General features: G+C 39.1%; 6 protein-coding genes across 6 annotated transcripts; 3 read left to right on the forward strand and 3 right to left on the reverse strand.

Moving 5' to 3' along the window:
• Window positions 1-1,060: 1,060 nt before the first annotated feature.
• On the forward strand, window positions 1,061-6,666 carry LOC143846547 (Haloacid dehalogenase-like hydrolase (HAD) superfamily protein). The gene is made up of 8 exons (XM_077355010.1): window positions 1,061-1,229; window positions 1,312-1,377; window positions 1,488-1,585; window positions 1,665-1,702; window positions 1,817-1,904; window positions 1,987-2,196; window positions 2,295-2,360; window positions 6,310-6,666. The coding sequence occupies exons 1-8, from the start codon at window positions 1,169-1,171 to the stop codon at window positions 6,484-6,486; spliced, it is 804 nt and encodes a 267-aa protein (XP_077211125.1). The 5' UTR covers window positions 1,061-1,168; the 3' UTR covers window positions 6,487-6,666.
• A 3,849-nt stretch (window positions 6,667-10,515) lies between these two features.
• On the reverse strand, window positions 10,516-11,880 carry LOC143891737 (uncharacterized). The gene has a single exon (XM_077396271.1). It carries the CDS (start codon window positions 11,878-11,880, stop codon window positions 10,516-10,518), a length of 1,365 nt encoding a protein of 454 aa, XP_077252386.1.
• A 9,144-nt stretch (window positions 11,881-21,024) lies between these two features.
• LOC143846535 (Acyl-CoA N-acyltransferases (NAT) superfamily protein) lies at window positions 21,025-39,038 on the forward strand. Its single transcript, XM_077354991.1, has 6 exons — window positions 21,025-21,207; window positions 21,347-21,437; window positions 30,692-30,824; window positions 37,994-38,063; window positions 38,653-38,713; window positions 38,811-39,038. The coding sequence occupies exons 1-6, from the start codon at window positions 21,130-21,132 to the stop codon at window positions 38,900-38,902; spliced, it is 525 nt and encodes a 174-aa protein (XP_077211106.1). The 5' UTR covers window positions 21,025-21,129; the 3' UTR covers window positions 38,903-39,038.
• Window positions 39,039-40,322: 1,284 nt separating this feature from the next.
• Window positions 40,323-54,984, reverse strand: LOC143845801 (ATP-dependent Clp protease ATP-binding subunit ClpA homolog CD4B, chloroplastic-like). Its single transcript, XM_077354210.1, has 10 exons — window positions 54,733-54,984; window positions 52,975-53,639; window positions 52,337-52,452; window positions 52,113-52,235; window positions 51,825-52,010; window positions 49,996-50,211; window positions 47,705-47,922; window positions 42,099-42,174; window positions 41,923-42,012; window positions 40,323-41,724 (listed from the first exon to the last, which is right to left on the reverse strand). The coding sequence occupies exons 2-10, from the start codon at window positions 53,594-53,596 to the stop codon at window positions 40,543-40,545; spliced, it is 2,829 nt and encodes a 942-aa protein (XP_077210325.1). The 5' UTR covers window positions 53,597-53,639; window positions 54,733-54,984; the 3' UTR covers window positions 40,323-40,542.
• Window positions 54,985-59,920: 4,936 nt separating this feature from the next.
• FAP1 (Chalcone-flavanone isomerase family protein) lies at window positions 59,921-92,488 on the forward strand. The gene is made up of 4 exons (XM_077398113.1): window positions 59,921-60,457; window positions 71,242-71,491; window positions 72,813-72,904; window positions 92,185-92,488. Exons 1-4 carry the CDS (start codon window positions 60,085-60,087, stop codon window positions 92,322-92,324), a joined length of 855 nt encoding a protein of 284 aa, XP_077254228.1. The 5' UTR covers window positions 59,921-60,084; the 3' UTR covers window positions 92,325-92,488.
• Window positions 92,489-94,387: 1,899 nt separating this feature from the next.
• Window positions 94,388-99,140, reverse strand: LOC143893128 (putative linoleate 9S-lipoxygenase 5). Its single transcript, XM_077398112.1, has 8 exons — window positions 98,764-99,140; window positions 98,091-98,331; window positions 97,541-97,879; window positions 97,089-97,174; window positions 96,889-96,996; window positions 96,425-96,729; window positions 95,839-96,102; window positions 94,388-95,321 (listed from the first exon to the last, which is right to left on the reverse strand). Exons 1-8 carry the CDS (start codon window positions 99,040-99,042, stop codon window positions 94,553-94,555), a joined length of 2,391 nt encoding a protein of 796 aa, XP_077254227.1. The 5' UTR covers window positions 99,043-99,140; the 3' UTR covers window positions 94,388-94,552.
• Between the last annotated feature and the right edge of the window lie 45,039 nt (window positions 99,141-144,179).

Here is a 144,179-nt window from a genome sequence, read left to right on the forward strand (position 1 = left end):
CATCAAAGTGAACAGGCTGGATTTATGGTCTTCGTAGGATCAACGGACTGATTGCGTCAATGTAGAATAGATGGGCCCCAAAATCTTCTTGTTAGGAAAGAATCTAAAAGTTGCCTCATTTCAGAATTTTTATAGCTACTGATATCGGCACTACAATGTTTTGATAATTGCACTAACTCATCATGTCTTTTCTTATTTGAATGGCTTTTGAGAGCTTTTGTGGGGGAATGCAATAACTGTTGAAAGCTGTTTAAATAGTAAAAGACAAGATGAGTTAGTGCAATTATCAAACAAGGGTAGTGCCAACATCAGTAGCCTATTTTATACAGTATTTGTTAGACAAAATGTAGTGAAAAAAATGGAAACAAAATAATGTGTCTAAAATTTTATCATTTCCAAAATATGGTACGGGTGCTTAACCCAAATCCCTTTAGTTGAGCTGAGTTGAGACAAAATACGGTAGGGGCAAAATTGGAAAGTTGGCCAAAAAATGTGTTTAAAATGTTTAAAGGGATTTGCCAGCATCCATCACAGAAGGCATTTCACGGATGGTCTGTTGCATCTGACAGCAACCCCTCATGAATGAAGACAAAATATGCTGAAAGCGAGCTCTGTAGCTGCTGTCAGATGTGCCTTCTGCGATGGACGCTTGCAAATCCCAATGTTTAAAATGCATAAGAAACGTGTTTAAAACGTTTTCCTCGGAAAAAAAATGGAGTTTTTTAATTGAAAAAGTTTTAAATGGAGTATTAAATGGCACACCAATAAAATGCGTTTTTTTTTTTTAAACACACAGTTTAGTTTTGCTAACTATGATCCAAACAACTCCTTGTTTTGTTGGAGGAAAGTTATATTTCCACCTCATTTTCTAGCATTACCCACCCTTTCTCTTTGTCTTTTTCTGTAAAGACAACCAATAGGGTTGAAAAACGTATCCATTTTCGGAAATTACACATATGGTAATAGAAAAAGGGTAAAAATGTCATTTTAAGAAAAAAAGGAGGCATCTTTACCTTTTTGGCTGTCCGACTAACTTCCCTAAACCCTTATAAAAACAGAGGTTTCATTCCACCTCAAATGCTCCAAACTCTAAACCTCATTTTCATCTTCAAAATCCTCTCCATTTTCCTCCTGCAATATTCCTCCTCTTCTTCTTCTTCTTCTTGTTATGGATCTCTGCGTAAAATCAACTCGAGCATCAGATTCTCCTTTTGACTGCCTTCTTTTCGGTAAATTTCATTCTTTTTTCTATTGCCTTCGGAAAATCTTTCTCCTCTCTTTTACTCATCTGATTTCATAAATTTTTCGCAGATCTAGACGATACTCTCTACACTTCTACGACAGGAATTGCCGAAAACTGTAGGAGAAATATCGAAGGTAAATTAAGAATCAATTTTTTTTTTTTTGTACACAGTCGATTTCATCTCTTAAATTTCATTATTCAAGTTTTAATCTCTACAATCTGCTTTTTTTTTTGTTTTTTCCAGAGTTTCTCGAACGAAAATGTGGATTTCCTGCGGAAAAAGCATCGAGTCTAAGGATCGAACTTTTTAAGACATACGGAAGCTCTCTCGCCGGCCTGAGAGTAATTTTCTAATTAAAAATTAACTTTTGTTTTGGAATTTTATTAAATTATGAAATTAATTTCTGCTATTTTTCCTCAGGCTCTAGGCTACGATATTAACGCAGATGAATATCACAGGTAAGGTGAAAGGTCAGATCTATCCAGATCTGATCTAATACATTCTAACACATTGCGATTGAGAATTTTTGGTGAAAATTTAGTTTCATTTGAGATTTTTTGCTTCTCTTGCAGTTTTGTGCACGGATCTCTGCCTTACGAAGCGATCAATCCTGATCTACGACTACAAAACCTTTTGCAGAGCATCACTCAAAGAAAACTCGTAAGAAAAAAAAGCTGAACGGTAGTTCGAATATTTAATTGAATTTCATCTAACCGGAGCCAAATGGCCATTTCCTTTGCAGATTTTTACGAATTCGGACCGAAATCATGCGAGGAAAGTTCTGGAAAGGCTTGGAATAGAAGATTGCTTTGATCAGATAATCTGCTTTGAGTCTCTAAATCCGAACATTTCGAAATCCAAAAGGCCAGACGAATTTCCAGTCGTTTTGAAGCCATCGATTGAGGCCATGAAAATCGCCGTTGAAATAGCCGGAACAGATACTCGCCGAACGGTACTCATAAAACAAGAAACAAAATCGTATGTTTTTTTATCAGTGATTGTGGCCGGAATCTAAGTAGCGTGAATCATTTTCTTTCTTTTGAGTGACAGCTGTTTTTTGACGATAACGTCCGGAACATTGCTGCCGGGAAAGATTTGGGTCTTCGCACCGTGCTGGTTAGTTGCTTTCACACGATTCTGCTCTTTTTTTCACGTTCACAAACGTGGCATTACTTTCTTTCAAAATGACAAAAACCCGAATGATTTTTTCGCCCCCTGTAGGATAATGCGCACTTCTTGAACTTGAATTGTGTGCTGATTTTACAAGGGGGCGCATTATCCTCCCAGGAAATATATAGAGTGCGTTGTTTGTTTATTCATACAATCGAAGAGAAAATTAATTTAGGAAAATGATTTTAGAGCTCCAATGTTTTGATAAACATGCTCTCACGGGTTTGTGGTGTAGTAATTAAAGGGCTTTAAGAGCTTCATGAGAAATGTATTATCCTCTGACATCTCTTTAAATACTACACGACAAATAGGTGGAGTTCATGTTTATCAAAACACTTGAGTGGAGAAATCATTTCCCATAATGTAAAGCCTTAATTCGGAATGAAATATAAGGAAAAACTTTACTGAAAAACCGCTGCCCATACACCACTTTTTTCATTCATTGCTTGCAACAACAAAAAAAACCTCTCTAGAATAAGGAGAGGGTACATTCATGAATAGAAAGGGGTACCGAATTCAGTTTTCCACATTTAAATATACAATTAAGAGGGTTGGTAACAAAACGTGAATCACGTTGCCCAAGGAAACAAAAGAGAGAGCATATCCTCATATTGTCGGTCGTTTTCACTCCCATCTTTTTCCTCGTGTTTGGTTGCACAAAAGTCAAGATAGTATAGGGGTTTTGTTCTGCATTTGGGTGACACATAAACAAAATCTCTCTTGTTTGGTGGCCAATGTAGCATCCAAGATATTCTAATTATTGCATGTTTGATGATGTGTCATCCATCTCCCGTCATTATATCTCCCTAGCCAATATTCTCAAATGCATGTGGAATTAGAATGATGTTTCCTCTCTCTCTCTCTCTCTCTCTCTCTCTCTCTCTCTATATATATATATATATATATATATATATATATATATATTGGTAATAACACCTCCTCCCACTAATCTACAAGATTGGCAACAAAACACCACTTATCACTATTCTTTCGAGATAAATTCTAGGTAAATCAAATGTTTGTCTCCTCCCTAGTGACTTCTTATACCACTAATCCACAAGGTACCTCTACACAAATAGAGCCGAGGAAACGGTTGGATGCATTTAAAGACAATTTTAATCGAGAAATTATATGATGGACAGCTTGCATGCACATGCAGCACCAAAAACAATGGGGCCATATTGTTTGTGTGATCCAAACCATTCATTTGGTGGGCCTTGACTTAGATAGGGTGTCCCCAGAAAATCTTTTCCATTAGATGATCCTAACCCCTCCAATTTGTGGAGGCTTATAATGGACGGTACAGTATAGAAACTTGCACGGATTGGAGTGTTAGGATGATTCTATGTGGGGAGATTTTCTAGACACACCCTATCCATGTCAGGGCCCAACAAATGAATGGTTTAGATCTCCCAAACAATGTGAGCCATATTGTTTTTTGGGCCTGCACATTCATGCACGACCGTCCACCATATAAATTCTCATTTCATTATAATCTTAGGAAAACACTTTCAAAATTGGACTTTTTGGAAAATAATGAGTGGAGTTGACGATTTGGTCATTTCCATGGTGGTTTTTCCATTTCGTGGAGGTTCGAGCTCACTTTCAAGCCTCTTTACATGTGTCATAACACGAGGGTTTCATGTTTTTCTCCAAAGGAAATCCCATTTTTTCTAGCAGCCCCAATAATCTTATACTCACAGGGATTTGCTTGGGACTTTCACAGAAAGGCATTTCGCAGTTGGCTGTTGCACGAGAGAGCAGCCACACAGGCTCACTATTCAGCAGATTTTGTCTTATTTATTGAATACATTTGAGGTGGCTGCTCTCTCATGCAACAGCCAGCTACGAAATGCCTTTCTATGAAAGTCCCTCGCCAATCCCATATCCACATTGTTTTTTCTAACTCGAATATGATTATTTCCAATTTAAAACCCTAAGGCCACGTTTGGATACCTACAAGATTTAGATGTGGATTTAGTTGATATTTTGAACTGAATCAGATCCTTAGATTTTTAAATCAGCGACAACAGTGCAAAAAATTCCGATTTTCAAATCTGTTCTGCGAGACGTTATTTGGAAATCAATGTTTGTTGGCAACTTCCTTCCCCGTCGCTGCTCCTCTCTGGCGGCAGCGAGACATCCCTCCTTCCCTCCCTCTCTTTCTCTCCCTCTTAAAAGATGATCACGGAGATGATTGATGTATTTTGAATCCAAAACTCAAATCCAAATCAAAATATAAATGCATGATGTATCCAAACGGGCCCTAAATGCAGTTGCTTTCACACTTTCACACATGGAAACCACTGTCGCCTGATAAAAGGATTTGACCTGTGTGGGCACTCTATGACGTGTACAGAATAATCTTTCCAAATTGAAATGATATTTACGCCCCTTTTGATTACTAGGGACATCCCGTGGCAGTTTATCAATGACGGGGTTAATGGACTTGACATCAGAAGATTCCAGTGGGTTTATTATTAAACCCCTCTTATACGTTTTATTATTTTTATAAGGTTAGAAGTTATATTATATAATGCATTATTCATTGTGAAGTTTTAAAATGGCATAGTAGGTTCTCGAATATAGAACACTTAGATAATGTTCTTAAACATTTTAATGCTATTATTAAATAGATTGCCTTTATGGTGCTTTGTCGGGGTAATACATAGAAATTTTTTCAGGGAAATTACATTTAATCTTCCGCTATTCTTAAACAGTTTCCCTCTATATATCTTCAATCTGCTGTTAAAGGCTGTTACTAATCCTAAAAAAATATGATAACGGATCAGAAACTTCCTTGTGTGCGTGTGTTTGATAATTGCACTAAGTCATCTTGTCTTTTATTATTTAAACAGCTGTCAAAAGTTATTGCATTTCCCAAAATACTCTCTCAAGCCAATTAAAAAGAAAAGACAAGCTGAGTTCGTTCAATTATTAAAACATGGTATCTTTTGGTTATCTTCTAAAAGTGCCCTTGATCAGTTGATCCATCCCATCTATATTCCATTATTAGCTTAAAAACATAAATTTTGAGCTCCACTAATTGCACAATGGTTCAGTATACACTTAACACACACCATAAGGCAACATTTATAGAAGGTATTCCTAATCTCGGAAATCCGACTATCAAAAATTCATGCCAGCTTACCAACCAACATGTTTTGAGTGTTCAAGAGAATCCTTAGAAGATAGTGCTAAATCCTTATGTCTAGACAGAGTTTGAGAAATATCAATCTTTCCTATATCTTTTGTATCCTTATCCTCTAATCCTCTTTTAGTAAGTTTTCAATGGTTTAGATTTGAATTATCTTCCATGACATTGTGGATTTATATTTATATCCCATGATATGTAGAAACCAGATCCATTAGATCAAGTGTTGCCCGCGATACATGCCTGAACTATTATTTCCAAAACCCAAAAAGGAGCCTTTAGATAAAGGGTCAGGATTATCCAATCATGGCTCAGTGTGATCTAGTGTCATTGTGGTGAAACATATAAACTGCCCAATCACATGCCACATGTACACGCGACAATCACATTAACCTGCCCAATCACATTAACCCGGACGGGTGTGGCTCTTCGGCTAAAGTCACAGGTTTGCTCCTCGGAGACGAGTGTTCGAATCCCACCCGGGCTTACCCGATGCGCGTGGTCTACGGGTGCCTGCACCTGCATCCGTAGGGAATAGTCCTACCTTCGAAGGGGGTCCCCACCCCCTTCGTCATAAAAAATAAAATAAAAATGTACACGTGACAATAGATCTGCCCATCCAAATCACTGTTTTCGGCCTTGATTCTTCATTATTTTGCTTGTTATTGATCGAGATTATTCTTATACTAATCAATTATCGGAACCCCATTTTCTCGCCTCTAATCAAATTGTTGTAAGTAGGTCGGAAAGGCTGTAAAAACCAAAGAAGCGGATTATCTGTTGGAAAGCATTGGTAATTTGGGGCAATTGATTCCAGAAATATGGTTGGGTGGTGAAAAGAAAGGTGATGACAAAGGGATGACGCGCACAAGGAGCGAAATCGAATCAATACTCGAAACCACGTCCGTTGGAGCTTGATTAGAAAAAAGGAAAAAGGAAGGGTTGGTTGATAGGTCTCTTGATGTTTCTGTGGGAGTCGGTGGGTCCTATTCATGTACATATTCATGGGGTTCTTGTGTTATGAATATATGTTAAATAAATGTATGTTGTCGTGTTGGTTGTAATCTGTAAATAAAATAACAATGGTTTAACACATAAGCGCTGCATATTATTATCTTCTTTGTGTTTGTTAGGGTGGAAAGGTGCCGCGTGTTCGGCTGTAATCTATCTATATATAAAGCTGGATGTGGTACGCTGAGGGTGTGTCACGTAAGTGTTTTATATAGCTGGATGTTTTATAAACCTCTCCTACCGTTTGTTTTTTAATTTCTTATTTGGCTTTGTGTCACTTTCCACATGTATCTCATTGAGAGAGAGATGGACGAATATGATATGACATAAAGAAATGAAAGAAGAGGTTAGAATTTGTCGCATTCAACGCAATTATATACGGGTTGAATTGTCATTGTTAGATGATCTGGACCCGATTGTTTTGGGTTTTGAGTCCAGCCCGTTGCGAGTCCAATAGCCACTTTCACTCTTCTATACACCTGAAGAAAACAAGAGAAAGAAAATGACTTACTCTAATTTAAGAACTATGTTTTAGATTTTTGGATAAAGAAAATAAATAAAAGGGGTTGGTATCTCCACCTATAAGTTCAGGCATTTCCATGATGAGAAATGGAGATTTTATTAATCTTGGATGATAAGAATCATACCCAATGTGTGCTTATATATATAAAGCATTAGGGGGTTGGACAGAATAAAATCTAGACAATTATGGAAGGAAACTATCCTAATCCAACCTAATTTCCTATCAAACCTAGCTGCTTAATCTATAACCAAGATGATCTCACATATTCTAACATCCTAACCATGTTAGTTCATCGTATTTGATTTGCCCCGAAGAAATGATATGAGCAGTATGGTTAGATCTCAACCCAATCCAATGGTAAGATCTCACATAACCTCTGCTGATAGATGCAGCTAGGCTTGCTCCCTATTTGGGCAAAAAGGTAGAATTCTCATCCACTGTATTTCATTTTGGAAAAATTGTCAACTGGTGACAGAAAAATACGAAAATAGTGAATGGGTGACACCCTTTTGAAAGTTGGTGAACGGAGGTCGAAACACCTTTTTCTGACATGGCCTTTTACCCAAATACCCCTCATGGCAAAAAGAACACGTTATACTAGATTTTTCTCTCTCTTACTTTTCACCTACCAAAGTTTACCGCCTACCTCTTGCAAATTTCTCCATTAACGCCTGAAACCCACGAAGTGTAAGTGAAGGTTAGTAGCTTATCTACTCTCTTAGGATTAGTGCTTCCATTAATGCGTTTGAACCCTGTCTTTAGTGTGTGATAATAACTCTGTCTGTATTGTGTGTGATAACCCTATCTTTATTGTGATTGATAACCCTATCTTATAACTCTTTTAAAATGGTGACTTAGGGCTTCTGCTTCTATTATCTCTGAAACTGTTCTTATAGAGTTGGTATTAGTGTTTGATGACCCGAATATAGATGGTTTATGTAAACCCTTTTGTACATGAATCACAATTTTTTGCACTTGATAATCCCTTATTTGTTGTTGGTAAGTCCTATATATTTACCTGATAAACTTGTTTTGACACTTGATGTAGTTGTAGGTGTTGGATGTATATGGGAAGTATTTGTGCGCCTCCAGCAATGCCTTGATTGGACGGATTGTATATATTCCTTCGTCAGTACATGTAAGAGGCTTTTTTGTAGCTATACATGTTACTTTACAACTTATCCATGATTTAGTGTTCCCACAAAATTCATTTCATTGTACAGGGATATAAGACTTCAGGGCGTGATTCAATGGATGACAAAAATAAGTTGGACTCTGATCGGTTGGCGAACGAGCTGTTGCATCGTACACTTGACCATATCCCGTCAGAAGATATTGGGATGCTTTTAATCCCATGCTGTCAAGACTTTCATTGGGCTCTTATGCTTGTTGATATAGTGAATAAAAAGATGGTCGAGTTCAACTCATGGAAGGGGACTCATTTCAGGAGCGAGCATCTCCCACTGTAAGTAAATTAACATCTTCCGTAACATTTAAAGTTACTTCTATATGTATAACACTCAATATTCCTTCCTTGTCTTAAATTCAGGTAGCATTAATGAAGGAATATTTGAAGGGCCGGGGTTGCAACATCGATGACTTTCCATATTCACAGATGGATGGCTTCCGAAAGCAGAACAATGGGTGGGTTCAAACTTAAAACTTTCGATTTTTTTTTAGTATTCCTATCTCATTCGTAGTTAGCTTAAAAGTAACTCCATTCAATGCATGCTTTTATACAGGGTTGATTGCGGCGCTTTTGTCCTAAAAGCGATTGAGCATCTCTACCATGGTCAACTACTGAACTTTGGGCCGACAGACATTCATGAATTTCGGCTACAACTCTGTGAGAGATTTTTACGAGGAGAGTTTGGGGACTGCACACTTATATAGGAACACCTTCTAATGTTGATGGATGTTTATTTTTTCTGATGATCAAACTTTATTTTTTAATGGAGATTGGCAGGGGATTTGTTAAATGGCAAGGGAAGTTGTTATGGTCTGTGTTTTTGTTTGTAAATGGGTGGAGAACTTGTAAATTGAAATAGGTTTAATGGAAGTGTGTTTGTGTTTGTGAATGGGTGGAGAACTTGGTTGGTGAAACAGGTTTTATGAAATTGTGAACTTGTTTATGAATGTAGAGAAGTTGTAAATGTAAGCAGGTTTTATGGAATTGTGAACTTGTTTATGAATGTGGAGAAGTTGTAAATGTAAGCAGGTTTTATGGAAGTGTATTTGTGTTTGTGTTTCAATTTGAATATTGGAACTTGTAAATTTAAACAGGTTTTAGACATGTGTGTTTCTGGGTTGATAACCCACATTCGAAGGTTAATAACCCAAAAAAGGGAGGTTGGTAACCTTAAGTTCCAATTCCAGCAACTTTACTCGGCTGGACAAATGGTTGGTGACCCTCTTTCTGGGTTGATAACCCACATTCGAAGGTTAATAACCCAAAAAAAGGGAGGTTGGTAACCTTAAGTTCCAATTCCAGCAGCTTTACTCGGCTGGAAAAATGGTTAGTGACCCTCTTTCTGGGTTGATAACCCACATTCGAAGGTTAATAACCCAAAAAAGGGAGGTTGGTAACCTTAAGTTCCAATTCCAGCAGCTTTACTCGGCTGGAAAAATGGTTGGTGACCCTCTTTCTGGGTTGATAACCCACATTCGAAGGTTAATAACCCAAAAAAAGGGAGGTTGGTAACCTTAAGTTCCAATTCCAGCAGCTTTACTCGGCTGAAAAAATGGTTGGTGACCCTTTTTCTGGGTTGATAACCCACATTCCAAGGTCAATGACCCAAAAAATGGGAGGTTGGTAACCTTAATTTTCAAGTCCAGCAGCTTCACTCCTCGGACGGAAAAATGGTTGGTGACCCTTTTTCTGGGTTGATAACCCACATTCCAAGGTCAATGACCCAAAAAATGGGAGGTTGGTAACCTTAATTTTCAAGTCCAGCAGCTTCACTCATCGGACGAAAAAATGGTTGGTGACCCTTTTTCTGGGTTGGTAACCCACATTCCAAGGTCAATGACCCAAAAAATGGGAGGTTGGTAACCTTAATTTTTCGGTCGATCACCCACTTTCGAATGTTGGTAACCTCGTTTTGAGGAAGTTGATAACCTGGATTTTGAATTCCAGTAGCTTTATCAACCAAGGGAATGGGTTGATGATCCAATTTTGAGTGTTGATAACCTCACTTCCGATTGGTTGATGACCTATTTTGGGGGAGTCGATAACCTAGATTTTGGTTGATAACCTAGGGAATTGGTTGATAATCCTATTGTTTGTGCCGGTAATCCAATTCTGACTGTTGATAAGTCCCTTTTCATGGTTTAGATGTAGGAGAGCGACAACTAAATAGAGAACAAATAACATATCTATATCCAAAAAAATTGTTTATGTATTGATGTTCCAATTACAACCATTCTTTACAAAATAACAAAAAAGAAGTCATCACAATATCTGAGAAGTTTGTATGTTCAAGGGACCGTACTTCATATTCATGAACCCCAACTCGATAAGCTGTATACTGGCGACTCTCTTCCCTCGCTAATGTTATACGTTCTTCTGCGTAATGAGTCAACTTTGTTTGCCAACTATGACCCAATTTATGACGCTTTTGAATGAAGTCTGTAGTCTGATGTCTACTGTGCTCTACCAATGATGCAATCGGCAATCTTCTCGCATCCTTCAGGACAACATTGAAACACTCCGATCTATTTGTAGTCAATACATCATACCTATTCCCCTTAAAATAAAAACTAGCCCAGTGTTCGTTCGCAATGTCACTTATCCACTTGTGTGCACGTTCATTCCTCAGCTTAATCTTCTCCATTGTTTCTCTGAACACACTCTCTCTCAAAGTCCGTGCGGCTTTCCAAAACAATCTCTCAAGTATAACATCTTTGAACTCGGATCGCAAATTGGCGGCGAGGTGACGCATGCAATAACTATGATGAGAATTGGGAAATATATTAGGCACTGCCTGCAACAACCCCTTATGTCGATCGGAGCATATGGTGAATATGTTCATCTCCGCTGCCAATACGTACTGCCTCAGCAACATAAAAAACCACCTCCAACTATTTTCGTTCTCCGTCTCAACAACCCCAAATGCTAATGGATATAAAACGTTGTTACCATCGACCCCAATTGCAATCAATAAGATTCCTAGATACTTCCCTCGCAGATGTGTCCCATCAACCAAAATTATAGGCCTGAGTGTTCGATGAAAAGACCGTATGCTAGGACTAAATGTCCAAAATAAGCAAACAAATCTATCATCTCCCCTAGGTCGTAAATCTCTGGCTCTGAAAACACGCATATAGCTGCCGGGATTTCTTCTCATCATCTGAACTGTAAGTGCAGGCAATATTCGATAAGAGTCCTCCACATTCTCACACTTAATCTCAAGTATGATGTTCATCGCGTTGTACGCCTTCCAATAGCTTATAATTATACCCCAATGCATCTTGATATATTCTCGTATCATCCTCGTCCTCACATCATCTGGGCAAGCAAATAAGCGTAAACATGTCTGAGCAACCCAAGCTGCTGTGACAAGAGGGTGATCATTGCCCCTTAATTTAGTTCTACACGTATGGTCGAGGACAAACGACTTCACTAACACACAGGTCATATGATTAGTACCCGTTATACGCCATTTCCAACCCTCTACCTTGCATCGAATGACATACTTCTTCGGTGTTGACTTTGACCTCACGAACATAACCCTCTGCCGAATAGCGTACTCTTTGACAACCTTTTTGAAGTGTTGCATATAGAAAATATTGCCCAACCGTTAACTGTTCAAACTGAAGATTATTAGTAATCTACATCATGGGCCCCAACAAACATCTCATCTGCTTTCATTGGCCAACTACTGTTAGTCGGAACCGGTTGAGATCCCTCTCTGATAGGAGAATCCACACTGAAAGGAGCGCATGGACTAACACCGATATTTCCATAATCGTCATCATCATCCTCCTCCTCCTCCTCCTCCTCCTCCTCCTCCTCCTCATCATCATCATCATCACTACCATCGTCATTATCATCATCATTTCTTTTTTCTTCTAAATCTAAACCCCTCACACAGAAACCGTTTTCAAAAACATTACTGAAGTCCACTTCAAGATCTCCCACATTTTGGAAGTCATCAATACCTCCACAAACATGGTTGCCATACAAATCACTTGCCAATGTTTCATTTAAGTCAATTTTAGACCTGCATAGTTCGGCAATATATAATCAAGTTGGATCCATATGAATTATAAATTGAAATATGGAAGTATTCAAACATTGCCAAATAACTACAATACCTTATGACAGGTTCTGCTGGAGCACCTCTGATCTCTTCACTAACATATCTCCCATCAAATTCACTTTCGTAGTCTTTTTACAAGTCCACTTCAAAACGAAGACGTTTTTGGGACGGAATCGAAGTAGAAGGAATGCTACGATTAAGAGAGGGTCTCCTAGTGCAGAGTTTGTTTGGGGGAAGCATTGACGAATTCAAGGAATTAATACATTTGTCATTTATGCTCTTAGTTATGTATATCATCACAGAATTGAACATGTATCTGTCAAACATCCTTAACATTGTTTGGAGGACATCATCATCATCGACGTCGATTAAAGTGACTATATATGGATCCACAACATATCGACATTTTATTGATAGTAAAACCTGCCTTTCTATAACACCAATCCTTCTTCGGATTGCAGCTTCAAATTCGTCGAAATTGATTCCGCGGCTGACAGATAACAATGTCTTCTTCCCTCCGACGTATTCCCAAGAAACATCATCCTTCAAATCTCCATCATAGTGTAAAAGAAGAGAAACCATTGTTTCGGACATTTTTATAAAATTCTAAATAGGGGTTCTAAACATAGTTGTTACTAAAAGGGGATCTTCATATCTTCTTGAGGGGTATTCAAGTGTACACAATGGGTTACCAAGTTCATAATGGACTCTAAATGGGGTTTTACTACCTCAATGGGGGTTTGAAAGTCAGTCCACAAGGTGTTCTAAGAGATTATCAGCTACCTAATGGGGGATTCAAGTCCGTACGGAGGCTTCTGTAAAGGGTAATCAAGTTGCAAATTAGGGGTTTTCAACTCTCTACACAAGGGGGTTTTCAAGTTTCTAAAGGGATTACCAAGTACATAGAAGGGGAGTTACCAACAATGTACAAGGGCTTTTCAACACTCTCCAAGGGGGTTACCAAGCCTCTCCGAGGTGTATCAAGTGTCAAAACAAGTTTATCAGGTAAATATATGGGACTTACCAACAGCAAATAAGGGATTATCAAGTGCAAAAAATTGTGATTCATGTACAAAAGGGTTTACATAAACCATCTATATTCGGGTCATCAAACACTAATACCAACTTTATTAGTAGGGTACCAACTCTATAAGAACAGTTTCAGAGATAATAGAAGCAGAAGCCCTAAGTCACCATTTTAAAAGGGTTATAAGATAGGGTTATCAATCACAATAAAGATAGGGTTATCTCACACAATACAGACAGAGTTATTATCACACACTAAAGACAGGGTTCAAACGCATTAATGGAAGCACTAATCCTAAGAGAGTAGATAAGCTACTAACCTTCACTTACACTTCGTGGGTTTCAGGAGTTAATGGAGAAATTTGCAAGAGGTAGGCGGTAAACTTTGGTAGGTGAAAAGTAAGAGAGAGAAAAATCTAGTATAACGTGTTCTTTTTGCCATGAGGGGTATTTGGGTAAAAGGCCATGTCAGGAAAAGGTGTTTCGACCTCCGTTCACCAACTTTCAAAAGGGTGTCACCCATTCACTATTTTCGTATTTTTCTGTCACCAGTTGACAATTTTTCCTTTCATTTTTAAAAAGTAGAAATATAGAAAAGAAGGAACATCTAGTGTCTGTGTGTGTGTGTGTAAAATCATATAAATTTGATAAGTAAACCATTGCCCAAATCAAATAGAATTATAGAACCCAAGGTATGTTCTTGTGGGAGCTTCTTAAAAAGAAAATACACGTACATAAAGCACTGGAAATAATCAAATACATACAATCAGTCATCGTCTCACCTTATAAGTCATAAACCTGCTTTGCCAGTGAACTTGACCTCGATCGGGCTAACATTCTTACCGATCGATCCAAAGTTCAGGCCGACTCCCTGGCAACCTGGGTTCACCTTCTCAGGGTAGACCTTGTCCTTAGGGTGGAGGTGTTGCACCTCTTCATTAGGGAACACTCTATAGAACCGGTACTTGATCTTGCTCTTAGACCTTAGTCTAGTCCCAAGTGGTAAGCACTGTTCCTTCCTAGCCAACTTAAGCAAATTAGGCCCTTGTCTCATAATAGCTGCCCCTTCAGTTGGCATTTCGAATATCTGTTCCTTAGGAGACTCCCATGTGATCACATAGAACTCCTCGACTTGTGATATGGCTTGGACCAATGGGTGTGTGTAGTTAAATACTTTGCCTTACCCTCACCATGTTTTTTTTCTTTTCAGAAATGGTATTTCCAACCCCCTTTGTTTGTATTTTCCTAGAAATTAAGATAGCAATCGTGGACCGGCTAGAAGATTTAGAAGATCTTCTTTATATGCTTTATTTCATGCCATGTTTAGCTTTTATTTCATGCCATGTTTAGTTACTTAGTTTGGTAGGTTTCTTCTAGATTTTATTGCTTTTGGGAACTTCTATATTAGTTATTTCTTCTATTGTAAATCTCTCCATTTATGAGAGATTATTTCCCTTTGTAAATCTCTCTATTTAGGAGAGACTAGTTTAGTGAATAAGGCATGCTAGATTTTCTTCAAGCTTTGGCTTAGGAGGTTGGTTTCCCTCGACGGAACCCATAGAATCATATTAACTGGTATCAAAGCATCGTTCCATGGCCACTAACAAAGAGAGGATTGAGGTTCTCGAAACCAAAGAACAGGAGACCGTGGCCTCTCTACGGGAGCTCACTACGGCGATCCAAGATTTGGTAGTGGCGATGGCGATGGCTACTATCAAATCGCAGAATGAACAATTACATGCATCCTTAGGCATCTCTGTCCGTGAGAATGTGATGCCGCAGGAGAGTAAGGGCATGCATGGAAGTAATGTGCAACGACCACCCAACTTGCAAACAAGGACTAGCGCGGGCAACGGCACTATTCGGGCTCGTTTTGCATGCTTGGATTTTCTGAGATATTCCAACACCGAACCTACAGAATGGCTTCATCGTGCAGAACAATTTTTTCGCTATCAAGACACACCGTTGGACCAACGCGTATTGCTCGCTTCGTTCCACCTAGAGGGGGAGGCGAACCAATGGTTCCAATCTATGGAGCACTCCTACCATTATATTACATGGGAGATGTTATCAAAAGTGTTGTTAGTAAGGTTTGGCCCCAACGAGTATGAGGATTTTGATAAAGCCTTAGCGAAGATTTGCCAAGAAGGATCCTTACGGGATTATCAACGAGAGTTCGAACGCCTTCCAATCGGGTTCAAAATTGGTCAGAAAAGGCGCTTGTTGGTTGTTTTATTGGGGGACTTCGAGAAGATATTGCAGCCGGTGTGCGGATGTTTCGCCCCACTACTCTCACGGCTGCCATTGGGCTAGCGCGCATGCAAGAGGAAAACTTGCAGCACCTCCGTCGGAGCCAACGCCCGAATGCGGGTGGATTTGTGAGAGCACCACCTCGCCCTTCTCCCCCAACAGTAACATTGACCCCAACGCCAACCACAACACCACCGATTCGTCGGCTCATATGAGCTGATATACAAGCCTTGCGTGATAAGGCTTTATGCTACAATTGTGATGAGAAATTTGGCCCAGGTCATAAGTGCAAGTCACAACAAATTTTTTTGTTGGTGGCGGAGGAAGAAGAAGGCGAAGAATATCATGAGTGTGACACCGTTCCAGAAGAACCTGGAATTTCAGTTCATGCTTTAGCCAATGGGGACTCTTCTCGTACTATGCGGGTAATGGGGACAGTACAAGGAAGAGCCGTTTCGTTTCTAATCGACAACGGCAGTACCCACAACTTCATCAACAGCTACCTTGCTCAAAAAATGAGGTACCCAATTTCCCCCTCTCCGGCATTTCAGGTGATGGTAGCATATGGTAACATGCTGCAATGCACTGGCCGTTGTTCGGACCTTGATGTTGAGATTCAAGGATATTGTTGTAAAACAGATATGTATCTCCTGCCAATTAACGGTGCTGATGTAGTGTTGGGGGTACAATGGTTAGAGAGCCTTGGGCCGGTACTATGCGATTGGAAGAAATTGACCATGGATTTTTCAATGGGTACTATTAAACATCATATCAAAGGTCAACGCCCTCCGGGTCCTCAGCTGGCTTCTCTTCATTCTTTAGACCGCTTCATTCGGCAAGATGCCCTATGTTACTTATTATACCAGCTACATGCCAATGAGGGTAACTCTCCCACTCTTCCCCTTGATCTTCAATATTTACTAATGGAGTTTGCTGTAGTCTTTTCGGAATCCAAGGGGTTACCACCATCGCATGCTCAGGACCATAAAATAGAGGTACAATAGGGTGCATCACCTACAAATGTTCGGTCATATCGCTATCCGCAGTTTCAAAAAAGTGAGATAGAGAGATGTGTGAAGGAGATGTTAGAAGCCGGCCTTATACGCCATAGCACTAGTCCGTATTCATCTCCGGTGTTGTTGGTCCGTAAACAAGATGACACTTGGTGTTTCTGTGTGGACTATGAGGCGCTCAATCAGATCACCATCAAAGACCGTTTTCCAATTCCGGTGATGATTGAGTTATTGGATGAACTTCATGGCGCTCGTTATTTTACGAAGCTCGATCTCCGCTCCGGATACCATCAGATTCGTGTGAAGGAATCAGACATTTCCAAGACAGCCTTTCGCACTCATGATAGTCACTATGAATTTTTAGTGATGCCTTTCGGACTCACGAATGCGCGGTCTACTTTTCAAGCAGTCATGAACGATATATTTCGCAGATTTTTGAGGAGGTTTGTTTTGGTCTTCTTTGATGATATTCTGGTCTATAGTGGTAGCTGGAAAGAACACTTACTCCATTTACGAGAGGTTCTTCAAGTGCTCAAGGAACATCAGTTCTATGCGAAATTATCAAAATGCTCATTTGGGAGAACAAAAGTGGAGTATTTGGGACATATCGTTTCAGATAGAGGGGTGTTTGCCGATCCGTAGAAAATCCAAAGTATGCTTGATTGGCCCGTTCCAAAAAATGTCCATAAGCTTCGTGGATTTTTGGGCCTCACTGGGTATTACCATCATTTTGTTCACAACTACGATAAAATCGCTGCTCCTCTCACCTCACTGTTAAAAAAGGATGGGTTTGTGTAGACAGATGATGCAATGCAAGCGTTCAACGAGCTTCACAATGCAATGGCCCAGACACCGGTCTTAGTGCTTCCTGATTTCTCTAAACCATTTGTGGTAGAGAGTGATGCGTCAGGGGTTGGCATAGGGGCCATACTAATGCAAGCAACTCGACCTATAGCCTACTTCAATAAGGCTTTGTCGGGACGGTCGTTATCCATGTCCACATACGAGAAGGAGATGCTCGCTATTATTCTTGCAGTCCAGCGTTGGCTACCCTACTTGCTAGGTCACAAATTTCAGATTCTAACGGACCACAAGAGTTTGAAATTTTTTCTTGAGCAACGCATTACCGAGTGGAAAAACAAAAAATGGGTATCGAAGCTGATGGGTTATGAATATGAAATAAATTACAGGGCTGGCCGAGAAAATTTAGCTGCTGATGCCTTATCGCGGTTACCTGACGCAGTTGTACTTACAGCAATCTCCACACCTCGCCTATTGATTTTGGATGATCTTCGCCAAGAGAACCTCCATAATGAGGAGCTCAAAAAAATCAGGGAACAGTTGCAGCTTGATCCATCGCTGCTTCCGCACATCTATTAGAAGAAAGGGGTTTTATACTATAAAGGGCGGTTGGTGTTAGCATCTAACTCACCATTGCGCGAGGTTGCTTGCCGAGTTTCACTCGTCGTCTACAGGAGGTCGTGCGGGATATTTGCACAAATACAAGCGTATTTCTCAGAACTTGTTTTGGAAAGGACTCAAAGGGATGTTTAGCGCTTTGTTGCGGGATGTGTTGTTTGTTAAAAAAATAAATATGAGACGTTGGGTCTGACGGGGTTGTTGCAGCCACTACCGATTCCAAATAGATTTTGGGAGGACATAGTGATGGACTTCATTGATGGACTGTGGGTGTCAGTGGCACATGTTGTCGCGGAAGTTTTTGTTCGCGATGTTTCAAAGCTTCATGGCATGCCACGCTCCATTGTGAGTGACTGAGATCCCATATTTATCAGCAATTTTTTGAAGGAATAGTTTCAGCTACAGGGAACCCAACTGAAGATGAGTTCCGCCTACCATCCTCAAACGGATGGCCAAACGGAGTCCCTCAACCGGAGCTTGGAGACATATTTGAGGTGCTTCATTGCTGATCGGCCGAAACATTGGACGAGATGTATTCCTTGGGCAGAATATTGGTATAATACCTCTTATCAAACGACAGCAAAGATGATGCCTTTTGAGGTGTTATATGGGCGTCCTCCACCTATCCTACATCGATATATTGCCGGTACGTCTGCTGTTGACCATGTCAATAAGGCTTTATGTGAAAGGGATCAGTTACTCCTTGACCTCAAGGATAATTTAGTGATGGCTCAAAATTGCATGAAGGTCCAACATGATAAACATCGTACCGAGCGTGAGTTGCAGGTTGATGATATGGTATACCTCAAGCTACAGCCCTACCGCCAATCTACTATGGGTCGACGTGTTAATCAGAAGTTGGCTCAGTGTTATTACGGGCGTTACAAGATCGTTGCACGCATTGGCAAGGTGGCATATCAATTGGAGTTACTAGAAGGTTCGCGTATACACCCGGTGTTTCACGTGTCGGCCGGAACCGTTGTGCCTACTTCAAGTGATTTACCGCCTATTTCTTCTGACGAAGTATTTCAGCCTAAGCCAATTGCAATTCTTAATTATCGTTGGAATCGGCGAGGGAGAGTCATCACTGACGCACTGGTGCAATGGGTAGGTCTACCTACCAATGAGGCTACTTGGCTTGACTGTGACTATAGGGCTGGCAACGGGCTGGCGGGGCGGGGCCGATGTTGCATTCCCCGTCCCCACTGGAAGGGAGATTCCACGCCCCCGCCCCCGCTTCGGGGATGGCGGGGAATTCCTAATACCCTTCCCCACACAAAAAACCCTACCTCAAAAAATGCTTTGTGACGCCCATGAAGAAGAAAAGACAAGCCATGTTTGTGAACTTATCAAAATATAGTAGTGCCAATATCACTAACCTAAATGAGATGTTTATTGTACACAAAAAAAACACTAAAACACTACTAAAATAAAGAGGGTATTCATAATATCTTACATATTGAAACGGGGCGAGGCGGGCCCATCTCCATCCCCGCCCCGCCCCGCCCCGTCCCCATCCCTGCTGAGATCGGGAGAATTCTTGCCCCAAGCAGGGCGGGGCAGGGCGCATCCCTGTTTTCACGGGTGAAAATGCCGGCCCTATGTGACTATCTTAGGAACTAGTTTCCTCACTTCAACCTTGAGGAGAAGGTTCATCTTGAAGTGGGAGGAAATTATAGCAATCGTGGACCGGCTAGAAGATCTAGAAGATCTTCTTGATATGCTTTATTTCATGCCATGTTTAGCTTTTATTTCATACCATGTTTAGTTCTTTAGTTTGGTAGGTTTCTTCTAGATTTTATTGCTTTTGGGAACTTCTAGATTAGTTATTTCTTCTTTTGTAAATCTCTCCATTTATGAGAGATTATTTCCTTTTGTAGAGACTAGTTGATTGAATAAGGCAAGACAAATTTTCTTCAAGCTTTGGCTTAGGAGGTTGGTTTCCCTCGAAGAAACCCACAGAATCATATTAAATTACTACATTTCTATCTCTTTGTCTAGAAAGATAACTTAAAAGCGGGGGTTCTTTATATGATCAAAACAACTAATTTCTTATGCATCTCCCTTCATTTATTTTAAGATGACTGCTAGTGTCATTCTCCAAGTATCCATTTTCACTGCGACTCTGAGAAGACAACTCATCTTAGCAGCCACCACAAAATTTTCCCAACCGTTTGATCAAACATGGAAGGGAGAAAACATCCACACAATCAATGCCAAATGTGTTGAGAGCATCTCGATATGATGATCCATGGAACTTGATCTATCGAGCCTTTGATAGGGCTCCAACGAGAAAAACTTAACCATTGGTTTTAGGCTGGCCCTTACCATCGTTTGTCACAATCTGAAACAGACAGGGCCTTACTTTGAGCCTAATAATAAGTTTGGGGCTCACAATCAGTTGTCAAAATATGTGAAACGAACAGGCCCTTAGTAGTCGTTATCTTTCGGCATGGGATTGATGCCCGTTCAGCATGAGACCAAGACCAAAACTATTTGGATGACATAAACCATTCAATCCCCACTCTAGATGTGTGGTGCTCCAATATCTTCTCCGTAGGATGATCCTAACCCTCCAAAATATTTGTTATAAAATGGACGGCTCAAAAAGTAAAAATGACAATATATAAACCTCTTCAGATCAAAGAATTAGGATCATCTTATGGAGAAGATTTTTGGAAAACATCCCATTTACGATTGGGAACAAGAAATGAATGGTTTAGATTATTGAAATAGGTGAGCCCTACTACACTTTGTTCTACCATATATCTTCATGGCAAATACAAGCCCATGAATCATATAACGTATCACTTTATTTATTAACCCTAGCCCATATTGTGAGCTCTACATAAAAGAAATTTTTGAAACTTTGAATAGAAGAATCACGTATGATAAGGTAAAGGTGGTTCACTAAACTTTGGTAGCTAGTGGCAGATCTCCTTTTGTCACACGTTCAGGACACACGGGCCTGCTATTAGTAAAACTCTATTTTCAGAGTTAGGCATATTGAGGAGGGAAAAAGTAGGGATAAAGAAGCAAAATTAGAAAAGGGTTCCTGATGACGACGATTCGCAGGTTTTGCTGCAACGACCTCCTCCGTTTTGCTCCTGTTAATCTAGACCATCTCACAGAAACCGTGAGTGTTCTCAGTTCTTTCATTATATTCTTAATTGGGTCTCCATCTATCTACTTATTATTGCACCAAAAAATATATAAATCTATCTACCGATTCCTTCTATTTTGCTGTTTCTAAATTTTTTGGGTTCCAATGTCAGTTCAATATGTCGTTCTACATGACTTATTTGGCTCGATGGCCTGACTATTTTCACGTGGCCGAAGGACCTGGAAATCGAATCATGGGTTACAGTAAGCCTTTGATGCCTTTCTTTTTTCAGTATTCATTTGGGTGTTTTTTTTCCTTCTATTGAAGATGATAAACCAAAGACAGTAATAGTTTGTGCGCTTATATATTAAAATCGTTAAATACAAAGAGTGGGCAATTACGAAATCAAGAATTAAGAACTTTTGTGAATTGGGTTTTTTTTTTTTAAGCTACTAGCAGTGTATGAGTAATAATAGTTTGATAGGTAATTGGTTAATTATTCAAATCATGGTTACCTGGTTTGCAGCACTTGTTTGGGAATTAGGGTTTGTTGATTTGGTAAACTATGTCGTGAATTGATACATATTGGCCAAGTTGTAGACAATTTGACCTTGCCAAGCACGATTTTCCTATTGCTTTTTGTATTGGCTGAAGTGATATAGATTCGACAGATATAACCATGCCTTGGTATGGTATTATCCTAGAATGGGCTTTCTGGGTTTTACATGCTCCACCATTTTTACGAAATAGAGGATTTCTAGGATTCATGCTAGATTTTGTTACAAAGCCTTCCTCGTTCATGTGTGGGATTTTATAATGTTTCTTTGGATGCCTCTTGAACATGGTCGACCTCAGGGTGGAGAACATTTGATGCAAAGGTGGCACTACATGATCGACAAAGGTTGAAGGATGTTAGATTGTGGTTAAGTTTAAATATATCAATTTGGAATGAGAAACCCATCAAAGGGTGTCTCAATATTGGTGGGTGAATTTGGTTAGGAGAAACCCACTTGGTTTAGGAGCACATAGTGTTGCGGTTCCACGCAAAAGCAAATAGTCCCACATCGGATAAGTGAAATGGATAGGGATGGGAATGGGCACCCTCCCTCTAATGGCTAGCTTTTAGGGGTGAGTTCTACCCGGTTAAATTCCTACAAATGGTATCAGAGCTCAGGGCGTGGTAAACCTGGTTTGCATCCGAGGGTTGGAATGTCCCTCAGGGAAGATCTCGGAAACCCCGGTTTAGTTATCTCGTGGTTCCCACGTTGCCGCCACGTGGAGGGGCGAGATTGTCCACGTTGCTTCCATGTGGAGGGGGAGATTGTTGGGGTTCCACGCAAAAGCAAATAGTCCCACGTCGGATAAGTGAAATGGATGGGGATGCGTTATAAGGGAATGGACACCCTCCCTATAATGGCTAGCTTTTTAGGGTGAGTTCTACCCGGTTAAATTCCCAGCACATAGTCGGTGTAAATTTCTTTCCTTGAACTTGGAATTGAACCAAGCTCAACTCTTCTCAGAATATGATAAATAAATAGAAGGGATTCAAATGTTGTTTCTGAGGTATTATGGAGTAAATGCAAATCAACTAGGAGGATGAAGAAATAAATTACTTGTAATTCCTAAAACCAAGTTGGAAGTTATGATTTTTTTTTTAACAGGGGTGTGATAGTGGATTTATTGTGAATGGTGCAAGATGACTGAATGTTTAGCTCCCAGCAGTGTATGAGTTATAATAGTTCCATAGGTATTAGGTTACTTATTCAAATCATGGTTATCTGGTTTGCAGCACTTGTTTGGGAATTAGGGTTTGTTGATTTGGTAACCTATGTCGTGATACATATTGGCCAAGTCGTAGACAATTTGACCTTGCCTAGCACGGTTTTCCTTTTGATTTTTGTATTGGCTGAAGTGATATAGGCTCGACTGATATAACCATGCCTTGGTATGGTATTATCCTAGAATAGGCTTTCTGGGTTTTCCATGCTCCACCATTTTGACGAAATAGAGGATTTCTAGGATTCATTCTAGATTTTGTTACAAAGCCTTCCTCGTTCATGTGTGGGATTTCATAATGTTTCTTTGGATGCCTCTTGTACTTGTTCGACCTCAGGGTGGAGAACATTTGATGCAAAGATGGCACTACATGATCGACAAAGGTTGAAGGATGTTAGATTGGGGTTAAGTTTAAATATATCAATTTGGAATGAGAAACCCATCAGAGGGTGTCTCAATATTGGTGGGTGAATTTGGTTAGGAGAAACCCACTTGGTTTAGGAGCACAGATGAATGATTTGTACTAATCTAACCTGCTAGTAAGATTACAACACTGGCATATTCATAACTCCAAGCTGGTTACTCTGCTTTATTTTATGAGGATGATCATAAAAGGTTTTAGGGTTTTCATCGGTGCCTATGCTGGGAGAAGCCATTTCTCCTCTGTAATTGTGGAGTGTTAGGTCATAAGTGGAAGACTTTTAGTGACACATCCATTATTGTTTGCCTGGGTTACTCTAATATATGTTGTATTTGCACACTTCTCTTGCATAATGCTGGACGCTGGTATAGATTTTGACAATTTTGGCTATTTTATTCAATGCAAATTCTCTCATGACTGTCGATTATACCCATGGATCTAAAGTTTGGAAAGAACCGCTCTCTTTTGTGATTTAGCGATTGTTTCTCTCCCCATTTGTAGGTATATATTATATGTAACACTCTCGTTCTTAATTGAGAAAAAAACACATGAAGGTTAGAGTTTGCCTATTACATGGTTCATGCGTAGCTATGTCTACAATTTCATTAGCTTCATATGAGATGCAGCTAAAAAACACGTCGATACCACTCACTAAATCTTTAGTCCCATCAATGATGTATACTAACCTCCATACCCAATACTTCTCTCGATGCTCAATTAGTTCCATTAGAGAAGTACCCTTCAATAGGTTTCTTGCCTATATAAAAATAAGAAGGCTTGACATTCCAAGGAACTCGAGTGTCCACTTCATTTCAGTCTCCTTCGGCGGAGGGGTATATGAAACCAAAAATAACCTCTCCTCTATTGTCCCCAGCTCCGCTCCAATTCCAATAGGCCTCAGAATACCATCGAACTGCCTGTGAAGTGAGTTTGATTTGTGCTCTGCATGGGCTTCATCCAACTAGTGATAAGTGCTTTCTTTTTTTAACCTATTTCTAAAATTTCCTTCTAATTGCTATGAAGTTCTTGAAACTGATGCCCCAATATGTCTTTTCACTAGTTGGAACTATACTACCATGTCTTCAAATGCTGCTTCTTGGGCAAGGTTTTAAATTTCGGTTTCGGAAGGCGTTTCGGTCGTCACCGAAACCGAAATTTCAGCTAAATTTCTGAAATTTGGGCGAAATCTAACGAAGTCAATTAACGTGAGATTTTATCCCGTAAAAAATTTCGGGCGAAATTCCCGAATGAAATTTCAGGATATTATTAAATAATGAATAAATATCAGATCTTTTGTGTTATCCCTTAAATTTCGGCCCGAAATTTCTAACGGTTCGATTTTAGCCGATTTCGATTTCGGTCTCGATCGAAACCCGGAATTTCGGATTTCGGTCGAAATTTGAAACCTTGTTCTTGGGCAAAAATGACAACATTGGGCCATGGAGACTAGCCACTCAGGGAGATTGATTCTAAAGAGGCAAAAGTTCATGGGATTTGTCTTGTGGACCCTTCCCTCCTTGACACTTTTGTTAGAATTGTGTGTGGGTGTGTATTGTAGCCATAAGGGCATAGTAGTCTTTTGTATGCTCTCTTTCCTATAAATACATAAGTGAGGGGGAGGATCCCTAACTCACTCTTTCTCTTCTTCCTCTTTCTTTCTCCCTCTTTGATGGCTTCTACATTGGTATCAGAGTCCTAGGTTTTGAGGCCCTAGGGACCACCTTGCAAACCCCCTTCCTCCTCCCATCTCCTCTCCCATCTCCTCTCCTCCACTCCCCGCTACAGTACCGCGACAGTACCCGCTGCAGTTCCACCACTACCACTACCACCACCACCACCACCACCCTCCACCTCCTGCTCCACCACAACAACCACCTCCTCGTCCCCAACCTCCACCATTTGAAGCCCTACATATTCTAAAACCCTAGTCCTCTTCTCCTTTTCTTCCTTTTTCCTTTCTTTTTGTCCCTTTCCTTCATGGCCTAAACATTTTAGTCCCCATAGCTCTTTCTGCGGCTCTGATTCCTTTGTACATTTATGTCTTTCTCTGTTCGAGGCCTTATCATGCCTCCCATCTCTCTCGGTTGTAGTGGTTGTCATCGGAGCCGCGGTATTCTCTCTTGGCTCATCTAGTGGCCCCTCTTCCTTTCGGGCTCTGCAGTTGTAGTGCTTGAGCTCCTTCTATCTTTCTCTTCATGGATCCTCCATTTATTGCGGATCCTTCTCTTAGCCTGACTTTTTCAGTTCGTCCCTCTACATTATCTCCAGCTTCCTTTTTACCTAGCTCTTCTTCATTGGTGGATGGTTCATTCCCACCTCATTATGTGCCCTCTCTCATGGAGGACTATTCGAACGCTGAGCGGTGCCTCGTTAGCGCCTCTACTCATTCTGATTCCGTTGATGGCTCTACTATTGTGCCTATAGCACTAGTGATCGTGCTCTATTGCTGCCTATAGCACTAGTGATCGTGCTACCCGTGGTGGCTGTACTTTTGGCCGTGGTCGTCGCCGTAGTGTACGTGTTGGTGGCCGGGATCTTATCGGCGGCCGTGATACTGGTGGTCGTCCCCGTCCATATTGCTCTCATTGTCGGCGGGATGGACCTTATCTTGACACTTATTATGCTCTTCATCCCGAGCTCCATCCGCCTCCTGAGCCTCGCATCGTTCACTCTGTACACCATTTGGCTTCTGCTCCTTAAGCTATATTGGCTTCCTCTTCACAGCACAGTACACTGCCCCTTCTAAGGGCTTCTTTGTCTCTCGAGTTGACTATGATGAGTTCCAGCGCCTTCGATTATCCCGTCGCCCGCAGAGTGCCGTCTTTGCCCAACCAGGTAGTTTCCCTGCCTCTTTTCTTTCTAGCTCTAACTCGTAGATCATTGATTCCGGGGCATCGAACCATATGACAGGTACTTCTTCATCTCTTAGTTCCTTTCGGCCCCTATCCTTGCAGTCTATTACTCTTGCTGATGGGAGTATTACTCCTATCTCTGGTATTGACAGTATTTCTCCACGCCCTGGCCTTACCTTATCCTCTGTCTTATGTGTTCTCAAGTCCCCTTTTAGTTTACTTTCAGTTAGTTAGCTTGCCAAACATCTTCATTGCTCTGTCTCATTTTATCCATCTTATTGTTTGTTTCAGGATCTCTCGACTGGTAAAACGATTAGTTCGGGACGTGAGGTGGATGGGCTTTATCGTCTCGACTATGGCCCTTCCAGTACTGTTCTGCACAACTCCATCAATGCCTATCAATAGCACTGTCGCCTTGGTCATCATTGCCTCGAGCGTCTACAACGAACCTCCATTGTTCCTACCCCCATTCAGCCATTTCAGTGCGAGACCTGTGAGCTTGGCAAACACCGTCGTGTGTCGTTTCCTCCTAAACTTGTTAGTAGAGTGTCGCACCCTTTCGAGTTAGTACACTCTGATGTGTGGGGTCCCGCGCGGACTACGTCTCTTTTTGGATACCAATATTTCATTGACTCATTGATGACTTTTCTCGCATGACTTGGCTTTATCTGCTTAAAGACCGCTCGGCGGTTTTCTCTGCCTTTCTCACCTTTCATACCGAGGTTATAAATCAGTTTGGTCGTTCAATCAAATGTTTGCGCACTGATAATGCTCGAGAGTACTTTTCATTATCTAATGGCTTCCAAGAATTCCTCTCTACTCGTGGCATCATCCACCAATCTTGATGTGCTCACACCTCCCAATAAAATGGTGTGGCAGAACGTAGGTTGAGATCTTTACTGGGTCCCATTGAGCAAAGATGGGTTGTAATTGTATAGCGATATCTGAAAACATATCTTGGGGACGCCCTAAGGCGCTCATGGTATCATTATGAATATACAAGCCAAAATTGTGAAAGCCTAGAAATATACATGCCCACAATCTTCATGTGCTCACACCTCCCAACAAAATGGTGTGGCAGAACGTAGGGTGAGATCTTTACTGGATGGGACCCACACTCTTCTCATTCAAATGCAGGTCCCTAAGACCTATTGGGGTGATGCCCTCCTTACAACCTGCTTCCTTGCCAATAGGCTTCCTTCCTCTGTCCTTGGTGGTTCATCCCCATTCGCCTTGTTACATCCCCAGCATGACCCTTTTCCTCTCACCCTTGTGTGTGCTTTGTCCACAACCTCGGCCCCGGATTAGATAAATTGGACCCTCGCGCTGAGGGATGTATCTTTCTTGGGTATTCTCGGACCCATAAAGGTTATCGGTGTTACAGTCCTCGCTTACGTAGGTCATTTGTCTCTGCCGATGTCACCATTTTTTAGTCCGAGTCTTACTTTATCACTCATCATGAGGATCGTCCCGCAATTCTTAATTTGGACATCATGCTTCCTTGTCTAGCTCTTCCAGACCCCATACCTTCTCCTTCCTCGTCTCCTCCTTTGCTGGTCCCTGAGTCTTGCATACCTTCTCCTTGCTCGGCTCCTCCTTTGCCGGTTCCTCCGTCTAGCACTGTTTATGAGCCCTCCTCTTCATTACAGGCTCCAGAGGCTCCTCCTCCAGCTCCTATGAAGACATATCAACGCAACTCGAAGTCTACAGCCCATCAGCCTCCTCCTGCACCATCGACATCTCAGCCGGAGATCACGACTACCTCTTCTCAGGTACTTGCAGATTCTCCCATTGCCTCGCTTACTCATTCTCATAGTACTGCTCATCCTATTTCCTCAGTTGTTTCCTATGACTTTCTGACCCCTATGTTTCAGAGTTTTGTATCTTCTTTGTCTTCTGTTTCTGTGCCACAGTCCTTGCCAGCAGCTCTTGATCATCTTGGTTAGCGTGCGGCTATGGACCTTGAGATGGAGGTCCTTCAGGCCAATCATACATGGGTTTTGGTTCCTCTTCCACCTGGAGCTCGGCCCGTCGGTTGCCGTTGGGTTTATGCCATCAAACACTTACCTGACGGGACAGTTGAGCGCCTTAAGGCGCGTCTAGTTGCCAAAGGTTATACCCAAACCTTTGAAGTTGATTACCAGGAGACATTTTCCCGGTTGCCAAAATACCATCTGTCAGGGTTCTCCTCTCACTTGCAGTTAACAACAGCTGGCCCCTACATCAGTTAGATGTGAAGAATGCCGTCTTACATGGAGAGCTTATTGAGGAGGTGTATATGGAGCAACCTCTTGGGTATGTTGCTCAGGGGAGATGTCCTCCTCAGTGTGTCGGTTGCGGCGATCTATATATGGCCTGAAGCAGTTCCCTAGAGCTTGGTTTGGCCGGTTTAGCGATGCTATCATGCGCTTTGGCATGAAGCAATGTGTTGTTGATCACCCTGTCTTCAGTTTTCAGTCGGGTGCTGGTTGTGTTCTATTGATAGTGTATGTTGATGACATTATCATTACAGACAGTGATTCAGTGGGGATACACAAATTGAAGACATTCTTGTAGAAAGAGTTCTCAACCAAAGATCTGGGACGTCTTAGATACTTTCTTAGCATTCGGGTTGCCCATTCTACTAGAGGTATCTCTCTCTCCCAGCGGAAATATGTGTTGGATCTTCTTGAGGAGACAGGTTACCTTGGAGTGAAACCTGCCTCATTTCCTATGAACCTAAATGTGAAACTTCTTCCAGAAGAAGGGGATTTGTTAGATGATCCTGGCAGATACAGGAAGCTAGTGGATAAGCTCATATATCTTACAGTCATTCGTCCAGATATATCATATGTTGTTGGTGTTGTTAGCCAACGTATGAGCTCACCCCGTACTTCCCACCTTGTAGCAGTGATTCAGATTATTCGCTACTTGAAAGAGGCACCAGGGAAAGGCCTCCTATTCAAGAAGCATGGGCATATCAAGTTGGAAGGATTTTGTGATGCAGACTGGGCAGGATCTCCTGCAGATAGGAGATCCGGATATTGTACTTTTGTTGACGGCAATTTAGTGTCATGAAAGAGTAAGAAACGGGACATTGTTTCCAAGTCTAGTGCCGAGGCAGAGTACCGAGCTATGTCCCATACTAGTGGAGAACTCCTTTGGTTACGTTCACTCCTATCTGAGATTGGTTTCTCCCCATCTTCTCCAGCTCAGCTTTATTACGACAATAAGGCTGCGATTCATATAGCTACCAATCCTGTCTTCCATGAGAAAACCAAGCACATAGAGGTTGATTGTCACTTCATTCGATAGCGAATTCATAGAGGCGAGATTCATGTTTCCTTCACTCGGTTTGTGGAGCAACTAGCGGATGTTTTCACTAAATCCCTTAGTAATACAAAATTAAATTACATCTGTAACAAGCTGGGAATGTATAATATATACATTCCAGCTTGAGGGGGAGTGGTAGAAGTGTGTGTGGGTGTGTATAATCTAATGGTCTGGAAAGAACCTGCAATTCGGGAATCGGGACCTTAAATCCCGGGTGGGATCAATTCAGAGCTATTACCCACTTACAGTCATCAGTGGAGAAGAATCATGATCTACTTCTCATGATCAGGCAGAAAAGTTCATCTTATGAAAAGTCGTTTACAAGCCCAAACAAGGCCTCATTCTTTCCACGTATAATACCTTCTTTACTTGTCCAGCAGATGAGTTCCTCTTCGTCCACCTAATTGGCAATCTGAATATGGTTATGCCCCACTGATATGAATTGGCAATCTGATGTAAGCATATCACAGGGGGTGTGTAAACTTTCTCTTCCATCCTTCACTGGAGCAAGATATTGGTCATTTGGTGCACTGTTGGGTAGATCATAGTCTGCAATAATCAACTCCAAGTAACATAATCTCCACCACCCTCACCACTAGGAAGGAGGCTTGATCCCTAACGAAATCTCAATTCAAAAGTAGTTACCTATTACTGAAAATTATATCTAGTGATAATTTAATTCATGGGATGGCTCGTTCTTTTCAAAAAAATAATAATCATGGGATGGATTGTTGAACATAATGTCAAACCTACTTTTGTGATGACCAAGATTTCTTATTGATACATAACTTCCATCCATTTTTTTTTTATTAACACCAGATGTTATCTTATTTCTTTATATTGATGAAGCCTAAAAGAGCTTTGATGTTTTAAACATTTTCCATGTTTCTCTTTCCTTGGATCAGAACTATATACTAGTACTAGTTACATTATCTTCCACAGCTGTTCAGCTATAGGCTAATGTTCTAATGTTGCTAATTAATTCAGGACCTGTGGTTTAGTGCTCGTAAAACAAATATCTCTTTAGGAGAGGTTTAGTTCATTTATTGAATGCCGTTCCTATGTTACCGAACTTTTTCTTTTTGGAATTTTCCATATCATCTCATTCTCTTAGATATTATCTCAATTCATAACTTTTTAAGATTTGTTTATGCAGTTATGGGCAAAGTAGAAGGACAAGGTGAATCATGGCATGGGCATGTAACTGCTGTAACTGTTGCTCCGGAATACAGGAGACAGCAATTAGCGAAAAAGCTCATGAACTTGCTGGAAGACATCAGTGACAAGATGTAAGAGGAATTCACATTTGTCTGTCATGGTGGAAGTTCTCTAGAACTGAGCTTTCGTTATAGTGGCATCAATTGAAATTTATGCTCTGATAGTAGGTTATAAATCTTGATTGTATGTGTTATCATCCTTCTTGATATAAAGAAATGTGTCTGATAGTAGGTTGTAAATCTTGATTGTATGTGTTATCACCCTTGATATGAAGAAATTCATTTTTTGTGCTTTTATCATGCAAAAACAGTAAGGACATCTGGCAACACCTCTAAATTTTTCTTTCCTCAAAATCATACAATCATCTTTAACAAGGGCCGACTTGATTTTTTTTTTTACCACAGCTAGTTTGGAGTTTACTCCATTTTGCAAGATTTGGACCATAGAAAATACATATAACCTTACAAATCCTGAAGATGGCTTGAGAAAACAAATTTTGGAAATGGATCAAATCAAGCATGGAAAAAAAGGGAACAAATCAACAAGACAAGGGATGGATGATGAAATTGATCATCAAAACAAAGAGCTTAATCTCTAAATATCTTCAATTCCAGAAAATGCATCAAGAGAATGTCTCAATTTCCAGAAACAAAAAGAAAAGAAAAAACATGTATAGGACTCAGCACTCACCTAGGCCTCCCACAAGATCTCCATGCTGTATACCTTATCCTAGCCCTTTCTGACAGCGCCCTAAACTTCTCCAGTTCCCCTAAACCCTGCTCCTTCACACTTGAGTCCAGCCCCTACACCCCACCCCAATCAAATCACATCTGTTTTACCATTTTCTGAAACCCAAATCAGCCTCCACTCTTCACCTTTTGGAGCCTACATTAGGGGTTGATCTGAGAGTTTTCACATCTGCTGTTTTTATTTTGTTAGTTGCACCTCATTTGCACTAATTTGTTTTTATGGTTTGCGTTAGTTTTTGTAGATCTATTATATTGCACTTTGTTTGGTTAGATTAATTTCCTTGTTGATATTCAACTCAAAAGTTATAGATTTCAATGATTGCTCTAGTTGTGGATGATTATTATGTCTTGTTTAATTTGATTGAAAGCATATGCTTGCTGCCTCAGTTGAACTAGTCCCCATTATCGCTACTAAAAGTTCAACGGAATTGATTTGTGAATCCTGGGTTTGCATTAGTATATCAAGAATCCCTGTTAATCAATCTTTAGTAGACCCTAAAACTCTTGAAAAATGCCATTGGTAGCTGTCAGTGCCCAAGGATTTATCTATTTCTTTCCAAAATACCACGTTTCTAATCCCATTCGTCATCAAACTCCTGGTTCGACATGGAGCTGTTCTCATTCTCAAGTGCTACAAAAGCCAATTCGCCAAGCTTGTGTCCCCATCTGTTTTTGTGTATTGCTTGCTATCAATATTCACAGTCAAGTCTTCTACCTCAGACTTCCCTTTTACAAGTTGGTCCCTCATGCATTTGATTGAATTTCTCCTCTTTCTTGCGGTGGCCAAGTTGCTCTCAAGTTATGTCTCCAACTTATTTCCTCCAAAAAATTTACTCATACCCTTTGCTAAATTTCATTCTATCTTCTTTCTCCTATTCCATTAGAGCTCTCTTCATTCCGTGCAAACTGTTTATCTGATTTAATGTGTCTTCCCTTCTCAGTTTGGTATCTTGTAAGGTCATAAGGCCTCTTTTCCCTACTTTTTGTCTTTTGTTTGTGAGATTTCAGTTGGTTCCAAATTGGTATACCTTCCATCTCTTGATAATCAATGGAGAGTGATCAGAAGTTGGTTTCCCTTAGGCTATTTGGCGGACCTGGAAATTGTTCTTGGTGGAGTCCAAGGCAGGTGATTATCTTTCTTTTAATGACTGTTCATTATCCGTCGCTACTTTAACTCATTGACTTCATCTGCCATCTCATCAAGGAGACAGAGATGTAATTTGTGTCACTCACTTCACTTGATTTTATGGGCTTGGTGGAGATTGTTCCTCCACTACCTACAGAAGTTTTTGAGTGCTCCAGCGACAGACTGCATGCACCACCTTTGCAACACCAAAAGTACTTGTACATATTTTCAATTAAATAAAAACACAAAATGCCAATCTTTTCAGTACTTTTTCTTCTAAAAACTAATGAGTCCAATTTTAATGAATAACCACTCCAAAAATTTCAACTGAACAAATAGAAAAAAATAATGAGATGTAAAAGGTAGGGCGGACTTGCAGCTTGCGCGACATGAGAGGAACATTTTGAAGCAGGTTCTTGAGCTGGAGTGCGAAGGATTTACCAAAACAGGAACAGCACCCTGAAAGGAACTGCAATAGAAGTTCAAGAATTTGCCTTTTAAAAGGTAACCCTGAGTCAATGATTGATTTGGGTCCTTCTAAGAACTGCTGAGTCAAAGAAATTGACTGGTGATCATAGTTGTAAATTCCGTTTCGGTCGCCATTTCGTTTTGGCCACCGAAACGAAATTTCGGTGGGATTTTGGTCATTTTGGTGCATTTTGGTCGAAACTTTTCGTTCACACAAAAAATGTATTAAAAAATATGAGAAAAATCCAAAAAAATAAAAAATCAATAGAAAAAGATGAAAAAATAATAAATAGTCTAAAATATGTATCCCAATAGGCATATTCATTACTTAAATACATAAAGTCTTGCACAAGTCCAACTAATAGTCTGATACATAGAAAAAACATAAAAAAAGAGATACATGAAAGTGAAACATAGACAATAGCTAGTAGCAACAACTCTCAGTCATCATAACCTGGATGATCATACTCAATGTCTTCTTCGTCGTCGTCGTCGTCGTTGTCGCCGCCTTCATCACCACCTAGACCACCAGTAGGGACATCTTCTTCAAGAGGCATGAGAAAGTCGTCGTCGTCGTCGTCTCCGGCCCCAACCACAGTAGTAGGTGCTTCAAGATTTTCCCACCCAATGTCTTCCGGCGTAAATATGACATCTTCTTCTTCTGCAACCCAATCCATCATGACATCCAGATGGTCTATGCTCAAAGGGTCACTAGTGGTAGATGATTTCCTCAACTAGTCCCTGAAAAGGAAAACATTAAGTTTAATGTCAAAGGTTAAACTTAAAAGCTTAAAGTGATGAGGTGAGAGCTGAAAACATTATATTACGTTGTATACCTTTCTCGAAACTTAAGATTGTAATGGACAAACACCGAGTCATCTAATCTCTGGTGCTCCAACCTATTTCTCTTTCCAGAGTGAATGTGTTCGAAGGTGCTCCAATTCCTTTCACACCCAGTCGCACTGCAGGTCTGACTGAGGATTCTGATCTCAAAGGTCTGTAATTCTTCCACGTCACCTCCGAATTGATTCCACCATGCAACTGTAAAGTAACAAATAGTAAAGCATTATTTGTTGAGAAACTGAAAGTTAAAATGAATTATACTTAATTAAACAAACAACTCAAATATACCTGGTCCCAACTTCGTTCGGTTGCGGATTGCAAGCTTCATTCCAAACATACCCTTAACCACTCGATAATCCTCAATCTGATTGGTGATGAGGTCTTGTGTAGCTGCATCAGGTACCAGTCGAGTGATGCATGCCAACAAGCCTCTGGTTACTTCACTGTGCCTAGAGAAGGTAGGAGTGAAAAAGAGAGCAGGGTTAAGAAAATATCCTGCTGCATGGAGGGGACTGTGGAGTTGCCTATCCTATCTTTGGTCGATGATCCTTCAGATGGGATTGTAATCTGATTTTCTCTTCAACCTCTCCTTGATGTTCTCTTTGGCCTTATCCGTGGCCTCATATAGGTAACCCATCACCGGTTTGTCCTGCCGATCTACCAAATGCAGCACTCTCACTAAAGGCTCGCTGATGTTTAGAATGTACTTGCATTGGTCCCAAAAAGATTTATCCAACACAGTACTAACTACCTCTTCACTCAGTGGGTGTTGGACAAACCTACTAGTACTATACTCATCGGACACAAACATCTGCTGAAATGCTTTCCAATTCAACGCCAGACTTTGTATGCTAATGAAATTTGTAGCAAATCTGGTTGCAGCAGGGCGGCATAACTCCTTCCCACCTGTGAACTTCTTCCTCATCAAATTCAAGGGGCTTCCATGGTTGTAGATGAACTTTGTAATCGTCCGAGCCCTCTCAATTGTGGTTGCTATGTGAGGAAATACAGTCGGTTTGCACAGATGCTCCAAAATGAGATCTATGCAATGAGCTGCGCACGGAGAATGTGCCAAACGCGGCTTCTAGTCTTTTCCCAGCAGCTTTGTAACTTGGCTCACTGTCAGTTACAAATTGCACCACATATTCCGGATTCACCTCTCCGACAATCTTTTCAAAGATATTGTATAATTCATCGGCATTCTTCATTATGCCAGATGCATCAACGGATTTGAGGAATATGACTCCTTTAGGGCAGTACACCAAAAAGTTGATTAGGGAACGTTGTTTGGTGTCTGTCCATCCATCTGCCATAATGCTATTGCCAGTGTATCTCCATGACATCTTAATCTCCTCCAAGTAGTTGTTTACCTCATCCACTGTATTCTTCAAAATGGAACCCCTTAAAGCATGATAAGTAGGTGCCTTATAACCCGAACCCACGGCATTCACAGCATCAAAGTATCAAACATAGGTTGCCAGAAAGGTGAATTGGCAACGTTGAAAGGGAGATTGGCATCGTAGCAAAGCATGCCAACCGCCATGTCTGCTCTATCCATTGTTTCTTTGGTAGCCAAAGCACTTTTAATGCTTGGCTGGGCTCCAGGGGTTGTTCGTGGTGCAAAGAAATTCCCGATCCCTCCTGTGATTCCCTTCTTCTTCCTTTTTGTACCACTCGGTTCTACAAGAACTTCCTTACCTCTTCGTTGAGGCAATTGTGTGCCAATGTTTTCTTTATCCTGCTCTTCTTCTTCGTCTGGTGTGCCATAAAAACTTCCAACCTCTGCTCTGGATAGGCTCATCCTAGCCTTTTCTTTTCTTTTCTCTTTGCATCTAAAAGTTGCTTCATTCGATATTTTACATCTTCAGTCACTTTTTGCATGATGCTACTTCACCAGGAACAACCGCTAAATGTTCTTTCAAGCGGGTTATACCTCCACCCGATATGACTTTGTCACAGAATATGCAAGTTACTTTATTTTTTTGACCTGGAACCAATGTACCGTAAGCCCATGCCGGGTCATCCGATCTAGCAGGTGCCGAACCAATAGAGGATGCTCCTGCAGAAGGTCCCGAGCCCGACCCACTCATTCTGAAATGAAGTAGAAGAAGGGGAAAAATGAATTAGAAGAAAGAAAATTGAAACAAATTACAAAAAAATGAAGTAGAAGGGGACAAATGAAGTAAGAAATAAAAGAAAGGAAATGGAAAGAAATAAAGAGAACCTTGAGGTTGAACTTGATTTGAAGAGAATAAGATAATATTAGCCTTCCCTCACTTGAAATTTGTAGTGTAACTTGTAAGCCTTCACTTGAAATTTGTATTGTAACTTGTAATTTGCAAGCCTTAGGAAATAGTTCTTATAGTTGTAAGTTGAAGGTAGGCCTTCCCTTTGCTCCAAAATGGACTTGGATTGAGTTGAAGAAGAGTGTAGACTTGTAGGAAATTTATTAGAATAGATAGTGTAAGTGAAAGTAGAATAGAGAAGGAGAATCACTTATGTGAAGGTGGAGGAGAAGAAGGTAGGGGAAATGCTATTTATAGAGTTTTTTATTGTTTGTGCAAGTAAAAATGACTAGAATACCTTTTCAAAAAAAAATGACTAGAATACCCTTCCCAACAGCTATAAACAGTCACATTTTGAGGCTAAAATGGTCAAAAACCCAAAAGAGCCGTTACAGGGGCATTGATGTAATTTTTGCAAAAAAAATCAAACTAGCCGTTATAGCCAATTTCGGATGAAATTCAAAATTTCGTCCATTTCGGACGAAATCCTAAATTTCGGAATTTCGGACAAAACGAAATGTTTCATCTATTTCGGACGAAACGAAACGAAATTTATAAGTATGCTGGTGATTGATTTTTTGAAAAACTTAAGAGTGGGGTTCTTATCTTGTGTTGATAAGCTCTTTACCCCAAAATAACAGAAAGAAGCCCTCTAGTAAGTTTGAAGTTCCCTCTTTAACTCTCCTCTATCCTTGGTACCTAACCATAAGGATCCAGTACCTATTCACCCCCTAGTCTCCTTTTATTTTTGCTGGTCTTATAATGTGATATCTAGTTCTGACCATTTGGTAATTTATTATAATCTGTTTCCAACTTTTTACTAACTAAATTTCAAGCATTTGTGATTCCCCCCGTAACTGGGCTGAGTTCTGAATGAGTTGTGTTTCTGGATACTGATTCCAGCTGCTGAGGCATAACAATAAAAATGTACAAATCTCAGAGCTTACTTTACATTCAATTGATAAATTTTTAGTTATGTTTTCTCATTATTAATTATCGGCTGTACTGTTTAAGTGGATGGTGCTCTGCTTGGGTAGTGAAACTCTTAACTTTCAGTTGTGGTGAAGTACACAATCATGGTTGATATATCACCAATTGCTGCCTAAGGAATTGCATATCAAAATGCAACAAAGCAACAAAATCCTTCACTTTTTTTTTTTTTGAATGGCGTAACTTTTTACTTTTGGTAGGTCATCGCTATGTCACAAATATCTCTGATATTTTCAAAATATAGCGTGTTTATCTCGAGATTTTGATAAAACGACAAAATCCCGAACTGATCCCGAGATTTTAAAAATATAGCGATATTTCCGTTTTTATCATAAAATATCCCGATAATATCGCGATATTATCCCGATATTTTTATTTTATATTTTTTCTTAAATTTAATATTTTTATATATTTTTTAAATAATTTTAATTTTACCATTTATTTCCTGATATAAACCCCAAAAATTAATAAACATTAATGTATCCCGAGATTTTCACTTGCCGAGAAATTCCCAAGAACGACATTTGTGACATAGGGTCATCGTTGATTTTCATGTCATTAAATCTTGAAGTTCTTTCAGTGTCCCGTCATTGCCATAGAAAATGATTATAGCAATGATTTCTATCCCTTCCATTTCAGTGTAACTACCATGCTGTGCGTCTCTTATGATTTGGGGCCACAGACCATGCAATGTTATAATGGAGCCCATGTTGGTGTCTTTAGTTGTTTTTGGGTGTTGATGGTCACTGTCACAGCACTGAGAAAATGTTTCTTGGCAGGGATAAGGCTTACTTTGTGGACCTTTTTGTAAGAGCATCCAACATGCCGGCCATAAAGATGTATGAAAAGGTATGATCCTTCCTACCTTTCATATCAGCTTCTATAACTTTCCATTTGTACCACCACTTTTATTATCAGTAGTGTTTGAGATGTACCTTGCACACTTCTCATTTAAGGAATGTTAATTTTCAACAAATTGGCTGAGACACCATAAACTTGTCAAAATGGCCAGGACACCTATGCTCCATCTATTTACTTCGCTTTTATAAACACTCTGACTGCACTATAGAGAATCATAACCATCCAAACGGCTGTTGATTTTTGGGTCAATACGTCAAAACTTAAGGGGTTGTTTTTGTAATTTCCCCATGATATAGGAGGAATGATCTTCTGTGTTCACCCCCGAAATTTTCAGTGTAAGCAGTTGCTGGAAACTATATGATCTTGATTGAATGATCATATATGCTCCACATTGGACATCTGAAATAACTAGTCATCCTCACAGTGAATGTTGTGAGCCTCTTGGGGAGGGTTTTTTTTATTTTATTTTTTATTTTTTGCAATGACAAGCATCTAGGGAAGATTATTCCTATATAGACATGGATTATTAGTTATTAATTATTGAGTTCTTATGGATTTCCCCTTTTTGTCTCCTCAGCTTGGTTACATCATCTATCGACGTGTCTTGCGCTACTACTCGGGAGAGGAAGATGGGCTAGGTGAGTCCACCTAATATATACAGTGGCATGATCTACAAATCGAACAATACTTACAATGATTCTCATGTTCTTCTGGTTTTTTCCCTGCCATTTTCAGATATGAGGAAAGCATTATCGCGCGACGTTGAAAAGAAGTCCATGATCCCTCTCAAAAGACCTGTTACCCCTGATGAACTTGAATATGACTAAAATGCTTTATCAGTTATTTTCTCACTAAATGGGTGGAAATGCATTTACATACTTATGCCTGCTATGGTAATTATATATTGCAACCTGTAGACTCTGAACATTTTCTTTAATTGATTGAGGTCGGACATCTACACAATTTATGATGCTGAAACCACAAAATAAGATTAAGTTTTTCTCTCGAATATGAAGAAAAGGGCCATGGGGAAACAGTAGGCAGAGTTGTAGAAGCTCTTGCCAACGTTGAAGAATTGCTTGGTTTCACAATCGGATCCATGGGAGCCTGGAGTACACATTTTACAATCTCTTGAATTTCATAATTCTATTGAGTGGACAGGTGTCTGCACTGTTTGCATCCGTTACTTGGGCCTTGATCATATAGAGTAAACAGTATGAATCACAAAATTTTCTTCTATTAATTAATTATTTTTGTTGGTAATTTTAAGAAACATGAGAATGGATATCTAACATGCCAAGCAAAGAAGCTCTGGCTTTTGGGTTTTTTATTTTCTAGGCAAAAATCTTAAATCAGTTTCTCAGCCTTAAACAGGAGAAATGAAAAACAGACTTTAAGAAGGACGATAGAGGGATGTGTAACGAGGCTCAGGAATGCTTCTGTAGGTCTCAGCTTTGACTGAGCTGGGATAAGCCCTGCTTTGGATCTCTGATTTGAAAGATTACAAATTTTAATAAAAAGTAGAAACTGTATTACAGCACGAGTGAACAGCAGCTATGCAAACCCAGAAATACAAAACATTTACATCCTACACTAGCCCATTTGAGTTTTAAAACATTATCCTTGTGATTTACCCCACCCATCTCAAAACATGCCATGATTGTGTAAATCACTTGAACCTCAGTTGAGAAACACTAGGCAGCAACCTGATTTGAACAGCAAACCAAAGCCCAACACGACTTAACATTCATCTCGGGTAAGATGAAGTAGTTTCAGGTACCCAGAATTAGCTCCAAAATAGCAAACTGAGAAGAATAACAGGGCAGTGGGCTAAATCAGACTCTGCCATTGTATGTTCGGACTTTGTACAGTGACTGCAATACAAGTACAGTGTGTTATTCTTATCTCTTTCTGGGATCGGGAGAAATGCTCTTACTCGCATCATATTCATCTTGGGTCGCCCCCCATCATATGTATTTGTTATCCATGCAAGCCAATACACCAGGAAAACGAGCAGCAGAGGGAAATGATTTATACTTTCTAGGAAAGACTTAGGGTGGTATTTTTTTTATTTTTTTTGGTTATGGGAAGGAAAATGAAAAGTAAAGCATGCTTAATAAAAATGGAGAACGAGAGAAGAATATTAAATCTCTTGTAAAGTCCCAGGTTCTTCAAGCTGTTCTAGTAAAGATGACACAGAATTTTCAGGGAAGATTATTAAACCTCTTGTAAAGTTGTAAGCTGGTCTTCTTTAAAGAAGTCAAATATATATAAAAAAAAACTGTATATGGACTTTCATTACATCAAAAACAATCTACAACACTTCCTTTTCAACAACTTGAAAATTAAATTATTGCTGTGAATGCGTGAACATAAAATTCAACACGGCATGGCCATCACTACTTTTATGAGAAAGAGTACAAGTAAAACCTGTTTAAGTATCAATAGAACTTACCCAAGAAAAGGATCACACGGGAACTGGCGGTGGGGGCAACGAATCCGGGATACCAGTTGTACCATTGAGAACCGTCACATTCCCATCAGAATCGACGTCCACAATAGCCGAATCTCCCTCCTTGATCTCTCCAGCCAGCATCTTCTCCGCTAAGCTGTCCTCTAACAACCTCATGATTGCCCTTCTCAATGGCCTCGCCCCATAACTCGGGCTATATCCTTCGTCCACCACCCGATCCGTGAACCTCTCCGTCACCTGAAGCTCTATATCCTTCACCTTCAGCCTCTGAAACACCTCCCTCAACATTATACCTGCTATATCCTTCACCTCTAGCTTTGTCAGCTGCCGGAAAACAATCATCTCATCTAGCCTGTTTAAAAACTCTGGCCGAAAATATTGCTTAAGCTCCTCCGTCACAAGACTCTTTATCCTGTTATAACTGCTATCCTTCTCATCATAGTCGAGATCAAACCCAATTCGCCGACCACCCTTTTCGATCACACTGCTTCCGACATTGGATGTCATTATGAGGAGTGTGTTCTTGAAATCTACAGTCCGGCCCTTACTATCGGTCAACCTCCCGTCTTCCAAAATTTGAAGCATCATGTTGAAGACATCAGGGTGGGCCTTTTCTATCTCGTCAAATAGGACGACAGTGTAGGGACGGCGGCGAACTGCTTCAGTAAGTTGGCCACCCTCGGTATATCCAACGTAGCCGGGTGGTGAGCCAATGAGCTTGGAGACTGTGTGTCTCTCCATGAACTCACTCATATCTAGTCGAATCATGGCTTCTTCGGAGCCAAAGTAGTAGGCAGCAAGTGCTTTTGCCAGTTCAGATTTTCCTACACCGGTGGGGCCGGAAAATATGAAGCTCGCGATTGGGCGGTTGGGGTTTTTTAGGCCAACACGGGCCCGTCGGATGGCACGGCTGATGGCTTTGACGGCTTCGTCCTGGCCGATGATCCGTTTGTGTAGGGTCTCTTCCATTTTAAGGAGACGGTCTGATTCATCCCTAGAGACTTTATCAACTGGGATTCCGGTCCAAGAAGAAACAATGTGTTGTATGTCTACTTCAGTTACGATAGGGCCAGCTTCACCTGCCTCACTCTCTGCTTTGCTTCTCTCCTTGCCTTTGTCTATTAGGGCTGAGATCTGAGCCTTCAGTTCCATTTCCCTATCCCGCAGTTCCCCAGCCTGTCAAGAATTCTAGTGTAAGCATCCTAGATACAATATTGGTAAGAGAGAACCTTACAACAGAAACCACAAGTGAAAGGGGAAGTTCTACATAAAACAGTGATCCACCACACACTATAAGGGAAATGACACTCACTTTGTTAAACACTTCTCTGAAATCAGATTATGCAAAACAAATGGGTCGGATTGCAGAAGTACCTTTTCAAAGTCTTGGCCGCGGACAGCTTCATTTTTCTCCTTGGTGATCTGCCTGAGTTCTTTGTCAAGCTCTCTCGCCTCCTCAGGGAGCTGCCACAAAAACAGCATACCCACTCAATGTACAGTAGAGACAGAGAGTTGCTAAGCATTGATAAGATGAGAACAAGAAATAAGACCTGTGCATGGCGAAGCCGAACACGAGAACCAGCCTCATCAACCAAATCAATTGCTTTATCAGGGAGGAAACGGTCACTGCAGCGCATGGAAAGATCTATGATAAGAAAAATAGATGCAAGTTCTACACTCGTAAGGCAGATTGAACAAGCATATTGGGAAATAAAACAGATGATAACCAAAAGTAAAAGGGGTCTAAGCTCCATAGACATGAAGGTTAACAAGGTACAGTGAGACCAGTGACGCCATCCCAATAAGGCTTGATATGCAGGTGTTGCAGTGATGCAAAAGAACTTTACATATCTATGTTTACAATTTCACAAAAGATATGATGGATGAGGGGAATTACAAGAAGACAAGAAATATCTGACTGTATCTATCCGTTTATCTTGGTGTATTACCGAAGGATTGTTCAACTAATGGGGGACCGCTTGTCCCCTATCATGTAATTTTTTGGTTTCAATAAAAGTCATCTTTCATTAACTTTGACGGAAGATCGATCGGCAACCCTAGTAAGGCTGGGATTGGAGGGATCATAAGGGATGACAAAGGTACAACAATGATGACTTATTCTGGCCCGATAGGTGAGTGCGATGCGAATGAAGCTAAAGTAAGAGCGCTTCTCTTTGGACTGCGATGGGCTAATGACCATGCACTGAGTCAGTTAATAGTAGAAGGAGATTTGGCCAATGTGATTAGTTGGGCCTCACGCAAATCAACAGGGCCTTGGCGCTTTCAGGATATGATTGCTGAAATCTTGGATCTGGTGCTAGTGCTAAAGCCGTGAATTGAGCATAGAAGGCGGTCGGCAAACAAAATAGAAGACTCCTTAGCAAAGGAAGGGGTGATGAGAGATTCTTTTTTTTTATAATGGTAACTGAATATATTAAAAAGGGAGAGACCGAAAAAGTCCCTCCCGCACACCCCACTAAAACAGAATTACACAAAAGAGAAAAGGAAAAAAAAAACAATACAATAAGAAATTAAGGGAGCAGAAAGTCGTAAAGCTCCAGAGCCTGCTTGACAGCACCCACTTTAGCCAACTTGTCAGCGACTTCATTAGCTGATCTCCTTACATTTTGGAATGCCATAGAGCACCCAACCGTTCTATCTTTTATTTCATCGAAAAAACGAAGAAATCTCCAATGAGGAACCACCGAACCCTTAAGCCACCTAACGACATTTAACGAGTCTCCTTCCACGATAGTGCTCGTCACCCTCTCACTCCCTAAAAGCAAAATGCCTTGATATGCGGCTCTAACTTCAGCTTCGTTCGAATCTGCTACGCCGATAGGCCCGGAATAAGCCTGCAAAACTTCCCCATCAGAATTCCTCAAGACACCCCCGATCCCGGCTAGACCGGGGTTGCCCAAGCTTGATCTATCAAAGTTCAACTTGGAAAAGCCAACAGGTGGATTGACCCACTTCTGTGAAATTACAGGATCGGGGACTTGACTGTTGCAAACCACTTTCCACCCCGCCCACAAGTCGAAAGCCGAGACAAATTTGAAAATTGGCAGCGCCCTCGCCCAGGAAATCGATAACGCGACTACCTTGATATATAGATAGTAAGAAGAATTTGCACGCCCAACGAAATTCCTATTATTTCTTTTCGTCCATAGAACCCACATCGTGGCCAATAAAGAAATCGACCACAAAACTTTCCTTTTTTTCCTCCATGGAATAAAAGACCACCCTTCAAAAAGATCCTTCACATTAGAAGGGAACACCCACGCAATACCGAACCTCGACAGGACCCCTCCCCAAACCTCTCGAGCTACTTTGCAATGAATAAATAAATGATCCACCGACTCCCCCGCTTCTATACACAAAACGCAATGATCGACTATAATCATATTCTTAGCCCTCAAAAAGTCCACCGTTTGTATACGACCTTGAATCGCCGTCCACCCAAAGAAGCAAATTCTTGGGGGAACCTTAATCTTCCACAATTTTGCAACAGAAAGATTTTCCTCAAACGGATTCAGGCCCTTGTAGAAAGATTTTACCGAAAAAAAACCCGAAGAATCCCAAACCCACAACTTTTTATCCACCCCTGAAGAGCTAATGTAATTACCTTCCAAGACCTGCTAATCGATGTAATATCAGTAGGGGACATCTTGTTCCTACCTGATTCCTTTATAATCAATACAATGTCATTTTTTTTTTTAAAAAGAAGTCATCTTTCAAAAAAAAAAAAGAAAAATATAAATAAATTATGCAATTCTATCTAGCATTGTTAAGGATGGTGTAAATCTGCACAGCATATGACTTTACAAAATGTAGTTTTAGAATATCCATATTGCGCCATTCAAAAAAAAAGTCCATTGCAGGCACATATAAAACTATACAGTTATTTAGTTCATCTCATTTCACAAAATAAACCCAACAAGGCCTTTTTAATTTCATAGAAAAGCTAACACAGGCCTCTCTTTTTTGTCTTTTGCAGAAAAGTGAAACTTTATTTGCACAAGATAAGACATATAAATAGTCCACGAAAAGAATCGCTAGGGAGGATGGAACATCACTATTGTCAGTGACAGTAAATGAACGTCCCCCTTAGCAAGGGAGTGCATACATTTGATAGGATTGATTGGTGCGCGACAAGAAAACTGATGTCCAAGGGAATGTTCACATCCTGACATTAATTTCTAGTGATCCTTGATGATTAATCTCACTTATAAAAATGATGATGGAACTAAGATACACCAATTTGTAGATTGTTTTGTGCTTTTCTCTTTTTTTCAGTGATGCTGGAATTTTATTAAAAAGCGAGATGACCATAGTGGTCAAAACAAAGAAAAAAATAAAGAATAAACAAAAGAGAATAAAATCAAAACAACAAGAAAAAGAAATCTCCTAGAAATCTCCAAGGGTGATTGCCACCATCTTTGATCTGCCCAATCACATTGAGGGAATCTCTCTCAATGATAACATGACACAATCGATCATTCTCCAACAGTTTAACTCCATGAAGCAGTGCCTGCAATTCTGGCTCATTTGGATCTGACACCTAAACATGGTTTTAAATTTCAACTGAAATTTCAGATTTCGGTGGAGACTGACACCGAAATCACTTACCCGAAACAGGTATTTTATTTCGGTCGAAATTTTGGAATTTCGGGTGAATTTTTGTTTTTGCTTCCTGTTATTCCTAAAGTGATCCTTGTTGCCCATATTGAACCACTATACCATTGATTGACGGTGTGCTTCTTCTTATGACTTTCTATCATCGCTGGAACTAAAACCCCCGGTAATGGAGATGCCAACCAACCAACTGATCGTGTTTCAACGAGGAAACAACAGTATCAGTAAATGGTACAATAGTTTACAAGGAATGCGGGAAAACTAAATGACTACCAACCGCAGACCCAGAAACCTTGAAGGGAGTGAGGGAAGAGTTAAAGGTTGCTAAATTGCTATCAGGTCATGGCCGTGAATATAACTCCATGACAGGAGAAAACAATGAGGCGCTTTAGCTGAACAGTCATTATTCTCACCTCCCACAGCTGGCCTGATCCTCATCCAAACCTTCTATCAATGAGGAGATTGTCCTTACCTTTTCTGCTGGGTAATATGCTCGTGGTTGTGGTTGTGATGACTATATGGTCATATGCTCGTGGCGTGACTCAAGGAAAGGTCATAGTGGTGGATGGAGGCTGGGTGATAGGAAGTGTGCTTATTATGGACGGCCGAGTCATTGTTTCAAACTTCCAATAAATGTTGGGACAAGTTTGGCAAGCTTGCATGGGCTAATCATGCAAATTATTGATACTTCACATCATGGCTCCATCGTGTTTGAAGTGTATCATCGGTCCCTCTTGCTAGTGATTTTATTGTGCCTCTCGAGACGATTATGAAAAGTTGCTAGAGACCTCTCAGTCCGTTGTAACTTGCCCGTCCTCTTTCTCAGCTACACTGGTTTATATGGGCAATGCTTACTTTCTTACTTCTCACCGTGCTTCTTGTTGGATAATTGATTTGAGTGCCTTCGACCATATGATCGGTGAGTAGTCCGCCTTCAATTCCATTGACAATTCAAGATCTAATTCCTTTGTAACCCTTGAACATGGGTCCTCACCCCCATTACTGGACAAGGAATCGTATGCCCCCACAAAGTCTCTTTCTCTGCAATCTATTTTACATGTGCCTAAATTTCCCTATAATTTACTATCTTTAAGCAAATTGATAGTCTCTTGGTTGCCTCATAATGTTGTATCCTTCCTGTTGTGTTTTCCATGATCTCAAGACAAAAAAGACAATATGTGGACAGGTTGACACGGATGATCTCTACTATATGGATCGTAAACTAGTTGGTGCCGCCGTGCATGATGAAGTTTCACAACAGTTATGAGTAGTTTACATTTAGTTGTTCTAGGTCTTGAGTCTGTCTCTACTTTAGATTGTGGCGCATGTCAGTTAGAAAAACATCACCATATTTCATTTCCTTAAAGACAAGATAAAAGGAAATTAGTCCGTTTCTCTCCTATTCTTAGAGGATCGCGAGATTTGGACTTATGTGGGAGTAACTTTTGTTTTCAGAATTGTTTTGGGCAAATTGTGTTGACGACTTGACGTTATCCAATTTGGTTTGGAGTAACAAATTCCACTGAAGTGGAGGCTCATGGTTTCCTACAAGGGATCCTTATTTTCATCAAGAACGTTCATGGTATGCTTTGGATGGAGGGAGACTCGATGTTATGGCTTGGCCTACTAGGCGTAGATTGGGGCCTTGGACATTGGTGAATATAATAAATAACACTATTCATATAATGGAAAGAATTCTTCTTTTTTGCTTGTTTATAGACCTGCAATGATTTAGCAAACTTCCTCGCTAGGAGCGGGATCTGAGCATTCTTTTTTGCTTGTTTATAGATCTGCAATGATCTAGCAAACTTCCTCGCTAGGAGCAGGGTCCATAGAGATGTAATTCTAGGGTGGCAATATCTGCCCATGATGTAGCACTTTCTTTGTATTTTTCTTCTCCCTTAAACAAAATTTCAGAAGATGATAATAATAAGAACAGACGTATTATAGATTTTATTTCCTTAAATTCTTGTTTTTATGTTTGACTAAGTAGCGAACAGCAACCTACCTTAAGCAAAAGAGCAAAGTTAGGTGGCACTCCAATAAGACAAGAAATGGAGAGTGGAAATTGCAATTCCATACGCCTCCTTTGGATATAAATGGAAGGGGAAAAAGTACATTTAATGAATGAGGCAAAACGGGACAAAATTGAATCAAATGGAAGGTTCATATGAAAACCAACCATTCTGACCAGTTCTGCCAGACCTCGCAAATTCCAGCTGAACCTGCCAAACTAATCTAGTTTTTAAAAGTTCAATCACAAGTTCAGCATAAGGCTGACATGAAAGAGATGAATGTTTCCAACATTCTAGATTTATAGGAGTATATGTATCAGGCACATAGATCTTTAGGGAAGCTAGTCTAAGTTGATCAAGATATGGTCTTTCATTTCATGGTTTAGCTTTCCTTTCAAAAGAGATACAGAATGATTGTATGCCCTTTTCTTCCTAAATAAATATTGAACAAACAGTGAACACACAGACCATCATTAAAAGATTGCTATTACTGGAACACTACTAACCTGATGTACTGGTATGACAATTGTGCAGCGGCCACTAGAGCCTCATCTGTATAACGAAGCTTGTGGTGAAGCTCATATCGTTCTCGTAGACCTTTTAGAATCAGTATTGTCTCATCAACAGTTGGTTCCGGAACCCTTACTGGCTGGAATCGCCTTTCCAAAGCCGGGTCTTTCTCAATGTGTTTTCTATATTCATCAAGTGTCGTAGCACCAATACACTGCACGAGATGAAAAAAGCACTTTAGTACGGACTACAACAAGATATGTTACAGCCAAGGTTTTAAATTTCGGTTTCGGAGGTAAATTCGGTCCCTATCCGAAACCGAAATTTTAGCCGAAATCCCGAAATTTCGGTAACGGGAGCTCTAAATATCATTTTTTGGGCCGAGATTTCAGCTGAAATTCTGTGAAGGAATAAAAAATAAATATTTTACCTTAAATTTCGCAAATTTCGACCGAAATTCGGTACATTTCGGGAATTTCGGTTTCGGTGTTGACCGAAATACGAAATTTCGGACAATTTCGGTCGAAATTTAGAACCTTGGTTACAGCCAAGGATTGAATTTTCGGTGGCAATTTCGGTTTAGGTGAAAATCTTATAATTTGGGCTGAAATTTTTAAATTTCAGTCCCAGCCGAAATCCGAAATTCTGGTCGAATTTGGGTATTTCGGCCGAAATTTAAATCCATGGTACCACCCCTTGCTATTTGAGATTATAGTTAGAGCCTAGGGGGAACAGAATTTTTCCAATTTAACCATGAAGAAAAAGGGCAATAGCCAATTATCCCTATTCTTTTTTTTTGAAAATTGAGAAATATATTCATACCAGCAAAATTATAATGGGGACCAGTAGTCCCACTAGATTTACATAGTATGAATTGCCCAGGAGCATTCTCTTTGGCCCAAAAGATAAACCCATTACCCCTTACATTACCCAATAGCCTCAATTTAATCAAATTCAGCAAAAAATGCCAAATTTGTGGGACTCCCAAGTCAAGATCGTGACCTGCCACGTCACACCGATTTCTCCATTGCAATCCGCGGGCAAATTCGATTTTCAAAAATCCCGCTCGAAGGCCCAGAGCTATTGTGCGCCCCTAACCATGCACAATAGCCAACCACCCAACATCATCATCCGATCTCCGGTGGCCTCCACCTCGAACCACCACCAAACACCGACGGCTCCCCATTAAAAATATATCAAATTCTTCCACTATCTTCTCCAAAACCTACTTCCACTAGCCCAAAAATCATCCCATCCAAAAGTATACTCCTAGCCCTAACCCTAAAGACTATACTACTCCCCCACCTCCTTCCCCAATCAACCCTAACCCTAACAACCCTAAAACTCCCCTCATCTTCCTCCTCCTTCAAACCTTAACCCTACAAGGTTCATTGCTGCTATCAACAACCTCCCTCACCTCCATATCCAACCTCCTCCTTTTCCCCTGAATCCGAACACCATTTTCCTTCCATCGGCCCCTTCCACAGCCTGCAACAACTCCCCCATCCATTTTCTCCATCAACCCTTACTAGATCCGGCCCTTTCACCATTAAATCCGGCCATTCCGCCCTATATATGGCCCCCGGCTTTCCATGACCTCCGGATCCAATAATCTACGGTCTCTATGGCCTCGCACCCCCTATAACTGGCCTTCCACGGCTCCAGGTCTAGCACCTCACGGCCACCGGCAACCTTCACGGTTTTCCCCGGCTCCAGATGCAGCTTCACGGCCTCCATGGCTTCAGATCCGGCCTCCAAGGCTCCCAATCCAGCCTCCACAGCCCTAGATCTAGCCACCACGAAAAAGCCATGATCCAAATCTGACCTCCACAGTTCCCGATTCGACCTCCGCGGCTATCTTTTGCCAACCATGAGAGAGACGGTAAAAAGAGGGTTAGCAATGGGGAGAGAGATAGAGAGAAACGAGCGAGAGAGAGAGAGAGAAACGAGCGAGAGAGAGAGAGAGAGAGAGAGAGAGAGAGAGAGAGAAAGGGAGAGAGAGCGAGACGAGAGAGAGGGAGATGTGAGAGAAAGAGGGGACGAGAGAGAGGAAGATGAGAGGGAGAAACCGCCTCCCTCCCTAGGCCGACGCCAAGGTAGGGAGCTTTTTTGATCAACTTCTTTCGCCAATTATCCCTTTTTACAAACACATTTTCAGCCCATGGAATTTAAAATGTAAGGGATTTATTTGATTCAACAGACTATTGTTACTAAAAGATAGAAATATCAAATATGAAGTGACACAGGAGTATGGAGACCCCAAGTGTAGGGATGAAAACTAAATTACCTGCAGTTCACCTCTTGCAAGGGCTGGTTTCAAGATGTTCGCAGCATCAATGGCACCCTCGGCTGCTCCCGCTCCAATTAGAGTATGTACCTCATCAATAAAGAGTATAATCTCATCACTCTGTTTAATTTCTTCCATGAGCTTTTTTAACCTTTCCTCAAACTCTCCACGATATTTTGTGCCAGCAACAAGAAGACCCATATCTAGGGTAATCACCTGAATTACATTAGAAACAATTTCTCCACATTAGTTATTCAAGATTTATTGAGTAAAATGAGAGCAAGCAGAAAAATCTAAAAGTAAAGATGTAAGAAAGAATTAAGCAAGTACGACTTAAAAACCATGCATTTGTATAATCGGCTCTTATCTATGATCTACAGACACAGATAAGAGGTGTCTGACATGGCAAACCCTAAAAATCCAGAAATAGGGACACACTCGTGCACACATACATATAAAATTATTGATTTCTAATCATAATTTGCTACAAGATGAATGTGCTAATCATTTAACAAACTAAGAAATCTTAAGATTAAGCAACTAAAATACTAAAACAAACATGAGATAATCAGATAATAATACATTTATCAATTTAAGCTATAATTATTGAAGTCTCTTCTTATCTTCGACACCCCACAGCAACACAACTTCTATAGTTCTCTTCAATCAACGGGCATGCAATCAGTACATAATTGAAGAAGAGTTTGTTTATTAGGTTTGGGAGGGCGTATCAACAGATACTAACTAAAGTATAGCTAAAAGAGGAGTCAATAATAAAATAAAAGTTAAGATAGTATTTGGTAGGGAAGCGATAAATATTTTACACTTGACACGGTACAAAAACATGCTGATACATCCACATTAAATGCTTCTAGCAGTACTTTTACACCTCTGTCATTTGTGTAGACATGTGTCGAAGCGTGTTTCAACATGCACGTATTTTTCAAGGAAAAACATGAGCATGCAAAAGTTCAAGTGGAGACCACTTGCTCAATGATCCAAAGCATTTATTTCCTAGGCCTTGCTATGGATGGGTCATGGAGCAAAATCCACCCCCATAGGACAATTCTAACCCTCCAATTTGCGGAGGCACTTTTTATGAATATAGATCATTGCATTTTTTATTTTCTCCACAAATTGGATGGTTAGGATCATCCATTGAGGTGGATTTAGCCCAATGGCTCACCATGGCATCCTTAGGAAATAAAATGTTTGGATAAATGAGCAAGTGGCCCACACTTGTATATTTGCCCTTCCATATTTTTCCTTGGAAAAGTGCATCCAGCATATAAGAACCCCTATAATTTTATTTTATTTAAATAAGAACCCCTATAAAATTACGACAACACAATCAGGAACATTACTGTGACAAAGCTTTCCGTATGAGAAGCAGATTAGAAGATTTCCCCAGGCCTACAAACATGTTGCCAACATGCTCTCAACCCGGGAAAGGACCACCACAGAGAAGCCACAGCTGAAACCACTTCCCAATGAAACAATCCAAAGCATTCAGATGACTTGAATATGAAATGTTGCTCCATGTTTCCTTACCCTTCCATTTGAAGGCCAGATAGTGGATGCAATAGGAATGTTCCAACAGAGTGGGTTTCAGCCTATAAATCTTGAACAGTAGTTATGTTTCCTTATACCTTAACAAATTTGTGCATGAATGAAAATACCAAATCATGGTTTCAATTGAGACCTAAAAGCACTAATTACAACTGATTGATTAGTCAAATATGTTATGGTGAGCAGAACAGGGTTGCCTTATGACTATCTTTTTTAGTGGTTAAGGTTTTGAAGACAGACACTTTGATCCTAGCTCTCACCTTCTTCCCCTCAATTGTCTCTGGAACATCCCCAGTTGCAATGCGTTGAGCAAGCCCTTCTGCAATTGCTGTCTTACCAACACCGGGCTCTCCAATAAGGCAGGGATTGTTCTTTGTCCGCCTGCCTAAAATTTGGGTCACACGCTCTATTTGTGGCTGCCTTCCAACAACAGGATCTAATTTACCCTGAAAAGACAAGATATCTTTAGAAATTTTGTTCTTTTTTTAATGGCCAGACTAGGTAATACGACTACATGCAACTTGGAAGATTAAAAATGACACAAATACCTCCTCTGCCAGCTTTGTCAGATTGGTGCCATACTCCTCAAGTGTTGGCATCTTATTGCCACTGCTTCCTCCTCCAACCCCAGCACCAACGGCCTCAGTACTTTCACCTACCATGCGGATAACCTACTTACACCAAAAACAGTTCAGATTTTGAAATAAGATGGGTGAGATTCTTAAGTAAATTGGATCAAAAGACTAATATGGAAAGGGATATGAAAACTTGCCTGTGTACGAATGTTACTAGAGTCAGCTCCAAGGTTCTCAAGCACACGAGCTGCTACACCTTCACCCTCGCGAAGCAGTCCCAGGAGCAGGTGCTCAGATCCTATATAGTTATGACCTGAAACATTCCATCGTTTTTTATTGGTACGTTCCTTTAGTAATTCAAAAGCATTTTAATTAGTAAAGGTTTTTATTAGTAAATTCCTCTCACTTAATGAAATCAAATATTATTCTTTTGCTCTGATATGAAGGCCATACAAGGGGATACTTTACACAGTTAAGGGGGCTTTTGAAAGGGAAAATAGGTTTTCTTTTTTGTTGTTGAATGGCTGCAGATATAAAAACATCTTAGAAGGTTTTATAGAAAAACGATTATTCGGGGCAATGCCCATTGCTAGAGAGTCCTTATCAAACCCAACGATTGGTGACAAATCATTGATTGCAATTTTTTTTGGTAGGTAAGCTGGGATTGAACCTCCGGCCTCTAGGTTGAAGGACAAAGCCTTGACAATTGAGCTAGAGGCTCAATCCCTATCTATTGCACTTAACCAATGCATTACAGTGGATGAGGATCTAGAGTTAGAACTTAGACAAGCAGGCCAACAGACTATTGCTGATAGGAAAGTCTGAAACAAGTTACCAAGTTGGCGGGCTTCCTCTAGTGAAAGTTCCAAAACACGTTTCGCACGAGGAGTAAATGGGATCTCCACGGCCACAAATCCACTACCCCTTCCAATAATCTTCTCCACTTCAACACGGGCATCCTTCAGGTTAATTCCCATGGATTTCAGAACTTTTGCAGCAATACCGGTCCCTTCACCGATAAGGCCGAGCAAAATCTGCTCTGTACCAACAAAATTGTGTCCTAGTCGTCTTGCTTCCTCTTGTGCAAGCATAATCACTTTAATTGCCTTTTCAGTGAAGCGCTCGAACATGGCTACAGCAACAGCGCGACTACCCTTTCCTCGAGGAGCAGAAATAGCAGCTTCAACGACAGAATGAAAATCACGGTCAGACCTTCCCATCGTATACAGAGTATTAGATCCCCGCAATCCCGAGAAATTCTGCATTCTTAGGGGCTTTGTTTGCGCATTCGTCATCTTTCTGACAACCTTTCTGCTTTTCCCTCCTTGCAATCCTGTGAAACCTTGCAGTTGGACATTAGTCATCTTTCTGGTTTTCTCGGATACTCGAGATCGGTCATGGTATTCGCTAACACTTGTAGCATGGGGGAATGCTGACAGAACCACAGACCCAGCCATGATATTGAACAGCTCGCTACTCCGAGATCTATAGAATAACAGTCTGCAAAAAGTACAGGTGCACAAAATTAATTAATGGCAATATAAAATTGGAAAAATACAGCATAGCTATCCATTTTTGTAAAGATAATCATAAGAAGCTTCATCAAATAGCCCAATAAAATTAAGTTGGGGATGACGTAACCCTGACGTCGAGGTTCACACACTTCATCGGGGTTTGACCATCTTCACAACCCTGATGGAGAGCATCTTGGAAGTGGAAATACAGCATCGTGGGCAACAGAGTAGAGCGATGGTCCATGGAGAATCGCCAATCTTATTGTTGAGATCAAAGAATTCTACTTAAATGGTGTTTTATTCTTTGTCTTTGATTCCTAGACGTGCAAAAAATTTGGATGATCGCTATGGCCTGTTCGTTTGAGAATATATCAACCGATTATAAGTCCAATACCTATTATTGGAATCAAAATTACATTAAAATTTGAGTCCAATAATAGGTTTAGGGATGACAATCGGTTTTCACAATCTGAAACAAACAGGGAATTAGCCAAATCAGGAGCTTCTATAGTCTATTTTTAGATGGGGAAATCTTTACCCACTCAAGTTCACTTTTCATCTTTTTTTTCTTCATTAATGGTCTCTCTTTTCAAAAATAAAAGTAAAAAATCTCATCTCTTGTTTTTTGGGTGGGGAAGCTGGGGTTTGGCAAGATCCTACCAGTATATTAACATAAAAAATCTCATCATTATTAAGCAGAAAGAAAAACAATATATCTAGCTGGGGTTTTACTTTACATCTAGAATAAACCAATTGCACAAATTAAAAATTCAAGAACTTCCAATCAATCCATTGCAGAATAAATATCACACGTTATATCAAAATTCAATCCGATTCACCAAAGCCAGAAATGGGAAAAGAGAGGAATGATAAACCCAGGTTCCAATCCATGCCAAATGAACTAAAGATACAAAAAATCGCAAGAACAGCACCCAAAACGCCCTAATCTAAATTCCATGAGCAGAAAGCCAAAAACCCAAATCACAAAAGAAGCACTTACTTAGATGAAAAGACAAAAAATAATCTAGAATGGGAGAGGTAGTAAAACCAATAGAGAAAGAAGAAGAGAAAGCTCGTACCAAAATCAGACACCAGGGGAGTGGAATTACTGAAAAACCCTAGCCCTGATATTGAAATTATAAGAGGGAAGGGGCTGGCCTGTGTAAAATTGGATCCTTTCTTCTTCTTGAAGGCAGAAGAAGAAGAAGAAGATAGGCTTTGAGAATTTTAGGAAAGAAAGAAGGGTTTTGGAGCCTTTTTTATGGTGGATTAGAGGCGGCAAGAGAATGAGGCAGAGAAGAAAGCGTACGTTGTGGCCGATATCAGCTCTTGTTTTTTATCTCTTTCGTGAAGATCCTCCCATCTAAACAACTCTTCATGGTCAGATCAATTGAATCTTGGGCTTAGGCTTGTAAGATCAGGGACCACTGAGAGAAGAACCCCAAGTCAGTCTTATCTGTTAACTAGTATCCTAGGCCCATGCTATGCATGTAGACCTGGCAAAACCGACCCGTGCCCGCGGTCGACCCGACCCACCCGCAAATTTGCGGGCACGGTCCGGGTTTTAGTGACCCGCCAAAATTGACCTGCGGGCCACCCAACCTGCAAAAACATGGGTTGGGCTGGGTCAACCCGCAGGTTTTATGCTTTTTTTAGTTTTTATTTTTTCTTTAAAAAACCTAAAAAAGACTCAAACTTTTTTGTCTTTTATGCCCTAACTTAGCCACTTATTAGGGTTTCTTTCTTCCTTCGTTATTTTCCCAAACTCAAAGACAGAGAATGGGACGCCACCCCATTCCCAAACTCACTCCCTCACGAGTTACAGCCGAGTTATCACCCTCTCTCAGCCTCTCTGCCGAAGCACAGGTACTCTCTCTCTTTCTTCGATATTTTTGCTTCTATTTTTTTTTTAAATGAAAATCCTCTCAATAGAGATTTGATTTTTTCCTCTGTTTATGTTCAATTATCTTGTTATCTTTCTACTTTTGAATCTGAAAAAGGTGTAAGATCCTCTGTTAAAGTTATATTAAGAGATTTATGAAAAGTGTGGGATTTAAGATCTTCATCATCATCAAACTCCATTAATTTCTTAGAAATCTTAGTGGAATGAAAATCGAGGTTTTAAATTGTCTTTTGCATAACAAATTGGAGAGTAAAGTGTTGCAGAGAGTAGAATTCAGGATATTATTCTTTTCCATCAATATATTCTTATTTCCGAAAGATCTAGACATATTGGAAACAGAGATTTTACATTTTCTTTTTTCTTTTTTCTTCCGAGATTTTGCTCTGCTCCATTGGAATTTATTTTCTGTTGGAGTTCCTGTTGGAGCTTCTGGAACCTTCAGTTGCTCTCTTGGAATTTATTTTCATATGCTCTCTTAGAATTTCTATAGATCAGAGGGTTGGGATCAACCTATTGAAATGATTTTTGGGGCACAACCTATTTAGGCTGTGGGCCATCTAATGGACGGTTTGGATCATCCCACGGTGCCGGCCATACCCTACTTTTAAGTTTTAACATTTTCCTAAATTAAAAAAATCATTTGAATTTAACCACTGTTTGAATTTGCGAGTGACCCGCAGGTTGTCCCACCCACCCGCGGGCAACGTAAATTCTGACCCGCAAAAATGCGGGTCATTTCCTGACCCGGCCCAGCCCGGCCCACCCGTTTGCCAGGTCTATATGCATGGTTGAGCTATGCATGGTTGAACAAATGGTGGGTCCCACCCCATATAAACATGAGGTGTAAAAATAGTGGGCAACACCGTAGTGCATATGTTTGCGTAGTTGTCCCATCCCACCAATAACATTAGGGACAAAATGGTGAGGCCCATATCATCAAAATCGGGTGTGTAAAATGGTAGGCCTCAGTGCCTCACTCCATAAAAACACCAGGTGTAAAATGGTGGCCCCATCCAATCCCATCCAATCAATAACACTATGTAAAATTAATGTTAGGAAAAACTTTTCCAATAAAAGAAATTCTTGGAAAGAAAACAAATGCAATAGAAATTAATAAACATGGCTATTGGTTAGTGTATATAATAGGAGAACTTATATGATGCCAGATCGTCAGGTAGTAAAGGGTGGAGGGAGAAAACCATCTCTCCCTTGATTTTTAATCCAAGAGAAAGCCCTTTTTCTGACTTTTCCTTGGTTCAAAAACTAAGGCTGCAGGTTTTGTCTCTACCCGCCCTTTACATTCTCACAATCAGGCATCATATAATTTCTCTATATAATAGATGTATGTTGCTCCCATTAAGCAACTACTCTTAATTAGAATTAGGTCTTCCCATGCATCACATCTCTTTCTATGGACCTCTATTAGGATTTAGCATAATTGCCTTAAATCCTTGTTTAAAAATATTAATACTAATTAAGATTAAGTTATCTTGTCAATGTGGGCTGCCTTATGAAGACGTTTCTAACTGATGGGGAGTAAAAAGATCCCCCACTCACGGATCAACACATGGCACCAAGACAAGCCCACATGCTCATCACCTAACAAGGGGTAATAGGGTCATTACATCCTAAAAAAGAAAAGATCAAGTGTAGACCTTGCCCAACCACAATCTTGCATCTGTCCAAGGGCATGAAGGAAAGGGTAAAGTTTGATCCACTAATAGGCTGACACCTGTCCCCAAGGGCAAAAGGGTAATCCAATACCCGAAACTCCACTATAAAAGGCCTCCTAAGGCTCAAAGGTAGGGGACCGAATCCCTAAAAAAACCATCATCCTAACTGTGGTTTTCCCAATTTTGTGCCCATTACTAACTTCAGTGTCGAAGGGCCCGTCTGGAACTACGACTCCGGATTGGTCTTCTGACCTCGTATACTTCTGTGCAGGACATAATTCTCAATCAGTTCAGCGGTTTGGACTCGCCAGATCATCTCCTTCGTCACTGCCTCATCTGTTACCAATTTTGGGCCTAACACTAACACTAGAATTTCTATCTCTTCTTTGGCTTCCAAATCTCACCCATGTTGCATCAAAATGATCCAGATTGTGCATCTTGATAGACCCATAGTAAAGATGTTACAGCCTAACGATCTCATTCATCAGATGATCCTAACAGTCCAATTGTTCGCTTTGATGTAGTTCCAAGTCATTTATTTTAATCAACCATTTGCAAATACACCCAATAGAAAGTTAGATTACTCTGCAAGTACGCTTTTTAAGAGAAGGCATCTCTAATATAGAACCTTGTGATTGAATGGTCTGAACCATGTTGACATCAGGGGTGAACCCAATGACTGTGTGTTTCACAAGTCATGAGTATAGTTCTACAACCATAAGGGTCCCTTTTGTAATCCTGTTTTTCTTCATTTCTCGATAATTTAAAAAAGTACACCGTATAGTATGTGTAAAAACAGTATGCACATTGCGATTAAACTAGCATATTTTGTTAAAAGGATTTGCTAGGGAATTTCAAGGAAAGGCATTTCTCGGCTGACTATTGCATGAAAGAATAGCACGAATTAAATGATCAAGACAAAATCTGCTGAAAAGTGAGCCTATGTGGCTGTTCTCCCATGCAAAAGTTAGACGCGAAATGCCTTTCCGTGAAATTCCCTAGCAAATCCCAACTTGAGCTTTTCTTTCAAGAATGACCCTCAATCAGAAGTATGTAAGCCGTGTCTTTGTTTAGATCCTTTTTTTTTCCAAGCATGGCTAGCTCCTAGAGGTAGACTACAACGACCCATTCAAGATTCTCTACTACATATCTTTTTCTACAAAGAAAACCACTCTCCACTGTCAATTATGCAAAATTCTTAGTCCATTAAAGTATATGATGCCGAGAAATGATCAAAACAGACCATCCAATGATACAAATTTCAAATTGAACAACTTGAAATGTGGAGTTTTTTTTTTCTTTAGACACAAAATGATGCCTCAATAGGAGCATTTTTCTATTATCTCTGATTCCCATCTTGGATTGGGAGTTCAATTCTTTAAAAATCCAGGGTTGAAAACATCAACTATAATCACTCATCGTTCTAACAAAGTAATTGCACAAAATGATGCCTCAATAGAAGGATTTTTCTATTACTTTTGATGCCTATCTTGAACATTAACTAAAACCACTCATCATTCTAACAGAGTAATTGGAGATTCTATACTCCTCCGTACATTTTAGGTCCTTTGCCTTTGGATGTATTTTCGGTGCTTTACGTTGGTGTGATGAGTTTTTTCATGAGGAATGCAACATTTTGTGTATTGGTGTAAAAATAGGCACGAAATTTGCTTTACACAAAAGAAATGGAGCCTTAGGGAGGTAAAGGATTTATCCAAAAGTAATGGAAGACCTTTATGAGTATTGAATTAATTGGTTGTGATGGAGAAGAGTGCATATGAGGAAAACAAAGACCGCACATGGGAAAAGTAAATGGATGTAGATGGGCTAATAAGGACTTGGGCACCCTCTCCTCAATGGCTAGTTTTTAAGGGCAAGTTCTACCCTTAAAAACTACCCAGGTGCCAGCAAGTGATATCAAAGCCGGAGCATGGTAACCCTGATGTATCCTTAAGGATAGAAAAAATCCCTTGGAGAAGATCTCGTAGTTCCCACATTACTTCCGCGAAGAGTGGGAGATTGTTGGTGGTTCAATGCAAAAGCAAAGATCCCACAATAAGGTTAATACTAAAAATGTGGAAGGGCTTATTAAGACTTGAGCACCCTCCTCTTAATGACCAACTTTTAGCCAGGGTCCATACGGTTAATACTCAAAATAACACAATACACACAAAATGATAAGATTGTGTGATTAAAAAGTTGTAGTCATTGGTTAGGTGTACGTAATAAGGTCTAGATGATATACTTAGAAAAAAATTAAAGATAATCTAAATAGCATAGAAGATTAAAACAGATTTTTTAAAGTAAAAAAATAATAATAAGCACTAGGAGTAATAACAAAATGAAAGTGAACTTGTAATTACATTGTTTAGCTTACGCTTCACACCTCACTATGGTTTAGTACATAGGAGACTGAAATCCACAAATCACCTTCTATTAACAAAAGGAAAAATTACCAATAGAAGATAGCAAGATACAAGAATTGTGAACCGGGACACAATATTGAAAAATTGTTAAAGAGGGTTGATAACCCACTTTTGAGAGTTTGATGACCCATTTAGAGGGTTGATAACCCCATTTCGTCCCTCTCTAACAATTTTTCAAAAGTTGTCCCCCATTCACAATTCTTGTATTCTGGTGTCCTCCATTGGCAATTTTTCCATAACAAAAAGGCAAGTCGTCCAGTTATCAAAACCATAGTCGTGCGGATCAGTCCCCTGTGTACTGCTTCGTTGCAATCGACCAACTGTAACGCAAAAGCTTGTTTTTTCTCCAAAATTTCCATAATACCCTAGAATCTCTACCATAAATATTCTCATTTGGTATCCCAATTCTCCTCCTCCCCAACTTTCCTCATGGTTTCCCTGCGTTTTCCTTTCTCGTTTTCTCAGCCTTCAAAGGGTCCTCGCAAGACCCATGCCTCATCTTCCTTCTCTAAAGCCATGGCTGGTTCGATTTTAGCTGCTGTGACTGTTGGAATTGGAACAGGTTTTGCCATTTCTCAGAAAAGTAAAATCCAAACAGACCCTTTTACCCAAAAGCCATGGGATTTCTTCTTCTCTTCTAGACCAGAATGGGCTTCTCTTTCTTTAGCTGATAATGGCGTGGTGGAATCGAAAGCCGGAATCTCATTCCCTACCATCTTGAAGGATACGCAACATCTGCTCGGAATCGGAATGCGGAAGAAAAGCATCATGGGATTGAAGAACATTGATGTATATGCCTTCGGTAAGAAATTCTTCTTCTTCTTCTTCTTTTGTTTTTCTTTGTTTTATTGGAATTGGGTTTAATTGTCATACTTCGGTAGAATTTACTGCTTTTACATGTTAGAAATTGGGTGTTTTCATGGAGCCTATTAGTTAGTTCTTGTTGTGGAATTTTATGTTTTAGTGTTTTTCTATGGCTGAGGAATTTGAAATGCTATTTAAATCCCAAATTGGGAATTGTTTTTTCGCGTTTAAGGGTAATGTTCTACTCTGCTACTGTATTGCTCGGCATAGTTACAGACTTCAGATCCGGGATTACTTTTGCCAAGGCAAATGTTGGAAGGGGTCGTTTGGATACATGAATTTTATAATCCAGGATTGTAAAATTCTGGATTTTACAAGCTTAACCTGGATTTTATAAGCTAAAACTTGGATTGCACATTTTCAGGATTGTGAAATCCAGAATCCAGCATATAAAATCTACGTTTTAGCTTATAAAATCCAAGTTTTAGCTTGTAAAGCCCAGAAATGTACAATCCTGGATTATAAACTCCACGTATCCAAATGGAGTTGAATCAAATTTAGTATCTTTGTCTCGAAACTGTGTTTCCTTGCGCCAATCTATACACCGTTTAATTGTAAAAATGGTCTCAGATCGCGATTAATTTGACAATATTTCTTACCCATTTTGAAATTATTAAGAGTAAAAAGGAAGAAGGATAGTTGTTGGGTGAGACCCCCCACAAGAGGTGGAAATAGAAGAGAAGAATAGAAGAAAGAAAGAGAGAGGTAAGAAAGAGAGAGGTAAGAAAGAGAGAGGTAAGAGGACAAAGGGTAAATAGAGAATTTGTAGGAGTTAGAAGCAAAGCCCCATGATTCCTAAGACTTCATATATATATATATGAGAAAACGGTTCCTACACATATGTGTAGAGAGTTCTCTACACACTAGCTTAAAATACAGTGGGGGGCCACATTGTTTGGGTGATCCAAGCCATCTATTTTAAAGGCCCTCACATAGATAGGGTGTCTACAAAAAATCAGATCCATAGGATCATCCCAACCCTACGATTTGTGGAGGTAAAATGGATGTCTTTAAACCTTCACAAATTAGTCCATTTTTTGCCTCCACATTTCGAATGGTTAGGATGATCCTATGGATCTGATTTTTGTGGACACCCTATCTATGTGAGGGTCTTAAAAATGAATGGTTTGGATCACCCAAATAATGTGGCCCCATTGTATTTTAAGCTAGTGTGTAGATAACTTATCTACACATGTGTAGGAACCGTTTTCTCTCTCTCTCTCTCTCTCTATATATATATATATATATATATATATATATAGAGAGAGAGAGAGAGAGAGAGAGAGAGAGAGAGAGAGAGAGAGAGAACGGTTCCTACACATGTGTAGATAAGTTATCTACACACTAGCTTAAAATACAATGGGGCCACATTATTTGGGTGATCCAAACCATTCATTTTTAAGACCCTCACATAGATAGGGTGTCCACAAAAATCAGATCCATAGGATCATCCTAACCATTCGAAATGTGGAGGCAAAAATATATATATATATATATATATATAGAGAGAGAGAGAGAGAGAGAAAACGGTTCCTACACATGTGTAGATAAGTTATCTACACACTAGCTTAAAATACAATGGGGCCACATTATTTGGGTGATCCAAACCATTCATTTTTAAGACCCTCACATAGATAGGGTGTCCACAAAAATCAGATCCATAGGATCATCCTAACCATTCGAAATGTGGAGGCAAAAAATGGACTAATTTGTGAAGGTTTAAAGACATCCATTTTACCTTCACAAATCGTAGGGTTGGGATGATCCTATGGATCTTATTTTTTGTAGACACCCTATCTGTGTGAGGGCCTTTAAAATGGATGGCTTGGATCACCTAAACAATGTGGGCCCCCACTGTATTTTAAGCTAGTGTGTAGAGAACTCTCTACACATATGTGTAGGAACCGTTTTCTCATATATATATTATATATATATATATATATAGAGAGAGAGAGAGAGAGAGAGAGAGAGAGAGAGAGAGAGAGAGAGAGAGAGAGAGAGAGAGAGCTCTCTACACATATGTGTAGGAACTGTTTTCTCATATATATATATATATATATATATATATATATATATATATATAGAGAGAGAGAGAGAGAGAGAGAGAGAGAGAGAGAGAGAGAGAGAGAGAGACGTTGGTGCGCTTAAGCGCACCATTTTTTTGGTGTGCTTAAGTGGTTATAACGCCTCCCATTAGTTCCTGTATGTGGGACCCAAACATATAAACGAATGGGAGGCGTTATAACCACTTAAGCGCACCAAAAAATTGGTGCGCTTAACGCTTTTCTCATATATATATATGAGGAAACTGTTGGTGCGCTTGAGCTCACCAAGCTTATGGTGCGCTTAAGCGCCCAATCACATGGGTCCCATATTTTCTGTGGTGATCCAAACCATTCATTTGCAAGGCCCTATCGTAGATAAGGGGTGTACCAAAAATCAGCTCCATAGGATCATCCTAACCCTCCGTTTGTGGAGGACAAAAATGGGCAGATTTGTGGACAAACAAGGTCTGTCCATTTTGACCTCCACAAATGGATGGGTTAGGATGATTCTATGGAGCTGATTTTTGGTACACCCCCCATCTATGTAAGGGCCTTTCAAATGAATGCTTTGGATCATCCTAACAAAGTGAGCCCCCATGTGATTGGGCGCTTAAGCGCACCATAAGCTTGGTGAGCTTAAGCGCACCAACAGTTTCCTCATGAATGGTTTGGATCACCACAGAAAATGTGGGACCCATGTGATTGGGCGCTTAAGTGCACCATAAGCTTGGTGAGCTTAAGCGCACCAGCAGTTTCCTCTCTCTCTCTCTCTATATATATATATATATACATATATATATATATATATATATATGAGAGAGAGAGAGAGAGAGAGAGAGAGAGAGAGAGAGAGAGAGAGAGAGAACGGTTTCTACACACTTGTGTAGATAAGTTATCTACACAGTAGGTTAAAATACAGTGGGGGCCCACATTGTTTGGGTGATCCAAACCATTCATTTGAAAGGCCCTCACATAGATGTGGTCTCCACAAAAAATAAGATCCATAGGATCATCCTAACCATTCGAACTGTGGAGGTAAAAAATGGACTAATTTGTGAAGGTTTATACACGTCCATTTTACCTCCACAAATCGTAGGGTTGGGATGATCTTATGGATATGATTTTTTGTGGAGACCCTATTTATGTGAGGGCCTCTCAAATGAATGGTTTGGAGCACCCAAACAATGTTGGCCCCCACTGTATTTTAAGCTAGTGTGTAGATAAGTTATCTACACAAGTGTGTAGGAACCGTTTTTTCATATGTATACACACACACACATGCTTTGAATAAAAGAAAATTATGTCACTACTTGATGATGTGCCCTATCATAACCCATATCATTCACACATAAATATATTCAATTCTATCGTATTCCGTAATAATCCTCAAGCTAGAGCCCAGATATCACCCATTTCTATGATTCTATCTTGGAGAAAATAATACCAAACTGAATATGACCAAGTACTGAATTCGTAAACATGTTTGCCAACTGATCGTTAGACCTCATGCATCGAGTAAACATTAGTTTTCTCGTAATATTTTCACAAAAAAATGACAATGAACTCCAGTGTGCTCCGTTCTTTCTTAGAAAATTGGATTACTAGCAATATAAGTAGTGGAGTAGCTGATCGGTTATCATAGAATATCTTTATTGGCTTTTCAACAATAAAATTCATTTCTTCTATAAGAGTTCTCGACCACATCATGTCATATGTAGTGTAAGCCATTGCAAGATACTCTGCCTCAACATTCGAACGTCAACCACATTATGCTTCTTGCTCCTCCAAGTAACAAGATTCCTCCCACAAAAGTACAGTACATATTAGTCGAGAGTTTGTCAGGCGATCTTGAGAACCTGCCCAATCAAGGAGTAAAATTGTAGGAAAAGCTCGGCGAGACAAAAAATTCCTCTCAACAAAGAGAGTGAGGGGTAGACCCAAAAATCCCCAAGTGAAACACCATTCAGCTCATTTAGAATTAAGATCGAGCACATCAATCTTTGTCGCTGGTTGTTCGGTTCGTCAAATGACTCAAGACTTCGTCAAACTTGAACTCTTTGACAAAGGGAATTTCAAACGGTGGCAAAAGAAGTTGCACTTCATTCTCACTTTGCTCAAGGTGGTTCGTGTTCTTACAACTCTAAGGAAGGTGGCGGTTGAAAATGAGACTCTAGCGCAGGCTCGTGCAAGGCTGAAATGGGAACAAGACGACTACATTTGCAAATGGCACATTCTCAACGCTATGTCGGATTCACTTTTCGAAATATACCAAAGCATGGGATCAGCAAGTGAGATTTGGACTGCACTTGAAACCAAGTACATGCCAGAAGATGCAAGTAGCAAGAAGTTTATTGTAAGTCGGTTTTTGAATCTCCGCATGGTAGATGATAGGCCAGTTATTGATCAGTTGCATGAAATTCAACATATAGTAAGTCAAATACAGTTACAAGGTATTCTTCTTGATGACTCTTTTATTGTTCCTTCGATAATTGACAAACTTCCACCAACTTGGAAAGACTTTAGAAAAAGTCTCATGCACAAGAAAGAGGAAATGTCTCTTGAGGATTTGGCTCAATGCCTCAGGATTGAGGAAGAGTCAAGGATAAGAGATAACAAAGAAGAGCATGAACCTCTATCCTCTAAAATCCATTTGGTGGAAAATGTCAAGGAAATTCGAGTGCACCAACAGACAAAGAAAAGTTTGTGGCCATAATTTCAGAGGCAAATGTCCTTGAAGATGGCAATGATTGGTGGATTGACTCGGGTGCGACGAGGCATGTCTGTAAAAACAAGAATCTATTTTCATCTTATGAAATGGTTGAAGATGGAAGTATGCTCTATATGGGCAATTCGTCGACAGTAGAAGTCAAAGGAAGAGGAAAGGTTTTAATTTGAATTCACATCTGGAAAAAGTCCCACTCTAACCGATGTCTATCATGTACCAGAAGTTAGAAATAATTTGGTGTCTGGAAGCATTCTTAACAAGAATGGCTTCAAACTTGTATTTGAATCTGACAAATTTATTCTTTCTAAAGGGGGTACTTTTGTTGGGAAGGGATACATGTATGAAGGAGTGTTCAAATTGAATATCAATAAAGTGAATGTATTTGCTTATGTTGTTGATTCTTCTTTATCTTTATGTCATAGTCGATTAGGACATCTTAATACTAGGAAAATGGATGATATGGTCAAATTAGAATTGATTCTTAAGTATCAACATGACTTGGTAGATAAATGCCAGATATGCATGCAAACTAAGATCGTTATAAAGTTATTTCCTAAAGTTTATAAGAATAATAACTTATTAGATCTTGTTCATAGTGATGTATATGATATACAGTGTCCCCACTAGAGGAGGCAAAAAGTACTTTGTCACTTTCATTGATGACTATTCAAAGTACTGTTATGTATATCTCCTTAGTCACAAAAATGAAGTTTTAGACAAGTTTAAAGTATATAAAACTGAAGTAGAAAATCAATGTGGATCAAAGATTAAGTGCCTAAGATCCGATAGGGGTGGTGAATATTATTTTCCTGATTTTTGTGAATCAGAAGGTATTATTCATGAGACAACTGCCCCTTATACTCCACAACAAAATGGAGTGGCAGAAAGAAAAAATAGGACTTTAACTGAAATGGTTAATGCAATTCTTGCAAATTCTGATTTAAACAAGAGTTTTTGGGGTTACTTATGGCTTGTCACATTTTGAATAGAATTCCAAGTAAGAACTCTAGTATAAACCCCTTATGAGTTTTGGAAGAAAAGAAAACCAAACTTAAGTTATCTTAAAGTTTGGGCTTGTAGGACTATAGTTAAAATCCCTAAGCCTAAGTCAAGAAAGTTAGGAGAGAAGGGTATTGAATGTATCTTCTTAGGATATGCCATTCATAGTAAGGCCTATAGGTTTCTAATAATAGAATCCAATGACTTTCTTGACGTAAACACTATAATTGAGTCAAGAGATGCTATTTTCTATGAAAATAGATTTACTTCTATTCCAAAGGAAGTTGAGTCTAGTACTTCAATGGAACCCCCTCTAGAATTTCAAAGAGAAGTATGTGAAACTAGTGAAATAAGAAGAAGTAAAAGAGATCGAAAGGAAAAGAGTTTTGGTCATAACTTTGTTACCTATCTAGTAGAAGGAATAAGAGAAAAACTGAAAACTTCTATAATGTTAGACTTCAACATAGAAACTGATCCTAAAACCTATGAAGAAGCCATATTGTCACAAGATGCTGCATTTTGGAAGGAAGCAATTAATGACGAAATGGATTCAATCATGGGAAATAAAACTTGGATTTTGTTTGACCTACCTCCTGGGTTAAAACCAATAAGTTGTAAGTGGATCTTCAAGAAAAAGATGAGAGTAGATGGGTTAATAGAGAAGTTTAAAGCAAGACTAGTTGCCAAAGGGTTTGCACAAAAACCCGGTATTGATTACTTTGACACTTATGCACCAGTTGCTAGGGTTACTACCATTAGAGTCTTGATAGCTCTTGCTTCCATATACAAACTTCATATTCACCAAATGGATGTCAAAACTGCATTCTTAAATGGTGAATTGGATGAAGAAGTATACATGGAACAACCTGAAGGTTTCATATTATCAGGACAAGAGCATAAGGTTTGTAAACTAATCAAATCTTTGTATGGCCTAAAGCAAGCCCCTAAGCATTGTCATGAAAGATTTGATACAGTTTTAGTGTCAAATGGCTATAGATACATGAATCAGATAAATGTATTTTTGGTAAGTTTGAAGGTAATATAGGTGTTATAATATGTCTATATGTCGATGACATGTTAATATTTAGTATAGATATTGAATATATTCAAATTACTAAATCATTTTTGTCTCAAAACTTTGATATGAAAGACATAGGTGAGGCAGATGTAATCTTGGGTATAAGAATCATGAGGAATGAAAATGGTTTGATTCTAACCCAATCTCGTTACATAGAAAAGGTGCTCAAAAAGTTTAATCATTTTGAGTGTTCACCTGTTTAAACACCTATTGACCCTAGTGGGAGGCTATATCCTAATCTTGGTAGGATCATTTCCCAACTAGAGTATGCTAGTGCTATTGGTAGTCTCATGTATGCTATGACATGTACTAGATTAGACATAGCATTTGCAGTAGGTAAACTTAGTAGGTTTACTATTAGTCTTGGTTTTGCACATTGGAATGCAATATATAGAATATTTAAATACTTGATGAGGAGTATGGAATATGGTTTATATTATAGTGGATATCCAACAGTGATAGAAGGGTACACTGATGCTAGTTGGATAACTGAGCGGATAGATCACATTTCAACCAGTGGGTGGATTTTCACTCTTGGTGGAGGAGCTATCTCTTGGGCCTCTAAAAAGCAAACATGCATTACTACTTCTACTATGGAAGCAGAGTTTATAGCATTGGCAGAATGGCTTAGGAATTCATTATTGGAAATTCTTTTATGGCTTAAACCAATGCCATCGATTTATGTCCATTGTGATAGTCAGGCCACACTATCAAGGGCATATAATCATGTTTATAATGGTAAGTCCAGACATATAGGACTTAGACATAGTACTATAAGAGAGTTACTGACCAATGAGGTTGTAACTATTGATTATGTAAGATCAAGCCAAAATTTGGCTGATCCGTTGACTAAAGCTCTTGCAAGAGATTTGATGTCTAAAACATCAGTAGGGATGGGGTTAAGCCATTAACCAATAGTCACTAATGATGGAACCTCGACTCAACACTTGAATAAACATCAAGTCTTGAGTTCAATGAGTCCAAGTACATCATATGGAGTGACTGCAAGCACTATAATATTCATTATTTTCATCCCAAGGTAAAGTACTTGGTACCTGTAATGTTTAAAAGGGTAAGGATGAGCAAATGAGCTCCTAATAGGCTTATAACAAGGTGTTGGAGTGTTTTAGTTACAGGGACACTCTTGATAAGTTTACCTATGTGAGTGTGGGAGTGGTGCCGTTTCCTATGAGACTTGGCTAGTCTCTAGAACGCTCATGAAACTAAGATATAGACACAAGGCCAATACATGTGTCGGCTCTTAGAAACTGCCTATAGAGACGAAATCTTATGTGTGAAAATATGTCCGATTAGTCGAATAGATTAGCTAGTTCAAAGATACGTCTACTATGCAATTCTGACTAACTTTGATGTGTTTACACTAAGTGAAGATTCAAATCGAGAGATACCTTCATTTATGCATAAGGTTTCCAAGCCTTATGAGAAAATTATTTTTATTTTGAAAATGGTGGGGGATTGTTAGAGATTTTTCAAAATGACACTGGAAAATCAAAAGAATTTTCACAAGTTCTATTTAAAATATAAAAACAATTTTAAGCCAGGGCCGGTCGACCGGGGTATCCCGGGCGACCGCGGATTGGTTACTGGAAACTTGAACAATTCCAAAAAGGTATGGGCGGGCGACAACGGTTCTTTGGATTGTAAAAATTAAAATGCACAGAAGCATGCCGGCGGGCGACCGCGGATGTTCGAAAAACTATCCGTTGGGAATAAGTGAACATGGCTTTTCACTTCCGTTTTTCAACTTTTCTTTATGCCTTTTGGTTCCCAACAGTCATGGATGTTTTTCAAACACAAGAGACACCTTGTGGATGATCCAAACCACTTAAATCACAAAGGGTTGTGATCAAATGGTCATTATTCAAACCAATCCAAGAGATGTCTTGAAGGGATGTTTCCCTTAATGAATAGACATCTAATGCTCTATAAAAAGAGCAGAAATCTGTCTTTTCTAAAGACAGAAATTCAGTTATTACTGTACTTTCTTTTTCTCTCTTTAGCAATCTCCTATTCTCTTGTTTTCAAGATAGTTTATTCATAAAAACAGTGCACTACAAACTGTTTTCTGCAGAAACAGTTTTAGTGATTTTTCAAAGGTTTGAAGTTCTTAAAGAGGCATTTTGGGTTTGATTACACTTGTGCAAAGTGTCATCAAACATTTGTAGGACATTCCTACAAGGCTTCATTGTATCTTGGAGGCAATTTGCGGATACCCTTTGCACACAACTGGTGGGGGCGAAATTTGTCTTAAGGAAAACGATTACGCGGCTTGAAGCATCTCTACAATTTCTATTTTTTAGAAAATCCCTCCAACAGTTTTCACCAAAGAAGATCTATGCTAATGTACCATAATCCAGGCAAAAGCTAGAGCAGTTCCATAGTAGGGTTCCTAGGCCTATTGGTGGGGTTGTTAAAGATGGAGCTGCTTTCCATTGGATTTTTGTCAAATCGAAGGCAGATCAAAGAGTAGTGAGAGCCGTAATTGCTTGAGTTCAAGGTAATATGGGTTTTGAGAGTACTTGAAATTCCATAGGGATGTCAGTTTGGAGATTTCTAACACGGCCTGTTGAAAACTACAGTTGAAGTTTGACAGAGATCTCAAGCCCCCTCTTTCTGGTTTGAGGATGAGACAATCCCGGCTGTCTGGATCCTCAAATTCTCATGGCAATTCATTTGTGGATTCAACTAGGAGTAACTTTCCATCCTTGGGTGGTGAGGCTCCTCCTGTTCCTGGTATTGGGAGCCTGGGTAACAGTGGGGAGACTGAGAACCATATCAGACCAAAACCTTTACTGAGCCTGCCTCTGTCTATGATCAGCTGTCCGAGTAAAGTTCAGGTTATGGTGTTCTCTTGGTTTTGCCTGTGATTGAGGGCATTGGAGAAAAATACTTTCGTCCTAAAGAGGGTTTTGTGGATGATTGGGAAATGCCCGTCGAGATCTTGGACGGACTGGCTGGCATGGAATGGCGTATGAAGGGTCAAATCTTTGCTTGGCCAGTGGGAACCAATGCAGTGTTGTTGGTACTCCCATTCGATGAGGATGCTGATCTTGCCCGGACGAGAAGAAAGGACTGGCGACCATTTCCATTAGGTCCGAAGATGGAGTCTTAGTATTTTCGCGGAATTGAGAGCTTATTTTGGCTATCTATCCCACATTTCTCACTGCATGGAGGGAATGTGAGTACTTTTGGAGCCATTGACAAGCTGTTTCGGTTTGCGGAGAAGTTCGATCCCTCCTGTGGGTTTGAGAGAAGTGTCTTTGTTGGTCATGTTCTCGACTTCTCGTGCATACCACGGGGACCCCTCCTCAGCTTTCTCTCAATTTAGTTGTTCAGGACAAGAACTTTTGGGTCAAGGTTTTCTGCAAGGAGGTGTTTTAGTATACCCAACAGGTTGCATACAGAAAAGCCCCAGCAAAATTGAAGAAAATAATGGGTCATCTAAAGAAAAGCAAATTGGCATTTTTTGTAGCCCTTGCCCGCTTCTATAGGCATCATGTTTGGATACCACTGCATGATTTTCAGAGCCTATCTAGTCACTTCCATGGATCTCATCTGGGCGAAGGACTAAAATGATCTTATTTTTCAGATGGCCTATGATCTACTGAGTTTATCCTAATTTTCGTATTGTCTTGGTAAAAATTATAAGAATTTGTCACATGTGGTAGGCCAGCTGATTCACTTCAATGTATTTAATGGTTGGATAAATGACAAAAATACCCTTCTAATGCCCATGATCCACTGTGTGTGCGCGTGCGCGCGCTTGCTTATGCGGGTGTATTTCTTGTTTGTATGAGCCTTTTCACAAGCACATGCCTACATTCTTCATGATGCTGAAAATGTAATATCTGCAGGTGTTTATGCTGACGACAGTGACATAAAAAGCTTATTGAGCGAGAAGTACGGAACACTTTCAGTTTCTGAACTGAAAGGAAATAAAAACTTCAATGACGACATTTTGGATCGGGATTTATGCATGACTGTTAGACTTCAGATAGTGTATGGAAGATTAAGCATCCGTTCAGTACGTAGTGCCTTCGAAGAGTCGGTAGGGAGCAGGCTCCAAAAGTTTTCCGGATCAGATAACAAAGAATTGCTTCAAAGGTAACTTAGTATCGTATCCGACATTTTGCTTATCTATAATTGTTAGTAACTTAGTACCTTATGAGGAAAGAAACCTTGTTGTGGAGGTCATGGATGCATGTGAAAACAAATTGCTGATAACTGATATCTTGGTGGGTACACTAGCGAAATTGCTTTGTGAATATTCATGAATCCCAATGTCCCACTCCTTTATGTTTATTCTTTACAGATTTTAAGATTTTCAGTCTTTTGTGTCTTCTGTCATTTTCAGAATTGTATGTGTTACTTTTTTTAATATTGTCGGTTACTTATGTCTGTAAAAATGGGAGAAAAAAATTACCTGGAGGAAAGCACCCAAACTGTGGAGTTAGGGTTAGAGAATAAGAAGAAAGAGGTAGGAAGGGAAGAGGAAGTTCATAGGGTTTGAAGTGCAAAACCCCACGACCCCCATAAGCTTTATTTATGTATACCTCTTAATGTGAAATTACAGAAGATGCTATTAGGAACCCAACGATCATGGTTTTAACTTTTAAATTTCCAAAACCGATGCAAAATGACTGAAATGTTTCTGTTTCCATCCCCACTGTAACGATATTGAAACTGAAACGTGTACCGAAGTCAAAACTGTAGGTGTATTAGTGGTATACTTATCGGTATATGTTAGAAATAATATTTATATAAATTGCATGTGAAATATGCTGTATATATTATGTATAAATATTTATATGAATTACATATGAAATGTAGTATATACTGAGTTATCAGACATGCGCGACAATGCATGTCACTAGGTGTTCAATGTTGTTAAACTATTATGGATAGTTGTCTTGCTTATGTGATAGTTTCCAAGTGTGTATTTGTACTTATTCTAGCATTTTCTGAAGGTTCATCTTAAGATTCAATCATTTACATATTTTTTTATACGTTTTCATGATTTTATAGGATTTCTTCCTAAATTTCCAACGGAAACCAAAATGTTTCCGTTTTCGTGGTGATCGATACTCCAATTTAAAACCTTGTCCATGATGAGCCCCATCATAACTACATAAGAAACATATACAAACAATGTATCTACCGAGTACTTAGCTTTCTTGTATAGGAATTGAGAAAAGAGAAACTGCTAATAGGTTATAGGAAGGAGATGCATTGTAAAAGGAAACAAAATTAGCAATTAGCAATTTGATATTGAGTATATGGCCTTTTACCTTTACGAATAATTACAGGAATATCTGAAGTAGTATAGCCTAACTCGAGATCCTCTAATGCAGGCGATGATTGGTTAATAATTAGAGTCAAATTCTTCACATAACTTGTTTGTAACTTGCTAGTATTTTTGTTACAGGTTCACATCCCAATTTAGAGATGAGTATCGATTGCCACCAAGAACTATCATAGATCTATCCAGGGAAAGAGGCCATATCCTTCGCACAACAAGTAGTATTCTTTCACTGGCTTCACTTTTGATTTAGGACATTCTTTTATATCAACAGATAATGATTTCCTTCTATGCTCCTTAAAGTTAACGGATGGTGGTCATTTCTGTGTATTGTTGTGTGTGTTGATTTGTACTCTTCTTGTTTTCTATTTGTGGGACCCTGTTTCTAGATTAAGCTTTATTCTTTTATCTGTGCTAATTTTCATTAAATTATAATTGAAGACACAAAACTAAGATACACGGGCTACACACTTTAAAGAAGAAATGGAACTGCACAACGATGTGTAAATTCTATATCTACTCCATGATTATCCAAAATCGTAGCCACTAAGTTCACTTCTCTATAACATAAGTCTTGACGTGTCCATTTCACAACCTTAGTAATTATCCCTTATAGGGCCTTCAAGTAAATGAATTCAAGGGGGGAACAGGGAAGAATTAAGGGGCTGTGTAAGACATATTTATGTTTATGTTAGGGCAGTGATAAATCGACCCCCATATATCTTAAATTGACCCCCATATAGGGCTGTGCTGAGAGAGAGAGGGAGGGAGGGAGGGAGTGAGGGATTATATAATTGTAGTTGTTTATTGTTAGAGATTATATATAATAAACGTAAAGCGAGTCATGTTGTTGAGATTTCACACCCTATAAGGACAAATATTCAACGTCGTGGATATAATTATAGTTATTTATTGTTAGAGATTTATATAATAAACGTAAAGCGAGTCATGTTGTTGAGTTTTCACACCCTATATGGACAAATACTCAACATCGTGACCTTGAATATTAGACAGAGTACAAATAAAGCAACATAAAAACTGAGAAGTAAATTTAAAAACGTAGAATAATTTTCCTTCAAGGCTAGGGACAACATAAACATCGAGAATAGAAACCGATGCTAAGGAGTAAGGCATTGACTTGTTATGATTGTGGAGACGGGGGAAAGAAGTGGAAGAAGAAAAGAATAGGGAGCAAAATCGTGACTTGACTCTCCCAATACACAGATACTTTGATTCTCCCATTCAACCTAAAATGTTCCGTGAGACATTTTCTGACTTTCAACCAAGTAGTTATAACGCCCAACTATTAATCCCTTGGTGAATACATCTGCAACTTGTTCTTCACTTGAGACGTGTACCGGGTTAATAACTCCCATTTTACTTTCTCAAGAATAAAATGATCCAACTCCATGTGTTTGGTCCTTGCATGGAAAAAGGATTCCGTGACATCTTGATGGCACTCTGATAATCTGATTGTCACAACCATGGTTTGAAATTTCGGACCTAGCCGAAACCGAAATTTCCGCTGAAATCCCGACATTTCGGGAATTTCGGTAATTTCGGCTGAAATTTGGTACAGAATTAATATTTTTTTTCAAAATTTTGCCGAAATTTCAGGCCGGAATTTGTTAAGTTTCGGCCATTTCGGTTTCGGTACGTTTCGGTGTCGGTCTCGACCGAAATCCGGATTTCGGTCGAAATTTAAAACCATGTACTGTGGTTCTGCACTCGACCGACTATAGTCCTTTATGTCTTGTTACTATAGGAAACTAAGTAGTCGTTCAACATAACACAAGATCAAGTAACAACTCATCTAATCTTTGTTGGAGAATTTGAGGGTACTGTTGGTGATAGAAAACAGAAACTGTTGCTTCAAGGCGTGATATCACTTTCCTTAAGACAAGATTCGCCCCCACCGGTAGTGTGCAAAGGGGATCCGTGAATTGCCTCCAAGATACAATGAGGCCTAGTAGGGAAGCCCTACTAATGTTTGATGACGCCTCGCACTAGCGGAATCAAACCCGAAATGCCCTTCAGAAATTTCAAGCCTTAGAGAAATTTCCAGATACTGTTTCTGCAGAAGAACAATATCTAGAACAATAAACAAAAGAAAAACAGTATGAAGAAATCCTTGGGGATTTTGAAAGAATGTAGAAGAGTGTTTAAAGCTTGTCAATAATTGAACAATGGAATTGCCAATTCGTTTCTCTATCATAAAATGACCGAATTCTGCACATTTCATAGACCACCTGGTGTCTTTTCTGTGTGAAAAACACCTCTACAGGGCACATTTCCAAAATGTTTGAAATCTGACCGATAGATCACACCCATTTGATATTGAACGGTCCTCATCGATCTTAGAGGTGACTGTTGGTTTGAGTAAAACCTCTCTCCAACCCCTTCATCGTTAGATCAACTATCTATGGTGCAGATCGCTCCCCCTTGGCTCTTGACCGTTGGGGGAAGGGACACAACCCATTTGATCACACTCCTTGACCGTCGGAGTACTGGGCCTGCTGGGCCGACTGTTAGGCCCGAGTCGAAGCCCAACCCAACCGAACCATTCGACCCACCCATCTGACTGGTCCACCTTCATCTTGCGCCTAAAAAAGCGCCAATAAAGCGCCACTATGCGCCCTATAGCCCATTGCCCACGCCACACGCGCACGTGTGTGAACGGTGCGTTGCACCGTCTTGCGGGTCCAACCATGGGTTCAACCCAATGTGCAAACAAACAAGTAGTAGAGAAGTGTAATGCTTTATAAGCCATTCTCTTTCCTTTCTCTCATTCGGTACGGGACTATCTTTTCAACTACACTTCTACATCCTTTTGTAAAAAGCAAATCTTTCCAAGAAAACATTTTCTTTTTCCCAAACGCTATTTAGAAAACATTTTCCAAAAACACTAAAACATGACAAAATATAAGATTTTGAAAATCCAAAATCACTAACAATCCCCCACAATTTTCAAAATCAAAGAAAATTTTCTCATCAGGCTTGGAAATTTTATGCATAAATGAAGGTATCTTTCAGTTTGAACCTTCACTTAGTGAAAACACATCAAAGTTAACCAGAATTGCATAGTAGACGTATCTTTGAACTAGCTATTCTATTTGGTTAACCGGACACGTCTCACACACAAGATTTCACCTCTTTGATCAATTTCTAAAAAACCGACACATGTACTGGCCTTGTGTCTATATCTTGGTTTCATGAGCGCTCTAGAGACTAGCCATGTCTCACAGGAAGCGGCACCACTCCCACACTCACATAGGTAGGCTTATCAAGAGTGCCCTTGTAACTAAAACACTCAAACACTATGTTATAAGCCTATTAAGAGTTTAAATACTCAGCCTTCTCCTTTTAAACATTACAGGTACCAAGCACTTTACCTTGGGATGGCAAATAATATATATTATAGTGCTTGCAATCACTCCATATGATGTACCTGGACTCATTGAACTCAAAGCCCCATATGATGTACCTGGACTCATTGAACTCAAAGTCCCATATGATGTACCTGGACTCATTGAACTCAAGACTTTGTTTATTCAAGTGTTGAGTTGAGGTTCCATCATTGGTGACTATTGGTTAATGGCTTTACCCCATCCCTAATGATGTTTTACACACCAGATCTCTTGCAAGAGCTTTAGTGAATGGATCGGCTAAGTTTTGGCTCGATCTCACAAAATCAATAGTTACTACTCCATTAGTAAGTAACTCTGTTATAGTACTATGTCTAAGTCCTATATGTTTGGACTTACCATTATAAACATGATTATATGCCCTTGATAGTGTGGCCTGACTATCACAGTGGACATAAATCGATGGCATTGGTTTAGGCCATAACGAAATTTCCAATAACAAATTCCGAAGCCATTCTGCCTCTTTACAACATGCTGCCAGAGCTATAAACTCTGCTTCCATAGTTGAAGTTGTTATGCATGTCTATTTCTTAAAGGCCCAGGAGACTGTTCCCCGACCAAGGGTGAAAATCCACCCACTGGCTGATAAATGGTCTATACGCTCAGTTATCCAACTAGCATCAGTGTATTTTTCTACTATAGTTGGATACCCTGTATAACATAAACCATAGTCTATAGTTTTCTTAAGTATTTTAAAACTCTATAGACTGCATCTAGTAAACCTACTAAGTTTACCTACAACAAATGCTATGTCTGGCCTAGTACAAGTCATAGCATACATAAGGCTACCAATCACACTAGCATACTCTAGTTGAGAGATAGTCCTACCAGAATTAAGATACAATTTCATATTTGGGTCAAAAGGTGTTGAGATGGGTGTACAATCAAAATGGTTAAACTTTTTGAGAACTTTCTCAATATAATGTGATTGTGTTAGAATCAAACCATTATCCTGTCTTATGATTCTAATACCCAAAATCACATCAGCTTCACCCATGTCTTTCATATCAAAGTTTTGAGAAAGAAATGATTTAGTACTTTGAATGCTCTCAATGTCGGTACTAAATATTAATATGTCATCAACATATAAACAAATAATAACACCTTTGCCACCCTTAAAGTTACTATACACACATTTATCTGACTCATGTATCCTATAACCATTTGACACTAAAACTTTATCAAATCTTTCATGCCATTGTTTAGGGGTTTGCTTAAGGCCATACAAAGATTTGATTAGCTTACATACTTTATGCTGTTGGCCTGGCCGAATAAATCCTTCAGGTTGTTCTATATACACTTCTTCATCAAGTTCACCATTTAAGAATGCGGTTTTAACATCCATCTGGTGAATGTGAAGTTTGTATATGGAAGCAAGAGCAATCAACACTCTAATGATAGATATCCTAGCAACTGGTGCAAATGTGTCAAAGTAATCAATACCGGATTTTTGAGTAAACCCTTTGGCAACTAATCTTGCCTTAAACTTTTCTATGGTCCCATCTGCTTTACTCTTCTTCTTGAAGATCCATTTACATCCTATAGGTTTAGACCCAGGTGGTAGATCAACCAAAATCCAAGTTTTATTACCCATGATAGAATCCATTTCATCATTAATTGCTTCTTTCCAAAAAGCAGCATCTTGTGACTTTATGGATCCTTCATAGGTTTGAGGGTCACTTTCTATGCTTAAGTTTAACAAGACAGAACCTTGGAGTTTTTCTCTTGTCCCTTCTACCAGGTAGGTTATAAAGTCAGGGCCAAAACTCCTATCCCTTTTAACTCTTGAACTTCTTCTTATTCTACTAGGTTGTACACTAGGTTCACTAACTTCTGTTTGTGATTCTAAAGGTTGTTCTACAGAAGTTGTAGGTTCAATTTCTTTAGGAATTGAAGTGAACCTATTTTCATAGAAAATGACATCTTTAGACTCAATTATGGTATTGACTTCTATGAAATCATTAGATTCTATAACTAAGAATTTATAGGCTTTCCTGTGACTAGCATATCCCAAAAAGATACACTCAATACCATTTTCAGCTAATTTTCTTAACTTAGGTTTATGGACTTTAACTATAGCCCTACAACCCCAAACTTTAAGGTAACTTAAGTTTGGTTTCATTTTCTTCCACAATTCATAAGGGGTCTTACTAGGTACCCTATTCAAAATGTGACTAGCCGTAAGTAAGGCTTCACCTCAAAAACTCTTATTTAAACCAGAATTAACAAGCATAGCATTAATCATTTTAGTAAGTGTCCTATTCTTCCTTTCTGCTACACCATTTTGTTGTGGTGTATAAGGGGCGGAAGTTTCATGGACAATGCCTACTGATTCACAGAAATGAAGAAAGTGATATTCACCACCTCTATCTGATCTGAGACACTTAATGCTTGTTTCACATTGGTTTTCGACTTCTGTTTTATAAATCTTAAATTTATCTAAAACCTCATTTTTATGACTAAGTAGATATACATAACAATACTTAGAATAATCATCAATAAATGTAACAAAGTACTTTTTACCTCCCTTTGTGGGAACACTATGAATGTCACATACATCACTATGTACTAAATCTAACAAGTTAGAAGTTCTATCTACTTTAGGAAATGACTTAGGATTATCTTGGTTTGCATACATGTTTTACATCTATCTATTAAGTCATTTTCATATTTAGGAATTAACGCTAACTTAACCATATCATTCATTTTCCTAGTATTTACATGACCTAAACGATTATGCCATAAAGATAAAGAAGAATCCAAAACATAAGCAAAGGCATTCACTTTATTGATATTGAGTTTGAACATTCCTTCATACATATACCTCCCTTAGAAAGAATGAACTTATCAGATTCAAATACAAGTTTGAAGCCATTCTTGTTAAGAATGCTTCCAGATACTAAGTTCTTTCTAACTTCTGGTACATGATAGACATCGGTTAGAGGGAGTCGCTTGCCGGATGTGAACTCAATTTCACCTTTCCTTTCCCTTTGACTTCTGCTGTCGACGAATTTCCCATGTATAACACGCTTCCATCTTCAACTGTTTCATAAGTTGAAAACAGGTTCCTGTCTTTACAGACATGCCTCGTCGCACCAGAGTCAATCCACCAATCATTGCCATCTTCAAGGACATTTGCCTCAGAAATCATGGCCACAAACTTATCTTTGTCTGTTGGTGCACCCGACTTCTTATCCTTAAGAAGCCGACACTCACTCTTGTAATGGCCAGGTTTGCCACAGTTGAAACAAGCACCCTTCCTTTTCTTATTCTTATTAATCTTCTTTTCAGAGTGTTTGTTTATCTTCCGATTGCCTTTTCCTTGTTGGTTTGGATTCTTGAAATTTTCCACCAAATAGATCTTAGAGGATACAAGTTCATCTTCTTTGTTGTCTTTGATTCTTGACTCTTCCTCAATCCTGAGGCATTGAGCCAAGTCTTCGAGAGACATTTCCTCTTTCTTGTGTTTCAGACTTTTTCTAAAGTCTTTCCAAGATGGTAGAAGTTTGTCAATCATTGAAGGGACTATGAAGGAATCATCAAGTAGAATCCCTTGCAAATGAATTTGACTCACAATATGTTGAATTTCATGCAACTGGTCTATGACAGACTTGTCATCTACCATATGGAAATTTAAAAACCGACTCACAGTCAATTTCTTACTACTGGCGTGTTCTGCCATGTACTTCGCTTCCAGTGCATTCCAAATCTCGCTGGCCGATCCTATGCTTTGATAAATATCGAACAGTGTATCTGACATAGCGCTGAGGATGTGCCCTTTGCAAATGTAGTCATCCTGTTCCCACTTCATCCTTGCACGAGCCTGCGCCATAGTCTCATTCTCAGTTGGTACTGGCTTTGGAGTTGTCAGAACACGAGCCACTTTGAGCGAAGTCAGAATGAAATGCAACTTCTTTTGCCAGCGCTTGAAATTTCCTTTGTCGAAACGTTCGAGTTTGACAAAATCTTGGGAATCTTGTCTTAAGATTGTTGGAGTACTGAGGGTAGGGAAGCTTAGTAGGGAAGCCCTACTAATGTTTGATGACGCCTCGCACTAGCGGAATCAAACCCGAAATGCCCTTCAGAAATTTCAAGCCTTAGAGAAATTTCTAGATACTGTTTCTGCAGAAGAACAGTATTTAGAACAATAAATAAAAGAAAAACAGTATGAAGAAATCCTTGGGGATTTTGAAAGAATGTAGAAGAGTGTTTAAAGCTTGTTAATAATTGAACAATGGAATTGCTAATTCGTTTCTCTATCATAAAATGACCGAATTCTGCACATTTCATAGACCACCTGGTGTCTTTTCTGTGTGAAAAACACCTCTACAGGGCACCTTTCCAGAATGTTTGAAATCTGACCGTTAGATCGCACCCATTTGATATTGAACTGTCCTGATCGATCTTAGAGGTGACTGTTGGTTTGAGTAAAACCTCTCTCCAACCCCGTCATCGTTAGATCAACTATCTATGGTGCGGATCGCACCCCTTGGCTCTTGACCGTTGGGGGAAGGGACACAACCCATTTGATCACACTCCTTGACCGTTAGAGTACTGGGCCTGCTAGGCAGACTGTTAGGCCCGAGTAGAAGCCCAACCCAATCGAACCATTCGGCACTGGGCGTGATGGGCCTACGAACCATTCGGCCCACCCATCCGATCAGTCTACCTTCATCGTGATCCAACGGTCCAGATCAAATCTGGAAAAATCAAAGGCTCCAATCGCTCCTCGCGACGTTGCGTACGTGCGAAGTGCGAAGTGCGCCTAAAAAAGTGCCAATGCTCCACTATAGCCCATTGCCCACACCGCGCGCGCGTGTGCGAACGGTCCGTTGCACCGTCCCGGGGGTCCAACCATGGGTTCAACCCAATGTGCAAACAAACAAGTAGTAGAGAAGCGTAATGCTTTATAAGCCCTTCTCTTTCCTTTCTCTCATTCGGTACGAGACTATCTTTTCAACTACACTTCTACATCCTTTTGTAAAAAGCAAATCTTTGCAAGAAAACATTTTCTTTTTCCCAAATGCTATTTAGAAAACATTTTCCAAAAACACTAAAACATGACAATATAAGATTTTGAAAATCCAAAATCACTAACAATCTCTAGGTCTTCTACCCAATCAACATATGAATATCGTGCTATTGTAACACTAATGTCCTGTACGCTCTCTAGAATAGGCCACTACTCATAGATCTTCTAATGTACCTCATAATTCTCTTTGCTTCTTGTAGATGCTATTTTCTTGGGTCATAGTTGTCAAACTCTTACGACTCGTACGAGTCAACTCCCAAGTCAAGTTGAGTCATTGGGCTTTCGAGACTAGTCGCATGGGTGACTCGCCTTTGTTGAAGACTCGTCCGAGTTGCCTGGTGACTCGAACGAGTTGTTGGGAGTCGACTTGAAAAAATAAGCCTGTTATGAGTCGAGTCGCTGCGCATGGGCTTTCTTATTGTGATGGTTGAAAACTAGGAACTTGGAACTTGGAACTTAGAACTTAATTATTTTTGTGCTTGCAAGTTACAAGGATATAATTATTTATTTATATTTTTGGTTTAGTGCTTTATATACGTGCTATTGGGCTATATTTTTTACATGCTTCCTCTTTTGATATATGTGTATATATATATATATATATATATATATACACTAGTAAAAACCCCGTGCAATGCACGGGCCGACAAAGAACTGTACGGACCACATCATAGGTTGATCCAAACCGTCCATGTGATGAAACACAACATTAATAGGTTGTGCCCCAAAAATCATTTCCATAGGCTGATCCTAGCCCTCCAATCTATAGAGGTTTCCATAATATGTTGTTCCTCTTAAATCGGATGGTTAAGATTACCCTATAGATTTTTTATTAAAAAAGCATAAGGAGGGGGGTAAGATTGAAATTATGTGGCTTTATAGGTTGATCCAAACCGTCCATGTGATGGAACACAACATCAATTGGTTGTGCCCGTAAAATCATTTCCATAGGTTGATCCTAGCCCTCCAATCGATATAGGCTGATCCTAGCCCTCCATTCGATAGAGGTTTCCATAATTGTTGTTCCTCTTCAGGTGCCCGGAATCCGTCAATATTTTGCAAGTGTCTTGCATGAGTAATATAAAGTAGTTCTTTCGTCATTGTCATATGTCTTTACCTCTTCTCGGTAGTTTTAGTCCGTAATTGTCATAGATAGGTATCCTGTGTCGGTACTTTTCGTATGTAGATTACGATTTTACCCTCACATAGATAGTGTGTACAGATATGTGGGGAGGGCAAAAAACGGTAAAAATCATCCCCATTGACTTGTTAAATGGACAATAATTCTCCCTTTTCTCTTTTGCTATATAGTATTTGTTGAATAATGTATTAGGTTAGTTTAGACATTACTTGTATTAGTTAGGGGTATTGTAGTCATTGTATGTTGTTGCCCTAGTTTGGGCATATATATTCATCATATTTATGAGGAGCTCCTTAGTGGAGACTCTCCATCCTTCACTCCTCTTCTTCTTCCTCTCTTCTAACCCTAATCTCATTTCTAACATGGTTTTAAAGCCAATAGGCTGATCCTTCATGAAGGAAAGAAGAAGAGTATCTCCCTCCATGCCATCATCCCTTTCTCTCGTATCTGTTTCGTATCTCATTTTCCTCTCTTTATCTCTCTATAGTTTCTCCCTCAAATATCTCTCTCGTAGTGTCTCTCTTTCCTTGTCTTTAAAACCCATTTTTTGATGAAAATCTCCCTCTTGCTCGTGTCCTTTTTGCCAAGACTACAAAATCTCAAAAAAAAAAAAAAGTCACTTCTTCTCCTCGCTCGTGTCCTTCCCTTCTCCTCCTCCTACTGCCCCTCTTCCCTTTCCCCTAACCCCGCTATTCCCTGCTACAGTAACCCACTACAGTAACTGCTACAGTAACCCGCTACAGTAACCCGCTATAAAACCCAAATAAAAAACAATCATTTCTATACTCTAGAAATCTCACTCTCTCTTTCATTTCGTCAAACGCATTTCGTTTTTAACCCATTTTTCCTCTATCGTATATCTCAAAACAAAACAAAAATCATGTTTGTATTACTTGTGTAAACCCATTTTGGGTTCTCCTCCACTCCAAAGCTCTCTTTATTTTCTCTTCTCTATAGCTTTTTTGGCCTATGGCCTTTGTCTTTCTCATCTCATCTTCAAGGTGCACCCCAAGTGTTTGATGAAATGTCTCAAAGGGGTTTTGTGCCTTGAAAGTGTTCTTTTTGTTTCAAGTTGAAGGCCTTTGGCCTCAACTTGAGGGGGAGTGTTGTCTTGTATTGTTTCTTGTTGTTCTCTTGTGCTTGTCTTGTTGTCGTCTTCTTATCATCTATTTCTTTCTATTACCTTCTATGTCTTTTATGTAGTTCTTCAAGGCGCGTACCAAGTATTTGATAAAATGTCTAAGAGAGGTGTGGTGCCTTGTTTGTCATCTCTCCTTTGTTTTCTTCTCTACGGCGCACACCAAGTGTTTGATCAAATGTCCGAAAGCGGTGTAGTGCCTTGTTTGTATTCTTTTCGTTGCAACTTGAGGGGGAGTGTTTTCATGTAGTTCTTTGTGTCTTTTCTTAGGAGTGTTGTCCACTTTGTTGTCTTTTCTTGAGGGGGAGTGTTGTTAGTGTTGTCTTTGTCTTCTTGAGGGAGTGTTGTCTTGTTTTCATGTCTTGTTTTTCATGTCTCTTCGTGTTGTTCGGCTTTATGCCTTATCTCTTCATGTTATCTTCTTCCTCCTTTTCTGGGCGATGGCTTCCATATCCATCGTTGGTTGGCTATCTTATAGGTGACTGTCTTTTCCCGTTGACCTCTCATTTCTGGATGATGGTTTCCCCATCGTTGGTCGGCTCTTTTCAGGCGATGATGTTCATGCCGTCGACCTTGTCTCCAGGCGATGGTGTCCCCATCGTTGGTTGGTTATCTTCCTCTTCTTATCTTCAGGTGACGATGGCTTCCCTATCCATCGTTGGTCGGCTCTCTTACAAGCTACTGTCTTTTCCCGTCGACTTCTCCTTTCCGGGCCATGGTTTCCCCATCGTTGGTCGGCTCTTTTCAGGCGACAATGTTCATGCCGTCGACCTTGTCTCCAGGCGATGATGTCCCCATCTTTGGTTGGTTATCTTCCTCTTCTTATCTTCAGGTGACGATGTTCATGCTGTCGACGTTGTGACCAGACGATGGTTTCCCCATCGCTGGTTGTTATCCTCTTCCTATCTTCTTATCTTTGCAGGTGACGATGGTCATGCCGTCGATCTAGTCTCCAGATGATGGTTTCCCCATCAGTTGCTATCCTCTTCACTTGGCGTTGTGCTGCTTCGCCAATGTTCGTTGTGCGCACCTTTGGTGTGCCCCTTTTGCTTGCTGGATTGTAGCTGTTCTTGCCATGACGCCTTCATTGCCCTCGATATGCGGATATATTCGCCATGCTCTCATTCAGGGAGAGGCTCTATTTGATCGCTCTCGTTGTTGTGCTACTTCAGGGGAGCTACTCTTTTGATGGACATTGATCTCGATGCTGTTCATGGTGGCCTTTGTTTTTTTGTTTATATTTTTCATTATGTATGTACCACACCAGCTTGAGGATGAATGTTATACCAAGCTGGATGTGCTTGAGCTTCTTGTACTTTTTTAGTTGTTGACGTAATTCCTTGTCGCAAGCTGGAGCTTCATAGTATATACACTCTAGCTTGAGGGGGAGTGTTGAATAATGTATTAGGTTAGTTTAGACATTACTTGTATTAGTTAGGGGTATTGTAGTCATTGTATGTTGTTACCCTAGTTTGGGCCTAAATATACATCATATTTATGAGGAGTTCCCTAGTGGAGACTCTCCATCCTTCACTCCTCTTCTTCTTCCTCTCTTCTAACCCTAATCTCATTTCTAACAGTATTATATATATATATATATATATATATATATATATATATATATATATGAGGAATAAGATTGTGTGGTCGACCGCACCAAGCTTAGGTGCGATCGAGGGCCCCAAACTCATGTGGGGCCACTTTGTTAGGATGATCCAAAGCATTCATTTGAAAGACCCTTACATAGATGGGGTATGTACAAAAAATCAGCTCCATAGGATCATCCTAACCCATCCATTTGTGGATGTCAAAATGGATAGACACTGTTTGCCACAAATCTGCCCATTTTTGCCCTCCGCTTTTGGAGGGGTTAGGATGATCCAATGGACCAGATTTTTTGTACACATCCTATCTATGATGGGGCCTTGCAAATGAATGGTTTTGATCTGCACAAAAAATGTGGGACCCATGTGTTTGGGCCCTCGACCGCACCTAAGCTTAGGTGCGCTCGACCGCACACTCCTTTTCCTCTATATATATATATATATATATATATATATATATATATATATATATATATATATATATATATATATAGAGAGAGAGAGAGAGAGAGAGAGAGAGAGAGAGAGAGAGAGAGAGAGAGAGAGGAAATGGTTTGTGTGCAGCTGCACAGAATAGCTTATCTGTGCATGGCTCACAAACCATAGGGGGGGGGGCACATTTTTGGGGGGATCCAAAGCATTCATTTGGAAGGCCCTTCCATGGATAGGGTGTGTACCAAAAATCAACCCTATAGGATCATCCTAACCCTGCCATTTGTGAAGGGAAAAAATGGGCAGAAACAGTGTCTGTCTATTTTCCCCTCCACCTTTGATGGGGTTAGGATGATCCTATAGGGCTGATTTTTGGTACACACCCTATCCATGGAAGGACCTTCCAAATGAATGCTTTGGATCCCCCAAAAAATGTCCCCCCTATGTTTTGTGAGCCATGCACAGATAAATTATCTGTGCAGCAGCACCCAAACCATTTCCTCATATATATATATATATATATATATATATATATATATATATATATATATATGAGAAAACAGTTCTTACACATATGTGTAGATAAGTTATCTACACACTAGCTTAAAATACAGTGGGGGCCACATTATTTGGGTGATCCCAACCATTCATTTTTAAGGCCCTCACATAGATAGGGTGTCCACAAAAAATCAGATCCATAGGATCATCCTAACCATTCGAACTGTGGAGGCAAAAAATGGACTAATTTGTGAAGGTTTAAAGACATCCATTTTACCTCCACAAATCGTAGGGTTGGGATGATCCTATGGATCTGATTTTTTGTAGACCCTATCTATGTGAGGGCCTTTAAAATGAATGGCTTGGATCACCCAAACAATGTGGGCCCCCATTGTATTTTAAGCTAGTGTGTAGAGAACTCTCTACACATGTGTAGGAACCGTCAACTAAATTTCTGTTCTTGTCAAAAACTCTTATGAGTCGCGAGTCGAGCCATGAGTCATAAAATTAAGAAATTGAGTCACGGGTTGACAACTATGCATGCATGTACATAAGTAATCTCTAATATGGTTAAAATAAGATATTGAAGATGACTTTCTATAATGCGCTACATTAAAGGAACCTATCTTCTTTCCTTCAAAAACAACTTTCAATTATAAGGCTGGTGTGCTCACTAGTTTACAAATTTCCATTTTGAACCTTTTAAGAAGATCTGTTACACACTTCCTTATGATTATTGTCATTCCTGCGCATTCAACTAGAAGTAGGACAATTCTCAAAGATCTATCAAAGTTCTATCAAAGTCTTCTCCCGAATTCTTTTCCATCCTTTCTCTTTCTTCTACATCATTTCCAACGAAAATAATATCATCAGCATAAGCCATAATTAGTTCCATACCTGAGTATGTCTCATGAACAAGGAGTTATCTGACTTGCTCTAATAGTGATGTCTGCTGAGTGCCTAATAAAGTCTCAAAAACCATGCCCGAGGTGCTTAAGTTAGCCATAAATAGCCTTTTTGAGCTTGTACACAGACCTACTCCTATACGATGTTTCATAACCTTCTAACTACTCCAAGTGTACTGCCTTTATTTGACCATGCGAGCCGCATTATAAAGGTCATCCAAACATATTATTTAAGGTTATGGTCAATCTTACTCTATACAACAAGACTAAAAGTTTAAGAATAGTAAAAAAAAAAACAACCCACAAGATGCGAGCGATATGATCCATCTAAGCCGGTTCCCGGCGAGAAGTTTTTCTGGTAACATTAATCTCTGTTTGTAAAAATGACCAGCAGGGATGTCTTTAGAGGCCGGAGGAATATCCCTCCGAGAGTTACAGGATTGCATCAACCTTCTGGCTTTTTGTGTGAATGTGGAACCAACCTTGAGCGAATTTTGGAGCCCTATTTGTCTTGCCTGGATGGAGGCTACTCTGTTTTGGAAGTCTTCGAATCACTTGGGATATCTTATCCCTGCTGCAGGAGATTTTTGTTTGCATTTGGGCAAGAGGTTAACTTCGAAAGACCCTATCGGGTCCAATGGCATGCATCGAGATTTCATGCGGGTTTGTTGGGGAGTATGGAGGATTGGGATACTAGGGGGAGGAGGTTGGACTTTGGCGCTAGGGAGGTCCCTGGGCGGCGACCAGTGGAAACATCTCGTAGGCCTTTTTTCGAATGGGAGCGACTGATTATGCCCAAAATGCAATTACAGAAATTTTGGTACACGAACCTTGTGCAGAAAATGTTTACACCCTTGCAACAGAGAAAGCCCAAATTTAGTGTGGAGACCCAAACAAATCTAAGTTGCCCCTTGTGAAGATGATGGAAGTCTGGAGGTCCCGGTGTCGGTAGTGGAAGAAAGAAAAAGACATCTTAAGAACTGTCTTATTGGAAATTTGAAATATGGATCATGACTTTTAGAGGATATTTGGATTTGGGCCAAAATTTTCGGGGACTCCCCGATCTGGAAAAACCCTCTGCTATTTGCACAATGGAGATCCTCTTCTGTTTTGATTCGGAAGCCCAGGCTACGTTTATTCTCCGGCTTAGAGGGGAGGCTTTTGGGCGCTTCCTTTCCTCCCTCCAGCCCTGGTTCCCGGCATTTAACATTGGGGCCAGAACTGTTCGTCTACGGTTTTATAATATCCCCCTTCATGCCTGGTCACCTGCCACGGTTGAGATTCTCGGATCGCACCTGGGTCAGGTCCTTGAGACCTAACTTTTTAGCAATCACTCTCATTGCTTGACTTTTGCCTCTGCCCTGGTTATATCATCTCATTGGAAATCTATCCCACCTTCAATTAATTTGAGGGAAGATTCCAGTATTTACTCGGTTGGAATTAAGGTTATTTCTGAGGACAGTATAAATTCTTTGGCTTTGTCGGTTGTGGGAGAGTCTAGTAGTAAAGACAAATTTCCCCATTTTGCGAATCTTGATGAGTCTTCTACCGATAAAGGGTCACCGGCGGTGGCCCCCCCCCCGGAATTGGTGGCAGTGGTTACTGGGCGCGATTTGGAGTCGGTAGCCCCCCGTTCAAAATTTGAAAATCCTACCTACCCATCTGGTCCATCTGAACCGGTCACTGTCTCGTCAGGAAGTAAAAGGCCCTTGCATATACCATTGTCTACCAAGACAGTCAGAGCTGTGCCACGTGGCACTAAAGGCAAGGCGGGCAGAAAAGACATTGTGGACCCTCTTAGTTTAAAATCGGATGGAGATCGTAAGGCCCTAAAATTAAAAATAGATTCTTCAGATCGAAGTTAAGCCCTGATGTGAAATCTACACGTGCGTAAACATAATACTAAAAGAGGACCCGGATTGAATGTCCACCTCCTTGCCACTCGTGGGGGCCTTTCAACAGTGGGGAGGAGACTTAAATGTGGGCACATTAAAAATGGAATTTGGAAGAACAAGCCTCAGTTAGAAAGTCTCCATGAATTGAGAATCCTGCAGGCCTCACCTACATCGAGTATGTCTGGAGAGGCATGCTCAAAAGACTCTGATTTGGCTGGGCAGGGAGAATAATATGATGATTGAAGACCTGGATCTCCTTAAATCTCTGAAGTACAATGAAAAATTGGCGAGGAAGGAATCTCCCACGCCTAGCGTGGTGCTAATCTCTCATCTCAAGAAACAATGGTTAAAGGAGAGGGCAGCAGTCCAAAGTGTGGGCGTATCCCCCTCCCAGGGCACCCTGAATGGTGAAGAGGAGCTTCATACGCCCCTTCGAAACTTGCCCATCTTCAACAAGCTTCTAGAAAAAGAAAGGCGGACAAGAAGGCGGTTATGGGAGGAGAAACAGCTGCAATTGCCACTTTGGAATCTAAGTGTGGATCTACGGATGCAGATAATCAGGGCTCAGAGTTAGGTTTCCCTGAGGAGGGACAAGCTCAATTAGTGCAATCGAGTGAATCAGGTAGGCGAGACAAAGGGAAAGGAATTTTGATATCAAATGCTGAGGAAGAGCCTGGGAGCCCTGAGTTGGAAGGCTTTAACGAGTTCCTATCTATGGACGACGTACTTGGGGTGTCCTACCAGGAAAATCTAGGAAAAACTAGAGAAATGTTCCAATCCATGCAATCTAGAGGTGTTAATGAGACAACAGAGATAGTTACAGAGGCTGGGCCAATAACTGGATCGCAAAATTAAAGGATGCCTCCTGAGAAGTGCAGAGATATTCTTTAGGGAGTTCGGATTGTTCTTAGTTAAGGAAAATTTGGAAATTGAAGGGTAGTATACAAATCCAGTCAGTTTAGCTCCATTTAGACATTTAAACGGAGTTAGGAGGGGAGGAAAATGATTACAGGAAAGCTGGAAGCTGGAAGCTGGAAGCTGGAATTGAGAATTCGAATGATCTGTGAATGGTTTCAATTTCAGAGGTCGATGTTTTGATAGTTGGGGGAACCTGCGAAAGGTCACTATTTAAGCTGGTGATTCTTTGGGTGATTACCTAAGATATCTTCATGCTGTAATAGTAAAAGGGAGCACTTATTTATATCCAGAAGTATACAATCTCCATTAGTCTTGGCTTGAGAGACTCTGTCTTTCGCCTAGACTTCCTTTCTGGACACTCTTACCTTGGTATATTGTCTCTCGGAATGTCTCAAATGTCATAGGGTCTCAGATCTTTAGACTGGCATCGGTTAGAAAGGCACAGATAAAGGTATACAAGGAATCGTATCGAACTCGTTAAGGAAGGTTGCTGATGTAAGTGAAAAAGGAGGAGGTGATGGGTGGCTGTATTTTGACTTTATACGCTATACTTTCTAACTGGTTTTGGGTATGCCCATGCCAGTCCTCTTTAATATTTTGTATTGCAGGCTGGGACTCCTGGTCCCGAATGCTACCTTAATGTTAATGAAATATGTCATCTTTAAAAAAAAAAAGTTTCATAATAGTCTAGTCCTTGTTATATCCTTTTGCCACTAGACGTGTATGGTGCCATCATCTTTTTCTTTTACCTTGTAAACCCATTTGCATCTGCTACATTTTTACCCGGTGTTCTAGGAACAACCTCCAATGTATCATTTTTTTCGCAACGGATTCATCTCCTCTGTCTTGACCTGTACCTGTCAGTCACAATACCCTTTTGAAAATATTGTTGGTTCCTTGATATTTGTCACTTGAGCTGCCAGTGCCTGCTTGTGTTTGCACTCCTGAGTATAGTGTTTCATACGGCTGCATATATCCCACATCTGTGAATGGTAGATGAAGTTGGGAGCTTGGACACGATCTCTGGATAATGGATGGAGTATATCTAAAACAATGATCAATTGATCCTTAGTGTGCCGGGATTCATAGTTCGGCTCTCTCCCATTTAGGCTCCTTCATATGCACTCCATACTTATTCATATAGATATTGAGGGGAAGACCTCCTGATGCGGAAAAATACCTTGAGCACGAGCAATTGGAAGGATTTGACGCTTCCGAATGTGATAATTATCTTGAGTGACTTATAGTAACCAATTGAGAGAAAATGGGAAGAAAGTATAGGACTAAGGAAAGCCATTAGAAGAAGCCTACTTTTAACATTTGTGGGACTTACTTGTATGTTCGAGTGAACAAGGGATGGACTGGTTTGGGAAAATTGGGAGATAAAGGAATTAATTGGGAGGATTTGCAAATAGATTCAGCAGGGAGTGGTTTAGGGAAATTTCGCGAAGTGGAGGAACTGATATGATTAGGAACAGATCATGTACAGAATAAGGGTTTTTCTATGACCATGGATTACCCTTTTCTTCGATCTGATTAGGGACAGATCATGTACAGAATTAGGGTTTTTCTATTACTATTAATTACCTTTTTTCTTTCTGTTTTTGAAGAGGGATGAAAGAGGCACATGTTCTTTCGCAGAGGATATTCTTACCTTTTGGATGGAGGGATCGAGTCCGAACCTTGCTTTGATACCACTAATAAGATCAGAAATTCAACTGTGCTACACCAATACATGAACACTTATATGTGTGTGTGTGTGTGTGCGTGCGTGCGTGCGTGCGCGCGCGCGCGCGCGCGTGTGTGTGTGTGTGTGTGTGTGTGTGTGTGTGTGTGTGTGTGTGTGAGCGATCAAGAGAGTATCAAGAGAGACCGGCATTGATATACCATGTTAGAGTAAATTTTATGGTTTATCCAATGAATTACTAAGAAGGTTTATGTCAACCCTTAAAGTTGCTCAAAGAATAAGACTATTAGAATTCACAATGATTATTAAGTTCTAGTGATCTATTCAATCATAAAGAGAAAATATTAAAATTACCATTGTGGACAAATAATATCAGGATATGTCTGTTCAACACCAATAAGTCATGAAAAATTGGATATGCTCAACAAACTAAACAAAAGAAATGCCTAGATTGAGACACATTGGGAGACATTATTCAAACGGACAGACAAGTGGAGTCCGTGTCCCACAGCTTAGGCAAAGCTCTATAAACTTGTATACTATGTCAGGAAAGAGTCGATTTCATATGTAGTTCCTCTTATTCTGATGTAAGTTTCCAAGAAACATTTTTTTCTGGAGAATGCCGGTAGTCTTTTGTTGATAACAGTCATGAATTATATAATCATGGATGAATGGTGTGTTAGTTTTTGCTCTTGTCTCAGATGATTTCATGCGTTCTTAGTTTCATGATTTGTCTTACTCATAAATGGACAACTTTTATTCTTGTTACTGGAAAATATCTCACTATCATGTTCGAATCTTGATTCTTCTTTTATGGCTTTAGTTGATGGGAAGGAAGTGGGAAGCATCGAGAGCAAACTATTATGTCGCTCTATTTTTGACCTTTACATTGGTGAAGATCCATTTGATAGACATGCCAAAGAAAATATTGAGATTGCTTTGGCATCTCTTCTTCAGAAGTAGATAGTATTTATTGAAATAATTGGCAAATGGAATTTGTACTATTTTCTACCCGAAAAATGTATTTGGTCGTACAAATAGAATGCACTGTCATTCTCTTTCATGTATAACTGGAATTTATTGACTCTTCTAATAAGCGAAGGTCTCAATTTAAAGGCTTTAAGAACTATCATTTAGTTTGGCACATTTGAGGTAACAAATATTGAGGGCTATTTTATTGATCATCTGAGAAACATGTTTCTATCTTGAAAATGTCTTTTAAGAGCTATGTGAACATTCCGGCCTACCATGTTCTTTAACTAGCATCATAAAATGTTGCTTTTTAGTGCCAAAAGAAATGGCTTGGGAAGCTCATACTCTTCATGTCTGCATCTCTGTATATGGGTGGGAGCAACTGCATGAGATCTTTTATTCTGTTCAGCCACAGCTAACCAATGAGTTAAATGATGTAAAAGGTGTAAAAATCCGTTGTGAATTGTGACTGTCTGCATTCTACTGTCTGTTTCAGTATGAAGTAATTGAGCTGGGGTTTTGCTAGCTATCCAACTGGGAACGAAGATAATTGTAACCATATGCGTACGAAATGACAGCAATGGAGTACAAATTGTTAGAATTTTATTTGAAATTTGGAGGTCGGTTCGCAGATCCTGGTTGCACCATCGGGGGCGGATACGATTCTTAAGGAGAGTGACTAAGTGGCACGACTCAGCCCTCTTCTACAACATCTTCAACAGTCAGCAAGAGGGATTCATGCCAACGATTTACCTTCAAGAAAACCGATACTTGCCTCTGCCGAGTATTTTATTTTGATCCATATCCATACATTTTGCAACAAGCAGGAAATCAGAGTATCCATATTACATAGAATCATTAAAATCGGTGTAGTTTCGCAACAGTGCTCCTAGATGTAGAAATGACAGTCTTTCCCCATTGAAGAGGAAAGAGAAAGTATTCCGCTTCCCATCATGAATTACGATGCAATCATACTGCACAGTCGACCCAACAACAGATGACAATGACACGCATCCAAATGAACAATGTCGCACCATGCTCGATCCTTATATCTGTTACCTATGGAAAACTGAAACACACATCGTTGTGTAATGGCGAATTCGCTTCCCTTCTTCAACCATGCTAGCTTATATGGATCGAGATGTTTCTGAGTTTTTAGTCTTAGCTTGGTGACGGCTTCCCCATCCAAGCTTTCAGAGCTCTTGGAAAGTCAGCCCGCCGTTCCTTGGAATAAATGAGGTAAAATATTATGGAAAGTGACACTGGTAACCACGATTTCAGAGTTATGGAAGAGGAACACTTAGGTGTTTAGAGGTTTAGTAAAGACCCCTCATTACCACTTCATAAAGGTGATTGCTTTGACTATCTCTTGGGTTATGGCCCTACCCAGTTTCCAATTTGTTTCAGCAGATGACTTATGGGAATGATGGTCAGAGGTGTGCACCAGCTATGAGCATGGACTGTCCATTGCACAAGGATGGGACCCTCCCAGTCATGGATATTTCAAGGTGAACTTTGATGGTTCAAATTTGAAAAACTCCGGGCTGGCTGGGGTAGGTTGTCTTCTTCGAGACCATGGTGGTGTAACGATTTGGGCTGTCTTAGGTCCCACGAGATCACAGACTCCAATGAGGCAGAGATAAGAGCAGTCCTCCAAGGAATTAGGATGATTGAGCATAGCATTCTAGATCAGGTTATACTGGAAGGTACCTCCCTTAATGTTATAAGATGGTTGAAGGGAAGTCTCTCCCATCCTTGGTGGTTTGCTCATTGGATTGATGAGATTTTGGATCGAGTGGCCGGGTATTCATCTCTTTTCATCATGTAAGAAGATCGGCGGATGGAGAGGCCGATATAGGCTAGCTAGGGAGGGAGCCTCTGGGCGGCGTTGGAAATCTTCAATTTCCTCCCCCCTTGACGGTTCATTTCTTGTCTGCCTTGTACTTGATCATCTCTGGGTCCATAGGGCTCCGTTCTTTATTAAAACAATTCTTTGCTATTAAAAAAAAAAAAAAAAACAGGACAATTACTAAGAAGAAACACAATGCCACAAAGATCCCAAACTGCTAGAACTTTATTTATGCAAGCAAACTGCAACAACCAGATTGCGCAAAACACAGAACAGAGGAAACAAGAAAAAGGACAAGCAAACTGCAACAACCAGATTGCGCAAAACACAGAACAGAGGAAACAAGAAAAAGGATAGGACTGACGGAGCTTTAGATGGAGACGCTGTTGGGAATTCCTCTTCCAGTGAGCCCACCAACACCACTGTAATCAGAGGTGTTCGGATAAAGCAAGGTGTAAGGCATCTTGGCAGGCCCAGTACGGTTCTTCCACTTCTCGTCATTGTTCATCTCTATGATCCTATTCTCAATCTCCACCAGCTTCTTCCCAAACTTCTTGAACACTTCCAATGCGGCCGAGTCCGCCGTCCACTCAGCTGTGGATCGCTGTCCGAGGTAGACCTCATCCGAAGTGTGCTTGGACAAGATCTCTATGAGTGAAACACCAAGGAGGGTCTGTAGCTGAGATGTGATTGTTCTCAAGAAGACTGTGTCAGGGTTCCTTGCGAGCTCAGCGTATTCAGGTGAGCCAGGGGAGGGCATGAACTGGCGGCTAACGGTTGGGCGGCTCGGATGGTAACCAGAATAAGGGTACTGTCCGAAATTAACGGCTGCATGGAGGGCAGAGGCTACCCAGATGATGGTGGTGCATGTTTGGGTTAGATCATTGAGGGTTTGCATTTTGGGCCACCATGGTTCGTCCTTCTTATCTCCATGGCCCTTTTCACGGAGTTCAGTCCACCAGGATTGGAGTTCTGAGTCAGCTCGGATTGCAGCATCAGTTGGGTAGTAGATGGAACAGTAGTCCTTCACCCAAGTTTCGATTGCTGACCAGATTTCAAGGCCATCAACAGCGTATGGGCCGTCCTTGATCCGTAGGCGTAGGTTGTGGGGTTGGCTCGGATCTTGGACTGCCATTCCTCTGAAACAAGTGAAGAGATATTTGGGTTTATTTTGGTAGAGCATAGTTTGATCATCAAAAAGCATGTTATAGAGGTTTTTTTTCCTTTTTGAAATACCTCGGGAAAGAGATATCTGGGTTTGATGATTTGTTCATCAAATGCCATCTGGGTTTATTTTAGTGTTCTGTTTTGGATTTATTTTGAAAGATGATGGTTTGATCTTAAGAAACCATGTTATAGTGGTTTTTTTTGTGAATTACCTCGTGAAAGAAGGGAAAGAGATATCTGAGTTTGTTTTGGAATAGGATGATTTTGCCATCAAACACCATTATAGTGTTGGGTTTTTGAACTACCTCTTGAAACAAGAGAGAAATTTTGGTTCATTTTGGAAGAGGATAATTTTGTAATAAAAGACCATGTTAGTGTTGGTTTTCTTTGAAGTATCCCTTGAAAGAAGAGAGAGAAATTTGGGTTCATTTTGGAAGAGGATGATTTGGTCATCAAACACCATTTTAGTGTTGGTGTTTATTGAATTACCTCTTGATGAGATCTGCTGGAAGTCCCTGTTCGGTGAAAACCCAGTTCTTATAAACCATAGAAGACATTTCCATAGCGTATTTTGCTGGGAAAACAGTGCTTTCGAGCAACCCGCCGGCATTGATGAGGGTCTGTCTAGCCAAGGCATTTATGTTCATTGTATCCCGATAGTGAGGATTCAAAAGCTTATGGATTGGATGAAGAACGCTCAACTGTCTATTGGTTGCAATGACAAATGGCTCGATTGATGCATGTGTATTCAACCTGCAATTGCATTCAAACAGATTACAAAACAGCGGCGTGGTGGAATCCATGGGTTGGCTCGCTCTTAATTGTGTCAACACTAATTTTAATCTGATGGATCATTTATGGATACATATTCCAAGAGCAGATTATGTGTTGGGGGTTCCACGTGAAAAGTAAAGATCCCACACGGGAAAATTCAATGGTTGTGGATGGGCTTACAAGGACTTGGGCACTCTCCCCTTAATGGTGAGTTGTATCCGGGTCCAAACATTATGGTTTGACAGAATATGGATTCATATCCAAGATCCCTGGATATGTCCAGAGATAGAGACTATCATACCAGTGGCTGATAAGCTGATGAACGCCAGAGTCGTTCACGGCAGCAAACGCTTTTGCCAATTGCCATACTGAACCCTCGACACCTTCATGGGCTGGAGTGTAGACTTGACTGACCGCCCCGTGTTTCTCTCCCTCAGGGTGAGGCAAGCTCAACTCAATTGCCAATGGTGTCAAAGTCCCATCATCTTTCAGGAAGAGGATAGTCCTTGTGGCGTAGAGCTTTGTCGTGGTTGAGTTTATCCGGTTCACATATGGCATCAACATGTCATGATGATCTAAGATGAAGAGCCTGTTGTTCTTTAGTGCCTGCAGAGGAATCAAGTTGCCATTGTTCTAGTGATTACAAGCAGACTACTAATGCGCAACACAGCTAAATGGGTTTCGTCTGAGCTCTTAAAGTACTAGAGAAATTATTGAAAATAAGAATAATTACTGAAAGTTGCATCAATAAAACAGTAGTAATACCTCATCTACTGTTAACCCTTGTAGGTTCTTCTGAATGTGTTCAGTGGTTATCGTACTGTTCTGGTTACCATATGCTTGTGGATTGAGCTTGCTCACAGGGGGGAACACCTGCAGACAAAATATGTTATATTAGAAGTGATCTTAAACCATTAGCAAATACCTTGAAAAAATCATAGAAAAATCAAAGTTTTCTAATTTACTTGGAGACAGCGAATGATAACAGGGTTCACTCCGGCAATCATTTCTCGTGCAAATTCTTCGTCCGTCCTCCAAGCCCATTTATCAGCTGCCATAGTAATTGTACGAAAACAATACAGCAAAAAAAAAATAAAAAAAATCAGACAAGTAGTCACGTGTTTATTGTTAAGTATAAATGATCAAATAACACCAACTCTAATGGCTTAAGCTTTTGGAGTAATTGATTGCTTCACATGGTATCAGAGCTATTGCCTCACCACAGGTCGTGGGTTGGCGAACCCAAAAGAGGGCCCCACATGGTGGGGAAGTGTTAAGTGTAAATGATTCAATAACACCAACTCTAATAGCTTAAGCTTTTGAAGTAATTGGTTGTTTCACATTTATCTCTTGTTTTGATTAGCAGAATTCCATCACAAACTCCATATAGCCATTGTCTAGATTCAATGACACATACCTTGAATCACTTGAGGCAATGGAAACTTGAGAATCCGCTGGCCATCTGTGCTAATCATATCCTTGATCATATCTATGGGGATCAGATTCTTAATTGCATCGAGCACGGGAGTGAAAGGTAACTGGATCCCTCCCTCATACAGATTCAGAACGTCTTGGAAGGTGTCGAACTCATTCGGCGTCGAATTACAGAGACCCTCCAGCAATGGGAGCAAGGTCTGAACCAAGGCCTTTAGAGCATATTCCAGGAAATCAGACATCTTCACATGCCCAAATCGCTCATCTCTTGGTACGTAAATGTCTAAGCTCAGAAGGGGCAATCTGCTTTCTGAGTTTGGATCTGCTTGTTTCGATAACAACACAAAAAATCAACTCTGAAAGCTTGTTACAATTTTCAGGATGCTATAAAAAACCAATCAAAATAGTGTTTAGTTCGAAAATAAAGGAGTGCAAAAACTGTTTTCCAAAATCAAATTTTAAGCCCAGTTCGCCAATCAAAGCAATGCAAACAAGTTTGTGAGAAAGAGGAAAAGGGTCTTGAAATGGCTCACCTTTCATTGTGGGTCTACGTCCTGTTCGTCCCCTGCGAGGGTAAGGGTGCTCCTTGGACCCTCCTAGAACAGGGCGTGCTAAAGAGGGACGGAGGTCGGGGGCTCCCAAATCATTATAGACGGCGTAGTCGTAAACTCGATCCCACTCCTTAAGTTCTCCTGTTCCATCACCTCTGAGATTCACAAGCTCATCTTCCCTGTACCTACGCAGAGCGTCAGGTGTGTCGCCTGGAAGGTAGCTCTGCCAATAAACCAAAATAAATAAATAAAGAGAGCTGGTAGAAGACATGTTAAAATATAAATGATTAAATAACACCAACTCTAAATGGCTTAAGCGTTTGAAGTAATTGTTTGTTTCACAAGACATGCCTGGCAAACTTCTTATTAAGTTTGAAAGCAAAACGATCCGAAAGGCCATATCGGAGAATTGAATGGATGTGGAAGGGCTTATAAGGACTTAGGGCACTTAACGGCTAGCTTTTAAGTGTACTTGGGTCCCAACACTTTATGAAAATTAGCTAAATTAAAATGCATTCTTATACAATTAATGTGGTTTTCTTGGTAGCTAAGCTGGATTGAACCTCTGACCTGAAGGTTGGAGAACAAAGCCTTAATGTGGTTCATTTTCTGATATAACTATCTTTAGCTCAGTTAACTTAAGTAATTTAATTACCTGGTTGGAGAAGAACACCCGATCATACTTGTACTTGTTAGCAGGGTAGACCCAGGAATCGCAGACGAAGTGGATGCGGCCATTTCCAATTCCGGGAAAGTCTTCGAGGGTGACGGTCTTGAGGAAGAACTCTTCACCGTGAAAGTTTTTCACAATGAAAGCCGCAGGAATTCCCATGCTTTCGATCCAAGTGAACGTAAGGCTGAACAACGACTCCCCTGCACAAATTGATGTCTTCGGCGCACTCCAATCTTGCAGATAGGCAATCTCTCCCACCATCCCTCGCCCGCTCTTGTCTATAGGAACCCACAAAGAAGATGGATTTTTAGTAAGAAATTAAGGATCAAATTATTGATCTTGTAAAAGATCACGAGGTGACCCACATGGTCTACGTCCATGTCGAACAGACATCCAGTGTGTAAGATAAAAGACTGCAAAATCCATTGCTTTAAATGAGGCTTGACGGATCAAGGACCAAGGATCATGCAATCAAGGTGTTCTTAATGACATTTGGCAACAGATCCAACCACGTAGACATGGAAAATGTGGGGCCTGGAAAATTCCTCTTATGATGAAGCCTAAACAGCCCCTTTCCTTTTAGAAATTTCTGTACATTTTAAGTGAAAGAACTATCTTTATACGAGGAATGCTAGGAAGACACCCAGGAGTGCACCATAAGCAAAGTGGCCACTCCTATGTGCCTTACATGAGGGCTAGAACATTTGAAATATCTAGCCCAAACGAAGGGCCATGTGGTCTAGCCCACGTGGCCCAGCCCACATCTAGGGTGGGCTGGAAGTAATGCTCCTGGCGCCCTCCCTTGGTTTCCTATTATAATTTTTTCTATTCTTCTATTTATACATATAACTTCTTTGTACAGATGTTGTTAGAAGCCTCCAATTGCCAACCAGCTAACTGTGATTTTGAATGAACATAAATAGAGGCGTATTTATCAAAACAAGAGGATGTAAAGTAATATTCATTCAAATAAGAAAATAAAAGAATTTCTATCAGTTCGAAGAAGAGATTAACAAAAGAAATAACTTGTGTTTATTAATCAGTGAGCTTGCTACCCAAAGCTGACTAACCCTTCATTTCATTCCCGTCCAAAAGGAAGCAAAAGCAAAGAAAAAAGGGTTACTAGTCGACAATATAGACCTGGTCCCATGCCGGCCCAGTGAAAATCCCATCCATTGGATCAAGTTCTGTCCATAAAGTGACAACAAATGGCAATGGGCCAGAGTTGTAATGGCCCTCCGTTGCAACAGACCATATCTAAGTACAACTATCTTTGAAAAATAAATAAGAAATGTGATATGAAAGACTATAAATATTTCTCTAAAAAATATGAATAGAAGAAAATAATTTTGTTTTGTTTTGTTTTGTTTTTGATAATGAAAAGAGTACTCTTTTGATACTATGAAGTCTTTTTCTTTCCAAACAAAAGCAACAGAAGTAAAGAAGTTCACCTGGGTTGGTTTTATCACCACTGATAAGCTGAAAACCAACCCCTTTTCCCAAGAGGTCATGAAGATTATCACTGATGGCTGCATTGAAGTCATTAAACTGCAAAACGTTCTTTTTCATCAACACCACCGTCCCTTTGATCTTCATACCACTACTCCCATTTTGACGGTTCCCCGTCAACCCGCCTACAATGTTTTGCAACATGGTTTCTCAATCAACAACCACGCACTCAACAAAAAATGGAAGAAAAGAAAGGAAGCTAGAAGAAGAAGAACCCCCTAGAGAGAGAGAGATGATGTTTGTGAATGAAAGGAGGTGTGTATTTATAGGCAAAATTTCCCCAAGGTTTTCCCGCGTAGAGCTATAATATAGATAATAAATTCACCTATTTTCATTTAAGAGGGAGGCAGCTTTTAGTAATTTTACCATAGAAAAGTGGCCTACTGATTTAGTCATTTTTCACGGTGTTTTTTCTTGGCATTTTTTGGTGTTCGAGCTCTCTTTTTGTCGCCTTGTGAATGTGTCACGATAGAGGATGTCATGTTGTTTTTAGAACGGATTCCCCCAGCTTCACCAATTCTGTTTTTACTGCTCATGCAAAGCTTGTGGTGGTTGATTATCAATTCGTCTGGAGTAAAGTTGCTCGTGGAGAACTGCGTAAGCCTCACCACACCATTGTGTCTAATCACTAGACAAGCTCCGTTGAAGTATAAAATGGGGTGCAACTCTAGTCGATTTTTAGGCATTCGGGTTGAGTTTTTACCTTACAATCGGGGTCACGATTAGGTTGATTCTAATTAGCATTTTAGCAAAACCTCAACTCGACCGACCCAAGTTGCACCCTTAAGTATAAATGGCTAAATAACACCAAACTCTAACAGCTTAAGCTTTTGGAGTAATTGGTTGTTTGACATGGTATTAGAGCTGTAGTCTTGTGCTAAGCCTTGGGTTCAGGACCCACAACTCCTTAATATTTAAAATCCACATGTACGGTCAACCCCAAAAATAGGGGCCACACATGCAGGGGAATGTTGAAGTATAAATGATTAAATAACACCAACTCCAACAGCTTAACCTTTTGGAGTAATTTGTTGTTTCACAAGCTCACAGTCGATCAGTTCCCGTTAGCAAAAGAGTTTTACAGTCTTCTGAATTTGGCAAGCTAGCACCAGCTCCTTATATTAGGTAGAGAGCCATTTTGTGACTCCTTTTTTGAAGAGAGAAGGGCCCACTCGTAGAGTTCGTAGCTGAATTTTGTCGTATTCACTTAATTCATATGACTTGAGAAAGATGTGATTAAAAATTGCCCAGACACTCCCTTGATAATATTTGTATCTCACAATATATATTGAAAACCTCTATCGATCAATTAGATATAGAGGAAAAGTTAATCAAATTATACAGGGATTGACTCAAATACTAACGTGATTTTTGGTCATAGTAGGTCCAAAGCAAGACATTTCAAATGGACGGTTCAGATGATTCGTCTCTAGGACCCACTATGCCTTAGTAGGGGCGCCCTCATTGTATTACGTGCAATGTGGTCGTGCCCTTTTCAGGCATTCCTCCGATTAGTTATTGATAGGTCTGATATGGAAATCCTCGCTTTTATTAGTTAAATAAGGGCCCGTTTGGATACCTGATGCATTTGTATTTTGATTTGGATTTGAGTTTTGGATACAAAACACATCAATCATCTTCATGATCATGTTTTAAGAGAGAGAGAAAGAGAGAGATCGACTGAGGGAGGGAGGGATGTCTCGCTGTTGCTAGAGTAACGTTGAGGAGCAGCGATAGTGACGGAAGTTGCCACAAAAGTTGATTTCCAAATAATGTCTCGCAGAAAAGAATTGAAAATCGGATTTTTTTGCACTGTTGTAACTGATTTGGAAAATATCAACTAAATCCAAATCTAAATCTTGTTGGTATCCAAACGTGGTCTAAAGGGAATTGATATAGGGCAGCGATAAATCGACCCCATATATATCTTAAATCGACCCCATATGGGCAGTGCAGAGAGAGATGAGGTCGATTTACGATATTAGGGGGTCGATTTATCACTGCCCTTGATATATTGGCACTTTTTTTCACTCGAGACAGCAACATTCAGTGTATTTATGACTGTTCTTTTCCATTTAGGGGTTGTCCCAAGTAAAAAAAAGTGCGAATATTTCATTTTGTTGACGTAAAAATGGACGTAAAATTTGTTCTATGTTCATTTTTGCGACACTAAAGAAATTTTACTTCCATTTTTACGTTGAAACAGAACGGACCCTAATAAATGGTTGTGCCCCTTGTTACCCAACAACTCAACAATAGATCCCACAGGCCACAGCCTAAATTATACCTCTCTTATACCGTATCTTTTGTCTTTCACATGCACTAACGTAAAGTAATATTTTCTCGTCCGACAAAATTGGTAGAAAAATAAATTTAATGTCTTTATTGAATGTTCAGTAAATAAACGTGTGTATTTGAATTGGGAATTGTTATCGGTATGGAGTAACATTATCAAAACAAAAGACTGCAGATATCAGATGATCTACAGTTATCCATTAGAGTAGACCCAGTAAGCTTTTCTAGATTCTCCTTACTTTTGCCACGTAAAATCATATTGAAATTGTCTTTTCTTCTCCTCCTCATCTTTACACAAATTCCAGTGTCAGTCTATCTTTTATTCAGTTCTCCTTTTTCATATTCTGGGTTTTGCTTGAGGGTTAATTTCCCTTGGAGAGATTTTTACAAATCTTTTGAGATTTTATTATCAAAATAAGTGTAAAATCATGTTCCCAAGGGCAATTAAATGCAAATACTGAGCAAAACCCTCATATTTTTCTAACCTTCTACAAATTTCGGTGGCAGGGTTCTGCTACTGTCCCATACACAAATACTTAGAGCTTATCTGATAATTCTTATGAATTTTCTCTCTTTTTCATACTAAAAATAGCATTCATCTATGCAAATCTGATAAAAGGAGGTTAATTCATATCCTTAATAAAAGAGAAACAGAATGCAGTAAGGGGATTTATACCTCTACAATTCTAATGAATTTACAAAGGGCAATCAAATAAAATCAAGTTACATATGAATTTTCCAAAGTTCAGCTTCTTAGCCTTGCTTTTAATACGTGGTTATTGGGAACTAAGTTGTCGATAATTCGAAGATAAAATAAGGTGGAGGCGCTGAGGAATTCAGTGTTGCAGATTATATAAAGAATGCAGGATAATGTTAGGTGCGTGACACGTGTGGATTGCACAGCTGTATTCATTGGAAAACGGAATTCAGTAACTCCATGCAGTCCACATGAGTCTCCATCCAGCGCCATATCATATGGTATATATCTACTGTACAGAAGATAACTTCTCACCTTTCGATGCATTGGATTCTCTTTATCTTAGCTGAAAAAATAATACGATGACATGCTTGTGTGTATTAGAGAATCAAATCAAGATCAAATATTCCGAGATCTTCATTACCATATCAAGAGAATAAGACAATTATGGAAATATACTATCCTAATCTAATTCACTTGCCTAATCTAATCCAATCAACCAATATATCCTAATCAAATCAAGTCTTCTAATCTCAGAATATTTGATTTCATTCTCCAATAGTGTGTTGTAAAATTGATGATAAGAATACTACAATTATTAAGATTGTCGGAAGATAAAGATCAAATAGGGACTAATCTATGGCCTACTTGAACCCAAAATGAAGTAATTACGTCCTACGCAAATTGGTACATGAACGCAAGACTAGTTACTCGAATCCAAGTCGGTTACTCGACCCAAATTGGTGCAACTTGAACCCAAAAAATTCTAGAATTGAAATGAAACTTGTAAAAACAGATTAGATTTAACGTTTTCACGAAAACCCTCTGCGAAAATCAGATGGAGGAATGAAGGTTGAGTCGTGCCACACGCTCACTCTCCTTAAAAATCGTATTCACCCCCAACAGTGTACCCGGGATCTGCAAATCGACGCTCCAAGATAAAATAGCCCAAACAAGCTCCAGTCCACGTGCATTCGCTAGACTGGTCCACTTCAAATCACCTTGAAACTGTACTTAGACGCGGAATGGAACGGAGGGGGAAGGAACAAAATATAAGGAGAGAAAACTGTAATTTTCTGTAAAGTACCAAGATGTTTCTGTTGAGTAATATCTGTAACACTATTCCAAATATGTAAATTCATATTTGGAATAGTGTTGCCTTCTCTCTTTTATAGAGAGAAAATATGACTCTTGGGAGAAGTAATCACCCATTAAAGAGAAAAACGTTTCTCTCCCAATAGTTTTGTGACTGTTGGAGAAGATGAAACGGTTCACAAATGGTAAGAAATCTTAATGGGTGTAATTATAAAACCGTTTAGGAAATAAAAATATTTAGAAATTAAGGAAGAAATCAAATTTGATTTTTACCATAAAGATATTTTTTTTATTTACCGAAACCCGGACCGGTTCCCAAACCCAGCTTGGCCACGCGCGCACGTGTGTTTTTATATGAACTTGGGTTCATGTAAAATCGGGTCACCCAACAAATTCCAATCCCCTCTGAAAGGCTTCAAGCCTTTCCTCCATTCCATTTCTTATAAGGAGATGAAAATTTCTTGAAAGTTCCAAAGTGGGACTAAACATTTTTGCATTGGAGTTGAAACCTACTCCACACGCCCCCAGATCTTGGGTTCAAGTCATACTCAAACACGAAAGACGAGCTTTCGAAAACAAGCGGATATTTCAATTTGAATCTTCCCTTCAATTTTTAAGTTCAAAAAAGTAACTTCTTGACTTTAAAATTTCTAACATTCTGTCACGAGTAGTACCAAACATACCCTCTCTAATAAGAGGAATGCTAAATTGAAGAGCGCCCTTGGAAAAAACCAGATATAAGGGTGCCCCACTAGACCATCTCACCAAAGCGCATTAATTAATCTTTTAATTTTATATTTTTCCGTGTCACTATATAAGTGTACTTTGAAGAATGGTCCAATGGGGGCACCCTTGTACCTATGGGTGCAACTTGGGTCAGGTTGTGTTGAACTGATTAAATAACAACTACTCTAGCTTAAGCTTTTGGAGTAATGGGCTGTTTGACATGGTGTCATAGTTATTGCCTCACTGCACGGGCTTGCCAAAAAAGCACTTCGCCTAGGGTATTACTCTCGTACAATGGAGAGGGATTGCATCCACTTTGTTCAGAGATGCCACAAGTGCCAAGTGCATGCAAATTTGATCCACACACCACGCCCATTCCTATGGCCATTCCTTCAATACTTCTGGCTGTCGGGAGTCTCTTTGTAGGATACTTAGCCAAAGTGTGACCCATTAGCCCATAGGTAATTAAGTACTGTGATGAAGCGGCTGTTGCTCACCCGACACAATCGTATGAGGGTGAACAAGAATTGGGGATCGGATGCGGGCGAAATTTCCTCAAATGGCTGAGATGTTCACTTGACTCCCTCCCCCTTTGTGGGGTTCGGATCCCTATGAGAGCAGAAAAGGGAGGAAGAAAGAGGCCCTGGTGAACCGTCATAATAAGTGAATAACTGTAAGTGTCGCTTCCCGACAGTATGGAGTACTGAACCCACCGTGGGACAGGCCCTGACGCGAAGGACGGGAATGAGCGGAATCAATGTGTTCCAATTTCCGACCTTGCACCGACCGTCCAATGGACCATGGACTAAACGGTCACTGCCTGATAAGGAATCCTTGAAAAGATCAATTGAGACTCCCTCCCCGGTCCACGAAGATCTCTATGTACTTGTTCAGTCCAGGACAACTCAGAGCTATTATTACCTCAGGGCAGGTTTAGGGTTCAAAACCTAAAAATTCATTTATATTAAAAATCCATATACACAGCCAGCCAAAAGAAAAAAGCGAGGCCACACGTGAGAGGGAGTGTTGAAGTATATTTGATTAAATAACACCAACTCTAACAGCTTAAGCTTTTGGGGTAATTGGTTGTTTCACGACAAGGTTCTTTTGGATTCTCGACCATATTGTGCTTTTGTGGGTAGTCTTATCTATTTGACTATATCACAAGATCCGATATTTCTTTTTCTGTTGGGCTTGTTAGTCGGTATATTCAAGTGCAATGGAAACCACACTTGGAAGCGGCAAAGAGAATTTTGAAGTATGTAAATTCTATCATTGACTTGGGATTATTTTATAAGAGAGGAGTTGATTTTGTGTCGAATGAATTTACCAATGCCGATTATGGAGGGGACTTGGATGATCAGAGATCTACTTTTAGCTATGTTTTTTGTGTGGATTGACGGGTGTTTCTTGGTGTAGCAAGAAACAAGATGCGGTGTCTTTCAACAACGAAAGCAGAATATAAGGCTGCTGCTCTTGCTTCTCAAAATTGTGTTTGATTGCCGCGGTTGATTGAAGATGTTCATTTACCTATTCATAAGAAGATTACTATTCTTGGTGACAACCAAAGTACACTTAAACTTATTACAAATCCGGTCAGTCATGCAAGAAAAAAACATATTGAGATCGAGCATCATTTCATTCGTGAAAAGGTATTAGATGGTACAATTGGTGTGGCAGAAGTAAGGAGCAAAGAAAACATTGCCGACATATTTACCAAATCACTTTACAAAGGACCGTTTGAGCTATTAAAGGGTAAGCTTGGACTTGTTTCCAAAAAAATCACTTTAAGGGGGAGTGTTAAATTTTAAAGTTATTTTTTAGAAACTCATTTGTTTAATTTTTTATTTTATTTTATTTTGAGAGATGTAGTGAGGAGAATATTGTATTTTGTGTGAAGGGCATTTTGGTCACTTGGCCTAGGTTACACATGTGTGAATCACACATGTTTGCTCCATGTTTTCCCATTTCCCTCTTACTTCAAATTCAGGCTCTACTTGAAACTCAAAATCCACCACCACTTCCCTAAGCATTTAAGTCTCCATTTTTCTCTACCCTCTGCTACTTACGAAAGCTATTAATTCTCCACTTTCCATTGACTAAGCCTAATCGCCATTTACTCATTTTTCTAGAGATTCTCCACTAGCAAGACCTCCATTGAAAGTCGATGTCTTGTGTGCAAGCTTGTGTTTGAAAGGAAGAGCCAACTTGCCCCATATTTTGAAGGGTTCTTTTTCTATTATCTGCTTGTAGTTTTGTTCTTCTGTCATATATATATTGAAGCACATAGAAATTGCCTCAAAAAAACAAATGATTCCGAACCTTAGAACATTGATGCTATTAAACACAAATCAGAAAAAACAACCAGTCTAACAAATTAAAGAGTGTGAAGATAAGATAGCGTGGCGATAAATTAACCCCTTCTAGGATAAATTCACCTCCTTTACCACAACAGGTACAATACTAAGTCCAACCGGTGCTCTCTCTCTCTCTCACACACCCATGACGCCCCCTCCAAACATTAACCTTTGGTGGGGCCTAACATGTGAATTGTTTAGATCTTTGAACCAGGTAGGGCCCACCTATACTTATTCTCACAAATAGTTACTCTTTGTGTTCTCTCTTTGAGCATTGGTACGGCCCAACAATGAATGGTCTAGATCATTGAAGAATGCATACATTCTAAAAGGATTTATAAAAAAAATCATTTGGGCCCACTTGACTGGAAGATCCAAACCGTTCATTTGTTTGGCCCCAACGTAAATAGGCCTTGCCCATAATATCAACTCCATAGGATGATCAAAACCCTCCGATCAGACTCTACAGATCAGAGAGTTAGAATCATGATATGGAGATAATTTTAAGGGAAAGGCCTATTTACATTGGGCCAATCAAATGAACGGTTAGAATATTGGAACAAGGGTCGCAATGAATTTTCTAATAAATATGAGTTATATATAGTATATATATGGAGGTGCGTATTTTTTTTAAAAATAAAGTGGGGTCCATTTTGTTCAAAGATCTAAAAACCATTTAGCTGGTAGGCCCCAACATAAATATTTCGTACCACGAAAATCATCTCCACTGGATGATTCTAACTGTTCGATCCATAGAGATTCTAAATGGTATTGTTTATCTATAGATTAAAGGGCTATTTTTCGAAATAACCTACTAACAGATGTTGAGCTTCAACGTAAATAGTTTGTGCCCCCGGCCAAAATCATCTCGATGATCTACAATAATACCATATTTGAATCTACATGGATAAAAGAGTTAAGATCATCCCAGGGACCTTTTTTTTTTTTTTTTTTTTTGGGTTGGTGGGGTGGCCTGGGGTGTATACGTGTGTGCGCGCCAGGGGGGGGGGGTTGGTTCTATTTACGCTGGATTGGAACAAATGAATGCTTTGGACCATCGAACAAATTAAGCCCAAGTGATCTGGTTTTTTTTTTTTAACTACATGTTATGGTAACCACCTTCGAAGATCTAAACCATTCATGGTTGGGCCCTACTATAAGGTTTGTGTTCAAAGATAGAAGAGAGTACTAGTTATGAGAATAGAGTTTTTATATGATGAAAGGCCTTATAGTCCATTATTTTCAAAAAGTATGGTACGCCCCAAACTATAGGAGGATCCAAACTGTCCATTAGATGGGACACAACCTGTGCCCCAAAAATCATTTCCATAGGTTGATCCTAACCATCCGATCTATAGAGGGTTAGGATCGACCCTCTAATGTGCAGTCCCTCTATGGATCGGAGGGTTAGGATCAACCTATGGAAATGATTTTTCGCGCACAACCTATTTAGGTTGTGTCCCATCTAATGGATAGTTTGGATCATCCTATGGTGTTGGCCTTACGGTACTTTTTGAAAAATAATGGACTATAAGGCCTTTAATCATATAAAAACTCGTTTTTATTTGGTGTAAACCGTATAATCAAGTATTTTTCAAAATGCATTGTACGGCCCTCACCATAGGATGATCCAAACTGTCCATTTGATGAGCCACATGTAAATAGGTTGTGCCCCAAAAATCATTTCCCTAGGATGATCCTAGCCCTTCAATCTATAAAGGTTTCCATAATATGTAGTCCCATTTTGTAGGGCCCAGGATGATCCAAACCATCCAATTTGATGAGCCACAATGTAAATAGGTTGTGCTCTAAAAATCATTTCCATAGGATGATCCAAGCCCCCCAATCTGTAGAGGTTTCCATAATACAGAGTTTCTCTATAGATCTTAGGGCTAGGATCATCCTATGGAAATGATTTTTTGGGCCACAACCTATTTACATTGTAACCCATCAAATGGACAGTTAGGATCATCCTATAGTGTGGGATGAATAATCCATTTTTAAAAATACAGGACCAGCTTGCACCATATAAAATCTCGTGTGGACAAGTATGGGTGGGGCGTACCTTGTTCAAAGATTTAAGCAAATCATTTTTAGGCCCATGGTTTTAAATTTCGATCGAAACCGAAATCCACAACACACGAAACGTTACATAATTTCAACCAAAATTTTGGTTGAAATTTCATTTTTCCTGAAAGTTTGGTAGAAATTTAAGGAATTTCAATCCAAAAATGAAAAATCTAGATTTTGTTAATTATTTAATATTTTCCCAAAATTTCAACCATATTAAGTAAAAGATTATTTTAAATGATTTCGTGGGATTTCGGCTGAAATTTCGGTTTCGGTTCCTAAACCCAAATTTGAAACCATGGTTAGGCCCACCAACCGTTCATAATGGAGCGAGACTGTACCGTTATCAACGAAGTGGCTTCACATTTCACAACCGCTTTTAAGTTTTAACATCTAATCTAATCTAATACATCTAATACAATAAGCTGGGATGAAAGAAGAGAGTTTTTTCCATTTTTTTGAAAATCACATGAGAATTACATGTCACATTTTTTGACTTTTTTGAACAAATGCACCCATTCAACTCATATAATTTCAATCCTACCCCCCCCTTTATGCTTTTAACAAAGGCACCCATTAAATCATATAATTTCAATCCTACCCTCTGCTTTATGCTTTTAACAAAGGCACCCATTAAAGCCATATAATTTCGATCTTACCCCCCTCCTTTATGGTTTTTAGAAGAGAGTTTTTTTCATTTTTTTGAAAATCACATGAGAATTACACGTCACATTTTTTGACTTTTTTGAACAAATGCACCCATTCAACTCATATAATTTCAATCCTACCCCCCCTTTATGCTTTTAACAAAGGCACCCATTAAATCATATAATTTCAATCCTACCCCCTCCTTTATGCTTTTAACAAAGGCACCCATTAAAGCCATATAATTTCGATCTTACCTAGACCTGGCAAAAATTGACCCGGACCCGCGGGTCGACCCGGCCCGCCCGTAAATCCCGAGTCCGGGTCAAGATGTTGTGACCCGCGGGTCAACCCGGCCCGTCAAAACTGCGCGGGTCCGGGTGGACCCGCGGGTGCCCGTAAAAAAACTAAACATAAAAATGTCGTTTTTTTTCCCTTATAAGTTATAACTTTGTTTTTCATTTCACTCTTTCACTTTCACAAAAAAAAAAAAAGGTCGTTTCTTTTGGGTTTCTTCTCTTCTTCTTCAACCTCCAGAAGCGTCGCGGCGTCGCCACCTCTCCACAGGTACGGCTCTCTCTCTCTCTCTCTCCCATTCTTGCTGATAACTCTGTTCTCCTCCTCTACTTTTCTTTGGAGCACACACGCCCACACGCAAACACAAACCCTAAGGTCAGAGAGAGAGAGAGAGAGAGAGAGAGAGAGAGAGAGAAATTTTCTGATGGATTTTGATGGTCGATTTTACTAAAAAGATATTGTGGAATTGCAGGGGAAAAGATGTTGAAGAAAGGGGATCTCAGCGTAGATCGATGCTGAGTTTTAGGGAAACAAAAGGGAACGCGTCCTTTGAATGTTCCCTTGCTGGATCCTGTGTTGCCTGTCACTATTCTGAGAAGGTATCTCACATAAGTTTCTGTATTGATTGCAATTTCTCTACATTTTCATTAAGGCCCTGTTTGGATTACAAGAAAAAAAACATTTTTGCTGGAATTTTTTTACATGTGAGTGGTTGCTTCAATTTACACAAGAGAGTGGTTGCTTCAATTTACACAAGAGAGTGGTTGTTTCGGTTTATTTACATGTGATATCTCAATTGTCATTTAATTGTTTTTTTATTGTTTTGATAACATTTGTTCTAGCCCCATTCCATGTCGTCTTTGGGGCTTCTTTAATTGTTACTGTTATTGCTTTATATCTTGGCAAGTCTATCTTGGCGACTCTATCTTGCTTCTATTGATGTTCACTTTCTTTTTTTTTCTTTTTTTTTTCGATAATGCAGCTTCTCCTTTGATCATTAATGTCTTTCACTGTGAATATGAGTACCCCCGTAGATGTAGATGATGATAATGAGAATTTTCTTAATGATAGTACTGCAAGTAGAGTTTGTAAGAAGCGTAAAGCAATAATTTGGGATGAATATGAATCATACTTTGACGAGAACAAGAAAAAAAGGGCAAGATGTAAGTTGTGTAGTAAAAGTTATGCCGTTGGTAGTAGTAGTCATGGGACAAAGAATTTAATAGAGCACTACTCCAAGTGTCCAAAACGTGAAAATATGGATGTAGGACATATGCATTTAAGTAATGAAATGCAATTGAGGGGTAAAAAATTATGTCAAGAGACATATCGTGAGAAGGTGGCCATTTCAATAATGAAACATAACTACTCTTTCTCAATGGTAGAGCATGAAGGCACTAGGGATGTTCACACGTATCTAAATCATGATGTGAAACCATATTGTAGAAATACCGCCAAAGCCGATTGTTTGAAAATATATAAGAGAGAGAAAGAAAAACTCAAACTTGCTTTGGAGAGGGTTCCCGGTAGGATATGTCTCACATCCGACGTATGGACATCTTGTACGACCGAGGGTTATATTTGCCTCACCGCTCACTATGTTGATGAGAAGTGGAATTTAAAAAGTAGGATTCTCAATTTTTGCCACTTACCTCCACCTCATAGTGGTGTTCTTTTGTCGGAGAAGATATTTCAATTCTTAAAGGAATGGGGGATCAAAAAGAAATTTTTTTCTCTAACTTTGGATAATGCATCTAGTTGCAACACTTTGGTTGAAATCTTAAAGAGCCAACTTCGAGTTCAAAGAGCTTTAGTATGTGAAGGTAGTTTTTTCCATATAAGATGTTCGGCTCATATTTTGAACCTCATTGTTCAAGATGGTTTGAATGTGGCTAATATTGCATTAAACAAGATCCGAGAAAGTGTTAAATTTGTTAAAGGATCCGAGGGTAGATTAGTGAAATTTGCGGAGTGTTGTGAAGTAGTGGGAGTGACGGGGTCAATGGGTTTGCGCATGGATGTACCGACAAGATGGAATGCCACTTTCTTAATGCTTGAGAGTGCCCTCAAACATCGTGAGGCTTTTGCACATTATGCTTTGATGGAACCGGGTTACAAGTATTGTCCAACAAGAGATGAATGGGAAAGGAGGGAGAAAATGCACAAATTCTTGAAGCCATTTTTTAATATTACAACTCTCTTATCGGGTTCCGAGTATCCAACAGCGAATTTATATTTCCAATGTGTGTGGAAAATTCATTTGCGCCTAAATGAAGAGATAGAGAGTGTTGATACTGTTATTAGTAGCATGGAACAAGAAATGAAACCAAAGTTTCTAAAGTATTGGGACTCTTATAGTGTTGTGCTTGCTATGGCCGTTGTGCTTGACCCTCGCTTCAAGATGAATCTTGTAGAATTTTGCTATAAGAAGATTGATGAAGACAATCACAAGGTGAAGGTGGATATTGTTCGAAGTGCATTAACTTATCTTTTTCAAGAATATGTTACCAAATGTCCCGTGGTAACTCCGAACCATTCTTTGGTGGAAAATAGGGGCGGTAGTAACAACGATGACGACATTAGTGTAAGTTTTCTTTTCCCCCTAAACACTTGTGGTAGTTTCTTTTTAAATTTTGTGTATTATTAATTTATTATTGACTTTCATATCTTAATAATGTAGGAATTTGATTATTATGAATATGATGGTGGAAATAGTAGCACAAAAAAGTCCGAACTAGACCTCTATTTGGAAGAGCCAAAGTTCGATCGCAAACACTATGCAAACATGGATATTTTAGTGTATTGGAGAGACAACCATGCGAGGTATCCCGTTCTATCTATATTGGCGCGTGATCTCATGAGCATCCCCATAACAACCGTTGCTTCGGAGTCGGCTTTTAGTATTGGAGCCAAAGTTCTCACCAAATACCGAACTTCAATTCGACCGGAAAATGCCCAAGCGGTGATTTGCTCTAGAAATTGGTTATTTGGTTATGAAATAGAAAGTAAGTTGCAATATTTGATTTACAGTACACAAATAATATTTAATCATATTCTTCTTATGTATTTTAATAAATTAATTATTTGTATTTGGTAAATGCAGGCGATGATCCAAGTGATGAGCAACTAGTGGTGCCATTATCCAAGAACCTGTTGGCGTCGGTGTCGAGAGAATCCACTACCACTAATGCCTTGGAAGCTGCAGGTAAAATATTTAGTTATATAGTTATATTGATGATAACAATGATGTATTGTGTTCATATGGCCCTTCATCATGTATTGTAAATGCCTATTTTTGTTCACAGGAACTATACCATGAGTAGCATGCCTTGGATAGGTTTCAACAAGACCATTGGCGAAAGCTTTGGGAGTAGGATAATTTAAATGCGGCTTAAAAACAGGGAAAAAAATAACAGAAAATGTGTAAAAAAAGGCAAAAAACCCGGGTGACCCGCGTGTCAACCCGGCCCGTACGGGCCGGGTGCGGGTCCAAGGTCCGCGACCCGTAAAATTTTCCGGGTCACTTTGACCCGGCCCGTTTGACCCGGACCCGTACGGGCCGGGTCAAATCCGGCCCGGCCCGCCCGTTTGCCAGGTCTAATCTTACCTCCCTCCTTTATGGTTTTTTAATTAAAAAACTATAGGGTGATCTTGACCATCCGATTTAAGATAAGAGGAATTATGGAAACATCTATAGATTGGAGGGCTACGATCAGCCTATGGAAATGATTTTTGGGGCACAACCTATTTATGTTGTGTTCCATCACATGGACGGTTTGGATCAACCTATGACGTGGTCCGTACAGTTCTTTGTCGGCCCGTGCATCGCACGAGTTTTTTACTAGTATATAATAAAGAGGAAGGGAGGCTTACTGTTCACTGCTAAGGTGGCAACCCTCCCCTTCCTCCCTCGAATCTAGGTGGCGCAAAATTTTCCAACGTGGCAATTTTTTCTTATTGAACCTTCAAAATCGCTATTAATTCGGGCAATTTTTCTCTTATTGACCCTTCAAAATCGCTATTAATTTGCCTTTGCATTCCGTTTTAAATTAGTAGTCATGCTAAATCAGTTTTGTGGATAACCGATCTACACTACTAATTTGGCTATTAATTTGCCACAATCCCTGATTTATTTGCGATTATCTCTATCCATGAAAAAGGAAACGATTACATCTCTCTCTCACTACTTTACTTCCAAAAAATCTCTTCTATTTTCATTTAATCCCATCGGTTTAAAAGAAACTGACCTTCTTTTCCTCCATATCCGTGAAACGATTATCTCTCTCTATCTCTCTCTCTTCTTTACTTCCAAAAAAATCTCTTCAATATTCATTTAATCCCATCGGTTTAAAAGAAAAGGAAACGACGACGTTTCCTATTACATATTTACATCTTTCCAATCCTATTATCATTCTGCTTATAATATATCGCTCAATAGAAGTTTCCAAATAGAAATACTCCTAATTTACCACTCCTTCCTTCACACCTCTTCACAGAAACGTTGCCTTTTGCTTTTTTCTGTGTTCTTGTAGATAAACCCTTCATCGGTCTTACGTAATATCAAGTTATGAATAAGTTCTCACTGATTTCTTTTAATATGATTCAAAGTGAGCAATTTCCTTTCAGAGGCCACCTTTTTTTACCCCTAGGAATTTTTCTGTGTTCTTGCAGATAAACCCTTCATTGTTCTTACGTAAAATCAAGGTATGAATAAGTTCTCACTGATTTCTTTTAATATGATTCAAAGTAAGCAATTTCCTTTCAGGGGCCACCTTTTTTTAGCCCTAGGATTTTTTCCACTTATTTTTCCAAGCAACAAAACTTGGCACTTTTTTGACAATTTTTAATGGGTGGTCAAACATTGTGAATTTAAGCACCATAAAACCAAGGCATGAATATGTTCTCACTGATTTCTTTTAACATGATTCAAAGTGAGCAATTTTCTTTCAGAGTCCATCCTTTTTTTTTTTCGTTAGGATTTTTTCCACTTAAGCACCATAAAACCAATGTATGAATATGTTCTCACAGATTTCTTTTAATATGATTCAAAGCGAGGAATTTTCTTTCAGAGGCCACCTTTTTTTCCCTCTAGGATTTTTTCCACTATGTTTTCCAAGCAACATTACTTGGCACTTTTTTGACATTTTTAAGCGGGTCCTGGGTCAAACACTGTGAATTTAACTCATATGATGATTAATACCGTTCATTTGTCATGCATAAATTTAATAGGCTGCAACCCTTAATTAATGTCCCTAGGATGATCTGAATCCTCCTATCGGATGATCCTAAAACTCAAAGCTATAAGATATTGCCAGCTATCTAAGCCTCTATACATCAGAGAGTAATTCATGTCCATCGGATGATCTTAACCCTCTGGTCTACATGGGTAGGATGTGTTAGAAAAATTATGTGCAAATCTGTAATTTAGGATTCGAGAATACCTTATAACGAATTAACCCCTTAACATGAGAAGACAGAAATCAACAGTAACTATTCTGCAAGAATCAATTGTAATGAAACAGAGAAATAGTTAGACCACTTATCGAGTTGAGGCATGAAGGATCTTCGCTGTCCTTAAGACAAATCTCACCCCCACTATGACAAATCAATGGTGCAGATGGGCGTCTCGGAGTATGCCTCCAGGATACAACAACTCTTGCTCCAAGGGTGTGCACTTACGCAGCCTGGATGCCTAAGAACTCGCTTATATGTGCCAAAAGCCTTGATCAGAAAGTTTGGGGGGAAAAGATCAGAAAATCAGAGAAGAAAGAGAGCAGAAGAAGAATCCGTTAAAGGATATCTTTCTGGTTTCTCTAAAATAGATTTTATAGAAAAACAATCGACACGTTAGGGTGAAACGTCGCACTCTTTTAGTGCGTGAGAGACGTTTCCCAAACGGTCACTAAACAACGATTAAGGAATCTCAAACGGTAAAAAGAGTTAAAACAAAATAAATAAACTCCTGAATCGTTAAAAGAAAAGGAAAAAATAAATAATCGAAAAAAGAAAAAGGCCTTTTACCCACGCGCGCGGCCGGCCGGGCCAGTGGCGCGCGTGCATGGGTGGTATGGTATAGGGCCACCCGACGGCTCAAGCGCGAGGGTCTCCCTTTTCCTCTTCTCATTCACAAGACATATAAAAGTGAAACTATATGTATGCCCATAAGTTTCTCCTCCATTCTCCCATCTAGGACAAAATGTTTTCACCTTGCTTTAGAAGAGTTGGAGGGAAACTCAAAATTTGAGTTAAAAGGCTCAAAAGGCAAAGAAAGCCACAAAAGGACAAACTATAAAGTAGGTCAGAAAGGACAAACAAAAAAATGACAAAATGACCCACGATTTGTAATTTTGAATTACAACTTGATTTTTTCAATAAGAAAAAATCAACACCAATCCCCCACTAATTCAAAATTGCAATGAAATCAAGAAATCATAAAGAGTTGATTTGATCAAGGCAAAATATGTTATGCATCAGTAGATGTGTCTTTTGAACTAGTTGGTGAACATACGTCTTGAACCAATTACTTTGAATGATAAACTGAGACAACACACCACACACACAACAAGGAAGGTATAAGCAAGTTCATACGGTGTCGCACTTTTCGGCTATGTGCTATATCCTGCTTTCATGAGCGCTCTAGAGAATTTAACCCAATTCTCATAGGAAGCGGCCATAAATTCCACACTCATATAGGTGTATCTATCAGGAGTGCCCTGTAAGTACGCTCTGATAATCAGCTAGTCAGCTATAGATAACATTAAGAGTTCTACAACTCATCATCTTTTCGTTACAGGTTGCACCCACACCATAGAGATAAGCTTCGTAAACTTAATTCACATACAAGTTGGTGCAAAACAGATCACTCAAATAACTTGTTTTTTCCATTGAACCTACTTCTTGGAATTTTCAATCAGTTAGGTTGGGTTCCTGTTATAGGTGATCTAAACAGTGGGCTTCAGCCCCATCCCCCTCGATGTGCTCATAACTAAATTTTTATTTAGTCCTTTTGTAAGACAATCTGATATATTATCAATTGATCTTACATAATCTATGGTTATCACTCCATTCGTCAACAACTGTCTTACGGAATTATGCCTCCGACGAATGTGTCGGAATTTACCATTATATACATTATTACCTGCTCTTCCAATAGCAGCTTGACAATCACAATTGATTGTAATACCCGGCACTGGCTTCTTCCAAAGTGGAATATCTGACATAAGGTTTCTAAGCCATTCAGCTTCCTCACTTGCTTTCTCTAAAGCAATGAACTCAGACTCTATAGTGGATCTGGCTATGCACGTTTGCTTGGTAGATTTTCAAGAAACTGCTGCACTTCCTAGAGTGAAAACATATCCACTCCTAGATTTGGTCTCAAATCCAGATACCCAATTGGCATCGTTATACCCCTCTAGTACAACAGGATATTTAGTGAAATGTAAACCATAGTTTATGGTTCCTTTAAGATATTTCAATAGTTTAATTATTTCTTCCCAATGATCACTACCAGGATTACTGGGATAGCTACTGAGTCAACCTACTGCATAACCAATATCTGGCTTAGTGCAGGTCATGAAATACATAAGACTCCCTATAACTCTAGATTATTCAAGTGGATTTACTCCAGTTCCTTTATTCTTACATAACATTATACTAGAATCATAAGGGGTAGGTACAAGTTTACAATCAAATTGATTAAACCTTCTTAATATTTTTTCTACATAATGAGACTGAGATAAAATTATTTTTTCTGGGTTTCTTTTTATTTTGATGCCCAGGATCACATCTGGCTTTCCCAGATATTTCATAAGAAAATTATTTGATAAAAAATTCTTAGTGCCTTTAATTACACTAATGTTTGTTCCGATGATCAACATATCATCTACATACAGACAAACAATAACACCACTATTCCAACTAAATTTGTTGTATACACACTTATCTGATTCATTTATTATGAATTCATTTGATGGCATCACACTATCAAACTTCTCATGCCATTATTTTAGGGCTTTTAAGTGTGTTCTCACTTAGACTAGTCTTATAAGGGAATATGATTTCAAAGAATTCAGCATCTCTGGATTCTATTATGGTGTTAGGTTGCATATCAACTTGATCTGACCTATAAATCAAGAACCTATATGCACTACTGTTTTGTGCATATCCAATGAATGCAAAATCAACAGTCTTAGGACCTAACTTAGTACTTTTAGGATCTGGAATCCTAACTTTAGCTAAGCACCTCCACACTTTAAGGTATTTAAAATATGATTTTCTATTCTTCCATAACTCGTAAGGAGTTTTGTCAGAATCTTTAAAAGTTATCTTGTTCAGAAATAACAAGCAGAAAGAAGAGCTTCTCCCCATAAATTTTGAGGTAATCTTGAACTTCTTGCTATGGAGTTTACCATGTTCATTAGAGTTCAGTTTTTAAGTTCAGCAACTTCGTTTTGTTGTGGAGAGAATGGTGCATTTACTTGATGTATTTTGCCATGGTTTTCACAAAATTCACTAAAAGCATTAGAGGTGAATTCACCACCTCTATTAGATCTAAAATTTTGATCTTCTTTTCTAACTGATTTTCTACTTCAGTTTTATATCTAATGAATTTATCAAAAGATTCATCTTTGTTTCTAATAAGATAAACAGTACAATATCTAGAGAAATCATCTACAAATGTAATAAAATACCTTTTACCTCATCTAGTTAAAACATTGTTTAAGTCACATACATCACTGTGAATTAAACTTAATAGTTCTGTTTTTCTTTCTTCTACTTTGTGAAAAAGGCTTCTTAGTGTACTTTGATTGTACACATACTTCACATTTATCTACTACTTCATCACTTTTAGGAATTAGACCTATGGTCATCATTTTCTTTAAAGATGCGTAGTTAAAATGACCTAGTCTACCATGCCATAAACAAGAAGAATCAGTAATATAAGCAGAATAGGATGAAGCTTTATTCATAATGTTCTCAGTAGATGCGTAGTTAAAATGACCTAGTCTACCATGCCATAAACAAGAAGAATCAGTAATATAAGCAAAAGAGGATGGAGCTTTATTCATAATGTTCTCAGTTACATTCAGTTTGAATAAACCCTCACTAGAGTAACCCTTTCCCACAAATTCACCACTCTTAGTGATTACAAATTTATTAGTCTCGAAAACCAGTTTAAAATCTTTCTTGATAAGAAGTGACCCAGACACCAAATTCTTTCTTATATCTGGTACATGAAGGACATCACAGAGCTTCAGAACTTTTTCAGATTTAAGCTTCAACAGCATTGTTCCTTTACTCGCCACAGCAGATGATGATGAGTTTCCCATGAAAAGCTGCTCTCCATCTCCTACAAGCTCGTATGAAGAAAATAAACTTCTGTCACTACAGATGTGTCTGATGGCAGCAGTGTCCACCCACCAGTCCTTCATGTTACTAACCAAGTTCACTTCAGATACTACGGCCGACAGATATTGATCTTTAGCCACATTAGCCTGAGGCGCATTGTTTCCTTAAGGATTTTTTCTTCTTATCGTTTTTCCAACAATTTTTAGCATAATGACCTGCTTTTCCACACACAAAGCAGTTACCCTTATTCTTCTTGAAATCCTTATTATTTTTCTTGAAATGACCTTTTCCTGATCCAGACCCAGGTTTGGAAGAGTTTTCTTTCCAGATGAAGATTCAGTGAGATTTGCCTTAGAGTTAAACTCATAGGCTTTTGATTTTTGTTTTCTGAAACCGTTTTCCTCTTCAGTTCGAAGATATACAAATAGATCTTGAAGAGAAAAATCATTTCTGTCATGCAGTAAAGTGTCTTGGAATTTCTCTCATGAAGGTGGTAGTTTTTCTATAATTGCACCAATTTGGATCTGTTCTTCTATCTTGATCCTTCTAGCAAGAATGTCATAAACAATAAACTGGATCTCATTCACTTGATCCATAATAGATTTACCATCTATTATCTGATATCGAAAATATTTTCCAATGAGATGTTTCTTTGAACCCGCTGCTTCGACTAGATATTGCTGCTCTAGAATTTCCCACAACTCTTTGGCAGATTCAATTATAAAAAATACGTCAAACAACTGATTGCTAAGACAACTCAGAATATGCCCTTTGCAGAGATAATTATATCTTTTCCTCTTTTCAGAGAGATGGGTTCTTGTAGGTTCTTGCTCATTAGGTGGTGGTTCAGGATCATTCAAGATATAGTCTAGGTTCAGAAATGTTAGAAAGAATCGCATCTTTTCTTGCTATCTACCAAAGTCCGATCCGTCTAATTTTTCCAGTCTTTCGGTTTGGGAAGCCATGATGATTAATTTTTAGAAGTTGAAATCCCAAAATTACATATTACAGATCGTGAAAGATTTGCCGTAAGATTGTTAGAAAAATTATGTGCAAATCTGTAATTTAAGATTCGAGAATACCTTATAACAAATTAACCCCTTAACTTGAGAAGATGGAAATTAACGGTAACTATTATGCAAGAATCAATTGTAAAGAAACAGAGAATAAGTTAGACCACTTATCGAGTTGAGGCACGAAGGATCTTCGCTATCCTTAAGGCAAATCTTGCCCCCACTATGACGAATAAATGGTGCAGATGGGCATCACGGCGTATGCCTCCAGGATACAACAACTCTTGCTCCAGGGGTGTGCACTCACGCAGCCTGGATGCCTAAGAACTTGATTATATGTGCCAAAAGCCTTGATCAGAAAGCTTGGGGTAAAAAGATCAGAAAACCAGAGAAGAAAGAGAGCAGAAGAAGAATCAGTTAAAGGATATCTTTATGTTTTCTCTAAAACCTATTTTATAGAAAAGCAATCGACACGTTAGGGTAAAACGTCGCACTCTTTTAGTGCGTGAGAGACGTTTCCCAAACGGTCACTAAACCACGATTAAGGAATCTCAAATGGTAAAAAGAGTTAAAACAAAATAAATAAACTCTTGAACTGTTAAAAGAAAAAGAGAAAAATAAATAATATAAAAAGAAAAGGCCAAAGGCCCACACGCGCGGCCGGCTTGGCAGCAAGTGTGTGTGGTATGGTCTAGCCCACCGGGCCACCCGACGGCTCAAGCGCGAGGGTCTCCCTTTTCCTCTTCTCATTCACAAGACATATAAAAGTGGATCTATATATATATGCCCATAACTTTTCTCCTCCATTGTCCCATCTAGGACTAAAGGTTTTCACCTTGCTTTAGAAGAGTTGGAGGGAAACTCAAAATTTGAGTTAAAAGGCTCAAAAGGCAAGGAGAGCCACAAAGGACAAACTATAAAGTAGGTCACAAAGGACAAACCAAAAAATGACAAAATGTCCCATCATTTGTAATTTTGAAATATAAGTTGGTTTTTTCAATAAGAAAAAATCAACACCAATCCCCCATAATTCAAAATTGCAATGAAATCGAGAAATAATAAAGAGTTGATTTGATGAAGGCAAATTTTGTTATGCATCAGTAGAGGTGTCTTTTGGACTTGAACCTTTACTTAGTGTAGGTATATAGAGTTTATCAAGTAGTTGGTGAACATACATTTTGAACCAATTACTTTGAATGATAAACTGAGAAAACACAGCACACACACAACACGGAAGGCATAAGCAAGTTGATACGGTAGAGAATTTAGCCCAATTCTGATAGGAAGCTGCCACACTTCTACACTCATATAGGTGTATCTATTAGGAGAGCCCTGTAACTATGCACCCCACTGACAATCAGTTAGTGAGCTAGTCAGCTATTGATAACATTAAGAGTCCTACAACTCATCCTCTTTGCGTTACAGGTTGCACCCACACCATCGGGATTGGCTTAGTAAACTTAATTCACATATAACTTGGTGCAAAACAGATCACTCAAATAACTTATTTTTTCCATTGAACCTACTTCTTGGGATCTCCAGTCAGTTAGGTTGGGTTCCTGTTATAGGTGATCTAAACAGTGGGCTTCAACCCCTTCCCCCTCGATGCGCTCATGACTAAATTTTTATTTAGTCCTTTTGTAAGACAATCTGATATATTATCACTTGATCTTACATAATCTATGGTTATCACTCCATTCTTCAACAACTGTCTTATGGAATTATGCCTCCGACGAATGTGTCAGGATTTACCATTATATACATTGTTACCTGCTCTTCCAATAGCAGCTTGACAATCACAGTGGATTGTAATACCCGGTACTAGCTTCTTCCAAAGTGGAATATCAGACAAAAGGTTTCTAAGCCATTCGGCTTCCTCACTTTCTTTCTCTAAAGCAATGAACTCAGACTCCATAGCCGATCTGGCTATGCACGTTTGCTTGGTAGTTTTCAAGAAACTGCTGCACTTCCTAGAGTGAAAATATATCCACTCCTAGATCTGGTCTCAAATCCAGATACCCAATTGACATTGCTATATCCCTCTAGTACAACAGGATATTTAGTGAAATGTAAACCATAGTTTATGGTTCCTTTAAGATATTTCAATACTCTAATTTTTGCCTCTCAGTGATCACTACAAGGATTACTGGCATAGCTACTGAGTCTACCTACTGCATAAGCTATATCTGGCCTAGTGCAGTTCATCAAATACATAAAACTCCGTATAACTCTAAGGTATTCAAGTGGATTTACTCCACATCCGTTATTCTTACATAACCTTATACTAGAATCATAAGGGGTAGCTACAAGTTTACAATCAAATTGATTAAACCTTCTTAATATTTTTCTACATAATGAGACTGAGATAGAATTATTTTTTATGGGTTTCTTTTTATTTTGATGCCCAGGATTACATCTGCCATTCCCAGATCTTTCATATCAAAATTATTTGATAAAAAATTCTTAGTGCCTTTAATTACACTAATGTCTGTTCCGATGATCAACATATCATCTACATACAGACAAACAATAACACCACTATCCCCACTAAATTTGCTATATACACACTTATCTGATTCATTTATTATGAATCCATTTGATAGCATCCCACTATCAAACTTCTCATGCCATTGTTTTGGGGCTTTTAAGTGTGTTCTCACTTAGACTGTTCTTATAAGGGAATATAGTTTCAAAGAATTCAGCATCTCTGGATTCTATTATGGTGTTAGGTTGCATATCAACAGGATCTGACTTATATATCAAAAACTTATATGCACTACTGTTTTGTGCATATCCAATGAATGCACAATCAACAGTCTTATGACCTAACTTAGTACTCTTGGGATCTGGAATCCTGACTTTAGCTAAGCACCCCCACATTTTAAGGTATTTAAAATGTGGTTTTCTATTCTTCCATAACTCGTAAGGAGTTTTGTTAGAATCTTTAAAAGTTATATTGTTCAGAATATAACAAGCAGAGTGAAGAGCCTCTCCACATAAATTTTGAGGTAATCCTGAACTTCCTAACATAGAGTTTACCATGTTCATTAGAGTTCAGTTTTTAAGTTCCGGAACTCCATTTTGTTGTGGAGAGTATGGTGCATTTACTTGATGTATTATGCCATGGTTTTCACATAATTCACTAAAAGCATTAGAGGTGTATTGACCACCTCTATCAGATCTTAAAATTTTGATCTTTTCTAACTAATTTTCTACTTCAGTTTTATATGTAATGAATTTATCAAAAGATTCATCTTTGTTTCTAATAAGATAAACAGTACAATATCTAGAGAAATCATCTCTAAATGTAATAAAATACCTTTTACCTCCTCTAGTTAAAACATTGTTTAAGTCACATATATCACTGTGAATTAAACTTAATAGTTTTATTTTTCTTTCTTCTAATTTGTGAAAAGGATTTTTAGAGTACTTTGATTGCACACATACTTCACATTTATCTACAACTTGATAACTTTAAGGAATTAGGCCTATGGTCATCATTTTCTTTAAAGATGCATACTTAAAATGACATAGTCTACCATGCCATAAACAAGAAGAATCAGTAATATAAGCAGATGAAGATAAAGCTTTATTTATAATGTTCTGAGTTACATTCAGTTTGAATAAACCCTCACTAGAGTAACCCTTTTCCCACAAATTCACCACTCTTAGTGATTACAAATTTATCAGCCTAAAAAACCAGTTTAAAACCTTTCTTGATCAGAAGTGACCCAGACACCAGATTCTTTCTTATATCTGGTACATGAAGGACATCACAGAGCTTCAGAACTTTTTCAGATGTAAGCTTCAATAGCACTGTCCTTCTACCTGCCACAGCAGATGATGACGAGTTTCCCATGAAAAGTTGCCCTCCATCCCCTACAAGCTCGTAGGAAGAAAATACACTTCTTTCACTACAGATGTGTCTGGTGGCACCAATGTCCACCCACCAGCCCTTCACGTTATTAACCAGGTTCACTTCAGATACTACAGCCGACATATATTGATCTTCAGCCACATTAGCCTGAGGCACATTGTTTCCTTGAGGGTTTTTTCTTCTTATCGTTTTTCCAACAATTTTTAGCATAGTGACCTACTTTTCCACACACAAAACAGTTACCCTTCTTCTTGAAATCCTTATTATTTTTCTTGAAATGACCTTTTCCTGATCCAGACCCAGGTTTGGAAGAGTTTTTCTTTCCAGATGAAGATTCAGTGAGATTTGCCTTAGAGTTAAACTCATAGGCCTTTGATTTTTGTTTTCTGAAACGGTTTTCATCTTCAGTTCGAAGATATACAAATAGATCTTGAAGAGAAAAATCATTTCTATCATGCAGTAAAGTTTCTTGGAATTTCTCTCATGAAGGTGGTAGTTTATCTATAATTGCACAAATTTGGATCTGTTCTTCTATCTTCATCCCTCTAGCAAGAATGTTAGAAACAATAAACTGGATCTCATTCACTTGATCCATAATAGATTTACCATCTATCATCTGATATCGGAAATATTTTCCAATGAGATGTTTCTTTGAACCTGGTGCTTCGACTAGATATTTTTGCTCTAGAGTTTCCCACAACTCTTTGGCAGATTCAATTCTAAAAAATACGTCAAACAATTGATTGCTAAGACAACTCAGAATATGCCCTTTGCAGAGATAATTATCTCTTTTCCTCTTTTCAGAGAGATGAGTTCTTGCAGGTTCTTGCTCATTAGGTGGCGGTTCAGGATCATTCAAGATATAGTCTAGGTTCAGAAAGGTTAGAAAGAATCGCATATATTCATGTCATCTACAAAATTCCGATCCGTCATATTTTTCCTTTCTTTTGGTTTGGGAAGCCATGATGATTAATTTTTAGAAGTCGAAATCCCAAAATTACAGATCACAGATCGTGAAAGATTTGCCCTAAGATTGTTAGAAAAATTATGTGCAAATCTGTAATATAGGATTCGAGGATACCTTATAAGGAATTAACCCCTTAACTTGAGAAGACAGAAATCAACAGTAACTATTCTGCAAGAATCAATTGTAATGAAACAGAGAAACAGTTAGACCACTTATCGAGTTGAGGCACGAAGGATCTTCGCTGTCCTTAAGGCAAATCTCGCCCCCACTATGATGAATCATTGGTGCAGATGGGCGTCTCGGCATATGCCTCCAGGATACAACAACTCTTGCTCCACGGGTGTGTACTCAAGCTGCCTGGATGCCTAAGAACTCACTTATAAGTGCCAAAAGCCTTGATCAGAAAGCTTGGGGAAAAAGATAGAAAAACCAGAGAAGAAAGAGAGCAGAAGAAGAATTCGTTAAAGGATATCTTTCTTTTTTCTCTAAGACCGATTTTATAGAAAAACAATCGACACGTTAGGGTGAAACGTCACACTCTTTTAGTGTGTTAGAGACATTTCCCAAACGGTCACTAAACCATGATTAAGGAATCCCAAACGGTAAAAAGAGTTAAAACAAAATAAATAAACTCATGAACCGTTAAAAGAAAAGGAGAAAAATAAATAATAGAAAAAGAAAAGGAGTTGGGCCCACGCGCGCGGCCGGCTTGGCGGCGCATGTGTGTGGTATGGTCTAGCCCACCGGGCCACCCGACGGCTCAAGCGCGAGAGTCTCCCTTTTCCTCTTCTCATTCACAAGACATATAAATGTGGATCTATATATATGCCTATAAGTTTTCTCCTCCATTCTCCCATCTAGGACTAAAGGTTTTCACCTTGCTTTAGAAGAGTTGGAGGGAAACTCAAAATTTGAGTTAAAAGGCTCAAAAGGCAAAGAGAGCCACAAAGGACAAACTTTAAAGTAGGTCACAAAGGACAAACCAAAAAATGACAAAATATCCCACCATTTGTAATTTTGAATTACAACTTGGTTTTTTCAATAAGAAAAAATCAACAGCAATCCCCCACTAATTTAAAATTGCAATGAAATCGAGAAATCATAAAGAGTTGATTTGATCAAGGCAAAATATGTTATGCATCAGTAGAGGTGTCTTTTGGACTTGAACCATTACTTAGTGTAGGTATATCGAGTTTATCAAGTAGTTGGTGAACATACGTCTTGAACCAATTACTTTGAATGATAAACTGAGACAACACACCACACACACAACAAGGAAGGCATAAACAAGTTCATACGGTGTCGCACTTTTTGGCCATGTGCTATATCCTGCTTTCATGAGCGCTCTAGAGAATTTGGCCCAATTCTCATTGGAAGCTACCACGCTTCCACACTCATATAGGTGTATTTATCAGGAGTGCCCTGTAACTACGCACCCCAGTGACAATCAGCTAGTCAGCTATAGATAACATTAAGAGTTCTACAACTCATTCTCTTTTTGTTATAGGTTGTACCCACACCATAGGGATAGGCTTAGTAAACTTAATTCACATACAACTTGGTGAAAACAGATCACTCAAATAACTTTTTTTCTCCATTGAACCTACTTCTTGGGATTTCCAGTCAGTTAGGTTGAGTTCCTGTTATAGGTGATCTAAACAGTGGGCTTCAGCCCCATCCCCCTCGATGTGCTCATGATATATTATCAATTGATCTTACATAATATATGGTTATTACTCCATTCTTCAACAACTGTCTTATGGAATTATGCCTACGACGAATGTGTCGGGATTACCATTATATACATTATTACCTGCTATTTCAATAGCAACTTGACAATCACAGTGGATTGTAATACCCGTTACTGTCTTCTTCCAAAGTGGAATATCTGGTAGAAGGTTTCTAAGCCATTCGGCTTCCTCCCTTGCTTTCTCTAAAGCAATGAACTCAGACTCCATAGTGCATCTGCTTATGCACGTTTGCTCGGTAGATTTCTAAGAATTTGTTGCACTTCCTAGAGTGAAAACATATCCACTACTAGATTTGGTGTTAAATCCAGATACCCAATTGGCATCACTATACCCCTCTAGTACAACAGGATATTTAGTGAAATGTAAACCATAGTTTATGGTTCCTTTATAATATTTCGATACTCTAATTTTTGCTTCCCAATGATCACTACCAGGATTACTGGTATAGCTACTGAGTCTACCTACTGCATAAGTTATATCTAGCCTAGTGCAGTTCATCAAATACATAAGACTCCCTATAATTCTAGAGTATTCAAGTGGATTTACTTCTCTTCCTTTATTCTTATATAACCTTATACTAGAATCATAAGGCGTGGCTACAGGTTTACAATCAAATTGATTAAACCTTCTTAATATTTTTTCTACATAATGAGACTGAGATAAAATTATTTCTTCTGGGTTTCTTTTTATTTTGATACCCGGGATTACATCTGCCTTTCCCAGATCTTTCATATCAAAATTATTTGATAAACAATTCTTTGTGCCTTTAATTACACTAATGTCTGTTCCGATGATCAACATATCATCTACATACAGACAAACAATAACACCACTATCCCCACTAAATTTGTTGTTTATACACTTATCTGATTCATTTATTATGAATCCATTTGATAGCATCACACTATCAAACTTCTCATGACATTGTTTTGGGGGAATATGGTTTCAAAGAATTCAGCATCTCTAGATTCTATTATGGTGTTAGGTTGCATATCAACAGGATCTAGCTTATAAATCAAGAACCTATATGCACTACTGTTTTGTGCATATCTAATGAATGCACAATCAACAGTCTTAGGACCTAACTTAGTACTCTTTGGATCTGGAATCCTAATTTTAGCTAAGCACCCCCACACTTTAAGGTATTTAAAATGTGATTTTCTATTCTTCCATAACTCGTAAGGAGTTTTGTCAGAATCTTTAAAAGTTATCTTGTTCAGAATATAACAAGCAGAGAGAAGAGCTTTTCCCCATAAATTTTGAGGTAATCTTGAACTTCCTGCTATAGAGTTTACCATGTTCATTAGAGTTCAGTTTTTAAGTTCAGCAACTCCATTTTGTTGTGGAGAGTATAGTGCAGTTACTTGATGTATTATGCCATGGTTTTCACAAAATTCACTAAAAGCATTAGAGGTGTATTGACCACCTCTATCAGATCTTAAAATTTTGATCTTTTTTCTAACTGATTTTCTACTTCAGTTTTATATGTAATGAATTTATCAAAAGATTCATCTTTGTTTCTAATAAGATAAACAGTACAATATCTAGAGAAATCATCGACAAATGTAATAAAATACCTTTTACCTCATCTAATTAAAACATTATTTAAGTCACATATATCACTGTGAATTAAACTTAATAGTTCTGTTTTTCTTTCTTCTACTCTGTGAAAAGGCTTCTTAGAGTACTTTGATTGTACACATACTTCACATTTATCTACTACTTGATCACTTTTAGGAATTAGACCTATGGTCATCATTTTCTTTAAAGATGCGTAGTTAAAATGACCTAGTCTACCATGCCATAAACAAGAAGAATCAGTAATATAAGCAGAAGAGGATGAAGCTTTATTCATAATGTTCTCAGTTACATTCAGTTTGAATAAACCCTCATTAGAGTAACCATTTTTCACAAATTCACCACTCTTAGTGATTACAAATTTATCAGCCTAAAAAACCAGTTAAAAACCTTTCTTGATCAGAAGTGACCCTGACACCAGATTCTTTCTTATATCTAGTACATGAAGGACATCACAGAGCTTTAGAACTTTTTCAGATGTAAGCTTCAACAACACCGTTCCTTTACCTGCCACAGCAGATGATGACGAGTTTCCCATGAAAAGTTGCCCTCCATCCCCTACAAGGTCGTCACACTGTTCATCTAGCAACAATAATTCATCATCATCCATACTTAAAACGTAAGGAATTCTGACATCTTCTTGTTCGAAGTCATCCATCCCTAAAACGTATGCGGTCTTCCTTCCTTTCCCCATGTCATCATAATGAGGAAGATAAGATCAAGATGAAGAGGACTCCGCAATCTCGATGTCGCTGAATGACAATACATACGACTGTTTCCCTTTCGCATCCTCAAGTTCTTCCTCATCAAACTCCAAAACATGTGTTTTCTGACATGATAGCACATATAAGAGTAGAGGGATCAAGGACGGGCTCATCCAGAAAGATGGCATTGGTTGCAGGAGGAGGAGCAGCACGATGATTCGGGAGAGGATTCTGAGTAATATTTGGTCCTTTAACTGCGAGCTCATCCTTATCAATCATATTTTGAATTGCATGCTTCAAGGCGAGATAATTTTCAGTCAAATGACCTGAATTCCTGTGATATTCACAATGTTGATCTAGCCTCTAGTATGGTGGTAAAGGATTTGGCACATGTTTCAGATCCGGAAGTTTTATCTTTTTGTCCCTTATCAGCTTTTTCAATATCATGGGTAAAGGGTAAGGGAGTGGATCGAATTGCCTAAAAACATTTTTCCTTGCTGGTCTGGCCACCTCAGCAACAGCCTTGACTTCTGGTCTAAAAGCTGGCTTAAAATAATTCACTGCATGGACCTCTTTAGGTGGGGCCATAGGCCTCTTGCCTTCTCGCACATCAGACAATGTCTTTGCTCTAAGGCCCTTCGCTATAGCATCTTCCATCTGGGTGCCAGTTTTTATCAAGTGATCAAAACTCGGATAATGCTGTGGTGCTATGAAATGGAAGTACTGTGGGGACAGACTTTTGATCACTAATTTGATTTGATCTTCTTCTGGCATCCTCTGACTCAACTGTGCAGATTTGCGCCTCCAGCGCCTGATAAACAACGTGAAAGTTTCTTGGGGACCTTGCTTCAGCTGCTTCAGGTCTCTCTTTGTTATCTCGATCCCCTCCTCCATCGAAAACTGTTCAACAAACATGTTTGATATATCGTCCAAAGTTATGGTTTCTTCAGGTTTCAACCTCAGAAACCACTTTTTAGCTATTCCTATGAGAGACATGGGAAATAGCTGAGCCATTTGTTCACGACTCAACTCGTGCTGCTGAGAGAGGGTAATGAACCATCTGACATGGTTTCTTGGGCATCCACTGCCATCATATCTATCATAATCTGGTGCCTTGAACTTTGGTGGTAAAGTAACACTAGGAGTCTCAAAATATTCAGAAATGTCGAACCTCTTCGGCCCTTGGAACTTCATGCTTTCAATGTCCCTAGCCATCTTCTGACACATACTGAATAACTTCTTCTCCTTATTTGTCCGTGGAGCACAATATTCTTCGGCATACTGATCCTCATCGAGGTCAATCTCCACGGGAGGAATATGAGGTCTATTGGGGGTAGGAAATGTAGCAGGAGTAGGTTGGATGACAGGCGCTCTAGAAGTAGAGGTCTTGTCAGTATTTTGAGATTTTAGCACGGCAATTTCATCTTTCAATCCCGAGATATCTCGAGACATGTTTCTCAGCATTTCTTGTATAACCACCATGGGATCAGTTAAATCAACCATTAGGTCAGACTCAGATGAGTTAGGTAACTCAAGTGTAGGAGATAAAGATTCTCTGGATGCTATAGGTGAGTCAAACTGACAGACAAGGCTAGAGACAGAGGAAGGTCTAGACCAGGTAGGTTTGGACTGGTTATCTTTTGATGGAGCGATGATTGCTCTCTTTCAGAATCCTGAATGGAAATGAACATATTAGATTAAATGAATGATAAGTGAAATAAGACATTCTGAGCAAATAAAGATAAGAGAAAACAAACACACTTTCATTGATAAAACTTGATCTGATTATAAAGATAAACTGGTAAAAGAAAGGATAGCATGGTCAAAACAGTGAAATCCTGAACAATAAGTTGCTTAGGACATAAGGTAGATGAAGATTCTCAATCATCTTTTTCCTCCAGTCTAGCCCTTTTAGGCTTACGATTTTCGATGTTCTCCAATAACCACTGATAATACCATTCGGATACTCCACAATATGTCTTGCCTCGCAAGCTCCACGATGATCGCATTACTTTATGATCCCAATCTCTACAGATTTCTTCGATAATATGATGATTGAATTGTACAAGAGGACGATAAGGTGCTGGGAGATAAAACTCAGTTCGAAAATCCTCATGCGAACATTCAGTTTGAAGTCCTCCGAACTGACGGAAGATACGGTCCGGGATATAGAATGAGGTTTTGTCCAAACCAAGAAATTGAACAATTCTATTAGCTCGGGTCTGGGTTACGAACTGATGATAAACAGGGAACCACCAAGCAATTTGGTCAGCTTGACGGGAAGCTAACCACTCAATCCATTAATCCTTAGTATAGGAAAAAGTTTTGTGTTCCCATTGGTCAAACTTGGACTAGGTAAAGTATTTGTTTTGCAAAGGTACATAAATTTGGAGTTTTAAACAGAGCCAAATGTACAGAAGGACTGGGGATCCAGCAAAAGTGGTACGGACTCCATTGACAATGTCATCCAATCCATTTAGGGTTTCTGCAAGCATGGTGGGGATTGGATTACTCCCTTTGGAAATCTGATATACAAAGACCAAAAGTTTAGGGGAAGTATAATGGATATCTTGAGAAAGAAACCATTTAGAGTAGACACATAAAACCAGGGCATGACTACGGCTGGTTTGGAATTCTTTGGTTAGCTTACCCAGGCTGAGCAAAAAATTTGACCAATTGCTTAATGGACACACCTTTCTCCCCTAAGATGGATTTAACTGGAACAACTTGAGAGGAAATAAGTTGCTCAAATACATGATTATAGCCTAACTTGGTATCAATTTTGACCAAGGGGCCAGAGCAATCGCGGTCCATCAAACAACACCATTTGTCAAAAATGGGGCAGGCTTCTTGCATGCCGAATCGAAACACATGGACATCAGGTTGCCAAAAGGTGGCGGCTGCCTTAAGGAGGTTCCAATCAATCTTATGGGTAGCAAGACTGTAGAAATGGGAAAAGTCATGACCAGAGAAGCTAAGGCGACCTCCTCTACGATCTGAAATCCACTCTTTTAACACCTCATTAGACATGATAAATCACCTGATAATCAAAGAAGGTAAATAAAATGAGAATAAGGTCACCTCTAAATATTGAGTTACAAAAGAAAAGGTATTGACAATAAATCACACACTCAAAGGATACATGTAGGATGTAGCAGGATCAAACTTTTCCATCAATGATCTCAATATGATCCAAGAGAAAAGAGGTAAATGATAAACATGGATCAAATGGATAGTCACTGGATGATAGATCATGGCCATAAGAATGACAAAGTAGGGTCAAGGACCAGATCTAAAATCTGCACGATGGATGGATATATTTGATCAACTTAAACAAGAAGTTCCTACTAAGAAGTAGATCCTGGTCTAAGAATCAAGAAATACCAAGATTGAATTTATCATCAATGAAACAAGATGTAGACCATGGCCATAATAGTGTCAAAATAGAATCCACTGACCAGGTCAAAATATGAAAGATGAACTGATATCAAGGATAGATTTAGACAAGGAAGCCTCACAAGATGAGTAAGCCCGAGTCTATAAGGATCGAATTTACCATGAATGAATCAAAAGATAGACCATAGCCACAAGGGCGACAAGGAAAGAGCTACATTGTAGGTCTAAATCTGAAAAATCGATTGATATAATTGATTGGATTAAATAAGGAACCTCACTAAATAAGTAGGCCATAATCTAATAATCAATGAATATAGGTATATATACATATATACACCATAACCAGGGGCACCATCCCTAGTCTAGTCTAGCGGAGTCAAGGAAATCTTGACTCTTGACAGACTGATGAGTGTACTAGGACTGCTCCTGTAGCCACATAAAGTGAGCTACCCTAGTCTATAAATAGGATAAGGCCCCTAACTCTAGGCTTCACATGTGTAAGCAATACATATTCACCCCTATATGCAAACAAGAGGACAATGCAATATATAGAAGGGGTACCACTGTGAGGTCCACCTGGCCTGGTGCATAGTTACTTGTACACTGTGACGTAGAGTCCAATGTACGAACTATGTCTGTTTTACACACGAAGTGTCCAGGTGCTGAGTATACTACTGGTGCGGTGGCACTAGAAGGTGGGTATAGCCCTCACGGCTCCTACTCATAGTATCTCGAATAGGTCATCTGATAGTATATCCACAGCAAACCTTAGCAGAAAGTAACCACAAAACAGATAATATATGCATGGATGAAAGTGGTGTGTGAGCCCTTGTTTTTATTTACGAACTTATTTGGTGCCCCTGGATTCTAAGGACAGAGTTTCCATTTAACTTGATTTTGGCTCAAATCTCTTCAAAATTAATTAAAATGGCATTTATACAGAGTTAGGCAATGTTTCAAGAACTCCCCAGCAGAGTCGCCAGCCTGTGGACCCCGATCCGAGAATGATGAGGGAACGAGTCCCTACATCCTCTAAGATCTCCACATGAAAGACAGCTCTACCAAGGAACTCTCGAAACGGTGCCACCCTCATAGCATAGCACGAGTGGCGATACAAACTAGATACCTCTTGATCCAAGGATAAATCCTCAAACCATGACGTACCTAAAATAATTCAGAGTCGTCATCCATGGATAGGCCATGGAACCCCAAAATCAAATCCTCTGTGCAATGGATAACCAGAAATATATATGGGTCCGTGCTTGATTACGAATGGAGAAGGTTCGAAGAGCACCTCCAATTCGTCTGAGTGCGAACACTTGGTCTCTTATGCCATTTTTATTAATTCTAAAGAACTTTGGGCAAAATCATGTGAAATAGGAACATATATCTCCGAGAAGAAGTCTAACTAATCATGCATGTCTCGGAGATGATTAATAAGCACACACAAAAGAAATAAAATAAGTGTCACCTAAGAATAACTAGGTTATGAGTGTCGTTCCTAATTGGTGTCTAAGTTCTGGTATGCAAACACATGCATATTACAGCTAAAAGTATATGGTTTGTACATGAAGGTAAGAAAACACAGCAAAACACACAACGCAATTCAATTCTATACACGACTAGACAAGACGAATCCCAAAACTCTAATGCAATACTTGACTCGGACCAGAATCTCCATCCACCCTGGCTGCTCTACGTATCCCGGCCTCGGGAAGAATCAAAATCAACGTAGTTCGATGACCTATTCTAAACTACGATGCCTAACTATCTAGAACCGCTATCCTAGATTCGATCTACTAGACTCGACTGATTTTTAAAGCTTTTTGTAGAATTGCTTAAGTTCATGTGAATTGTAATTTTTAGAACTCTCTATATGCACTAACTAATGCAAGTTGATTAGCCTTAAGCTAATGCAGGTGGGCCCTACATCCTATGTGTTGCTAGGCTGTGCTTCCTAATGAAAACCATGGTTGACTATATGTTTCCTAGTCTAGCCATCGGCTCGACTAAGTGTCTAACCGACCACGACTCGAGGCCTCCTAACTCTAAGGACACTCACACAATAAGACACACCAAATCAACACAAACAAGATAGACTCCTAACTCTAAAACACCCCAAACAGCTAGGACAGACTCCTAACTCTAGGGGAAGATCTTTTTGAAAAGGTTTTGAAGAAGTTTTGTATTTTTGGAAACTTTGAAATGTTTATTTTTAAAGGTTTGGCTGGACCTGGGATAAAAATCCCAAGCTACACTACGTACCCTGTGGAAAGGGATCAAGCTAACGTAGTTCGGAAAACGAACTCTCCTAATTATCACTGAAAAAAGAATTTAACACTTCAAAATGTTTTTGAATTTTTAAGATTTTCAAATATTTTAGGACCTTTAAATATTTCACTCTTAAAGGGAACACGCAAGTACAATTACAAACTAGGGCGAAGTCCTAAAGCTAAAGGGGAAACCCCGAACGAACAATTAACGTCTCCAAGAGACAATCCGCAACAAATAAACAAATGCCCCAAGAACAGTGAAAATGATCTAAGTTCCGAAGCAAGCAATGCTCCAATAGGACTGAGTTAGTCTTAAACAAAGAAGAATGACCACGACTCTAAAGGAGAAACTCATAACTAAAACACGAAGAAGGAGTACGACTTAGAGAGGGACTCTAAAATGAGGCAAGACATATCTCCTATGGGTACATTATCTGTTAAAATCAAGGTAACCTTCATGAGGGTAGGTTCTAAATTAGGCTTGTCTCCAAAAGAGAACTACCTAGCGAGACAAATCATGTCTCCTAAAATGTAAGGCTCTAGATAACTCTTTCATTGCCCTTACAATGAGGAGTGATAACCACTATCTTAAGGTAAATGTCTAAAATGCTAAGAGAGTCTCTATAAAAGGGAAGAAAGAAATAGGGGTTGCTACAAGGACTGAACAAGTCCCCTAAAAATGGGCTTGGGCTAACGCCTTCATCGCCTTAGAATGGTTGCAAGATGATAATAAACACTAGTGTTAATGAAAGAGAAACAGAGTTTTATACTAAAATTACACTAAAACTGGGTCAAATTGTCTTAAAATCCTTCAAGTGTCATTTCTAGCCATTTAACCAAAATGAAAATTAAATTGGACAAATATAACTACCAAGTCATGCTAGCATCTTTGTCAGCAAAGAGAATAACTGCCATGATTACTATCATATCTTAGGAATTACTTCAAGATAACCATATAAGCTATTACAATTGCAAAAAATATATAACATGTCAATAACAGCAATGGCTTGTTCTACTACTACAACCAATTAATTCCATGGGCTGGGACATAAAATAAACACTCTTTTGACATATATAACACTCATATAGATGTTAAAATTCATTTGAATTTAAGTACCAGTACAAGACCAAATATGTGAATGAGTCACACTGTTTTAACTCTAAGGCAAAATAATTAGATATTATGCAAATACTAGAGCATAATAGTGTTGACATTAACTGATAACAACACGAGGCCAACATCAATTAATAGCCACCATATGACTGGATAAACGAATTTAATAAAATAAATGCAACCGATACATGAGAAAAAAAGTTAAACGATGCAATTATAAGAGTATGACAAAATAATGTCATTAGCATATGAACTGAACAGATACTATCTCATCTTAGCCTTACCATCATTCTTTCAGTTTATAGATTAAAACCTCTGAGTTTAAATGCAAAAATTAAAAATGTATTTTCTATTGATTTTTCCAAAACCATATTATTAGTTGAAACAAACAAAATAAACAGGTTTAAATCCATTTTTAATTTTCTTAAGATAATTATGCTGAAATCCAAAAGGAAAAATAGCATACAGACACAAAGGGATCACTCTTACCAAAACTTGGTTTAAGAGCACATATCAAAGAATGAAATACAAACTATTCCAACTAGCAATCATCTCTATTTAATATAACCTAAAGAAATAGATATCAGCAAACCAAACAGGTCCAAACAACAGAGTAGAATCCAAGAACCAAATAAAAATAATATTTTCAACAATTAATCTCAAAAAAAAAATCCTTTATGCAATTTGTAAACCATGCTAATGTTGACATTAATGAGTGAAGGACCAATATGTATTATGACATTTTATTAACCACTTCAAATCACTCTCATTATTTCACTCTAACTAAACTATAATATGCTTATATAGGAACTAAACTAACTAAAAAAAAAATCAAATTAGAAAAGATAAGTAAGGAATCACAACCATACACTTACACACACTCACGTACTCTTATACACATACATTCACACATGAGCTGAAATTTTAGGCATAGAAACACTGTTAAGTTTTCCCACAAGCACCTCTATGTGACAAATGACATAAAAGGATGATGGAAGGGCTGCCATTACAAAAATGAAGATGTGGCTGCCATTACAAGAATGAAATAAGGGCTTCCATTATCAAAAAAGATGCATGGGCTGCCACTATCAAAATGGAGTGTGGGGGTTATCCATATTCAAAAGGGGTTAGGGGTTGTCTACATAAAAAATGAGATGGGGGCTGCCCATATCAAAAATGGTGCGGGGGCTGTCCATATCAAAAATGAGATGTGGGACTGCCCATATAAAAAATGGTGTGGGGCTGCCCATATCAAAAATGAGATGTCCTAAACAAAATGATATTATCACAGCCATGTCCCCACAAATACAGTAACTCATCTTACCCCCTTAAAAGATAAAATAATTAGTACTAATGAGATACAAGCCATGGGAAAAGGTATCTTATCAGTCAAATAAAACATTTAAGCTTATAAGTGACCATTATACATAATCTTAAAGCAGGATTTTTAAGAATATTCTTTTTCCATAACATATGAAATACCAGACATCAACATCAATCAGTTGCTATTGACATCAAAGCAGTTACCATGTGAACATTTGAACAAAATCTAAAAATAATAAATTTTCATTTGATGAGTAATGAGCAACTTTTAGAATCTGTGGCTAAAATGTCTTTTGTCATTTTCTTCTTCCTATGGATCTAATGATGGTTAACTAATTTGGACACATGCCAGTAACAAGCATCACCTCACTATAGTAGGCACCCACACATACACCTACACAATCATAGCCACATACTCACATATACAAACACACACGCTCCCACATACACTTGCATATACACTCATTTTACATATAGATATACACGGACCTACATAGACATATACTCACATTCATAGGCACACATACACACTTGCACTTACATTCATACTCACTTAATTTTACTCCTGTCAACAAGACCTATGGTCATAATTATTTCAAATGTAATTTCATAAGATTTGAACAATCAAGCATGAAAAATTATCCCTTATGAAAGCTATTAAATCATAGAAGTGAATAATCTCGACATAACTGTACCCTCATAAAATTGAGCATTTAATGGAAATACACAAAAGAAATCTGAACGAGTAAACCTAAGGTTCCAAGTAAAATCCTTTATTGTGCTCACAACTTCTTTATAACACAAGGAAAACTATAACAAAATCAATCAATGAGTAGTCGCAGCACGGTTCTATAGACAACTGAGCCTAAAGTTAGAAATCATTCAGCAGGCTCAAAACTTACTCATCTATGCATTTAAAGGCTAATGCCAAATCCAAAACTCCTTAGGTAGAAGTTTAAATCACTTCAAATATTATAAGCATACAAATCACAAGGAATGTCACTAATCAGTGCCCATGCTTTACAGCTCTAAATTCGTCATTCTCACATCTAATCATAGGAAATAATAATGAGTCTCATCCTATGTTATCTTTAAAATAATTATTTAAAAACAAAAATTTTCTAATATCCATTAACTTTATAGGAAAAGAGCTAATTGACTACATAAGAAAACAAATGATAAAAAAAAATACACAAGCACAATTTAATTACTGAGTGATTTTCTTTTTTTACCAAACGATCTTTGTCAACCATAGAAATCAATAGAAAGCATACAATGCTAATGCTCGATCATGATCATCTAACAACTTTTCCTATCCAAAATGAGCATGAGGTAAGAAAAACTGATCTCATCACTATACATTGGTTTTGCAAAACAATATTATCACAACCTGAAAGAAAATAACGAGTAAAAAAAAATGTCTTGTGATTAATCAAGGATAATTTCCTTCTGTTTGAGTAACAAATGATCATTTAAATTCAAAAATTTTAATCACAAGGAACTTATCTTAGATTAAAGCCATAACATTAACCTTTTACTATCATAAAAACTACAAGAATTTTAGGAGATTATGAAACGAACATTCCAATCAATAAGCACATAACAAAACAACCTCAAGCAACAATTTCAAGGTAACTCAAAATTTCTATTCACTCAAATTGAAAATTAAAAGTTTTTTCTAAAACAATCAGCTATGAAAAGTCAATCAATTGCATTATCTACCTCTTACTGTTAAGAAAAATCCAAAAGAAATAAATATACCCGAAAATTCTTAACTTTGTCTGAACTTATCAATGATCCAAATGAGAAAAATGATAAAAAAGAAATGCCTGATATTAATGAATCCAAAATAGAATTTGTATAATGAAACATCAATTCATTACAATCATAACAGAGATTAAGTAAATCATTCTACAAAAATCAGAGTAATATTTGTAAAAATCCATAAAGATTTTTTTTTTCAATTCTTTTATAAAAAAAATTCAAAGATCCAGTACATATACTCACACATTAAGCATTATATAAGAAATCAACAGAAATAAAAAAATACCTGATTTCTAGCAGAAAATGACGAACCGCAACTAGCAATATGACCTGGTGATTTTGCCTAAGCTCTCTTCTTCTTCCTTTTCTAGTCCAACGAAGATTTGTAGAAAATGATAAAAGATCACAACGATCAATAGATTCTTAGGTTCTATGGCACGAATCTAAGATTAAAGAATTAAGCTAGGGTTTGGATGACTAGGGTATAGAAAAAGAAGATTAGTTCAGATCTGAAGTATGAGAGCTGGCTAGAGCTTGCCGGAGAAGAAGAATGAGCTAGGGTTTGAGGCCTTAGATCTGAGATTTATAACATCTAAGAAGAAAACAGAGATAGAAAAACTGAGCAAAGAAAACAAATCAAAACTTTGCTGGAAAACTAGAACTGGCCGGCCGGAGATCCATCGGAAAAATATGATCGGAGAAGAAGAAGTTCAGATCAAGGGTTAGGGTTTGGATTTCTCTCTCTCTCTCTCTCTCTCTCTCAAGAATTTTCTAGAAAAATAAAGAATCCTTAAAAATGAAGAGGGTCCTTCTCTTTATAGAAAAACCCATTAATTTTTAAGCTCTATAAAATGACAAGACACCCTCCCCCCCTATACTAAATTTAACACTGTTTCGAATTGTAAAGAGGTGGTCTGCAAGAAAAAATTTAGTGCAGATAAAAGAAAAAAAATCGTTCCTTTAAGTTACCCACTGACACTATCCTGCTGCTATTTAAACAGCAAATTATTTTGACAAGACATCCCTCAGACTGAATAAAGTACCCCCCTTCTGCTACACTATGTTTACACTAGGCTACCTACTACACTTGTTCGCTAGGCAAACATTAATGGATTTTAATGAAATTTTAAAAGGACCTTGGTGAGACTTTGATCTACCATGGGATAAAACTTGGGGTCTCAACTCATTCATTTGATAGGGTTTTCAACCAAACATGGCTAATTTGGGTTCTGTCAAAATGGGGTGTCTACAAAAGGTTGGAAAGAATCGCATCTTTTCTTGCCATCTACCGAAGTCCGATCCGTCAATTTTGTCCGGTCTTTTGGTTTGGGAAGCCATGATGATTAATTTTTAGAAGTCGAAATCCCAAAATTACAAATCGCAGATCATAAAAGATTTGCCTTAAGATTGTTAGAAAAATTATGTGCAAATCTGTAATTTAGGATTCGAGAATACCTTATAATGAATTAACCCCTTAACTTGAGAAGATAGAAACCAACAGTAACAATTATGCAAGAATCAATTGTAATGAAACAGAGAAATAGTTAGACCACTTATCGAGTTGAGGCACGAAGGATCTTCGCTGTCCTTAAGGCAAATCTCGCCCCCACTACGATGAATCAATGGTGCAGATGGGCGTCTCGGTATATGCCTCCAGGATACAACAACTCTTGCTCCAGGGGTGTGCACTCACGCAGCCTGGATGCCTAAGAACTTGCTTATATGTGCCAAAAGCCTTGATCAGAAAGCTTGGGGGAAAAAGATCAGAAAACCAGAGAAGAAAGAGAGCAGAAGAAGAATCTGTTAAAGGATATCTTTCTGTTTTTTCTAAAACCGATTTTATAGAAAAGCAATCGAGGGTGAAACGTCGCACTCTTTTAGTGCGTGAGAGACGTTTCCCAAACGGTCACTAAACCACGATTAAGGAATCTCAAACGGTAAAAAGAGTTAAAACAAAATAAATAAACTCTTGAACCGTTAAAAGAAAAAGAGAAAAATAAATAATAGAAAAAGAAAAGGCCTTGGGCCCATGCGCGCGGCCGGCCGGGCGGCGCGCGTGTGTGGTATGGTCTAGCTCACAGGGCCACCCGACGGCTCAAGCACGAGGGTCTCCCTTTTCCTCTTCTCATTCACAAGACATATAAAAGTAGATCTATATATATGCCCATAAGTTTCTCCTCCATTCTCCCATCTAGGACTATTTCACCTTGCTTTAGAAGAGTTGGAGGGAAACTCAAAATTTGAGTTAAAAGGCTCAAAAGGCAAAGAGAGTCATAAAGGACAAACTGTAAAGTAGGTCACAAAAGGACAAACCAAAAAATGACAAAATGTCCCACCATTTGTAATTTTGAATTTCAACTTGGTTTTTTCAATAAGAAAAAATCAACAACAGGATGATCCTAACCTTCAAATCTACGAGACTGCCAGTTAAGGCTTGGGTTTATTCTATTTCACTTTGTTGTCTCTTTTTTCTTTACTTTGTTAAGGCTTGGGTTTATTCTGTGGGGTTTATGATTAGGTTTTTTAATTTTTCATGCATGACCCTACCTAAATATAAATCCCATACAATTGATCCAGCCATGTATTTTTTTTTTCAACTTTCAATTTCTTTTCGATCTTAAATTACTTCCAAACTGTGCATCGCACGGTTGGTCCCACTAGTAAAGAAGAAAGTTAGAAACGGGATTTGCCAGGGTCCATCTAGGAAGGCATTTTGCAGCTGGCTTGTTACATGTGAGAGCAGCTGCAGGCTAAGATTTTGTCTCATTCATTTAATTCACCTAAGGTGGCTGCTCTCACATGCAATAGCCCGACCGCGAAAGGCCTTCTGCGATGCTCTCTAGCAAATCCCGAAACCTCTTTCAAAACCCTTTTCGTTCTCTCTCATAATGGCCGTTTGGATATGTGCATTTTAGAATCCAAGTTTTTAGTTTGAAAATAGTGTAAAAGCGGGTCATGATCAAGCTGTCGGTATGCTGGCAGCGTTTCATGGATTTTAAGTAAGAAAACCAGGTTTTAGAAATCTCTCCCGTATCCTGCGATTTCTAAAACTTGGAAACATGGGACGATCACCAGCTCTCTTGCTGTCGGAAAGAAGGGCTAGAAATAAGAAAACAACGGCTGTTCTCTTTCTTCTCTCGTCTCCCAACTACAATTTTGAGGAAATCCAGGATTCTAAAATAAGCGTATCCAAACGGCCCCTAAACTATAAACCCTAACGCTACACAAGCCTCAGCGTCGATCTCAAACGGGAGCTGGTCGGGGCCGATGGATGTAGCGATTGCCAGGTAGGCCTGTGTTCATATTAAGGATAAAACTTCATTTAATTTTTGCTCAAAACTTTGCTATTACTATTACATCTGAAATTTTGTTTTAATTAAAGACTCCTTTTTCTTTAAATTGATTTTTTTCTGTTGGATTTGGATTTGGATTTTTTCTGTTTTAATTAAAGACTCTTTTGTATGCACTCCACACTCCCGAATGTGATAATTATCATGAGTGAATTATTGTAACGAGTTGAGAGAAAATTGGGAAGGAAATAGAGGACGAAGGAAAGTCATTAGATGAAGCCATGGAAGAACCCTACTTTTACAAAGTGATTGTATAACATAAGTAGGACTTATTTGTGTGTTCGAGTGAACAAGGGAAGAGCTGGTTTGGTAAAATTGCTAGATGGAGGGTGTCACGCCTCAAAACAAGCCTTACAACGGGCACGTGACAACGCCACATACCTGCAATCAACCTCACAGATATGCAATGCAACATTAATATAGACACGGAGTAGAACAATCCAACCATTCTTAAATTCAATAATTCCTAGATTTATAAGTCAATGTGACCCGAAGCCAAAAAAAAATAATCAATAACTACAAGTGTTCTCACAGTCCTCTCAAAATAAAAAAAATCAGAAATAGCAAATGATAGATGTACTCGAACTCCGAGCCTCACATCCACAGACCAAGCTAACTCTCAGGATCTGCAGAATACCATCAACAGTCAGCTACTGCCTTGTACATTTATATGAGAATCCATGACGGATCCGGGAATGCCTAAATAACAAGGGCTACAAACATCACGTGAATAATTAAGTACAATGATATAGTAACAAGGAAATAACAACAACAATCATGTGTACATATCCACTGCCCAAGAGACCTTTGCTTCCTCAAACCAGCGAAGCAAGTACATACAACCACCACGTAACACCACGTGGCTACCCAAGCCACGGACTCGCAATCCTCAATATTCAATATGCAGGGTATACCGTACAAGCCATGAAGGCCCGACCAAAGCAACCCAACGTGTCAGGTATACCGTGCAAGCCACAAGAACGCGACCGAAGCAACCTGTGAATACTGTTATCCAGATATGGCAAAAGCCACGAGAGCCCTACCATAGCATCCCATGTATCGGAACATTTAGTGATACAGATACTCAGGTATATCACACAAGCCACTAGAGCTCGACCAAAGCATCCTGAGTATCCAACCTTACCGCAACATTATCCACACATCACACCGCATGACATGAGACTATCTTACGCCAACATGCAATGGTGATATACATAACATGATACGAGAATGCTTAGCACATAGCATG

The sequence above is a fragment of the Tasmannia lanceolata genome, unplaced genomic scaffold (assembly GCF_043159265.1).
Source record: "Tasmannia lanceolata isolate RefF3 unplaced genomic scaffold, GAP_Taslan_0.1 ptg000015l, whole genome shotgun sequence".
Classification (NCBI taxonomy): Eukaryota; Viridiplantae; Streptophyta; class Magnoliopsida; order Canellales; family Winteraceae; genus Tasmannia; species Tasmannia lanceolata.

Coding starts and splice junctions, on each gene's coding strand:
- LOC143846547 (XM_077355010.1), top strand. CDS start 1,169: ATGGATCTCTGCGTAAAATCAACTCGAGCATCAGATTCTCCTTTTGAC. Junction 1,586..1,664: donor GCTCTCTCGCCGGCCTGAGA/GTAATTTTCTAA, acceptor ATTTTTCCTCAG/GCTCTAGGCTACGATATTAA. Junction 1,905..1,986: donor GCATCACTCAAAGAAAACTC/GTAAGAAAAAAA, acceptor TTTCCTTTGCAG/ATTTTTACGAATTCGGACCG.
- LOC143891737 (XM_077396271.1), bottom strand. CDS start 11,880: ATGCAACACTTCAAAAAGGTTGTCAAAGAGTACGCTATTCGGCAGAGG.
- LOC143846535 (XM_077354991.1), top strand. CDS start 21,130: ATGACGACGATTCGCAGGTTTTGCTGCAACGACCTCCTCCGTTTTGCT. Junction 21,208..21,346: donor TAGACCATCTCACAGAAACC/GTGAGTGTTCTC, acceptor TTCCAATGTCAG/TTCAATATGTCGTTCTACAT. Junction 38,714..38,810: donor GGGAGAGGAAGATGGGCTAG/GTGAGTCCACCT, acceptor TGCCATTTTCAG/ATATGAGGAAAGCATTATCG.
- LOC143845801 (XM_077354210.1), bottom strand. CDS start 53,596: ATGGCTGGGTCTGTGGTTCTGTCAGCATTCCCCCATGCTACAAGTGTT. Junction 50,212..51,824: donor AGACAATTGAGGGGAAGAAG/GTGAGAGCTAGG, acceptor AATGTAATTCAG/GTGATTACCCTAGATATGGG. Junction 42,013..42,098: donor TTCGGCTTCGCCATGCACAG/GTCTTATTTCTT, acceptor TTTTTGTGGCAG/CTCCCTGAGGAGGCGAGAGA.
- FAP1 (XM_077398113.1), top strand. CDS start 60,085: ATGGTTTCCCTGCGTTTTCCTTTCTCGTTTTCTCAGCCTTCAAAGGGT. Junction 60,458..71,241: donor CATTGATGTATATGCCTTCG/GTAAGAAATTCT, acceptor TAATATCTGCAG/GTGTTTATGCTGACGACAGT. Junction 71,492..72,812: donor AACAAAGAATTGCTTCAAAG/GTAACTTAGTAT, acceptor TTTTTGTTACAG/GTTCACATCCCAATTTAGAG.
- LOC143893128 (XM_077398112.1), bottom strand. CDS start 99,042: ATGGTGGGAGAGATTGCCTATCTGCAAGATTGGAGTGCGCCGAAGACA. Junction 96,997..97,088: donor TTATCATTCGCTGTCTCCAA/GTAAATTAGAAA, acceptor TTTTGTCTGCAG/GTGTTCCCCCCTGTGAGCAA. Junction 96,730..96,888: donor AAGGGTTAACAGTAGATGAG/GTATTACTACTG, acceptor ATTCCTCTGCAG/GCACTAAAGAACAACAGGCT.